We start from the raw sequence: 130,933 nt of genomic DNA on the forward strand, positions 1-130,933 counted from the left end.
TTGGTTTAGCATCCTTGACCAGGGAAAGGCTTACCACCAGGGCTTCATAGCCGAGGGTTCGAGACACATGACCGCCTTTATCACTCCGTGGGGCCTATATGAGTGGGTAAGAATCCCTTTTGGCCTGTCCAATGCACCAGCAGCATTCCAACGCAGCATGGAGGGGATGCTGGATGACCTCAGGGATGAGTGCTGTGCTCCATACCTTGATGATGTGTTGTGTTACGCCAGGTCATTTGAGGAACATGTAGGAGTAATCAGAAAAGTCCTTCAGACTCTTAGGCGCCACGGAGTAAAATTAAGGCCTGAGAAGTGTGAACTCTTTCGCCAGGAAGTCCGGTATGTGGGTCGTTTGGTGTCGGCCAATGGGGTAAGGATTGACCCTCACGATCTTGAGGCAGTGATAGCACTGAAGAGTCAAAGACCCCAGACTGTTGGAGAGGTGCGGAGACTCCTTGGATTCCTTGGATATTATCGCCCATTCATACAAGACTTTTCACGTGTGGCCAAACCTATCTACGAACTACTCCAGACTCAGCCAGGGGCAACAAAGAACCAGTACAACCCAGGAAAGAGAAAGGGTCCCCAGATGCCTTCGCGAACGCCAGTGGAATGGACCAGTGAACACCAGAAAACCCTCGACCTGCTAATAGATTTGCTGGTAAATCCCCCAGTCTTGGCATACCCAGACTTCAACCTTCCATTCGTGCTGCACACTGATGCATCAGAAAGGGGCCTCGGGGCCATCCTATATCAGCACCAGGATGGGAGGTTGCGGGTCATCGCATACGGCTCTAGGACCCTTTCTCCAGCTGAAAAGGGTTACCGACTGCATAGTGGGAAGCTGGAATTTCTTGCTTTAAAATGGGCAGTGTGCGAAAAGTTTAGGGATTATTTGTTTTACGCCCCTCACTTTACCATCTACACCGACAATAATCCCTTGACCTACGTCATGAGCACGGCAAAATTGAATGCAGTAGGCCATCGATGGGTGGGAGAACTGGCGGATTTTCGCTTCGATATCAAGCACCGACCTGGCAAAGCCAACATTGATGCTGACACGTTGTCACGCCTTCCTCTTGATATGGGGAAATATGTTCCAGAGTGCACAGAGGATCTCTCACTAGAGGTGATACGAGCAATCTGGGATGGAACTCATGCAGCTAGGAAGAAGGATGTGGCTTGGATTGCAGCACTGAATATGGCTCACGCAAACATGGACCAATCTTCCTCTGCCCCCTTGTTGCCGCCTGTAAGCAAGGATGAACTCGCCAAAGCTCAACGGGATGACCCAGTGATCTTTAGGATAATGGAGATGAAAGAGACAGATAAGGTGCCGGATGAAGACAGTAGGAGAAGTGTGAGGGGTCCAGCCAGAAAACTCTTAAGAGAGTGGAGCAAGCTGTCTTTGGAAGATGGGTGTCTGTATCGGCACGTGGCTGGAAGAAAGCAGCTTGTTCTTCCAACAAAGTATAGACAACTGGCTTTAGAGTACCTGCATAATAGGATGGGACATGTAGGCCAAGAAAGAGTCATCCACTTAATGAGGGAGAGGTTCTACTGGCCACACATGAAGAAAGAAGTAGAGGAGTACATTACTAAAAAATGCCCATGCATCAAAGCAAAAAAACCAGTGACACATGTACGAGCACCTATGGGGAGTTTAACTTCCAGCTCGCCAATGGAACTTGTCTGCATCGATTTTCTGCACTTGGAACAGAGTCAGGGAGGGTATGAATATATATTAGTTGTGTTAGACCACTTTACACGATTCGCTCAAGCTTACCCTACGAGAAATAAGTCCGGGCGGACAGCGGCTGAGCGGTTGTTCAACGACTACATCCCTCGCTTCGGCTACCCTGGAAAGCTACATCACGACCAGGGCAGAGAGTTCGAGAATGCACTGTTCCGGAGTCTCAGACAATTGGCTGGAGTGCGTCACTCAAGAACATCTCCATATCACCCTCAAGGGAACCCAGCTGAGAGATTTAACCGGACTCTCCTCCAGATGCTCCGAACGATGGCTGACAAAGAAAAAGCAAAGTGGAAAGATCACCTACCCCAGATTGTACACGCCTACAATTGCACTCGTCATGAGTCAACTGGGTACTCTCCATTCTACCTGCTTTACGGAAGACACCCTCGCCTCCCAATTGATTTGATATTCGGGCTGGTTGAAGAAGATGAGGGGCAAACACCCCGAGGCTTTGCTGACCAGTGGGCTAGGAGAATGGGTGAGGCATACCAAATAGCAAGTGAAAACAGCAAGCAGGCAAGTGCACGAGGCAAAGCCCAGTACGACCTTAAAGTCAGAGGTGTAGTGCTAAGACCCGGAGACAGGGTATTGGTCAGAAATCTTAGTGAGCGAGGAGGTCCGGGAAAACTCAGACCATACTGGGAGAAAAACATCTATGTGGTCACAGAACAAGTAGCTGACAACCCGGTGTATAAGGTGAGCCCTGAAAATGGAAGCAAGAAGGGAACACGCACTCTGCATCGAAACCTGCTGTTATTGGTAAATGACTTACCTGTGGAAACTCCATTGGATCCTGGGAAACCTGTGAAGCGGAAGCAAAACAGTCAAAGGGACAGAGAGACACAAGGCAAGGAGCTCGCTTACCATGCAGGAGAAGAGGCTGATTCGGATGAGAGTGATACTGGAGAGCGTTGGTTGAGGATTCCTGCTAGTTGGACAGAACCTAGAAGAGAGAATACTTACCTACCAAGTCCAAAACCAAATCAGGAGAATCTTCAGGTAGAAATGTTGTCACCAGTACCTGCCTGTGGAGAACAAGATCAAATGTCAGTGTCACTACAAGGGGAAGATATCCAAAGCAGTAGTCAGCCAATGGATGAAGCAGTTCACTGCTCCATATCCTCACCAAGGAGTGAAGACAGTGAAGTGGAAAGTCCACTGATGAATGATGCAAGGGACGATCCAGCAGAAGAAGACACGATATTCATAAGACGATCTGCACGGGAACGAAAACCAAAGTTCATGTTCACATATGAGACACTAGGTCAACCCTCAGTACAACCCCAGAACACACTCAATTACGTAGCAGCTTATACAGTCCCATACTTACCTGTGTGGACAACACCTTATCCTTTGACACACTCCTTTCAGATATCACCTTACACTGACATGAACACATCCGGACCATTCACATATCCAATGCCAGTATATTGAAACAAATAGATGCAACGTGTTGAAGAGTATTTAATGTGTGAGTTTTTTTTGTAACTGGAGCCTATTTTATTTTGTTGGGGAGGATGTGACACCCTAAAGTATGTACACATTATGGGTATTGTGATTTTGAAAGAACAAAGTTTGTTTTCTATACCCTGTTGTTCGTTTTATATATATTGAATATGTTAAATGTAATTGAGAGCTGAAAACTGCAACGTTTGAAATGTTGTCTATTGCTGAGAAGGATCAGGACTCTTATTTTGAAAATAAACTGAGGATTTGCGTGGAGGAGCAGTATCGCACAGGTGCTCTCACAATTGCTGGGGATTGTGTGCGACACAGACACGTTTGCTCCTGTCTCCTCATTTATTCCTGTTTTTACAGGTATGACTGTCACAAACAAAACAAAATGCACACAAGTCATTTAATTTGTATGTGTGTGTGAGTGTTATATATGTATTGTTTATAAATGCACTGTTATTGTTTTGGTTTCTGAAGATAGTGAATGTGTAAATCGTCCGCCATTTTGTGGACGCTCGCCACGTGCTTGTGAAATGCATTTAATCTGATTCATACAGGCTCCAGTTACCAGGTTATAATGTTCAATATGTTTTTGAAATGTATATATGTGTTTGGTTAATCAGAGTTGGTGTGTGTGACCATATACTAATGCATATCTCCAGACATTTCAGTGCAAGGGAGTGTAATTCACTTTAATTTCTTGCCAGTATAGAAGGGAAAAACTAATGCTTATGTAACATGATGAAAGATCTGATTATAATATCAGTAACTAGGATGTAAAAGGCGTATGGTTTACATATATTTCTCAGGTTATTACGCCTCACAGTTCAGTCATGTGTGATGATTTTATGCTCATCTGATAACATGAATGACATTTGTGCATTAACAACGACAAAGAAATATACTTTAATGATAAAGTTTTATTGAATTACAATGTGAAAAAAACAAACATTGAATAAACAATTGCTGGGGATTGTGTGCGACACAGACACGTTTGCTCCTGTCTCCTCATTTATTCCTGTTTTTACAGGGACTTTTTAATCTGCTCACACGGCCTTTTGCACGGGGCCTGTAACACTATCAATCGATTCAAACATTTAAGTGCGATTATTCGCATGATTGTCACGAGTTAAGTCATGATTAATTGCAATTCAATAGCACATTTTTATCTTTTCTAAATGTACCTGTGTACTTATTGTCTAATTTAATTTAGTCAACATGATCATGTCAAATATGTATGCTTTATCCAAATATATGCTAATTATTAGTGAAACCACATTCAACATAGAGTATAAAAACAAAATATTCTTGTAAATGTTCAAAAGTAATTATGGTATTTTAAATTCCATAAATCACCAGGACAATTTTGTTATGTTTCCACACAGATGGTTAATGAGGTGATACAGGTGTACCTCTTCTAACTGTCATACGGATTACATGATCATTATTGTTGTTCCATGTGATTTTATTTATTCAAAAGTGGTCAAGCTTTCTATACAAATATTTATTATGTCCGTGAGGCAAGTATTCACTGAGATTCAGATTGTTTTATTTATGTGTCTGTAAAGAGAAATGACTGAGACTGAGATAGCAGAGAGCGCACTCTCTATGTTTTTTACAAAAGCACAGCGTAGACATTTTACAGATTTGAATAATGTATGTACTGTACGATCCAAAAATACAGTAATTTAAGTTCATTTCAGTGTTAGGAGGAAAATCATTTTACAAAACGGCTCGGCACATTCATCGACCCCAGTGGGTTAATTGCCGAATTAAACAAATGTTTACTGATTAAAAATGTTTTTTTTCGGTGGAGTTAAATTGTATTTTGTACCTGATGTCATGAATAAATGTGTGTTGCGTTAAAAGTTTTAATTCTGCCCTCGTTATATTTATGAATTTATATTTTTTATAAAAACGGTCAAACAGAAATGCAAGCTGTATTTATCGCACGCTAATAAAATTTGTGCTATTAAAATATATTTGGGTCAACACGTTATTAACGCATTCATATATATATATTATATCACACAGTACCAAAAATTTTGGACACACCTTCTATTCTATATTATTTTTAACATTACATTAATACTGAAGATATACAAACTATGAAAGAACATGTATGGAATTATGTAGTAAATGAAAAGTGTTAACCAACCAACATGTTTTATATTTTACACATATTCTACATTTAGATTTGATGACATTGTCATCTTGGCACACTCATTGCATTCTCTCATGAGACCCACAAGAAAGTCACCTGGAGTGTATTTTTACTTCACAGGTGTGCTTTGTTAAAAGATAATTTGTGACATTTCTTGCATTCTTAATGTGCTTTAGACCATCAGTTGTCTTGTGCAGAGAAATGGTGAGTTCAGCCCTGTTAGTGCTACTTCAACTACTGTAGAAATTCATATTATGGCAAGACAGTGGCGGGCATGCATTTTACACCTACAGTGGGCATTCGGTGAAGTTCTACCTGAATCAATCCACTTTTTAATATCATCATTATGATGCCACAGCTATAGAAAGCATCAATGTTACAGAAATGCAGTAAGCATGCAGCGAGAACGAATGTCATTGCTAAAGCAAAAAATCCAATGTAAACAACATCTAATTTCTTGAAACATCCATCTTGTAAATGTCCTTGTAAGTATCGCTGTGATCAAAATAATTTCTTCTTCTCTGTCAACCATTCTTCTTCTTCTGTCTGTTCCCGTTAGGGTTCACCACAGTTGATCATCCGTCTCCATATTACTCTGTCCTCTACATACCTAGCTTACATCAGGTTATGGTCCGGATGAACAGTGCTCCAAAAAACAATGTGTGCTTCATAGATAATATGAGCAATTTTGAGAGCAAGGCTGGCCTGTTAGGGTGGGACGGGATCAATCCCACTCAGAAAGGTGCTGCTCTCATTTCTTGTATTATAGGTCATAGTTTCTATATTACATAATCTCAGTTACTGTACAGAGCCAAAGCCAGGGAACAGACAAACAGGCTAAACTGACTAGCTTTCATGGAGTCATCACTAAGGGTCCACCAAATTGAGACTGTGTCTGTCTCCCGAGCGAAACCAAAATGTAGAAAATCTCAGAAAGTCTATTTAAGTAACTTAATTAACATTAAATTGTATAACAATAAATGCACAACAGGTACCTGAAGTACTGAATATAAACAAAATTATTACCGACCAAGAGCTTAATATATTGTGTTTCACAGAAACGCGGATTAAACCGAACGAATATCTAGCATTAAATGAAGCTAGTCCTCCTGAGTATAGTTACAGTACATACACCACACCTGTCTAAATAGCAGAGGATAATAATTTTTTAATAATAATCTAAGCGTCAAACAAAAAACTAAACACAAATGTAACACATTTGAAGTTTTTTTACAGTAAAGTACAGTAAAATGTTTTGCGTCTGAAAAGCAAGTCTAGTCAGTCAATTTCATTAATTATTATTTATAAAACTCCAGGGCCCTACTTTAATTTTAGCGTAGAATTTGCAGGTTTCATCACAAATCTAGCTACTTCTTTAGACAAAGCTTTCATTATTGGTGACTTGAATATTTATTTTGATAATAAGGAAAACTCCTTAAGAACATCAGTTGTGTCCATTCTAGATTCAGTAAAAATTAATCAGAATGTTATAGGACCCACTCATAGTGGTGGACACACTCTTGATTTAATAATAACATTTGGATTTGATATAAAAATGATAGTAAAACTTTCACAGTCTGAAGCTATTTTAGATAATAACCTTATCGCTTTTAAAATCTGCCTCAGTCAAAGCATAAGTACCTTGCCACATTACTGTGTTAAGCGTACATTTACGTCAATTACAGCCTTTAGTTTTATCAATAATCATCCAGAGTAGCCACATTAATTAGATCTATGTCTTACCTCACAGTGCTGACTGAGCCACTGAAGGCCTAGAATCAACATTCCGGTACACTCTAGATGATGTAGCGCCCCTTAAAACCAAACTGATCCGGGAGAAAAAATTATCAACATGGTCTACTGACCATACGCGCTCGTAAATGGCATCAAACCAAACTGACAGTATTTCAAATGGCATGGAATTAGTGCTCCTAGATAAGGATATTTCTCTACCCTTATAGAAAATAATGAGCAAATCCAAGATTTCTATTCATTTCAGTAGCAAATTTTTAAGGATACAAAAGCACTGCACTAATATGCAAACCATCAATAGATAGTAATGATTTCTTTTTAATAATCAAGTTAAAAACATCAGGCAAAAAAATCAAACAATTAGTAAAAATCTGAATTATTATATAAATAACCCAGTAAATAGTACTATAATTATTAAAAACAATCAATTACAAAGATTTTCTCTTATTCAAGAGAATAGCTTAATTTAATTAATTTCCTCATCAAAATCATCAACTTGTATTCTTGATCCCTTGCCTACAATTTTCTTCAAACAGAAGTAATTGAACCTGTTCTAAAAATAATAATCCTTACTAGATCTAGAAAATATGACCACATCACCCCTGTTTTAATCAGTCTACACTGGCTCCCCATTAAACCTCACACTGATTATAAAATACTACTACTGACGTATAAAGCACTTAATGGTCTTGCGGCACAGTATCTGAGTGAACTTAAATTAAACTGAGAAACTAAAATTATGATCCCCTACACCTACTTACAAAGTCCCACAGCTATGGAACAGCCTTCTTATTAATGTTTGGGACTCAGACACAGTCTCATTGTTTAAGTAAAGGCTAATAACATTTATTTTGTCAAGCTTTTTTCGGTAGATTTTTCTTAGGTAAAGGAGCAGATCTGGAGGGATCATGGATGTTCGGTGAACTGGGATATTTGTATGCTGTTGTCCCCTCACTCTCACATGTTCACTGGTTTGTTTACGGTGGTGTGGCTGACCATCTCTTATCCCCGAGATCCCTTTTGTCTCTTCCTTTTAGTTATGCTGCCATAGCTAGTCCTGACAACAAGGATACTTAATAATCTATCTATCTATCTATCTATCTATCTATCTATCTATCTATCTATCTATCTATCTATCTATCTATCTCTCTCTCTCTCTCTCTCTCTCTCTCTATCTATCTATCTATCTATCTATCTATCTATCTATCTATCTATCTATCTATCTCTCTCTCTCTCTCTCTCTCTCTCTCTCATTACACATTTGACCAATGTTCCTGCCCCTCTTCGTCAGCTGCTCCTCACCATGCTTGCAATAAAGGAGACGAAAAGATGTGCGAAGGAGAGCTCCGTCAAGCCTCATTGATAGAACATATCTCTTTGCTTTCTCCCACAGGCAGCAGCAGCTTTGGCAGCAAAGATTAAATAACCCACAAAGCCCAACCATGCGTCTGCCTTGGACAAGCCCCTCCAGGCCCGTCTACAGGTTCCCTAACTCCTCTGAGATGTGAACCTTTTTCCCATGCCTTCACAGACCCACTGTCACGGACACACGCACTGGCCTCAGGCCTAGCCAGGAAGCACTTTTCACATAACTGTTCCTGGTGTTTTTAAACATGTAACAAGGAATCCTGTGCGGTACCCCAGTCCTGAATAACGCTGGCAGCAAGGGAGACGGAAACCGAGGGCACAGGTGCAGAGGGTAAGTCAGTCAATACCACTAATTCTGTGTCCAGTATATTCCACCATGTCACACGAGAAGGTAACTTTGGTCAGGAACAGAAAAAGGATAAAACACTGTTGGAGACAGGTGCTAGACATAGAATGGGAAAACCAACGGACCAACCCATGCCTGCTTTGTACCTCCTAATTAAAAAGACCTTCTATACTTCCACAACTCTTCCGGAGAAGACAAAGAGGACAGCTAAATGTAGCCAGAGAAACATGATGAGAACATCCAGCACCCTACAAGTCAGTGGTCATATATGTTGGAGAAATGCAGGACTGCATCGATCGAGTGGCACTACTAGTAAAGCAACATATGGAGAAAGCACAGGCCAAACAGCGCAGAGTGTACAACTGGCCAGCTCAAGTTTAATTACGTGAATTCCAACTGGGGGATCACATGCTGCTTCTAGTCCTTAGTGCAAGCTCTAAGTTGGCTCACTGGCAGGGACCGTATACAGTCCTTGAGATGTCAGCCAGGTATACTTTCACCTGCAACAACCCGGAAGAAGATCAGACCTGCAGGTATACCACATAAACCTTTTTAAAAAGTGAGTCGAAACTAACCCCACACTGTCAGCCAGAGCGCAGTGCGGATTTTACACTTAGCTGACTGCACCACACTGCGCTTGCCCATCCTGCATGGTGCTGTTCCTGAACCAGAAAGTGAGGCTCCCGATTCACCACGCTCTCAATGGTGCAGGTGTAGAAAGTGTAGTTTAAAGTCCCTTAAGCGTAGGAGATGGTACAGATGTTCATATGACATGATCAAGACCGGTCCTGCAGGACCTACGTACCGGAAACTGTCCACACTCTCAACTGGAGTTTTGTTGATCTTGACCATTGCTGTTTCATGCTGAAGTCCACTATATAACTTAGTTTTGATGACATTTAAGATAGGATTGTTTGAGTTTTGTGTATCATGCTCCGAGATGGTGTGCCACCATGTTGAATCTGTGATTCCAGTTTTCTCCTAAAGCTTTACTTTCTTCACTTCTCCATGCACGCTCATGAAGCTGATTAAAGAAATGGCAAGAGTGTACAAAGCTGTTCAATAGTTTCAGTGTCTTCAATATTAATATACAATTTTGAAAACAATAAAAATATATAAGCAGGTGTGTCCAAACTTTTGATTGGTAGTATATATATTTATATATAAAGTATAAAAAAAAAAAAACAGTGTACACGCCATCACATTTTGGCAGCCATTTTAGTATATCTTCTGAAGAGACAATACTATAGAAATTAAACTTAAACTTTAGATAGATATACTTTAGAGAAGTCAATGTTCAACTAGTACAGCAGGACAGATTTACTGTCCTCTATAAATAACTCATAAACATACAGCCATTATTATCAAAATAGCTGGCAAAAAAGTACACTCTAATTCATAACAGCTGTTTTTTTCTATGTTCGTATAGCTGTTCTATTTAAACATACAAAGCCACATGTCCTCTCAATCATGTTCATGTTTTTGTCTGCTTGACAGGACCAAACAAATGTCTTATTGTATATTAAAGCAGTTAAAATTTGGTGCTTTGAGTACAATTCTCTCATACTGACCATGTTCAACATGGCACCTCATGGCAAAGAACTCTCTAAGGATTTGAGAATTAGAATTGTTGCTCTCATCTAATAGATGGTCTAGGCTATAAGAAGATTGGTAACACTCTAAAACTGAGTTACAGTACAGTGGCCAGAGTCATACAGAGGTTTACCAAGACGGGTTCCACTCTGAACAGCTCTCGCAAGGGTCAATCAAAGTTGAGTCCTTGTGCTGTGTGTCAGGTGCAGAAGCTGACTTTAAAAACAGATTCATGAGTGCCACCAGCATTGATTTAGAGGTTGCAAAAGTGGAAGGTCCGCTTTATATATATTGAAACATGGATTATGTACTGTGGCATTCTGAAGCAGAACATGATGCCCTCCCTTTCAGAAACTGGGCCAAACGGCAGTTTTCCATCAAAACAACAACCCCAAGCACACCGCCAAGATGACTTGCTAACGGAGTTAAAGGGGATGAAGTGGCCAAGTATGAGTCCAGACCTGAACCCTATTTAGCACCTGTAGGGCATCCTCAAGCAGACTTTTTGACGTTTATTCAGGGTTTATTCACTTTTGTTGCCAGTTATTTAGACAAATAAGTTATTTTCAGAAGACAATAAATATGTACTGCTATACAAGCTTCACATTGAGTACTCTAAAATATATCACATTTTCATTTCTATATAATTGTTCTTTGAGAAGATTTACTACAATGGTTTCTGAAATATGAAGGGTGTTCTACCGACTATATATATATATATATATATATATATATATATATATATATATATATATATATTGTATACAGCTATCAGTCAGATCAGGCATGTGAATCTTCAAATTCCTGATCATGCTACAATGGTAACACATTTAGGAGTTTATTATTGGAAAGTTTTTGCTGACTCACAATTGTAGCATATGAAGGGTCTGAGGTCTGTGCAAGGATAATCCCACCATTGTCCCAGCTGACCCAGGACACCACATGCTTCATTGCCATTTTCATTTTTTGGCTCTCCTGCATACCACATTCTTTAAAGGACCAGCGCCAGCTTTCAATGTCGTTGTACAGTCCGACCCAAGCAAAAGCTGTCAAAGATTTGGCTGCCCCTTCTTCCTTTATCTTTATCCAGTCATCACTACTTCTTAAAATTGCGATGTCATCATATTTTTCTCTGCAATAATTCTTTGCATCTGCCCATGTCATCGTCATTGTGTTGATCAGATAATACTTATAATAGACAGATTGCAGGACTGACATTACTGACACAACCCCTGTTGTTAATAATATAATGCACATTAGATATATAATATGATGTCTTAAAATAAATAAAAGTAAATCCTTAGCTAATTAGTAATTAGTAATTAATGCAGTAGCAACATTTGTATTTATATTTGTTTAATACAAATTTAGAGACAGTGAGATGAGATTGGAAAGATCACCTAACACACAGAGTAATGACCTTTAAGGGAAAATACTTGAAATTATATTCTAAAATATAATTTGGTTAAAAAATGACCCTATTAAAAGCCTATAGTCAGATTGCTGGGACTAATAATCTTAATGGTATTTTTGTTACTGAGATTAAATAAGTTAAATATTATTATTATAAAAATACATGAAATAAATGACTTTAGTAAACACATTAAAGTTAAAGTATAAAATAATTTGTGCAGCAGAAAACAAATAAATAAATTATAAAAAGAAACAAAAACAACAACAGCAATAATAATAATAATAATAATAATAATAATAATCATAATAATAATCATAATAATAATAATAATAATAATAATAATAATAATAATAGTAATAATCATAATAATCATAATAATAATGCATATGTTATAATAATAATGTATTGTATTAGAATAACATTGCTCTCACCACTGAGACCCAGAAGAAGAAAACAATTTAGCTTCATGGTGTTACAGATGTTTAGCTGGTTTGAAAATTAAGCAGATAAATAATGCTGAAATACTAAAAGAAACAAAATATTAATAAATATAAACAATGCTCCTTCACAGTATATTTGATATATATTGTTTATTACAGCAACCATCTCATTTAAATCTGTTTGAATATTAGCCACATATCAAGCATCCCAATGTGTTGGAATTATTAATTTTTCTAGTGCTACATGCTACATACAGATTTAGAGTTGAGGAAAAAAGAGAAAACTGACTATTTTATTGTATAAATAAAGCAGTAAAAAGATAAAAACATACCCAAAAAGTAAGAAATTAAAGTCTGATGTATTTCTGTAGGTGTCAGATCTCTGTTCCCCTATAATTTGAAATTACTTCTGAGCCCTGATTTTCTTTAAACCAAATGTCTTTAGATCCAGTCCTCTTCACTGGGTAATTTACAACACTAATGGCAGGAGCTGATTTACAATTTAAAGTTTTGATGTGCTTATATTGTGAATATATAGTGCCATCTTGGGATGGCTAGACTTATATATCTCTAAACATCTTTTGTCTTTAACGATAAAAGAGTGAAAAAGTATGAAAGTAAACATCTAAAACTTTCCTTTTTTCCTCTTATTTTAGGATTACATCTTATTCCAATTTAGGCTCAAAGCAGTAGTATTAAATGAAAAATGCACTTTTTTGGAACGCAATCCTACTCCCCACAATTAATGTGCAAAATATATTTTTTGTCCACAAACCATAAACCATTGACCCTGCATCTATGTTACCTCCCATAAACTGAAATTGTGAGTAATGTAATTATAAAGAAACTGTTGTTAACCAGAAACAATCTCAACACATTAATGTGGCTAATATAGCTGACAAAAAATAGATCAAATGTTGACAAGATTATTAATCAAGCTAGTAGTTATATGTGCCATAATCATATCAGAACAGGATCTGGTAACTCTAGAACTTACCTGTATGGTGGACACATAAAGATTTATTTATTTAGTTTGTTTGTTTGTTTGTTTGTTTAATAAATGTAATATATAATTGATCTTTTCACATCCCTTCCATTCAAGAAAAATGGAATGAACTCATTTTCATGATTGGTAAATCTTTTTTTTTTTTACAAATCCAATACAACCATACAGCAAAGATCTTAGCATACAGCAAAGATTTAATGCACAATAGCATTCAAATGTTTTACATTACATATAAATATATATATTTAATATTTACTTTAAGCTGCCATAATATTACAGGGCTTTATTGGGTTTTTTGTTTGTGGGGTTTTTTTTTGGCTTTTTACTACTTTATTACCAGTACTGACAAATATGTTTTTTGTTTTGTTGTTGTATATGTTGTTTGTTTTGTGCTTGGGGTGGTGACAGTCTATGTTACATTAGTTTACCTAATGGCTTACATTTTCTTATTCATTTTCCATCTATTTGCATTGCAAAATTTGTGAGCTCTTTGGTGTAGCCCTGGCCAAAATATATCTTTTTTTGTTGTTTGTTTGTGTTAGGATCTGTCTGGACAAAAACTGTGATGTGCATGCCTAATATTACATAAGACTGGTATGAAAGACATGCCTTCTGTAATGATTTATACATTGTAAAGCAATAAATAATATTATATAATATTTTGTACATAAATTTGATTCTAATTGGCAAGGTTCAATCCTGAGCTTGAGTGTCTCTCTATGTGGAGTTTCTCTTGTGGGTTTCCTCAGGGGTCTTTGTTTTTCCTTGCACTGTTGTAAAAAAAAAAAATGTTAGAAAGATGAAAGCTTAACCAAACAAAAACATGCTACCCTGAAAAAATCCCCCCAGACATACAGTATAGTGGAAATATTCTGGAAACCTTATAATTAACCTACAAATGTTCACAAAAACAGAAAGTAAAAAGGAAAGTATATTGTCCTGGTTATAATTTAAGAAAATCTGTGACCCCAATGTTATGTTATTATATGCCATGTGGTGATCTGTCAGATTTACTACAAAATGCTGCCAGAATCATTTCATTTTATGGTTATTATTAAAAGATTTGCAGTTAAATGTTTCATTAACTTTATTTGACAAGACACACTACAAATGCCTCAAAGCTGTTATGAAAAGCCAATTATTAAAAAAAAGCTAAGTGAGAATCAAATTTCAAATTGAATGTTTAACACAATTTTCTATATTAAGACAAATATTATAGTATGTAAAAAAAGTGTTTTATAACCTAAATGAATAGTTTGCTAAGCATCTGTCTATCTACCTATCTACCTATCTATCTATCTATCTATCTATCTATCTATCTATCTATCTATCTATGTATCTATCTATCTACTTATTAAACTTGTCTTCTATTATGAACATACAATAGGTTTATTAACTTGTTAATTTATGTGTGGCACATTTTTAAGTAAAAACCTTGTATATTAGATTCAGTAATATTTGAATAGGGATATAGTCTGCATACTTTGCATTTATAAGTCTCTTTCAAAGTTATTTTGAACAAAAAATTATTTAAAGATGTTTTAAAGAGTTTTTGGCCTAAAAACAATAAATATTATTAAAGGTTTCAGATTCACAATTATTTATCACGTTTTTTTGGGGATTGAATATCATTTATGAATTTATTCTGCCGTTCATTGCGCCTCAACTGTCATGTCTTTATTCCCCACTAGAGGGCTCTGCACCATACTTTGAGAACCACTGGGCTAAGGAGTAAGGGATAGGGTGTAGGAAGTAGGGGGGTAGAGGCGCCATCTGGTGGTAAAACAAGAAAACACATTCACCAGTATTTTCACAGAATTTGACAGTGTGATAATTTAAGAAAAGGCTCTCTATGTTAATTGTATTCCCCGACGTGTATTTCAATGCAGTCTGGCATCGTGTGCATATCGTTTTTATCGCTTTTCTTATTTCATTTAATTTCTACACTTTTTGCCCGGAAGACCTACCAGTTCATCCCGTTCATGTGACCACAATGAAATCGAGAAAGTTTTGCTGCTGCAATAGCATAAAATAAATAATACCATCACATCCCTATTCACAATTGCAATTGTTGACATCACAGCTTGTGCATTTTGATCTTTGTTTACTCCAAGCAGGTGTTCCCAGTTTAGCATGAAGGTGTTTCTCACAGACTGAACATACATGCTCCATCTGTTGTCTCAGATGGTCCTTAAGTCAAAGCCCTGAAAAGTTGTGGTATGAGCACGAAGGAGTTTGCTTTTTTAAACACTATGTGATAAAAGTTTCCAGCATACCATCTGGGAGAGAGTTTGTTTTCATATATTTAAGACTGGTCAAACAGTTCTCAACTGCAGCAACAACACTTTATATGATGAGGTCTGCCTTCTGTATAGTCTGACTTAATGTTGCTATTCCCTGCAGCACATCAGCCAGCAAATAACAAAATGCAAAAAAGACCCAGCAGATCCTTCAGGGTTTTAAAAAACATTTCCCCTTCTACCACCAATGTTGGCATTGTGACTGGTTTGGGTCAAATTCTATATATGAATGCAACAGCTGCATATTGACCAACTGGGCTCATATGATCATTCCTTCCAGACCTTCATTGCTCTTTCTGAATATGGCACCTAGTGTGTTGCTTTTACTGGCTTTGGTTTGTAAAACCTAGTTCCACGTTCTTTACAAAATGGTACATTGGTACATACACACAACCCATGGTGGTAGATTTTGCTAAAAGGAAAGGATGGAAATGGCAGTGGTGAATACTTATTTTAAGAAGAATGAGGAGCATAGGTTGACGTATAAGAGTGGAGGAAGGTGCACACAGGTGGACTATGTTCTATGTAGGAAATGCAACCTTAAAGAGATTAGAGACTGTAAGGTTTTGGCAGGGGACAGTGTAGCTAGACAGCATCAGATGGTGGTCTGTAGGATGGTTTTGGAGGTGAAGTAGAAGAGGAGGAGAGTGAGGACTGTAAGAAGAATAAGATGGTGGAAACTGAAGGAGGAAGAGTGTAGTGTGAGGTTAGGGAGGAGGTCAGACAGATGCTCGGTGGTGGTGAGGAGGTGCTGGATGATTGGGTAACTACTGCAGAAGTGATAAGGGAGACAGCTAGAAAGGTACTTGGTGTGACATCTGAAAATAGTAAGAAAAACAAAGAGACGTGGTGAAATGAGGAAGTGCAGGAGAGCAGAAGGAGAAAGAGGTTGGCAAAACAGAATTGGAAATGACAGAGAGATGAGAAAAGAAGGCAGGAGTACAAGGAGATGCGGCATATGAGGAGCTGTATGAGAAGTTGGACACTAAGGAAGAAGAAAAGGATTTGTAGCGATTGGCCAGGCAGAGGGACTGAGCTGGGAAGGATGTGCTGCAGGTTAGAGCAATAAAGTATGGAGACAGAAATGTGTTGACTAGTGAGGAGAGTGTGTTGAGAAGATAGAGGGAATATTTTGAGCAGCTGATGAATGCTGAAAATGAGAGAGAGAAGGTTGGATAGTGTGGAGATGGTGAAGCATGAAGTGGATAGGATTAGTAAGGAGGAAGTGAGAGCAGAGATTAAGAGGATAAAAAAGTGGAAAGTCGGTTGGACCAGATTACATACCGGTAGAAGCATGGAGATGTTTAGGAGAGATGGCAGAGTATTTAACAAGATTTTGGAACGTGAGAAGATGCCTGAGGAATGGAGAAGGAGCGTGCTGGTACCGATCTTTAAGAATAAGGAAGATGTGCAGACCTGCAGTAACTGTAAGTTATGGGCAGAGGTGGCAAAAGTACACACATACTTTACTTAAGTAGAAGCACAGATACTCATGTTTTAAAATATTCGGGTAAAAGTTGAAGTACTGATTATACCTTTTTACTCAAGTGAAAGTAAAGAAGTCTTGGCTCTGACATGTACTAAAGTAAAAAGTAGTTATTACTTCTACCTTTTTTAGCTGTTAACTGGACCTCACATTATATTAGATAGATAGATAGATAGATAGATAGATAGATAGATAGATAGATAGATAGATAGATAGATAGATAGATAGATAGATAGATAGATAGATAGATAGATAGATGTCTGCACTGTTTGCACTAGGTTGCACTCGATGCACTTTACGTAGCTTGTTGTTGTTTAGTGTAGCACCAGGGTTCCGGAGGAACTTTGTTTTATTTTTACAGTATACTGTGTACCACTGTGTATAATAGAAATCACAATAAAAGCCTCTTGACTTGACTTGACTTGATGGTGAGGATCAGGGTTTGAATCCTGCTTTCTTCCTGCTATTTACAATGTGGGTTCAACTTGTGCTACTTACATCTGTATTCGCTTCCTACATCTTTCTTTAGCGTTAAATTCTTGTGTTGATGGTTTGAAAAGAATGATAGAACTGCTCTAATTAAGCTTCCCATCCTGTTTTTTTCTGATGGCTTAGTGGGTTAAGGCTGGTACTTTGCTAATGTTGGTGGTCAGGGTTCAAACCTGGCTTTCTGTCTGCTAGTTTAAATTCCTGATTCCTACATCTTTATATTCTTGTTTTGATGGGTTAAAAAGAAAGATAGACCTGCTCTAAACAAGCTTGCCAGCTTGTCCTTCCTAGTTCCATAGTTCAGTGGGTTAATGCTGGTACCTTGCTAATGGCGTGAATCAGGTTTCGAATCCTGCTTTGTCCCTGCTGGTCACGATATGGGTTTGCTTCCTACGTCTGTCTTTAGCATTATATTCTTGTGTTGATGGTTTGAAAGAAAAGATAGACCTGCTCTAAACAATCATCGCAGCCGGTCCTTCCTGATGGTTCAGTGGGTTAAGACTGGTATTTCGCTGTTGTTGGGGTTCAGGGTTTGAATCCTGCTTTCTGTGTTTCTGTCTGGTCTGAATTTCTTGTTTTGAAGCCTGAAACGAAATATAAACCCCCCCCAAAAAAAAAAAAAAAAAAAAAAAGAAGAAGGTGTGTTGTGGGACTTGATGGCTTTGTGATAAAAGCCTTGCCTCTGAGCTCAGAGGTTGCTGGTTCAAGTCTGGCTTGTCCCCACACTGGGTAAGCTGTGTGGAAAGTAGTGTCTGGTGAGCAATGGAGTGGTTAACTGTGAGCAAAGGCTGTGAAGACCTGCTGCTTCACAGCCTCAGAAAAAGTGTGGGTGATAGGTTTTTGGCAGAAATTGTAACTATGTATGCAAAACTAAGTTGATACTTTTTTGGACGTTTTTGCTTCATAACACCCTGTTTTCAGCTTCTCAGACGCTGGGGGGGCAGATGCCCGGATATTGCCCCCCTGCTTCAGGATACACCCTCCGAAACCGTCCACATCCAACCTTCCACACAGCCATTCCTGACACCTTCCACACTCTTAACTTCGAGCCCTGGCCAGGGTTTGAACCAGCAACCTCTCAACACAGAGGCAAAGCTCTTCCAATTGAGCCACAGGATCTCCTGCAAGAACCTGATTTTTAGGACCTTTTATAGTTCTTTATTAAAACTTTTTAAACTATTTAAAAGAAGGCTAAGCAGTAGGAATTGAACTGGGTGAGTCAGATAGCAGAGACCGCATCACTAACCACTACACTACCACAGGGGTGGCAAACAAAGCTTTGCTTATTGGTTTTTCTATAGTTAAGAGACCACTGTTTTCTCTTAGATCATGATTTCAGAGGGTCAAAACCTCTCCTTCCTGTTCATTCTCTCAGTTACTCGAAGTCTATGAAAGTGCACTAAAGGCGGTAGATCATTTTCACATTTAGCTCCTACACTCTGGAATAGTCTTCCTGACAGTGTTCGGGGTTCAGACACACTCTCCCAGTTTAAGTGCAGATTAAAAACATATCTTTTTAGCAAAGCCTACACATAACATACGTCTCACATCATAACCTTGTGCTCCAGAACATCTGATCACATGCACATTATCAACTTGTGCTGTTAATATCATAAACAGCAGCTACGCTAATTCCTCTCCACTGCTTCTCTTTCCCTCCCCATCCCGAGGCTTCCTGAGGTTTGGCCAGCTCCAGTCACCTCCCACCTCGTGAAGAATATGGACCTTTGAAGAAGTAGATCCCGAACCAACTAGAGACGTACCAGTGCCAATTGAATCCCACTACATGTGTGGTTTTGACATTGGACCTCCTGGAGTGTTTAAAGGCTCTGCGTGGAGAAGCTGATGCCTGGATCTGTGATGATCACAAATGTTGAGCTCATAAAACTAGGAGCTACTAACCATATAGACTGTAGGAAGAACATTACTTATAATCTTATACTCCAGTACTCATGTTAGTTCTCACTCTCCATTCTTTTGTATTGTTCAAAGATTTATGATCAAACTCTTGATGTCACCCAAATGAGGATGGGTTCCCCTTTTGAGTCTCTCAAGGTTTCTTCCTCATTACATCTAAGGGAGTTTTTCCTTGCCAGTCGCCACAGCTGCTCATCAGGGACAAATTCACACCATTTACCTTAACTGTTGATTTCTGTCAAGCTGCTTTGAGACAATTTCTGTTGTGAAAAGTTCTACAGAAATAAACTTGACTTGATATGTAAGCGAATGTGGCGCGAGGGGTGCGGATGGTGCAGGGAGGGAGAGCCGAAGGGCTCGTCACACCCAAGCTCAACTTTATATACTAACCAAGTCGACTACGCCACCTGGGAGGGTTATACCCAGGAAATAGAAGTAAACCCCAGAGTTTATTAGGTCACACAAGTTCGATTCCCTTATTATTGAGTGTAGGCAGGAAACGTGGGCATCGTATAAAACAATACAGAGTTTATTGAAAACTTAGCTTTAAAATATAAGAACAAAAAGAAAATGTTCTCACTGGTGAATATGGTCCGGTGACAATTACACAAATAACAAAATAAACAATCGGACACAAAGTATTAAACAATAAATTTACAAATGAACAAAACAACATAAAATCATTACATACATGGCTGGAGTTACCCACCGGAGTGATCAGCACTAATTATCAAAAGCACACTTCCACACACACACCTCACCGTGAACTCAAAACACCCACTCATACACGTCAAAAGTGTCGTACAGCAAATGTAGAAATAGCACCAAAGACCTTTCACCCGTGGGACCCCAGCTCCTGAAAGAAACCCAAAAGCAAAATAAATCTCAGACAGAAAGGAAGGAAACAGCGAATTAAGGTCACAATTCCACCGTAATATGATGGATAGTCACCAAGCACAATATGATTCACCATATACACCGCTTAAACAAAAACCAATGAAGAACTTGATTAAAAGGTTGAGGGAAGCAAAACCCAAAAGGAGCGGCCACGTCGTCTTCAAGCCAGCCCCGATACTTGCACGTTGCTCGACCCCTCAGTAGACCAGACAATACCGGTTAAAAATCACAGAAGCCAAATGGCAGCAGCAGAATTCCCCTTTTAAATAGTTGTAAGCCGAGGTTGTTCACTCGGCACGCAGCGAGGGAAAAGTCGAATCGCAGCAATAATCACCCAGGACGAAAAAGGAGGAAGGAGAGAAGGAGGATCCTATAATACAAACAATGATACAAGATATAAATGACACAAGTAATTGCGCAACTACATGCTGCAATTCCCCCTAACAAACCGAAGCAACTTACCAAACGCGGATAGATAAGTTCCTGAGAATCAATTCACCGCTCAGGATACGCAGCCTTCAAATAACCTGCTGTTAAACTGAAGTTCAAGGACTGCACATTACTCACGCCACCTGACACGCGTTAAAGCTAAACATTGCTAAACAACTTCCTCATACCTGCAGGGAGGGCAATAAACAGATCCAAAGCAGCATCCAACAGGGACACACACTGAAAAGACAGGCTAAGGATACACAAATGAGCCATTAGTGCAATGAGCAAAGAAAAACTTATTAGCCAACGCTACATACTAGCAGCACATACCTGAAATGTCTTTAGCAACCGCAAAAGGGGAGGATCCGGGCGTGACACATGCCAGGCTCAAACCAACCCACTCTAAATAGTGCCTGCTCGCTACTGATTGGTGGTCAGGAGTGTCAATCACCACCTGAACCTCATTCATTCTGTCACACATATGTACAGTGATTAAATATAAAGGCTATATCAGTGCAGAGACGTGTGGACATCATTAAAAGCCTTTACTATGTTTCCACACGGACAGTTAATGAGGTGATACCGGAGAAACTGCACCTCTTCAAGTCAAGTCTGGAAGCTTATATATATAAAATTATAGACATTTTACAGATTTGAATGATGTATTGTTTTTATCTGTACGATCATTAAAGACAGTAATTTAAGTTTGTGTCGCCATTATGAGGAAAAACCCACAAAACGCCACCCAGAGGGTTAATTGTGTGAATCATGGCGGATTTGGTGTTTGATTTGAGACTTGGCGCAGAAATAAAACAAAAGTTTACTGATTAAAAATATTTTCATCTGTTTATTTATTTATTTTATATCTAAGTAAAGAAAGGACGTCGTGGATAAATTAATTTTTTGTTAAAGGTTTTAATTTCACCTCTTTTTTTATTTAGTTATTTATTTATGTATTTACATTTGGGGAAACAGAAATGTGCGCTGAATTGATAGCGCGTTAATAAAATTTCTTGCCGGTTAAAAGAATTTTCATTTGACAGCCAAATATACATATACATACATACATATATATTTATATATATATATATATATATATATATATATATATATATATATATATATATATATATATATATATAAATACAAAACTAATTAAAAATGTTGTTACCTAATGAATGTATCCAGGCTGAAGATCCACATATAGAACACAAGCAGAGAAAAGATGATGATGTTGATCAGGAGTGTGTCTGTTCTCAGTCATGTTTACATCACTGACTCCCTCTGTCTCATCCACGTTAACCTCAAACTTTTTACTGCCTTCTGCCTGCTGATTCTTAGCTTCGTAAACTAGTCTACATCTGTGGTAAGTGAGAGTCAGGACTTTATACACCAGTTGATTGAAAAAGACAGGAAATCGGTTGTTCGGCTGAAATCAGCGCGCAGTGAAAATAAAAAATATATATTTCACAAAATTAATGGATTAAAACTAAAGTAACGAGTCTGTTTTGAAAATGTAATAAGTAAAAAGTACAGATATTTGTGTAAAAATGTAATGAGTAAAAGTAAAAAGTTGTCTGAAAAATAAATAGTGGAGTAAAGTACTGATACCAGAAAAATCTACTTAAGTACAGTAACGAAGTATTTGTACTTCGTTACTTCCCACCTCTAGTTATGGGAGAGAGTAGTTGAAGCCAGGCTGAGAGAAGAGGTGACCATCTGTGAGCAAGAAGGTCAGAAGGAGCTGCGTTGTGTGTTTGTAAAATTAGAGAAATCATACGGCAGAGTGCCGAGAGAGGAGTTGTGGTACTGTATGAGGAAGTCAGGTGTGTCAGAGAAGTATGTCAAGGTGGTGCAGGACATGTATGAAGACAGTGTGACAGCAGTGAAGTGTGCAGTATAAACAAACGACAAACGACAGACTGGTTCAAGGTGGAGGTTGGACTGCATCAAAGGTGGAGAAGGTGGAGGAGTTCAGGTACCTGGGGTCAACAGTGCAAAGTAATGGAGAGTGTGTTAGAGAAGTGAAGAAAAGAGTGCAGGCAGGGTGGAGTGGGTGGAGAAGAGTGATAGCAGGAGTGATTTGTGATAGAAGGGTAGCTGCAAAAGTTAAAGGGAAAGTTTATAGGACTGTGGTGAGACCTGCGATGGTTTAGAGACAGTTGTGTTGTCAAAAAGACAGGAGGTGGAGCTGGAGGTAGCAGTTAGGAGTTGAAGATGCTGAGATTTACATAAGTAGTGACAAGAATGAGAAAATAGGATTAAAAATGAGTTTATTAGAGGTACAGCGCAAATAGGACGTTCATTTCTATTGTTTATTTCTTAATTTTAAGTCCTTTTCTGCGAACTTAAAATGTTTGTGTCCAAAGTTACATGTATGGTCACAAAAGTTCAGGTCCCATTATCTTTCACATTTTTTTATTTATTCTCTTTATTACATTCCATATTCAATATTGCAGTTATATAATAATCTTGGTAATCTATAAAGCAACAACTAAATGTGTATTGTAGACCTTTTCTTCCTCTCCAACCATATTTAGTTTGTAAGTAGTTAAATTGCACAGCAAATACAACACCTATCTGCATCATCCAAGCCAGGTATTGCCAGCGATGCAATTTTGGGAAAGTTACCCAGTCCAGTTTCTGAGACCACAGGTGGAGCTTTAGTCCTGTCTTCAGAGAGTTATGTTGTCCTGGGTTTTTTACTTGTATGTTAGTAGCAGGTCTGGAGAACAGAATTCTATTTTTTTAATATCATAGAATACATTTTTTATATCTATTTACAAAACAACTTTTGATTGCAATTACAATTTTATTAAAATGGCATTTAAATTGTATAATTAAGTTTTCTTTGCATAAAATCAATAAAAGTAATTTATCATTAATAGGCAAGCTAATTCAGATCAAACAATTCAGATTAAAAGCATTTATTAATATGATGCATTTCATTAAAATACAGTCAGAGAGAAATTAAATGTAAATTAAATGTAAATTAAAATGACCTTTTCAGAATCTACTTGCTGCAGAAATACAGTACAGTAAATAGAAGAAACTACATTACAACTGTCATATTATTTATAGCATTTGTTAGATAGATAGATAGATAGATAGATAGATAGATAGATAGATAGATAGATAGATAGATAGATAGATAGATAGATAGATAGATAGATAGAAAAAACATTATATTTTGTTATCTGGGATCTAATGACAGACCTAAAGAACATTGTAATACTGTTAAAGTGCCAAATATACAAATTATATGTTTTTATACTTTGACAAGTCTGATTTGAATTATAAATTAAATTAATAACTTAATAAAAATTACAATTTATATTAATAGCATTTATCCATCTGTGCAAAAATTATATACAACTCTTGGTAAACTGCAATGAATAAACTAAATGTGAAGCACAGACATTTTCCTTTTTTTTTTTTGGCAAAACATGAATATTTATGCCTGTAGCTGCAGGGTGTCTTACCAAGGGATTCCCTTATTTGGGATATCTTTGAAGCAATAGCATCAAGGTTTGCTTAAGAAAGGCAGATGCAGAAGGCTATAAAGCTCCATGTTAGTATTACCTTTCCTAGGTTAATCTAAGGAAACATGTTTTTGTTGGTAAAGAGCTTTAAATTTGAAAGGTTGTCCCAGTTATAGCTCTTGGATAAAGACATGTAGCTTTTATGACTTTATCCATCTCCATCATGTTTACAATGTGAGGCAACATCCCTTCACCTTCTCCTTATTCTATAAAATTATACAGACTCTCAACATGTACATTTTATATAAGTTTATTTACAAAATGAATTTTGTTTAAACAGAATTTCAAAAAAATATACAGTATATAATTTTTTTTTTGTAAAAAAAAAATTTTACATTGGCAATGGCTGCCCAAGTGTAAAGCTCAAAAGGTTTAGTAAAATATAAAATATCCTGTTTTAAAATTGATGCAAAAGTATTTGGTGTCAGACAGAAGAATGTAAAAGTATCTGTTTTGACTGAAAAATGTAGTATTATCATTTTCATCCTGTACTGAGATGATTACAGTGGCTGAAGCGTTGATTTCTTCATCGCTGCCTTGAGCTGTGGCACAAATGTGAAATCTTAACGTCCTCTCTGACTCGTAATCAAAACTGTGAGCCACAAAGATCCAGCCACTATCAGGCTGAACAAGGAATGGCAACATTTGTGCACAGAGGTTCCACAGAGTAGCTGATTTTGGGTAAATTTGATCCAGGCTGTGATTTGATCCCATTGGATCACCCTAATGCCGCTTGAGCATTTCCTCCGATCTCGACTTAGTAGGTCAGCGTTTTGAAAGCCAGCACCTCCTCTGAGTTTGTTGAAGAGTCAAGGCCCATTGAGGAGCTTAAATATGGATTTCCTTGATCATCTGCCACCACGATGAACATATATCTTTGTTGAGTGTCATTTGTAATCATGCTACTTAGAGTTAAAGTCCCAAAATGAGTATTATTGTGAATAATTGACTCTTGGGATGTAGAGAGTAGCGGATCTGTCCATTGGTGGCGCTATCTCTCTCATGAGCGTGGGCAACTTACGGTGTTGTCCCTGGAAGAGTTTTTTGGGATATTGTGATGACATCAAAGGTCAGTGGAAAGACGGGTGGGTTGTCATTGATGTCAATTATATTTACGTGGACGTAAGTGGTGCCGTAAGAGCCTGTGAGAAATGCACTTGGTAGGGACTCATGGTCCAGGTAAAAGTTGGTGTAAATTACACCGGACTGGGAATCCAGAGTGCAAAACCTCTCAGTGTTGCCAGAGGAGAGTTGATACACATAAGCATCCACTATATTTTCAAGAGACAATACTTTTATAAATGCAATAATATACATGACTATACTAAATTCTTATGCAAGTAATGTGTTCAGTGATGGACAAAGTACACAAGCCTTGGACGTAAGTTAGGATACAGAAGGTAAAATATTACTCCAGTAAATGTCCTTTATTGAAACTTTCACTTGAGTAACATACAAATGTATTTGCCTTCAAATGTATTTAATTACCCACAGTACTATGATTTAGCTATAATGTCCTATTGTAATTTTTATCACAAGACTTAGTCAACTCAGTTTATGTGAAAAGACTCTAATATTACTCTTAGCACACCAATCTATTAATAGAATGATATTATTACTTAAAATTTATTAACCTAAAACAATAGGTTACTGTTCATAACTCCGGTTCTCTGAAACATCGAGTAGAGAGGTCACCTATGGGAAGGGCATCCGTACCTGACTTCTGCAATTGCATCTAATTGCACCAAGTCTGGCTTGACAGACCGGAGCGTGTGCCCAATGGCAGGTAAGGGACCGCCCCTTACCCGAGTGCATAAGGCACCTGCATGCGCTACCTTTCCCCAGTGAGCATATTTGCTTCTCGTGCAGCAAGCGGGGCAAACTTGGTGGATCTCTCCACTATATGTTTCAGAGAACCTGGGCTAAGAACAGTAACCTATTGTTCTCTTCCTTCATCTAGTTGCACTGTTGCCCAATACACTCACAGTGAGGCTCTCCAAGCCAGAGGACGGCCACCCAAAAGGCAGTGCTTGACACGTCACATAGTAGCAGACCCCCTACAGAGTAAGGATAAAACACCCAGCCAAAAAAACATGTGGTAACATGCATACTAGAACCCGAATCACACACAACATGTGGGTAGCATGTAGAAATATACATACTGATGTGCACTCACCGGCCACTTTATTAGGTACACCTTACTAGTACCAGGTTGGACCCCCTTTTGCCTTCAGAACTGCCTTAATCCTTCGTGGCATAGATTCAACAAGGTACTGGAAACATTCCTCAGAGATTTTGGTCCATATTGACATGATAGCATCACGCAGTTGCTGCAGATTTGTCGGCTGCACATCCATGATGCGAATCTCCCGTTCCACCACATCCCTAAGGTGCTCTATTGGATGGAGATCTGGTGACTGTGGAGGCCATTTGAGTACAGTGAACTCATTGTCATGTTCAAGAAACCAGTCTGAGATGATTCGCTTTATGACATGGCGTTATCCTGCTGGAAGTAGCCATCAGAAGATGGGTACACTGTGGTCATAAAGGGATGGACATGGTCAGCAACAATACTCAGGTAGGCTGTCGCGTTCAATTGGTACTAATGGGCCCAAAGTGTGCCAAGAAAATATCCCCCACACCATTACACCACCACCACCAGCCTGAACCGTTGATACAAGGCAGGATGGATCCATGCTTTCATGTTGTTGACGCCAAATTCTGACCTTACCATCCGAATGTCGCAGCAGAAATCATCAGACCAGGCAACGTTTTTCCAATCTTCTATTGTCCAATTTTAGTGAGCCTGTGCGAATTGTAGCCTCAGTTTCCTGTTCTTAGCTGTCAGGAGTGGCACCCAGTGTGGTCTTCTGCTGCTGTAGGAGCCTGTAGGAGAACCCAGGAGGTTGCACTCCCTTAGATTAATATGCCAAGGAAATAGATTCCACAAGCCAATGAGAGAGGTGTTGCTATGAAATGGGATTCCCTGTGTTCAGGGGGCACAAGGGGTTACCTTATCCACACTGAACGAGAATTTGGTGCATGAGAAACGCTTGGTGGAAGCCAGAGCCAGTAGCAGGGCTGTTTTGAAACCAAAAGTTTGAAGGTGATACTACCCAGGGCCTCAAAAGCCTCCAGCACTATAGGGAGGTCCCAAACTGGAACTAATGTTCTGGTGATTGGTATTAAGCAGCGAGCACCCTTTATAAATCTGTGAATAAGGGGGTGTTTCCCCACTGTAGTGCCACCAAGCCCAACACGACATGCGGTGATGAGCCTCTGTTATTTGAAAGGGAGAACATGGAGGACAGAACAGGTGTCCGGAGGACTGGCGCCTGTGAACGTGGACTTGAAGCCTCCTGTTGCCAAGCATCAGGCCAGACGTTTATGTTTAGGGTCCGAGGGAGCAGGTTTTGAGGTTTTATTTGAATCTTTGCGAAGGACATTTTCGGACAGAGCTTAGCAGCGGTGGGGTCAATTTGCTAAACCGGTGGTGCCCAGTGGAGTTTGTTAGTCCTGCCTGTATGGTGGGAATGGTGTCCCCTAGCAGGTGCGTTAGGCGGACACACAGAGGACTCCTGGCACAGTGCTGGTTTAGTTGGAAGACTGGAAAAGCCTCGTCCTCCTTTTTCTTGTCATTGCAGAGCTGTTGCGGGGTCAAAGAGAACTTGTCCCGGCTCAACCAGCACTTTTGCAATGCGCCGGTTCTCACTATTGGGAAAACCAAATAGATAAAGCCACAGTACGTGTTCTTTAACTACTGAGAAAGTAATCTTGTACAGCTTCACAGGAATTACGAAGGACAAGATTGTTAATTGCAACAATCTTCTTCTAGAGATGATGGCGACCCTTTCTAAAGTTGCTGTCCCAAGTCACCCAAGTTCGGCCTGATATGCAGACTACAGGAAGTAGATGTTGAGGGCTCTCACTGCAAGAGCTGATGCTTCATAAGAGGACTGATAAATGAACACAAAGATCCATCTTACCTGATAGAACAGGCTTGGGTGGGGCACTCAGCCTGCCTTGAGAGCGGATAAGGTATCTGGCAATAGATGCTTGCCATAACCTTAACCTCAAAGCCCACAAGACCGTGATTAAGATCAAGAGGATCTCCCCAACCATGCTTTTGCACATGCAGGGAGGTTTCAGAAGTTTTCCCTTTGTAAACATCCCTCTCTTGATACAAAGCAATTAGAAAAGCTGGCCATTCGATCTTGAGGCATGTTGGTGGCTTGTTCACAAAGTTTGAAAAGTATCAATTGGGGCAAGGCAGTGGAAGCCTGAGGGGCTACGGATAAAGGGACGGCCTCCTTGTCATCTGAGAAATTAAGAAGATCTGCATCAGCCTCATCCCTGGAGCCAGGTGGTCCGTCAATGAAACAGGGTTCGCCCGCTAATAAATCCTCAAACAGAGACAGGCATTGGTCAACCCAGGTCATCGATGCTGGCCCGTGAAAGGCCCCCTGGGTGCTCAGCTGCGTCACCTTAATCCCCCTCCAAATCGGACAACTCAAAATTGACGCACTGCATAGCGCTCTCTTTGATTCTGCGATGCAGGAGATTTCAACCATGCGAATCTCAGGACTGTGCTCCCTAAACTCCATCAGCATGTGGCCTTTGCAATGAGAGGAGCAAACATGCTGGATCTTGTTTACACAAACATCCCCAGCACATATTGTGCGGAGCCCCGCCCCATCTCGGCTACTCAGACTACATCTCTGTTATGCTAATTCCAGCATACAGACCGCTCATCAGACGCTCTAAACCGGTTCTGAAACAGGTGAAAACCTGGCCAGCAGGAGCCACTTCTGCTCTTTAAGACTGTTTTGAGTGCACTGACTAGGACATATTCAGGGAGGCTGCAACCAACGGCGATTCCAACTTGGAGGAGTACACGTCAAAAGTGACCAGCTACATCAGCAAGTGCGTTGATGACGTGACCATCTTCAAGACCATCACTATACGCTCCAACCTGAAGCCGTGGATCGCTGCAAAAGTGCGTACGCTGCTGAAACAAAGAGACTCTGCCTTCAGAGCAGGGGACAAGACAGCCTTAAGAACAGCAAGGGCCAAACTGTCCCGTGTCAGAGAGGCAAAGCGCGCACATGCAAAGAAAATCCACTACCACTTCCAGGACAGCAGAGACACCTGGCGCATATGGCAGGGCATCCAGGTGATCACGAACTACAAGACAAAATCACCTGCTTGTGACCGTGACGCCTCCCTCCCAGATGTGCTGAACGACTTCTATGCCTGGTTTGAGGTAAAAAAAACAACGTGAAGGCGAGGAAGACCACAACTCATCCCTGTGACCAGGTGTTTTGTCTAACCACAGCTGAAGTAAGGAAAACTCTATGCAGAGTTATTCCACGGAAGTCTGCTGGACCAGACAACATTCCTGGCAGAGTGCTCAGGGAATGTGCAGAACAGCTAGCGGATATCTTTACAGACATCTTCAACATCTCCCTGAGCAGCAACATTGTTCCTACATACCTCAAGACAACAACCATTGTTCCCGTGCCGAAGAAGTCCACTGTCTCCTGCCTCAATGACTATTGTCCTGTCGTGCTCACACCTATCGTGATGAAGTGCTTCAAGAGGCTCATCATGAGGAACATTAAGACCCAGCTTCCACCCTCCCTGGACCCCATGCAGTTTGCGCATCGTCCAAACCCCTCCACAGACGATACCACCTCCACAACCCTCTATTTGGCTCTCACCCACCTGGACAACAAGGACATGTACAATTGCTGTTCATTGACTTCAACTCAGCATTCAACACAATCATCCCTCAGCACCTGATTGAGAAGTTGAGCCTACTGGACCTGAACACCTCCCTCTGCAACTGGATCCTGGACTTTCTGACTGGGAGACCTCAGTCAGTCTGTATCGGGAACAGCATCTCTAGCACCACCACACTGAGCACTGGGGCCCCCCCTCAGGACTGTGTGCTCAGCCCAATGCTGTTCACTCTGCTGACTCACAACTGTGTAGCAATACACAGCTCGAACCACATCGTCAACTTTGCTGATGACACGACCATGGTGGGTCTTATCAGCAAGAACGACGTGTCAGCTTACAGAGAGGAGGTGCACTATTTAACAGCCTGGTGTGGAGCCAACAACCTGTCTGAACATTTACACAACCAAAGAGATGGTCAAGAGCACCATATTCCTTGGTGTTCATCTGGCAAAAACCTTCACCTGGTCACTCAACACCAGTTCCATCACCAAGAAAGCCCAGCAGCATCTCTACAGCTGCATCACTGCCTGGTTTGGGAACTGCACTGATTAGGATCGCAAGACTCTGCAGAGGATAGTAAGGACAGCTGAGATCATCGGAGTCCCTCTCCACTATATCATGGACATTTACACCACACGCTGCATCCGCAAAGCCAACAGCATTGTGGACCCCTCACACACAATCTTCACTCTCCAATGATCAGGAAAGCGGTTCCGAAGCATTCGGGCCGTCACATCCAGACTGTGCAACAGCTTTTTCCCGCAAGCCATCAGGCTCTTCAACCCACAGAACTAAACTGGATCTCTCTCTCTCTGTCACACACTCAATCCATTCCACGATAATTTATTTATTTATTCTGTTTACATGCTGCTTTTTTGCACTGCATTGTTTGTTTATATATAATCTTGGTTATAGTTTTTATAGTTCTCTTTTCACAGTATTGTATAGTCAAAGTATACAGAGGTGTACTGGTCGGCGCTATCTTGTGTTATGTGTATTGTCTTGTGTTGTCTGTCTGTACTGTTTTTTGTCTGCACTACGTTGCACTCGATGCACTTTTATGCACATGTAGTTTTGTGTTGTAACTCTATTTTGTTTAGTGTAACACCAGTGTTCTGGAGGAACGTTTCTCGTTTTTACTGTTTACTGTGTACTACTGTGTATAGTAGAAATGACAATAAAAGCCTCTTGACTTGACTAATGCTCCTGCTTTACATGCTTCTGTCTTTCATGAGTCAAGATTACATGCAAAAATCTCAGATATACTTTATTCAGACAGTGGCAATTGCTTTCTTTTTCTTCATAAAAAAAAAAAAAAAAGGGCTGCATTTATGATGAAAAATCAGGAAATTGCATTTTAAATTCTTGCAAATTGAGCTTTAATGACCTTCCCTGCAGAAAGTATGAGCACTGATGCAAGCAAAAACTTATTTACAAACAATAATAAAGCCTTTTGTTTCACATTCAAACTACGCCCATAACAGTTTTTCATGATAGCGCACAGAATTGAGGTGGGGGAAAAAAAACTTTACCTTTAGCAAGAAAAAAATGTAAAAGATTTTGCAGCAAGAGACCAAGAAGTCTGAATTACACGTTTTTGCAATCTAACATTTTGTGAAAAACAAACTGCAGAGTTTGGTGGTGTAAAAAAACAATTAAGAAAGATAAAAAAAAAAAATACAATGATGAAGAATTTAAAATCTTTTCCTTTTGAGAATATCGGGCTTCCAGTTGACGGGGTGGGATTCCTCTGTCTGAAACACAAATATTAAAATAATCAGTAACATAAGCTTAGGTGGACGATAGTGTTCTGAATATGGTTTCCAATAATAATAATTGAAAAAAAAAAATCATTTTCATTTAATAAAAGTTGATCAGGATTTATTGCCTGTTTTCATCACTAAAATGTTTTTTATATTAGTCTACAGTGTAGACCAACACTTTTGTCCATATGGTGTATAGAATTTATTTTGGCCTACACTCTGCCAGTAACTGTCTTGCATTAGGGATTATTGTGTATAATGATTAAATAGATAAGATTTGCTCACCGCTGTGTCGTCCTCCTTGTACACTTTGATGGTTTTGTCCGCCTCGGCAGTCATCAGGCGGCTCTCTGAGTGATCAAACATGCAGGAGAAAATCCCAGACTCGCTGTCCAAAGAGCCGGGCTGCACGGCTGCGTGGATTCGCTGGAAATTATAGCCGGTCCTCCAGTCCCAAAGGTGAATGGTACCATTATCAGCTGAACGGGGACACAAAGACAAAAAGAAAGGATGTTATAAATTCTATTTTTGATTAAAAATTCAATTTCTTGTTATTAGAGAAAAAAAAAATAATAATGCAAACCTCCAGACACCAAAACTCCATCAGAGTTCACTGCAAGTGTGTTAATGATAGCATTGTGTCCCGAAAGATTCTGGATAAAGTTCCCGTCCGGAAATTTCCACTGCTTGATGTTGTCAGGAGATCCAGAAGCAAAAGTGTATCTGCATTGAAACAGGAAGAAAAGGAGTTACCCGCAATCAGACACAAGCTGTTAGAGTTTTTCTCAGTTGCTTTGGAGCGTTTCTCAGACCAGAAACGAAATTCTCAAAACTACTTGTTCAACCTCCACATTGTGCAGTCACTTTTTTAGTTGCTTTAAACAATTATTATCAATCAATACATGATCAATTGTTTGTCATGTTGATCAAAATATATTATACTGAATAGTTTTAACCCCCAAAACATCTCAGCATCAGTTCATAGCCTAAGTCATTAAATGCAAAATGGTTAAACCAGTTATCATCTAAGCTTAAATTGTGTTAAAAATATTTTTGTAAACGTGTTTAGAATTGAGCAGACAAATCTGGAATTACACTGATGGCGAGTGTCTGGCATCAGATCGACCGACGATCAACTAGTGGACCTCCAAAACAGGTCAAAGGTGAATCTCGTGAACTTTTTTTGGCGAGCAGATGCACAGAGCAAAACAGAAGAACAATTTCCGAAAATGGATGAACAACCAGGAAACTGTACGAACACTAGTACAGTACAGTAAGTGTGAATCCTGTCTGGTCTCTTGCAATCAATATACCACATACACACATGTACATTCGTGCTGTTGAAATTCATAGATGCCTCATCATAATTTAGCCTTGTGCATTTTCAATTATTTTGATCCAAACGATTTCGTTGTCATATTGATAACACGACTAAACATTTTGACGATCATGTAAACTTGTGATCTTTGTGAACAAAAGGACTTTGACATTGACACAAATACTTAATTTTAAGAGATTAAATAAGGATTTTGAGAAAAGTATTTTCTGTTTGAAAGAAATCCAATGTGTTGTGCTGTTTGTACTAATTGTTTTAAGAAATGCACGCACTGGTTTGCGAATATGAAAGATGATACAAGAAATGCTCCAAAGCAACTGGAATTCATCTGTAATGTTTTTTTTTTTTTTTTTTTTAGACAATTCATTTCCAAACAGTTATGACACAAACTGATAAGTATGGCTTTTAATATATATCGGTGGTTCTGCCCAGTTTAAAATCTCACCAAAAAAAAATAAAAAATGAATGCAGGAGGCTTACTGTCGTGGATGCAGCACCAATGCTCGCACAGATTTCTTGTGATTGGTGAGCGTGGCTCTTGTCTTCCCAGCAATCAGATCCCACAGCCTGATGGTGGTGTCGTGGCTGCCTGGAACACAGAATCAACAAAACAACCACTTTAATGAGTAATCAGATCTGTAGGCACTGTACTGATGTATTCTGGTTTACAATCCAGATCCAAATAAGCATCACCCATTAATTATAAAGAAGATTCTTTACTTGGACGAGTCTAGTACAGAATAATCTTATCTCTCTACAGACGATGCTTTTTGAGAGACCAACCCACACTGTGGGTTAGTGGCCATCACAAAATGGGCATCTTTAAATGTCTTCACAGAATCCAATAAAAAAACGATCGTTTGATTAATCGGATATCAGCAAGTACAATCCAACCTAGCTCCCGGTAAAATCTACTATTAAGCGACCTCCACTATGAAGAGTACTAGGTGTTCACCTGTGATTATTTGAGGCTCGACACTCTGACACTTCACCGTGGCGACCGTGTTGGTGTGACCAGTCAGAGTGTGGACGTTAGCTTTGGTTCTAATGTCCCAGACCTGCAACATACACAAATGACAATCTAAATTAATATCATCCCATGTAAAATACTCGTTCCACAATCAAATTCTCATCAAAGAGTAAAATAATGATCTTAGGTATGCGTGTGTGTGTGACTCACTCTGGCTGTGGCGTCACGACTGCATGTCACCAGGACGTCGACGGTGGGGTGGAGGTCCAGGCCGTAAACGGCGCTCAGGTGACCGTGGTAGTGACGGATAACCTGCAGAAACCGTCGAGATCATATATTCGTCACCGCGGGTCGGTTACATCGTGTGGCAGCTGCAAATGTGTGTGTGTGTGTGTGTGGTGTACCTTGTTGTATTCCAGATCCCAGCACTTGACTTGTTTGTCCTCTCCACAAGAGAACAGATACGGGCTGCGTGAGCTCACAGCCACTCCTCTTACAGTACTAATGTGACCTGTTAGAGAGAGCTTCAGCTTCCCGCTTGCCAGGTCCCAGATCTACACACACACACACACACACACACACACACACACACACACACACACAGTTAACATTACACCTCCTTCATCATCACACAAGTTCATGCAGGAAAAAAATGTAAATTTTAATTACAGGGTTTCTGCAGATTTCACCAAGTCAAATACAAGACCTTTTTCAGACCATTAAGAATGAAATTTAAGACTTACTGTATATCACAACATAAAAATCACACACAAATACGCTGTAAGCAACAGGCCTTAAGCAATCCCTAAATTAATTTTAATTAATTTCAAGCCAAGTATCTCTAAACTTGCTCTTTGGCATGACTGAAAAAGAAAATTCGTTTTATGCCTGTGAAACTATCAAAGAGAGATTAATGCATATTGGTCTCATATGTAGTCAAAAATATAAATAAATGAATAAAAACAGTGCTGCAAGGAGCATTTCACTGTTCAAAATCATTTACAAATTTACAGCAAATTTAAGACTATTTAGGGCATAATAATTTGATTTTTTTGTTACTTTATATTCTATATTTATATACATATTCCATTAGCAGTAAGGTGCATTAGTTCATTTCTACAATCATACGCATGGAACTTAATGCAAATTTCTGACCCAGTAAATTACATTATCCAACTTCACTGAGTAACGACGAATAAGCTGAAGTCTTGAGGTTTTTTTTTCTGTACTCATACATTTAAAACACACGAGTCCTTTTTAAGATTACGATTCATAATCCAAACCTTTATGGTCCTGTCTGCAGATCCAGTAACAAACCACTGGTTTCCAGGCTCCACTGCTAAACATCTGACCCAGCCAAGATGGCCACTGATCACCTGCAACACACACACACACACACACACAAACACACACAAACACACACAACAAACACTTTCAGGTCACCGATATAGTGGAATATACTCCTACCCAGACTTACATTCCAGGTTGCTCCTGATGTTTAAGATTAGAAATATTAGATATGTAAAGAACATCCAACTAATTCCTCGAGTAACTCGATAACAAAAATGTAAATTAATTTGCCTTGATGCTTTGTTTAAGCCATTTAACTATATACGTGCACTGTTTCCCCCACAGACCATTATTACTGATAAAAAAAAATGCTGCAGAATGATAAATGGAGGAACAGGGACAAAACAACAAGATTCAGGCCGAAGAAAACAGCAGTTAGGTTTCAAAGTTTGGGATGATTCAAAACTAAAACACTGTACAGTGTGTTTACCATTTAAAAAAATTAATTTCAAATATATTTTTATTTATATACAGTGCGGTCAACAAGTTCCTCTTCAGTAGCCGTGTAGAGCAGGGAGTGGAGCATGTTCTTAAAGCTGCCGACTGATTTAGTGTGAGAGAGATTTCAAGAGGAGACAAGAAAACCACGTCGTGAAACTGTGTGAGATTTTATAAATAAATAAACGAGTTTCATAATGAGTTTCATTAAAAAATATTTTCCATAACCACCGCTACATCTGCCACTGTAAAGGGACTTTTTGAAAGCACTGTATTATGATGTAATGCAGCAATTAAATGCACTAAATGGATTTAGTTATATTCTTGTGTGCAATTTCAACAACAAAAATAAAAATTTCTCTAAGAAGAAAAACAAATTACTTGTTCAGGCCTGTTTTATTTTCTCTCTCTTATGTAGTATTGCTGTTTAATAAAGAAAAAGTACTTCTTATCCAATTACTCGATTTTTCGTTAGAATACTAGAGTACTAAAATAATCGATAGCAGCAGCCCTTGTCTCATATTACCTATAGAGTAGTATTGCATCCTTTATACATACAAAGAGTCTTTAGTATGATCTGAGTTCTAAAAGACAGATACAGCTTCACTCTTCTGTTTGAAGACAGCCAAGCTCCTGGAGGCGTGCCATGGGCAGAGCTAAAAAGTTGAATTTGAACATCAAAAACAGCAGCAGCAACTACGACTACAGCAGGACATGTCGACATGGTAAGTCCTGAACAAGGTTCTCCTTCCCTCACATCCAAAAACACACTTCTTCTCGGGCGAATCCTGTGCAGCGCTGTGGCGTAACCGAATGAAGCACGGTGGCGGGAGTGCTTTTGCTCTCGCGCTGGTTACCGTGTGGGTGCTCATCCAGGAGAAGTGCCATTGCAAGGAATTCCACCCTTCATGGAAGGAGTGGATTTGATACAGAAATAATCGTCCAAATCGAAATACTCGTCCACTCGTCCAAAACCAAGTGTAAATAACTAAAACTGCATGTTTAGGTCATAAACTGAGGAAGTTATAGGTTTCATCCATTGAAACACTCTTCTCACCCGGTAGAGTTTCCATGGCGGGTGCCACTGTGGTTTGGGCATGGATGGAGCTTTCCGGGGGATCAGCGCCGAATTCTTCATCCCTCCAGCTTCCGTTAATGACTGCACACAAAAAGAAAGTATTCAAATGACATGGCGTTATTTTACATTTATTTTGCCCGTGTATGCATCTTAATTCAGTGAATTATAGAAGTAAAAAGGAACATGATACGCTCACCAGTGCGTGTTGTGGTGGCTGGGATCGCTCTGCTGCTCCGGCGTGTCTGTGGATGTCTCCTACACTCGCTGCAGTTCGAGCCATGTCTTGCCTACACCACACACACCAACAGAATTAGACAAAGCAGTCTTTCCTTTTACGGGGAGTATTTTGCAAAGTGTGTGTGGTGTGTTATTGTGTGCTTGTGTGTACCTTGCTTGAGAAGGAGGCAGAGCCAGTGCCAGAGAGTGAACTGCGGCTTCGCTTGGCATCTTCTGCAACTGAGTGTCAGCAGTGAGGGAAACTCCTGAACATCATAAGCACTCTGTGTTAGGGTAACGCACATAAAATACAATACGCTATGTTATAGCCATTAGCCTCAATGTTTAGGATGTACCTGGGGCAGATGGATATGGATGTGTTCCTGTGATCAGGTACTCTGGATCATGTTCTGAAAAAAACACAGACAGAAAACCTCTAACATTTCTATTAGGTAAAGTGGTTACGGTAGCAGCTACACAATAAGCACAGTGAACAGACAATGGAGCATTGGTGTATAGTGACTTCTCAACCCAACACATAGAATTTCCAAACACATTACGACAAAAAAAAAACCCAAAAAAAAAAAAAAACACAGTGACTAACAGGACAAAGGCCAGATTGAACTATGCTATGATGTCTAAGTTCACTTTGAATTTTTTGTTAAGTCGAGACATGGCCTAGCCTACCCAGTAAATCTTAAAGAATGATCATTATGGTGTAGTATACTCTAAATTGTTAATAATTTAACAAATTACAGTATATAACTAAGCAAAACAGAGCAATTTACACTAACGTATAAACTTTACAGTATATATGCACGTGTTAACACGAGTGGTTCGCGAGTCGAGGACAGAGCCGGACACGCTCTGTTTCAGTGTCTGTTTTCGTATCGCTATCGTCGTCGTAAGATCGGAAAATAGTAACCCGATGACCACTTGTATATAAAATTTCAAAGCACAAACAACTCAACAATTCTACAAGCAAAAAAATTTATAAATACAATAATTCACTTCCGAGCTTCAAATGTTTTTACATTTGACGATTTTGTGACTGTTTTAGGGGTTGTGAAAATTTTTTTTAAGAGCATTCACACTTACCGACTGATGTGTACCCAGAAGTGTCATACGGATCCAGGATTCTGCTTTTTCCTTCTTTAAGAACAGGCATGTGCAACACCGGGCTGTACTCCGTCCTCAGCTTGACGGACATCTTCAGGTTATGACTGTAATACCAATGCACAAAGCTCATCGTTAATACGTAAATATATATACATCAAAACCATCCAGGCCTGTTTATTAAAATAAATGATTACATCGTATTAAAATGCTTTCCATATCATCTGAATATTTATCCATTTTCCTTGCTGTTACTAAACTCACCTCTTTTCGTCCAGAGAGACCTGTTTTGCATTATCGGACACAAACATGTCATGGCTTCGCTTAAGAGATCTGAATACCAACGTGTGCACCGAGTGCTTCTGCACCTCCTGAATGTAAAAGAATAGAAATTAAACAGGCAGGATAAGCTTTCTGAACAAAGAGTGTTATGAAACGCTATTAAGACAACTTTATATGAATACTAAACAGTAAACAGGAATAAATAAAACAAAGTCAGTATTTGTTGAGACAACTGGTGTGGTCAAATATTATCAATCATCAACAAAGTTAAAATATCAAGTAAAAAAAACAAATTAAGTTCAGGATCCAGGGATGTGATATCCAATAAGACGACTTTGTTCAGCAGAATAAAAGCTAGGCAGTACCTACATAGAAGTACCCAAACACACAGTCAACACACAGACTTTATGTACGCTTTTCAGCCATCTGTTTAACACCTTTTTTTTTTTTTTTTACTTTAAAAACATTACTTTATACACAATCACTATCCTGGAATACCAAAGTTATTTCCCATAATGGTGGCAGAGCCCTTTCATCATTATTTTTCTAAATATTAGCATGTCATTCACGTATAGCTGCTTCATGACTTTCTATCCCGGATACCTCTTTACAAAAATCACCCATCCAGAACAAGATATGCTCTGCTCATTGCTGCTTCAACTGTACTGATTCTAATCGCACTTTAAGCACCTCTTTGATTTTACGGACTTGGATGTGTACCACAAAAATATACCTTTGCAAGACATACTATACTGAAAATGTTTATTATTTATAAAAACAAATAAATACATAAAGCATAAAGATAGGACGATAGGCTTTGTCTTCTTTAATACTAGTCAGATATACACTTTGTGCATTAGGAAATAGAAAAGTTGGTAAGTTTGCTGAGCATGGATTAAAACCTGCCTCTGTGTTTCTGGAGATGTCAAGCTTGCTTCCGTTTGGTTGAGGGTTTTTTTTTGGCACAAAGAAGCAGCAATATTAATTATTTTACTGTTTTCTGGTTGCAAACCAAAATGTCTGGAAAGCTGTAACAGTGCCTCAACAGGGTAGAAGTCATAAACATCTGTCTCAGAACACAGAATTCTCCTTTAAAAAAATAGGATGCCTAATAGCTTTGCATATATAATGTATATAATATTTAATAATTTACTGTTTAGAACACTTTATTCTTCCCACAGAACCCAGTGGTGTAGGAAGCTCGAGTCAGAGCACAGATTCAGCCACACAGCCCTGATGCACCGAGAAATAAGGGCCTTGCTCAAGGGCCCCAAGAGTGGCAGCTTGGCAATACCAGGGCTCGAATCCTCAACCTTCTCATCAGTAACCCAGTGCCCTAACCACTGAACTTCCACCTCTCTATTTCACAGAGTGTCAGGAAGCTGGGGTCAGAGCTCAGGGTCAGTCTTGGTACAGCACACCTGGAGCACTTAAGGTTAAAGGCCTTGCTCAGAGGCCCAACAGAAAAACTGGTGGTGCTGGGGCTTGAACCTCAACCTTCTGATCAGTTACCCAGAGCCTTAACTACTGAACCACCACTGCTCAGAGCATCATATTTTCACCCTTTCATATGGAGAGACTTCATGTCTGTCTGTTTTTTACAATAGTACATTTTTGAACCATACAAAACAGTGATTCAATGTAATGTATTTGTATTTATAGAGTACTCAACGAGGAAGAAACCTTGAGAGGAACCAGACTCAAAAGCGAACCTCATCCTCATCTGGGTGGCACCAAATGTACATTTATTACAGGTCCATAGTTGTTAAGGTGTACTGTTAAATAATAGGGGCTTTAACACGAAAACTTCCTGTAACCTGTGGTCCTGAGCCATTGGAGTAAACTGCTGATTAGTTACAGTACAGTACATCCTCAGTGGAATATTTCTATACAATGTATAGAGGGTGGTTTTTCTTGCAAGACTTGAAATACATCTATTTGTCATTTCCTGGGCCCTAGCTCTCTATGTTAAACCAAACCCCGTCCAAATACAGTCCTGCTTTGTTTATGCACAGACTCATGGGTTAACAGCGCCCCAACAAGCCTGAGTGTCTATTAACGCAACAGAAAGTGCAATACAAAATGTTAATACGTTCAGGTTGTAGTAAGATAAGAGAAATTTGTATTTATAATCATATACTCCTTTATTCTTTATTACTATAAAGGTAATATCCAGCGCGCGCGCGCCCGCTATGTTACAATTCTTTCCAGGCACGAGCTTAGCTAACCGGCTAAAGAGTGATAACTAATTTACCCAAATGTGTTAAGAACTGGTAAGAAAATACACTCAAACGCAAGACAGGACTAACCTCGGTCATGTTTGTGCTTGTTTTCAATCTTCAACGCAGGAACTTTGCGCGGAAAAAAGTCAAAGGAAATCCACACGGTACTCTGAGAAACACACCAGTCAGGAAGTGATTGCTTTCTACTTCCGGTGCGCGCTCGTCAATGTGCGTGCGCGCATGTATGTGTGTCTTCGTCTTGCTCCACCTAGTGTTTCATTTAGGAAGTGCATAGAAGAGTAGGCAAAAATATATGTATATGTATAATAAAAAGGAAAATGTTACCTAAAAGTATGTGCACCCCTGCACCCCCATGACCAACAATATGTATTTTTTTTAATTAAATAACCAAATCTTTGCCACAAAGTTGTACACAGTCGTACAACACTGCTCACTTTACTTGAACTTAAAGGCCCAAAGGTGTTCCACAAAGTAAGAAAAAGTGCTCATAATTTTAAGAAATATCAGTGTTTGACTCTTTAATATTCTTTTATTAATAGATTGTTGTGTTTAGCGTAACAGATGAGCGTTACAGCCATAATAAATCATAGTAATTTGGAAATCAAGTATATTTGAAGGCACATACGTTTGTACATTTACTCAAGTAAAAGTTTAAATGGACATTTTTACTTTTATTGGAGTCACATTTTAACTACTGTATCTATAATTTTACTCAACTACATGGTTTATGTACTTCGTCCAAAACACTGTGGCATGCTGACCCCAGACCTCATCAACCTACATCATCCCCTGTAGTGGAAAGTTTTCCCAGTAGAGTAGAAGTTATTATAAAAGCAAATGACTTCATATTAAATTTTATGTTTAACACACACATAGGAGTGTGATGATCGGGTGTCCACATAATTTTGCCATGCAGTATTTTTATGTTATAAAACACACATTACATTTGCACATTAATAATGAATGTATTTCCAGGGGAATGTCTGTAGGAAACAATGACCATTGATTATTCTCAATTCGAGATTTGACTAAGACAATTTCTTTTTTAATTATGAGCTCTACAATAGTATTTATAAATGACAAGAACTTCTACTTCTGGCTTATCCCACTAGAGGTCGCCACAACGGATCATTCGTCTCTTACAAACCAACTACCTGCATGTCTTTCCCTCACCACATCCATAAACATCCTACTTGGTCTTCCTCTTTTCCTCCTTTCTGGCGGCTCCATCCTGAGCATTCTTCTTGTCCCTCCTCTGCACATATCCAAACCATGTTCAAGAACAGTATGTTTTAGTTTGTCCGCTTTTAAATGATCAGATGCCTCCAAATCTATTTTCTAATAAATGTGTTAAAAAAATACAATGAGGACAAGCCGAGTACAAAACCTTTTTTTTTTTATTTTTCATGGTCAAGTTTGCAAAACATCTAGAAAAATATACAACGAAAAGCTTAAATTTTGCACAAACAGAATCCTGTCGAGGAAAAAATGGAACAGAAATCAGAACAGAACATTCACATTTTTTCCTCCGTCATCAATAAAACCCCATTCTTATAATTCGTATTCGGCGTTTCCCTTATGCAGTGGGCGGAGTTCCGGGCCTGCTCGGTCAAGCGTCTGCGCAGTATCCAGAGTCGTTGGAGAGTTGAGAGTTGGAGCTGCGGTTCGAGGCCGAGTTGTTCCAGATGTCCAGGTTCATGTGGGGGCCAAACGGGTTGAAGCCGGAGAAGTGCTTAGAGGAATGTGGCTCTGGAGTGAAGGGAGACACCGGAGAGGTGGGCACGGAGCGTTCGCGTGAAAGTTTCTTTGATACGGCTCGCTCTGAGGAGTCCAGATTGAGCCGAAGAGACTGGAGGAGATGGGTGATAGACTCCGAGTGCCTGAGAAATATGGCTGAGAATGAAAAAAAGAGAGGTATAACTTCCTTCCTTCTGTTTGTGTTCTCTCTATTGAATTTGCTCCTTTAAATGGGGAGTGGTTTATGCAAATGAGATGCAAATGAATGTGAATGATATTACGATTGAGAGGGAGAGCTACAGGGCATGCACCATTTACAGGAGTAGAATATTCTGAAGCTCACCTTGCTGCCCACGCAGCTGGTCATGTCCCAAGATGAAGTGGCCTCATGTGGTGTTTCCTTACTCCACCCGCCTGCGCTTGAGTTTCACGGCACGGAAGCTGTTTTGGTAATTTCCATTCCCTTCGACAGACAAACGAAGTATTATGAAATATTATATACTGATTTAACAGAATTTTAAATGTATTAAAAGAGAGAGATTGAGAGAGAATCACCTGGTAGCCTGTAGTTATTTGGGGGCAATAAGAAGAATACGGGTTGCTGCATTGACTGACTGTGTTATTCCACAGGAAACTTTGAGAAAGAGCAGAAAATAACATAAGATCAACACACACACAACCTTCAATCATAGCCCTATTCATATCCATCTATCCATTTATCAAACCAGTAATCTATCACACATGTATTTAATTACCCTTCCATCCATCTATCAATCCAACTACAATCCATCTATCCATCCATCCATCCATGATCCAATCATTGAACAAGCATCCATCAATCCTTCCAAATACCTCCCCAGAACCCATTCCTCCCAGATCTCTTTGTCGTTCAATACATATCTACTTACACCCATCTTCCTATCTATTTATATCCAACCATCATCTCTCTGCTGGTTTTGCCGATTATTCTGCAAAATCCATACAGATTTTTCCCCAGGTGGCGTCAGTTGCTGGAGCGGCTGAAAAGGTCCGCTGTCATTACGAGAGTGGCCACTAGGGGGAATCGCTGACGCCACATGCTGTTAGTTTTAACACGCGAGGCTGCACGATGCACAGAGTGCGCTGTAGTACATTTATCAATTATAATATATGATTTATTATTTATACAGTCAGATTATATTTTAATATACTTTTATACTTATTTTATTTACTTTTACGTCACTTTACTCTTTTTTTTAATCTTTATATTGTATTTCTTTCATGTTTACAAATTGGACAGTCGTAAAAAGCAGTTCACTATATGTCATACTCTGTATGAATGTGTATGTGACAAATAGAATTTGAATTACAATTATATTTATGAATATTATATTATAATTCTATTATCATTTATGAACATTTTTTATTTAGCACATTTTCATGATTCAGTATTTTTTTTTTTTTTTCATGAAGTTCAGGACTGTTTTATTGTTTTTTTTATCCAGTATTCATTTAAAAAATGGTTGATTATTCGGTTATCGGCAAGTACAGACCACCCTAGCTATCGGTACTGGAAAAATGTACTATTTCCCATTGACTCTACTCATCTACACATCAACCACAGGCGTGTCCTTAAATCCATTTACGTATCAATTCATTCATACCATAAAGTGTGATAAATGAGTGTGTGATTTGTGCTGTGTTTGGGCCGTACCCAGTAAAGGGGTTGGAGTTGGAGTTCTGATTGTAGGCGCTGCGTGGTTCCGGCATGTTGTACCTGAAACCATTGGTGAGAGGAACAGAAGGAGCGGACCATGTCTCCTCTGGCATGTATGCACCGCCCGTTTCTGGGGAAACAGCAACAGTTCAAAGTTTATAATCAGAATTTGCCATCACTTGTCATTTCGTTATTATGTACAAACATTTCCGTGCAACTGGCTCTCACCTGAGCTTCTGTCCAAACCTGCAGCTATGTCAGCGAAGCTTTGTGAGAGAGCAGGAGGTTCAGGGTTCACGTACAGATTGTTCATGCTGTAACACACACCACGTTAACATTGTTAAAGGAAATTGTATGAAATGTAAAACGTCATTAGAGAGTAATGTATGAGCAAGAGGATCTGTACATCTCTGTACATTTTTAAAACAAGCACAAACTGTATAAATTGTGGCAATGTTTATTTTTTACCTTTGAGTTTTAAAGGTGCAGTGTGGTGGCGGGTAACAATCACGGTCGGACGTGTAAATGTTGTACTGTACTGGATCTCCTAAAACAAAAAAAAACACGTTACAATTAAGACACAGAACAGACACACACACACACACACACACACACACTCTAGCTGGTACACAATTCCAAAACACATAGATTTGTGTTTGGTATTTTAATGCACTCTCATATACAGATACACAGAAACAACTTTTTAATAAAGCAGCCAAAAGTACATCAAAGGTAGTTTGTGTGATAATTTCAGATTTTTTGTGTCTGTGTTTCTCACTCTGTCGTGCTCTGCTGGGGTCTTTCTCTCCTTCTACGCTGCTCCAGCTGCCCCATGATCCCCTGCTGGCCCTGACGCTACCCGATGAGCTGCCCGAATCCGAGCCCGACTCCCACTGAAGTCGTCGCTCCGGGGCCTTCCGCCGAGGCCTGGCCGAGCACACGCCTGAAGAGAAACACACACAGTGTAATTTGCTGTACATAAGTACATAAAACACTTCCCAGAAAAAAAGAGGATACAAGTGTGTTAAAACAGGACATGCATTGTCTGAATTTCCGTACCATTATGTTTAAGAGGGCTGTCCACCGCTGCAACCGTTTTGGGGATCTCCAGCTTCACGCTGGCCGAGTGGTTACGGGTTCGAGCTGTGTTACGAGGTTCTCTGTACTCGGGTTCCCTCTCGATCGCCGTCATCATCATAGTGCTGCTATCCGGAAGCCTGCAGGTCCATCAGTGACATGAATGAATAGAAGACAGGGTTCGCAATATGCAACACAGAAAGGTTTATTTGTAGCTTTCTGAGGGTAAATCTCAGAACTGATAATTTAACTCTAAGCGAACACTTTTAAAGTAAACACACTACATGTGGGATATTAATAAATAAAAATTGTGACTTAGAGCCTAAAGTGTATAGGTCGACCGATAGTAGCTTTTACCGATAACCTATTTATCAACCGATAGTTTTAAAATGGATACTGGATTAAAAAACATACATAACACTTCATGTAAAATAGTACTGGACTTTATAGCAAAAACAAAAACAAACCAAAAAAGGACTGAATCATGAAAATGTGCCAAAAGAAATAAATAGGAATATATGAATTAATAAATATAAGTATATAATTGATACATTTCAAATAACTCATGTAATATAGCACTCTCTGTGCAGAGTCGTGTAAAAACAAACAGCATGCGGTGTCAATAATTCGCCTGTAGAGGCCGCTCTCGTAATGACAACGAACCGGAAGCCAGGAAAAACTATCTCGATTTTGCAGATAGTTCCGGCAGGCAACTATTGGTGCTGATTAATCGGTTGACCTCTACTACGGTGTGGCAAAAAGGTTTTAACGAAATGAAATGAACATTAAGAGATCATGACGACCTCCAAGATGGCAGCCTATTTTTAGTTTGTATCATTGAAGCTTGTGTGTTTTTTTTAGAGTTTTTTTTAGAATTTTTAGAGTGCAAAAAAAAAAAAAAAAGAATCTACGCTCTTCTTGGTTTGTTTGATTTTTTTTCTTGCTTGAGTCTGCTTAGTCAGGACAGTCATGTGCGTGGATCTGCTCACCCCGGGCCGGATTCCACAGGCTTCCTGCGATTCTTTCCTGAGCTTTTCTTCGTTTTGGTGTTGGAGGTGGACACTGTGAGCTCAGACTCCTCCACTCTTCTTCTGAGAGACCTCGCAGTCTCTCAGCTAGACACCAGAAAATCAAGAGAACAGGCTTTAGCTTTAGCTTTTCTTGAATTAGCACATTAGATATAGATCTAACTGCATACCTGAGTGTCCAGGTTTTCCTTTTTCCTCGTCCTCCTTCGGCTGCACCTGCTCTCCACCTGTCCATCCGCATGAGCCTGAGGCATGTGATTGGCTGTAATGCTTTCAGGAATCCAGGAAGCGTTTCCATGGGAAACATATCTCCTGGCATCGTTTTCTCCTCCCGGATCTGTTCTTTCTGTTCCACGTGGAGCACAGAGTCGATTAAAGCGTCGTCATTACTGTTGTCATTACAGACCTCAGGGTCAGGGTCGGTTTCGTATGTCTGTTCCTCTTTTAAATGATCAGATGCCTCCAAATCTATTTTCTAATAAATGTGTTAAAAAATACAATGAGGACAAGCCGAGTACAAAACCTTTTTTTTATTTTTCATGGTCAAGTTTGCAAAACATCTAGAAAAATATACAACGAAAAGCTTAAATTTTGCACAAACAGAATCCTGTCGAGGAAAAAATGGAACAGAAATCAGAACAGAACATTCACATTTTTTCCTCCGTCATCAATAAAACCCCATTCTTATAATTCGTATTCGGCGTTTCCCTTATGCAGTGGGCGGAGTTCCGGGCCTGCTCGGTCAAGCGTCTGCGCAGTATCCAGAGTCGTTGGAGAGTTGAGAGTTGGAGCTGCGGTTCGAGGCCGAGTTGTTCCAGATGTCCAGGTTCATGTGGGGGCCAAACGGGTTGAAGCCGGAGAAGTGCTTAGAGGAATGTGGCTCTGGAGTGAAGGGAGACACCGGAGAGGTGGGCACGGAGCGTTCGGCGTGAAAGTTTCTTTGATACGGCTCGCTCTGAGGAGTCCAGATTGAGCCGAAGAGACTGGAGGAGATGGGTGATAGACTCCGAGTGCCTGAGAAATATGGCTGAGAATGAAAAAAAAGAGAGAGAGGTATAACTTCCTTCCTTCTGTTTGTGTTCTCTCTATTGAATTTGCTCCTTTAAATGGGGAGTGGTTTATGCAAATGAGATGCAAATGAATGTGAATGATATTACGATTGAGAGGGAGAGCTACAGGGCATGCACCATTTACAGGAGTAGAATATTCTGGAAGCTCACCTTGCTGCCCACGCAGCTGGTCATGTCCCAAGATGAAGTGGCCTCATGTGGTGTTTCCTTACTCCACCCGGCCTGCGTTTGAGTTTCACGGCACGGGAAGCTGTTTTGGTAATTTCCATTCCCTTCGACAGACAAACGAAGTATTATGAAATATTATATACTGATTTAACAGAATTTTAAATGTATTAAAAAGAGAGAGATTGAGAGAGAGAATCACCTGGTAGCCTGTAGTTATTTGGGGGGCAATAAGAAGAATACGGGTTGCTGCATTGACTGACTGTGTTATTCCACAGGAAACTTTGAGAAAGAGCAGAAAATAACATAAGATCAACACACACACACAACCTTCAATCATAGCCCTATTCATATCCATCTATCCATTTATCAAACCAGTAATCTATCACACATGTATTTAATTACCCTTCCATCCATCTATCAATCCAACTACAATCCATCTATCCATCCATCCATCCATGATCCAATCATTGAACAAGCATCCATCAATCCTTCCAAATACCTCCCCAGAACCCATTCCTCCCAGATCTCTTTGTCGTTCAATACATATCTACTTACACCCATCTTCCTATCTATTTATATCCAACCATCATCTCTCTGCTGGTTTTGCCGATTATTCTGCAAAAATCCATACAGATTTTTTCCCCAGGTGGCGTCAGTTGCTGGAGCGGCTGAAAAGGTCCGCTGTCATTACGAGAGTGGCCACTAGGGGGAATCGCTGACGCCACATGCTGTTAGTTTTAACACGCGAGGCTGCACGATGCACAGAGTGCGCTGTAGTACATTTATCAATTATAATATATGATTTATTATTTATACAGTCAGATTATATTTTAATATACTTTTATACTTATTTTATTTACTTTTACGTCACTTTACTCTTTTTTTTAATCTTTATATTGTATTTCTTTCATGTTTACAAATTGGACAGTCGTAAAAAGCAGTTCACTATATGTCATACTCTGTATGAATGTGTATGTGACAAATAGAATTTGAATTACAATTATATTTATGAATATTATATTATAATTCTATTATCATTTATGAACATTTTTTATTTAGCACATTTTCATGATTCAGTATTTTTTTTTTTTTTTCATGAAGTTCAGGACTGTTTTATTGTTTTTTTTATCCAGTATTCATTTAAAAAATGGTTGATTATTCGGTTATCGGCAAGTACAGACCACCCTAGCTATCGGTACTGGAAAAATGTACTATTTCCCATTGACTCTACTCATCTACACATCAACCACAGGCGTGTCCTTAAATCCATTTACGTATCAATTCATTCATACCATAAAGTGTGATAAATGAGTGTGTGATTTGTGCTGTGTTTGGGCCGCACCAGTAAAGGGGTTGGAGTTGGAGTTCTGATTGTAGGCGCTGCGTGGTTCCGGCATGTTGTACCTGAAACCATTGGTGAGAGGAACAGAAGGAGCGGACCATGTCTCCTCTGGCATGTATGCACCGCCCGTTTCTGGGGAAACAGCAACAGTTCAAAGTTTATAATCAGAATTTGCCATCACTTGTCATTTCGTTATTATGTACAAACATTTCCGCAACTGGCTCTCACCTGAGCTTCTGTCCAAACCTGCAGCTATGTCAGCGAAGCTTTGTGAGAGAGCAGGAGGTTCAGGGTTCACGTACAGATTGTTCATGCTGTAACACACACCACGTTAACATTGTTAAAGGAAATTGTATGAAATGTAAACGTCATTAGAGAGTAATGTATGAGCAAGAGGATCTGTACATCTCTGTACATTTTTAAAACAAGCACAAACTGTATAAATTGTGGCAATGTTTATTTTTTACCTTTGAGTTTTAAAGGTGCAGTGTGGTGGCGGGTAACAATCACGGTCGGACGTGTAAATGTTGTACTGTACTGGATCTCCTAAAACAAAAAAACACGTTACAATTAAGACACAGAACAGACACACACACACACACACACACACACTCTAGCTGGTACACAATTCCAAAACACATAGATTTGTGTTTGGTATTTTAATGCACTCTCATATACAGATACACAGAAACAACTTTTTAATAAAGCAGCCAAAAGTACATCAAAGGTAGTTTGTGTGATAATTTCAGATTTTTTGTGTCTGTGTTTCTCACTCTGTCGTGCTCTGCTGGGGTCTTTCTCTCCTTCTACGCTGCTCCAGCTGCCCCATGATCCCCTGCTGGCCCTGACGCTACCCGATGAGCTGCCCGAATCGAGCCCGACTCCCACTGAAGTCGTCGCTCCGGGGCCTTCCGCCGAGGCCTGGCCGAGCACACGCCTGAAGAGAAACACACACAGTGTAATTTGCTGTACATAAGTACATAAAACACTTCCCAGAAAAAAAGAGGATACAAGTGTGTTAAAACAGGACATGCATTGTCTGAATTTCCGTACCATTATGTTTAAGAGGGCTGTCCACCGCTGCAACCGTTTTGGGGATCTCCAGCTTCACGCTGGCCGAGTGGTTACGGGTTCGAGCTGTGTTACGAGGTTCTCTGTACTCGGGTTCCCTCTCGATCGCCGTCATCATCATAGTGCTGCTATCCGGAAGCCTGCAGGTCCATCAGTGACATGAATGAATAGAAGACAGGGTTCGCAATATGCAACACAGAAAGGTTTATTTGTAGCTTTCTGAGGGTAAATCTCAGAACTGATAATTTAACTCTAAGCGAACACTTTTAAAGTAAACACACTACATGTGGGATATTAATAAATAAAAATTGTGACTTAGAGCCTAAAGTGTATAGGTCGACCGATAGTAGCTTTTACCGATAACCTATTTATCAACCGATAGTTTTTAAAATGGATACTGGATTAAAAAAAAAACATACATAACACTTCATGTAAAATAGTACTGGACTTTATAGCAAAAACAAAAACAAACCAAAAAAGGACTGAATCATGAAAATGTGCCAAAAGAAATAAATAGGAATATATGAATTAATAAATATAAGTATATAATTGATACATTTCAAATAACTCATGTAATATAGCACTCTCTGTGCAGAGTCGTGTAAAAACAAACAGCATGCGGTGTCAATAATTCGCCTGTAGAGGCCGCTCTCGTAATGACAACGAACCGGAAGCCAGGAAAAACTATCTCGATTTTTGCAGATAGTTCCGGCAGGCAACTATTGGTGCTGATTAATCGGTTGACCTCTACTACGGTGTGGCAAAAAGGTTTTAACGAAATGAAATGAACATTAAGAGATCATGACGACCTCCAAGATGGCAGCCTATTTTTAGTTTGTATCATTGAAGCTTGTGTGTTTTTTTTAGAGTTTTTTTTAGAATTTTTAGAGTGCAAAAAAAAAAAAAAAAAAAAAGAATCTACGCTCTTCTTGGTTTGTTTGATTTTTTTTTTCTTGCTTGGAGTCTGCTTAGTCAGGACAGTCATGTGCGTGGATCTGCTCACCCCGGGCCGGATTCCACAGGCTTCCTGCGATTCTTTCCTGAGCTTTTCTTCGTTTTGGTGTTGGAGGTGGACACTGTGAGCTCAGACTCCTCCACTCTCTTCTTCTGAGAGACCTCGCAGTCTCTCAGCTAGACACCAGAAAATCAAGAGAACAGGCTTTAGCTTTAGCTTTTCTTGAATTAGCACATTAGATATAGATCTAACTGCATACCTGAGTGTCCAGGTTTTCCCTTTTTTCCTCGTCCCTCCTTCGGCTGCACCTGCTCTCCACCTGTCCATCCGCATGAGCCTGAGGCATGTGATTGGCTGTAATGCTTTCAGGGAATCCAGGAAGCGTTTCCATGGGAAACATATCTCCTGGCATCGTTTTCTCCTCCCGGATCTGTTCTTTCTGTTCCACGTGGAGCACAGAGTCGATTAAAGCGTCGTCATTACTGTTGTCATTACAGACCTCAGGGTCAGGGTCGGTTTCGTATGTCTGTTCCTCTCTCTCTTCATCCATTGGAGGATTAGAATTAGCATTAACAGTGCTAGAGTTGGCTGCACAGTTGCTTTTGTATCTGTAAAGGAACGAAACTCGTGTTTGTTTTTTCTGAGGCTGGGAGAAGCCTCCTGAGCTCTTCCTGGAGGAGGTTTGGGACCGAGCTGTCCCATTGGCTAAGGCCGTAGAGCCCCGCCCCTTCCCTTTATCCGAGGTGTGGCTTGTGTCGGAGTAGCTTTTGCAGCTGGCTTTGCCCTTACTGAAGGAGGAAATAAACAAGATGTCAAAGATGCATAAATACTTTAAAGAACACAAAAACAAAATATTATAAAAAAAAATCTACATTTTAAAATGTTTGTTTTAATCACTATGACGTTTCATAAATGGGCAGTGAGGAGCAGGTAAAAGTACTTAAACATTAAAATAAACATCCAGAACAAAAAGAGTTTTTAGAGAACACACACACACACACAAACACACACAAACACACACACACAAATACATTGTAAGCAACTGATCTTAACCAAGTCCTAAATGTATTTTTTTTTCAAGCCAAGTATCGCTAAACATGCACTTCCCCATAGCTGAAAAATAAAATCTGGTTTACGTCTGTGGTACATTCCAAGAGAGATTCGCACCAGTAACAAAAAGCTGATTGGCTGTTGCATGTTGGTCTTATTTGTAGTCAAAATACAGTAAATTATATTTGGACTTTGAAAAGAAAGAACTACAACACCACGAAAACTAACAAAAAAACAAAAAAAAACCATTCTAAAGTACTGCATGAGCATTTCAATGAGCATAAGAGGTAGCGTTACATGGACCTCGAAAAAATGAAGACCCGTTTTAAATTATTTATGGTGACTATAAGACTTTTTAAAGCCTAAAACTTTGATTGATAAATTATGGACTTTTTATTATTAACTATGTGACTGATCTGTACAACCCCACACTCGTACTTACTTCGCACACTCATGACTTCAGTACCACTCACACTACATTACTTCATTACCATAAACTGTTTACATGCCATTTTTGCACATCTTTTCTAAGTTGCTGCTATTTGCTCTTTTGCACAATATTTTGTTGACAATATTTTGTTTACATTCTTGCTACTGTTCACTGTCTCGTTACAACACGTTTACTGGCAGAGCTATTTTGTGTTCTGTGTATTGTCTTGCACTGTCCTGTATTGTCTTGCACTGTTTGCACCAGGTTGCACACATGCACTTTATGTGGCGAGGACACTTGCTAGTCCTTGGCCCTGTGTTTTTCTGTTTCTGTGATTGTTGTTTTATGTAGCATAAGGGTTCTGGAGGAACGTTGTTTCATTTCACTGTGTACTGTGTACCACTGTGTATAGTAAAAATGACAATAAAAGCCACTTGACTTGACTTGACTTGAAGTGTTTACCTGGTGTTATTGGGAGCATTATGGCTGCTGTTGTCACGGGGGTTTGAGTTATGGTTGCTGCGTGGAGTTGGAGTGGAAAACTCTCTCAGGATGAACTGAGCCTGGTGGAAGGCCATGAGACACACTCCGGCCAGCGAGAAACTGCTCACACAACAAACAAAGCAGCAGAGAAACATGTTATTACACACACTTTATCTTTATAACAGTGCTAGAATTGTGCGTAGGAGTTTGTGTGTGTCTAACCAGGTGAATATGAGCGTAACAACCCAGAAGGACTCCTCCCAGCTGGGCCCGGGGACGACCTGAGCGCACAGCGGGAGCATGTGATGTGGCAGGGTGACGTTCAGGGTGAAGGGGAAGGAAGAGCCACGCTCTGTTATTAACGTTAAATCTCTAATCACCCACGACGACGTGAAGTCTGGCGTGAACCTGGAACGAGCAGCAGAAATGATGCAATGAGGAAAATCATAAACCGTTTTTTTTTTTTTTTTTTAAACATATTCTGTAGTACAGACCTGGATGTGAGTTCGTAGTAAAGATGTTACAGCGACGCCTGTTAATTTGTGATAGGTGCACTAAATACAATTACAAGGCCTTTTTTTTAAAGGCCACTATTTTTTTTATTATCAACTCATCGGTGCGCTTATGCCCTCAGCCAATGTGTTGGACAGCTTCCAAGAAATTAGCTCTTAGCCCTTATATATGTCAACTAACATTAAAAAAAGAAAAACTGATAAAGAATGTAGAGATTTCCAGATCCAAATCCAGAGCCTCTCTCAGTGATCATAATTTGTGTGCTGTCCTTCGCATATCCACCTCAGATATTCAACCTGACTTCAGTGCACAAAAATCACTGGGTGCGGTAATTTATTTTTTTGCATAAATGAATTTGATGTTGGTCTTTGAAAACTAGTTTATAAAGTTATGATGCTATTTTTAAAATGCTATAAAATAAAAATAAAAAAGGTCCTTAAATAGTGCAATAATCCTAATATTTGGTTTACTGTTCTTTATCAATGTGAGTTTTTGCTGCTATTTCACATTGAGTTATGAATGAGTTTTTTGAACATTGCAAAAGTTGAAATTTTCTAAACCGTTTTGTGATTATTCATTATATATATATATATATATAGAAGGCATGAAGGCATGTGTACATGAAGGCATGTGTACATGAAGGCATGTGTACATGAAGGCATGTGTACATGAAGGCATGTGTACATGAAGGCATGTGTACATGAAGGCATGTGTACATGAAGGCATGTGTACATGAAGGCATGTGTACATGAAGGCATGTGTAAACCTACGCTATTGTAATCTCAGAGGAGGAGTTGTAGTCGATGCGGAAGGACCGACACTGCAGAACCTCAAGCCAAAACCCTGGCACTTATAGCCGTTAATGTTCATGGACATAACGGTCAGAGGAAGCTTCGCCTGCATTCTCCACTTTAAAACTCTTCTGGATGGCGAACAGTGGCTTGCTGAGGTGATTGCGCAAACCTAAGAGACACATGGATGTCAAAATGGCGGATTCAAACACACTGTATTGCAAGTGGAGTTTTTAAGCTGAGCGATTACTGTGTTACTCTTACCGTCTCTGCACTCCATCAGGGTGGACTGGGGAACGTTAAAAGCGCAGCGACGCCGGGACCGGGAGTTTCCCCAACGCGTAGGAGCTCCTTCGCTCCAAATCCTTTTATCAACACCAGGTCAAAGACCGTCAAGTTATTCCTGAGAAAACGAGAGGATAAATCGCATGTAAGCTGTCACAGAAGCTGCATCAGGTGTCTGGATTATAATTGGTAATTTTGCCGTTACTATGCTGGAAATGGTGAAATAAATAAACACACACTTGGACATACCTGATGAGAAGCAGGAGGTGACAGGTTTGTGTTCAGTGGGTGTATATGCAACTGACACACTCCTCGTCTCCACGGCTGCAGGATGATCCGCCGCACGCTGCCGCCTCGGTGAATCTCCGAGACTGGACACACAAACAGATTTTCTTTTTGTCCAGATTTCACACAACAAACAAAGCAGCAGAGAAACATGTTATTACACACACTTTATCTTTATAACAGTGCTAGAATTGTGCGTAGGAGTTTGTGTGTGTCTAACCAGGTGAATATGAGCGTAACAACCCAGAAGGACTCCTCCCAGCTGGGCCCGGGGACGACCTGAGCGCACAGCGGGAGCATGTGATGTGGCAGGGTGACGTTCAGGGTGAAGGGGAAGGAAGAGCCACGCTCTGTTATTAACGTTAAATCTCTAATCACCCACGACGACGTGAAGTCTGGCGTGAACCTGGAACGAGCAGCAGAAATGATGCAATGAGGAAAATCATAAACCGTTTTTTTTTTTTTTTTTTAAACATATTCTGTAGTACAGACCTGGATGTGAGTTCGTAGTAAAGATGTTACAGCGACGCCTGTTAATTTGTGATAGGTGCACTAAATACAATTACAAGGCCTTTTTTTTAAAGGCCACTATTTTTTTTATTATCAACTCATCGGTGCGCTTATGCCCTCAGCCAATGTGTTGGACAGCTTCCAAGAAATTAGCTCTTAGCCCTTATATATGTCAACTAACATTAAAAAAAGAAAAACTGATAAAGAATGTAGAGATTTCCAGATCCAAATCCAGAGCCTCTCTCAGTGATCATAATTTGTGTGCTGTCCTTCGCATATCCACCTCAGATATTCAACCTGACTTCAGTGCACAAAAATCACTGGGTGCGGTAATTTATTTTTTTGCATAAATGAATTTGATGTTGGTCTTTGAAAACTAGTTTATAAAGTTATGATGCTATTTTTAAAATGCTATAAAATAAAAATAAAAAAGGTCCTTAAATAGTGCAATAATCCTAATATTTGGTTTACTGTTCTTTATCAATGTGAGTTTTTGCTGCTATTTCACATTGAGTTATGAATGAGTTTTTTGAACATTGCAAAAGTTGAAATTTTCTAAACCGTTTTTGTGATTATTCATTATATATATATATATATATATATATATATATATATATATATATATATATATATATATATATATAGAAGGCATGAAGGCATGTGTACATGAAGGCATGTGTAAACCTACGCTATTGTAATCTCAGAGGAGGAGTTGTAGTCGATGCGGAAGGACCGACACTGCAGAACCTCGAAGCCAAAACCCTGGCACTTATAGCCGTTAATGTTCATGGACATAACGGTCAGAGGAAGCTCGCCTGCATTCTCCACTTTAAAACTCTTCTGGATGGCGAACAGTGGCTTGCTGAGGTGATTGCGCAAACCTAAGAGACACATGGATGTCAAAATGGCGGATTCAAACACACTGTATTGCAAGTGGAGTTTTTAAGCTGAGCGATTACTGTGTTACTCTTACCGTCTCTGCACTCCATCAGGGTGGACTGGGGAACGTTAAAGCGCAGCGACGCGCCGGGACCGGGGAGTTTCCCCCCAACGCGTAGGAGCTCCTTCGCTCCAAATCCTTTTATCAACACCAGGTCAAAGACCGTCAAGTTATTCCTGAGAAAACGAGAGGATAAATCGCATGTAAGCTGTCACAGAAGCTGCATCAGGTGTCTGGATTATAATTGGTAATTTTGCCGTTACTATGCTGGAAATGGTGAAATAAATAAACACACACTTGGACATACCTGATGAGAAGCAGGGAGGTGACAGGTTTGTGTTCAGTGGGTGTATATGCAACTGACACACTCCTCGTCTCCCACGGCTGCAGGATGATCCGCCGCACGCTGCCGCCTCGGTGAATCTCCCGAGACTGGACACACAAACAGATTTTCTTTTTTGTCCAGATTTCATTCACTTGCCTGCTTTCCTGGATCAGTGGAAATTAGGGGTGTAACGGTACACGTATTCATTCTGAACCATTTCGGTACCGGAATTTTGTCAATCCCTGTTTTACACTTATCCAATCAGAGTTTTCTTGGAAACACTAAGTGGTGGAGCACAAGTTTGTTTAGTCTGCACCTCGCACTTTGAGCACAGTGTCACGTGATAAACGTTTCAAACTGAGTGGCCTTTTATTATTATTATTATTATTATTTAATAGATGCCGTAATAACCTTCTGAACATTGTTTAGATCAACCACAGTATCTCTAACTATTCGATACCGGAAACACGATTTGTACTGTGCATGCGGGAAAATTTGGGTTTTGTTCAGTGTAGTGATAGAGTCTTTTGCGTTTTATAGACAACTACAAGAAGGAATGATTTCATTTATAAATAAATAAATTGAATAAACAATATCTTGTGTTTCTTTAATGCAGATATTTGTAAAAGTATGCTGAAATAAGTAAAACAGTTAAGTAGAACATATCTTTAGAAAATTACATATTAAAAGTAAAAAAAATAAATAAATAAAATAAAATAACATTTTAAGTAACATCTGTAGTACCCAACTGGGGTCTAACAAATGTAACCAAATTTTTTTTAAACATTTTTCTATTTATTTAATTTATTTTTAATAAATGTAATTTGTGCGCATTTAATCAATTACTCAATTTAATCAATATAATAAAAAAAAAATATTGCATTGATTTGATCTTTTTTTTATATACATTTAATTTTTTATTTAAAACTGTTGATGTTCACAAATGTTGAAAAAATATAAAAAAAAAAAAAAACGACAAGCAATTTTGTGTTTTGCATTTCTTCCCCTCAACTGTACCGAAATTAAACCAAACCGTGACTTAAAACCGAACCATGTATTTTGCGTCCCGCTACACCCCTAGTAGACATTATGCTAAATTTGAGCTTGTACACTTCCTATATTTCATGAACTGTATACATGACAAATATTTTAGTCATTTTTCAAGAAGAAAAAAAAAAACATTTACCTTCTGACCAGTTGGAAGCAGAGAGAACTCAGCTGTACTGATGTTCACCGAGAGAGGACTGATGTTAAACCTGGAAAGTATAAAAAAAAAATAAAATTAACTTGATGAAAATGTTTCACAACAATCAACAAAGCAGAGCCTTTTGAGTGGAAAATTAAAGACTTACCACTTGGTGAGAAGATCTAACGCCTCAAGGGGAGCTGGGTATGAGGAAAGGGTTCGGATTTCCACAGAAACCACAGAACCGGTTGGGTTTTTCAGAGTCAAGTTTTTAATCTGAGAAAATAAACACTTTTAAATATCTGAATTATTTCACAGGGAAAACTAAAGTCTGATTTATATATATTGTGTGTGCATACTTTGCTCTCATTGACTGGTGTGGCTCCAAAATCTAGAGCACTAGCATGCTCTGAGGGAAGTCTGGGCCATCTACACACACCACAAAAAGAAAGGATGTTATAATTATATGCTGCAAAAATGTGGATTGTGTGTGTGTGTGTGTGTGTGTGTGTGTGTGTGTGTATTAAAATTTACAATGCGATGTTTTAAAAACGTGTGCATTGGATACAAGTTAGCATTTGTAACACATTTGCATCGGTAAAGACCAATTTATTTATATATCATTATAAGTAGATACTTTTATTATTTAGAAAGTGACCAGCGATTTGTGACAAATATTTTATACGTAGACTGATTTCTCCTCGCTAAACTGTTTCTCGAGCCTCACCACTGCTGCTACGTAAATACGACGTATCACAACACTATGCAGACCGAGGCAGAGAGAATACAGATTAACATGGCAGAGGTAGAGCTGCGTTTTCCTCGAGACAGAACAGGAAAAGAACATCTGCTTTTATTTTTAGCTACAAGGGTGTGCTCATGAAAAGGTCAAGAAAATTGATGATTTGCTGTCTGTCTGAACCAAAGAAATAAAAGCGAACTATCTGTACCACATTGAATTGCACAGCATCATATTTTTTCCACTGCATAATATTGCATTAAATCGCATGGTGTCGAATCGAAATCGAATCGTACTGCATCGTAATTGGGTAAACCGCATCGCATCGGTAGCTGCGTCATATGTATCTTTAGTGTATCGGCTATGCATCAAGATGAGAATCGAATCTGCCTCAGTTTTGCAGATGCACATCCCTACTAGACACATTTAAAGATGCACCTGTAGCATGCATAAAAATTTTAGCTTATAATGTGTGTTTGTGTGTGTACACACTGTACCTGCAGGAAAGCTCTTTACTACGCTGCCAGCGGCTGCAGAGCGTCGCTGCCAAACCGCTGTCTGTCTTCCACAAGGAAGAAAAGGATTCTGGGAGAAGAGACTGCTGCCATTCAAAACGTCCTGTCGCAAACACACACGAAGAGCAACAAGAGGTTATTCTGTGAACTAACCCGAACACAAACCCAAACCCACACACACACACACAGCACTTTGTACTGATGTCCTGCTTTACTCACCGGTTCTGGACAGGCGAAGAGGACAGAGCTGCTCACACTCACCGCCGCCCTCAAACACCACCTCCCCTCTCTGAGCAGAGCAACAGCAAGATCACTACTACTGTACCGCTATTAATTATACTAATACACAAAGAGTAATAAACCCTCACCTTTGACCCTGTGGAGGACGCGTGCACACGCAGCTCTAGCGAAAAGCCCAAGCTGGTGGTAATGGTTACCACGGCAACTACGTTGACAGGCAATGTTTTGTTGAGGAGGTGGAGCTTCAGGAGCTTCCAGGACCCAGATGCCGCACCCACTGACTTGCTGACGTTTACTATCTGCACAGGAATGAACAAAGACACGGGTTTTTTTCATTACGTTAAACTTTAATACAGATTCTAGCTGAATCTTCATAGTAGGTGTATGTGAATTATTAAATATGATGCGTTTACCTTAAAGAGCCGAGGCAATGGCTGGCTCAGGGAGACGTTAGTGATTGTGAAGCCCAGATGGAGAGGGTTTGTGAGCCACAATTCCACCTGATCCACACTTTTCTGCTTCTGTATGAACTGAAACCAGCCAGTAGAATCAAGGACACTACAGAGGGAGAGACAGACACATGGAAAAAGTGAGAGAATGATTGGAGCCTTGACATCTTAAAGGCAGAAGGATCGACTATAGTCAGAAAGATATCAAAATACATGACAGTAGCAGTAAAACCAACAGATATTTATACACAGAGCAACAATAAGAGACAGACGTGCAAAAAGACACACTTACAGATACACAGGACTGTAAGAGAGACAGAAAGTCAAAAAGACAAAGGCTATGTCTACACTAATGCTTTTTCATTAGAAAACAATATTCTTCTCTGTTTTTGGCCTACCTTCCTTGTTTTCAGTCAATTGAAATGAAGCTGCTTAAGAACAGATAAATGTAAAAATAAATTTAGTGTGGACGGCTATCGAAAACGATGACACGACGGCGCTTTTTCTCAACATCGCCGCAAACGTTCCAAAGAGCCAAAAAGTAAATAAACGACAGGGGGAAATGACGCGGGTCGAAAAGTCTTACGTTTTGCTCACACGAAATCCGGGGCCCGTAAGCGTTTTCAGACGTTTTCCGTCAGCGTGGGAAACGACTGAAAATAAAAAATAGTGTGGATGGAGAGTTTTTAAACGGAAACCGTTTGCAAATCGATCCAGATTAGTGTAGACATCGCCAAAGACAGAAAGACAGAGAAACTGACAGATGGAAAGAAACAAACAGCGAAACAGATTAATAGACAGACATAAAGATAACCAGATTAACAGATTCTTACAGACAGACAGGATAATCGATATATCCATATAATCAAACTGGCAGACAGACAGACAGACAGACAGACGGTCTCACCTGTTTGTGTGCTCCAGCCATGGAAACATGTTCACACTGATGTTGCCCAACATCTGCACACTTATCTGACTCGTGCATTTTTTACTTTGAGACAACAAAGATCCTGGAAAGAAAAAAAATACACACAGGAGAGAAAAATAATTATGCAAGAAAACAAAAAACCAAACAATACACAATAGCACTCGATATATATATCAAGATTCCCCAATATTTTGTACACCACAAAGGTAGCATTTGACACTTTATTGATGTACAGGGCGACCAGTCCGAGATCAATTCTTAAAATTCCATCTCGTTCAATCACCACTTTTCCCAAATGAAGTCCAAATATTGTTCGACCATGACTGACTCATCATTTACAAAGTCTGCTTGAGCAACTACGGTTCAGACTATACAACCGTGGCTGAACTTCTTCATTGACCATAAATGTAATGAATTGTATTGTGCCAACATATATTGTATATATGAAGTATATATATAAAACTCTTCCACGAGGCAGTACTATACGGTGTTCCCATCACAAAGCATTGCATAAAATGTTTGAAGATATAATGGGACTATTATATATAGAGAAGAACTCACGTCTGCAGGACAGAGTGGCCACCTGAGTGAGGTTACTGGCAGAAGCTTTTAGTGGCATGTGGCTGATATCTACAGAGATGTCTGTCCTTGGCAAAATCTCTATTTCCTGTAAAAAAATAAAAGATATCCTTCTTGTTTATCGCTAGTTTCATAATTTCCTTTAAAATAGTTCCCTGTTTACGTTTTTTGCATCAAGTTAAACAAACCTTCCCGGATCAAATCAGATACAACGACCTTACGCTTACACAGCATTCACAATTGAATGTTTATCTTATTTGTGCACTTACCTTGACAAAGAGCTGTTTGACCCCTGAGTTCAGCATGTACACCCCTATTTTTGGATCTAGAAAAGGGGAGAATTAGCACCATTTACTCCAACATTCTGAATCCAAACACACAAATAACACCACAACATGCCACATGGGGGCAGCACTGGGCCACATGATTTCTGAGATAAGCAACTGGTCTATAAACCACCATTTGTTAAAGGATCTCTGTATGCAAAGGAATAGTAAAAACACGCTACGAATTAAAAAATACTTCATATCAATACATCAAATCACAACTCATTCTGGGTGCGCTGTCCTACCGGAAGTTAGGTAGTGATAAAGTAATATATTAACCATTACAATGGCCAAGTTTTAAATTAAACAGAAATAAAAAGAGGAAGCGCTCTAGGGCATGTCGAATGTATGACACTGTGATGTTACGTACATGCGGCACCCCCCGGTGGAGGCAAGACGAGCAGCACCATGATGTTCTCCAGCACGTAGGGCTTCATTTTATCCAGGTAAGCCGGCCTCTCGCCTCTCTCAGAGAGACTGATCTGGAGAGAGAAACGTCCTTCATCCTCTGCTCCAAAACACAAGCCCTGAGAAAAAGATGATAGACAGATAGACAGATAGATAGATAGATAGATAGATAGATAGATAGATAGATAGATAGATAGATAGATAGATAGATAGATAGATAGATAGTCACATACACTGATCAGGCATAACTTTATGACATTATAACATTATGAGCGGTGAAGTAAATAACACTGATTAGCTCTTCATCATCTATTAGTGGGTGGGATATTATTAGGCAGCAAGTAAACATTTTGTCCTCAACGTTGATGTGTTAAAGGCAGGAAAAATGGGCAAGGGTAAGGATTAGTGCTCCAAAACTGAAGCTCTTAGGTGCTCCAAGGAAGGAACAGTGGTGAACCGGCAATAGGGTCATGGGGGGAGCCAAGGCCCATTGATGCATGTGGAGAGCGAAGGCTGCTCTGTGTATCCAACAGACGAACTCCTGTAGCTCATATTGCTAAAGAAGTTAATAATGTTAATGCTCGACGGGTCGGAACTGTTTTGGCAGTAAAAGGACCAACGCAATATTAGGCAGGTGATCATAATGTTATGCCTAATCTGTGTATATATATACACACAGATGTATACACACACATAAGATGGGGGTCTGAATACTTTTCAAATGCACTGTGTGTGTGTGTGTGTGTGTGTGTGTGTGTGTGTATGTGTGTGTGTATCTATATATCTTTATCTTGAGTTCACCCCCTCACATTTCAGCATCCATTTACTATATATATATATATATATGTGTTCCAAGTTCCAAGTTTCCACTCAGGCAAGTCTCACAAAAAACAAAAGAAAAGTATTAGGAGGAATTTAAAAACCCTATTTATGCATCCAGCTTCTGCTAGTAGAGATTTTACTTTCTAAGAACATTTAATTTTAAGTACATTTAGTAAAAGTCTAAAAATAAAAAGCACGAATGGCAGTGGAGCTCTTGGCCTGCTACACTACTGACATAATAGGACACGAATTGCATGAACTGGCTATAACATGAGAATGTGTGGAACAGGGCAACGACCCAAACGGGCTGCTGACGCATTAACACCAAGCACAGACATTTATAACATATCTCTCCACTGCATCAGCAGACTGAGGTTAAGGTACTGTTAATGATTAACAGTTAGTGGTGACACACACACACACACACAGACACACACACACATACACAGATACCCTTGCTATGCTCCATCATAAACACAGCAAAAAATGCTATCGTTCACTAATACACACCAACCTCTATATCAAAGACCAAATCCACAGTCACATATCAATTTTCTATATTAATAAACATCGAAATTCTTTTGCAAACCAACATGCACCACAAAACACCATTATTTTCCAATGTTAAATTACCATGTTTACTATTAAACATGAATCCCAACAATCTGCATCAAACATTAACACACTACCAAATACTAAGAGCCACTATCAAACACCCAAAACTCTCCATCAAACACCCAACAACCACCATCAAACACCCAACAGCCACCATCAAGCACCCAAAACTCTCCATCAAACACCCAACAGCCACCATCAAACACCCAACAGCCACCATCAAACACCCAAAACTCTCCATCAAACACCCAACAGCCACCATCAAACACCCAACAGCCACCATAAAACACCCAAAACTCTCCATCAAACACCCAACAGCCACCATCAAACACCCAACAGCCACCATAAACACCCAACAGCCACCATCAAACACCCAACAGCCACCATCAAACACCCAACAGCCACCATCAAACACCCAAAACTCTCCATCGAACACCCAACAGCCACCATCAAACACCCAACAGCCACCATAAACACCCAAAACTCTCCATCAAACACCCAACAGCCACCATCAAACACCCAACAGCCACCATAAACACCCAACAGCCACCATCAAACACCCAACAGCCACCATCAAACACCCAACAGCCACCATCAAACACCCAAAACTCTCCATCGAACACCCAACAGCCACCATCAAACACCCAACAGCCACCATAAACACCCAACAGCCACCATCAAACACCCAAAACTCTCCATCAAACACCCAACAGCCACCATCAAACACCCAACGGCCACCATCAAACACCCAACGCCACCATCAAACACCCAACAGAAACCATCAAACACCCAACAGAAACCATTAAACACCCAAAACTCTTCATCAAACACCAACAGTCACTATCGAACACCCAACACTGTCCAATTAACCACCCAACACTCTCCATCCAACACCCAAAACTCTCCATCAAAGACACAATGCTCTCCATCAAACACTTAACTCTCTCCGTCAAACACTCAATGCGCTCCGTCAACCACCCAACGCTCTCCTACAAACACCAAACACTCTCCGTCAAACACCCAACGGTCTCTATCAAAGACCCAACGCTCTCCATCAACCACCCAACACGCTCCGTTGGGTCTTTGACAGTGTTTTGTATGTTTTCAAGTTTAATAACAATTTTTTAAAATGTGCTCAAAATGTGAGGCAGAGACTAAACAAACGTGCGATCTGCCACTTAATATGTTCGTGAAGGAACTCTGAAAAGATTGCATTTGTACATGCGCACTGTACCGAAAAAGTACGATACGAATACATGTACCTTTCCTCCCCTAATTTCCATTAAACACCCAACACTGTCCATCAAGACTGGTGGATATGACAACTACAACGTAAGCTCAAATGTGTGTGTTTGAGGTGTGTGTGTGTGTGTGTGTGTGTGTGTGTGTGTGTGTGTGTGGGTGGGTACCTGTGGGTGAGCATAGAGTGCTTTGGGAAGACTGCAGTCCAATAATAGTCCCAGGATGGTAATATTTAAAGCATTTTCCTGTTGGAAAAAATAAAATGTTATAAAATCATCAGTCTCAGAAGGTGACATGATTTTGGCAAAACACTGTGCACATTTAATTCCTTTAACATTCCCAAACAAAAAGAAAGAATATAAAAATGTAACGCTACAGCATCCATTTATATGAACTAGGAGATCCAAAGTGCTCCTTAATGTGTTTAAACTCTAAATTGGTTTTCACGTGTAACTTATCGACGTATAGTCTAATTATATTATTCGTAATTATAAACGAATTAACATTCGGAACTCGATTAATCTGAAGGGTAAATATTTTTATATTAGAATTTTTATTTTAAATACATTTTAATAGCGTTTTTAAAATGTACATTCGCTACACTGTTTTGCACGTTGTTTCATTAAAGTGCAGTTTTTGAACATCGCCTTCTTCGTTCTGTTTACAACATGCTAAAGGAGGCTAACAAACAAATACTAGCATGCAAAACTGGCAGATAAAAAGCCACAACAACAGCTCAGAGTGTGTGTGTGTGTGTGTGTGTGTGTGTGTAGTCGGATATCTGGTTCAAGCAGAGAGAGGCGGTAACTGACATTTTGAAGCTGCATCGGACTTCCTGTCGTGCAGGGAAACGTGCAGTGTTGCATCACATCAACGTTTTCAAAAATGTAACAAAACCAAAAATTGTGTGTGTGGTGGTGTGTGTGGTGGTGGTGTGTGTGTGTGTGTGTGTGTGTGTGTGTGGCTGTTGCTGACCATGAGGCAGCAGATGTGCAAAAACCCTACCTGAGTTTGTGTGAGTTTAATGCTTTGTATATGTGGAAATATGAGAAGGCCGTCTTTTCTCGGCACGTCCTTTACAGAGCCGGCGTTTACACCGACGCCAAAAACCTGGCGTGCAAACACACACACACACACACACACACACACACACACACACACACACACACACGCACGCACGCACGCACGCACGCACGCACGCACGCACACACGCACACAAAGAAAGAGAGAAAGAGAATCTGTTACAGAAATATCTCTACTACATGTTTAAATACTATAGAATCCTCTAAAATGAACCTACATGAAGACTTCATTTCATCTGAAAATAAATCCAGGTTTAACAGGAAATGTGTGGATCACGATTTGTCACGCAAACCTTATATTTGTGTTCAAGTTGATCTTAACAATAATCAATAACCTAAGAATCGTGGAGCACCGAGAGTGAACGACAAACAATTCTGATTTTGGGATTTGACTGATGATTTTCTATTTCTGATTATATTATTTCTAGTATTGTAACACAAACAAACCTAAAAACTGTAATAATTTGTAAAAACTTCTACAATAGGACTTCAGTTGCCATGAACAGTTTTGCTGGTAACTTCCACAATAGTGGACATGTAATAAATGGACATTTTGGTGCCACCCAGATGAAAATGAGTTCCCGTCTCAGTTTGGTTCCTCTCAAGGTTCTCTCTCATGCCATCTCAGGAGTTTTTCTTAGCCACAGTCGTCTCTGGCTCACTCATAAGGGGTAACCAACAAGGACTAATTAACTGTTAGCTACCTAAAAAAAAAAGCAATAGTAATTTTTTTGGCAAACCATTTAAACTTACATGGCAACCATTTACTAGTATGTGTTTTATTAATATCGTTTTAAAGTATTTGTATATAATAAGTAAAAGACGTTTGACTAGCGACGTAGCTGGTTAGCTAGCTCGAAAATTAGCTCAATATCAACGTAGGTCAAAACGGTATACGCGATCCAGAAAACATATCATGGTAAAACTACATATCATTCGTGTATATTATATACAACCACCCTCAAACTCTGCACATTTTCATTTTCCGCTGCTGTATCGTTTTTTTTTTTTTTATTGATTTTCCTAAGCGACATGCTTGCTCAAGAAAAGTTCTGCCTTTTCGGACAAGAACATGAAAAAAAATTCTAATAACAACCAAAACTGTTTTGACCGACATTTGGTAAGCTAGCTACTAAAAGTACGAAGCGTTTCCAGGTACTGCATGATCATCTTTAAATAATTTGCATATCCGTTTGTAATACGTTACAATCCAAACTGCATTATCAGATAATAGAAATCAAGCAGTCTGCTTTCTCAGATTTGTACACGATTTAAGAGACCCATTTATGTTTCCTAATCGATGTTTTAGATTGGATGTCCCGAGCTCACCTGGTAAGTTACCACCCCGTGGGTCGATGTGTTTATAAATAACGAACTTGCTACATTGCCCTCCTCTCTTGGGAGGAAAATGAGTTTAAAAGATGTCTTCCCTCTGGGTGGGATCACCTGGGACACAAAAGAGAGAAAAAAATAATGAAATTAATTGTTTAGGGGAAAAATTCTGCAGTATTCTCCAGATTATCTGACTGATAATCCAATACATTTTTGGATTAACCCGTCTTTTTCTGTTTCAATGATATCTGAAAATGAGTTTCTGGTAAGGATGAATTAAGGATTGCATAAAAAAAACAAAAAAAACAATGCTACAGAAAATCTAGAAGGGGAAAACTAAATAGCAAGCATGGCATCCTGCATCAAAACTGATGAGGTTTTACTCAGTTCCGCTCTGAGGTTCCAGTCTGGTGCGTCTGCCACAAAGCCACTGGTTTAGCTGGTAATATAAATAGCATGCTGTGATCATTCATTTAGGCTCGATAACTAATATTTGATTATAATTAAAAAACATTTTAGTAGCATTATACTTTTTAATTATACTTATAGCAGACAAATGAGAAAAATCGACAGCAGCACGAGAACTCACTCGAGTTTCAGATCATTTTTTATGGACAACGCCTGATCATAAGCCCCGCCTCCAACTGAATTTTAATTAGAGGACTGTTTATACAGCCAGGCTTGTTCTAACTGGCTACTGAAAGAGTGTCTTTACTTCAATAACTGATCAGATTCCAATCTAAAATTTAACTTTAAAATAGCTGATGGGATTAATAATATAAAGTTTGAGGGGCTAAATGTTCATTATAGAGGCTAGAAAAATTAGAAAAATCAGGTTTGAAGGAGAGAGAGAGAGTAAAAAAAAAAAACAAGAGAAAGTAAAGAACAAGATGGACGGACAAACAGACAGACAGATGGACAGACAGACGAACAGACAGAGTGCATCTGGAAAGTATTCACAGCGTTTCACTTTTTTTCACATTTTATGTTACAGCCTCATTCCGAAATGAATTAAATTCATTATTTTCCTTAAAATTCTACAAACAAAACCCCATAATGACAACGTGAAAGACGTTTGTTCAAAACCTTTACAAATGTATTAAAAATAAAAAATGGTAAAAAATTATAAAAAAAAATAAAAATTCACATGTACATAAGTATTAACAGCCTTTTGTAATGACTCTCAAAATTGAGCTCTGGTGCCTCCGGTTTCCACTGATCATCCTTAAGATGTTTGATTGGAGTCCACTCTGGTAAATTCAGTTGATTGGACGTGATTTGTAAAGGCACACACATGTCATATGTCTATATGAGGTCCCACAGTTAACAATGCATGTTAGAGCACAAACCAAGCCATGAAGTACTAGGAATTGTCTGTAGACCTCAGAGACAGGATTGTATCAATGCACAAAAAATGCATTTTCTTCATCATGCTGTGGGGATGTTTTTCAGCAGCAGGAACTGGGAGAATAGTCAGGATCGAGGAAAGATGAACGCAGCAATGTACAGAGACAATGATGAAAACCTGCTCCAGCTTCAGACTGGGGCGACGGTTCATCTTCCAACAGGACAAAGACCCTCAGCACACAGCTGAGATAACAAAGGAGTGACTCTGGGACGACTCTGTGTATGTCCTTGAGTGACCCACCCAGAGCCCAGACTTGAACCTTATTGAACACCTCTCGAGAGATCTGAAAATAGCTACACACCGATGCTCCCCATCCAACCTGATGGAGCTTGAGAGGTTCTACAGAGAAAAATGGGAGAAACTGCCCAAAAATGGGTGCGGCAAGATTCTAGCATCAAACTCAAAAAGACTTGAGGCTGTAATTGATGCCAAATATGATTCAACAAAAAGTATTGAGCAAAGACTGTGAATACTTCTGTATTTTTTTCAAACACACTTCTTTCACGTTGTCATAATGGGGTTTTGTTTGTAGAATTGTGAGGAAAATAATTAATTTAATTCATTTCGGAATGAGGCTGTAACATAATGTGTAAATGCACGATCGATCGATAGATAGATAGAAGCACATCCACTCACCCGTCTGTGGAAGGCAGGCATATGAAAATGTGAGCTGGACGTGAGGACGGACTGCAGCGTAACCGGCAGCTCCGAACTCGGGTTATGAATATAAATGGTTTCAGCTCGCGGGACACCTACAGGTCTACACACAAACACACACAAAGTTAGACTTTCATTCATTTATTAACTAAACAGACACTAACAATTACAAATGAGACAATAAGTTCCAATCGGCCCTGATGGTGGTGCAATGCAGGTTCACTAACTTAGCTATTAAGACAACAAAGCTTTGTTTATTCCTGCATTCAAGTTTAAGATCGACCTAAAAAAACAACACTGTTAGAATTATTATTTATTTATTATAAGTTACCAGACACTGAATGGCTTCTCACAATCTTGCAAACAAAAGCACAAACACAAACATGGGAAACGACAACACCCGAGGTAGACTGAACACTTTTTTTTAAGCTATACAAATTTCACCCTTCGGTAATTACTGTGGAGTGACTGTCTGCTTGCAAGCATATGCAAAAGCTGTGTGTGTGTGAGAAAGATGTAGTGTGGCCCAAAAAGAGATGATCAGAAAGTTAAAAGCTCCTATAAAAAGATTCGTTCAGTTTTGTGTGTGTGTGTGTGTGTGTGTGTGTGTGTGTGTGTGGGGTCAAAAAGTGGCATCAGAGATATGTGAGAAGACTGTATGGTTGTGCGGTAGCTAGCGAAACCTTTAGCCTTAGTCACTGGCTAGGTTTTTAACATTTATAATGTCTGGTTGCCTAGGAACAGTTTTCTCTGGGTGATTAAAATAAATAAATAAATAAATAAAATAGACAAGCTCACCATTGTTGCAACATCATTCGTGTGTGTGTGTGTGTGTGTGTGTGAGCGCGCGTGCGCACGTATGGGTTGTAAACAGGTAGAAGCACATGGTTGCTAGAACATAAGGAATGATGAAATTGAGCAAGGGGACTGTCATAAGGTTTTATTTGTTTTTTCTCTCTCTCTCGCTCTCTCTCTCCCAGCTGAAGGAAATACCAAACTAAAGACTGCTCAATTCCGACTTCATTAGCACCAGAGACTGCTCTCTTTAACTCTGTTCAGTTGTGTGTGTGTGTGTGTGTGTGTGTGTGTGTGTGTGTGTGTGTGTGTGTGTGAAGGGTGAAATTCGTTTAAGCTATACGAATTTCACCCTTCGGTAATTACTGTGGAGTGACTGTATGCTTGCAAGCATATGCGTGTGTGTGTGTGTGTGTGTGTGTGTGTGTGTGTGTGTGTGTATATCTAAGTGTGATACAATATAAGATTCTCTGCTGGTGTAATCAGAAGTCCAAATATAATCCAGATTCACAATTGAAAAATCATGATGATGAAAAAAATAATAAAAAAATCAGCAAACACCGCATGGTAGCTGGTAGCATGCAGGCTGTGTTCCAAATCCAAAATATTTCTGCTCTATTCTGGTCCTGCTGAAGCTCAAAGGGGAACTCATGAACCTCACTTAGCTGTGGGAAAATATTCTTTGTGCTTTTGGCGAAAATCTATTAAAATGGCCAGCATTTGTTTATTATAAAAACAGAAAATATATCGGTGGACTACAGCGTGTGGAAATGGTTATTATCCATGATGCTGGATGGAAGAACATGCTTTTATATCAAATACATGGAAAAAAATAGGTACTGTTTATGAGGAAACCATGTTTATCATTGTAAAAAATCATAGGAAATTTAAGTAGTGATAAGAAAACAAAAAAATTTGTATAACCAATGGACTCAGGACTTCTGTAATAAACAGATATAGTGAATAAAACCTCTTTGAGATTCCGTCTACAACCTAAACATTTAGATTCACAAAAGTGGATCACACATCGCATCACTCTATTTGGGGAACCATAAACCGCACCATAAACACTTCTCCCTGTGAGCAGTCCACCATGTACGTGTCTCAAACTAAACACGATCACACAGATCGCATAAACACTGTCATAAGGTCATGGTGGATGTGTCCCAAACAACACACACTCCGTCCCACATGTCGTCATATCTTGGATGCTAACTAAGCAGTGCATTGTGGGTTTGGGGAATTTGAAAACTATTTCACTGCAGATTATCAAATGCAGAGCGAACCATGTAGTGGACAGGGTGTGGCAAGTGTCTGTACTGTACAATGTGCATCTGAAAATAAAGCATGTGTGGGTGTGTGTGTGTGTGTGTGTGTGTGTGTGTGTGTGTGTGTGTGTGTGTGTGTGTGTGTGAGAGAGAGAGAACTTGTTTAAATTTAGAATGACACTATAAAAACGCCAGTCACTTACTGAGTGCCAAAGTCCAGCGTGGACGGTTGAAAGTGGACGGGTCTCCCAGTGTCCCGTACGTAAAACGAGGAACTGGAAGCAAAAATAGAAAAAAATAAAATAAAATACAGATTTTAATAGCAATACCACAACGGAAGACACCTACGCTCTAGTTGCGTAGTAACGCTACATTCGTTCATATTCATGCAACTCATTCCAAAAGTACTCAAACCCTTTGCTGACTGGAACCCTTTTATATATCTAAAATAAATAGATTTATAACTTTAAATCTGTATATAAATATATATACAGGTATTCCCAGAGTTATGACCGAGATGCGTTCCGAAGACGCCATCGAAACTTGAAGTCGAAACACATGGCCTAGCCTACCCAGGAGTCTTAAAGATTGATCGGTATACAGTATTGTTAATAATTTAACAAATTACAGCACATCATTTAGCAAAACAAAACTTTAAACTACAACGTAAGCTGCTACATTTGCCCGCCGCGCCGAATGTAAAATGTACAATTTGGTCATATTGCCATCATAAGTTCGAAAAATCGTTAAGTTGATTCACCGTAAATCATGGACCATCTGTAGTCTACTAATCTGTATATCAGGTTGTATTAGTAATTGTACAATTCATGGCTTGAACACAAAAATAATTTTGATTGGCTAAAAAAAACATTGTGACACCTTTTATTTTCATCCAGCAGGCTTATTGCTTATCAATAATGATACGCCAGTGTATTAAAGAATACATTTACTACATTTAAATATGCAAATATATGACAATTACATTTGGTTACAGACTGAGTAATTGGTCGCATAGCCTTGCTGTAGACGTAATCACGTGTGCATAGCCTTCTTTAAAAATGATTAATGCCTACATAAGCAGAAAGTTAAAGCAACCTAGGTGACAGCCAGAGGCAGCAACAGCACACTGTGTGCTTTATCATAGCTGCTAAAATTACGCCTTGTATCTGCATGCCAATCGTCCTGCCCTGTTATGCAACTCTGTTTATCGGGTGCCGCTTTTGGCTCCACCCCAAAAAGCCAGTTTTTGACACTTATCAGTGCACGAGTTCAATCCAAAACCACAGCAGGCCAATACAACAGCCCCGTCTCTCAAACACACTCCGACCAATGACGAGAGACAGGAAGCTGACGATTTATTTATTCATGGGCCTATTTTCATCCGTTTAGTTTTGCAAAGTATTTTTATGCTGCATATCATCTATATAACTGATTTCCCTACCACAGCAGCACTGTAACCAATTACATTACAAAGCAATCAAATTGCAGGACCTTGCACTAATACAACCAATATTTTATTCATTTGTTAATGCAAACGTTACAAAATTTAAAAAATAACATGTACTGGTGATCTGATGCCACCCAGGGTACCAAATAGGGTTACCACCAGCACTGTACAGCAGCAAACATCAAAGTGAAACAGGAAGTCAACAGATAAGAGGAAGTGAGAGGTGTGGCACATTGAGCTCATTTTAATACTTTATTATACGGTTGAAACAATTCCTCAAGTAACTCGAGTAAATCGAATACAAAAATGCAAATTATTTTTCCATTTAGTCTATTTAAATGCACACAGAGCACTGTTTCCTCACGGACCATTATTACTGATGTACCACCCTCTAAACTTTGAAGCTCACCGTGTTTTCCCATGGTCTCTGGAGAGCTCCAGACAGGGAACACAGAAGACAGTGCAGAATAAAAATGGAGGGATGGAAAGAAAACAGCGAGGGGTGAGGAGAAGATTCAGGCCAAAGAAAATGCTAGAAAGTTTCCAAAGTTTGGGATCATTTCAAACAGGAAAAAAACGTACAGTGCGGTTACAGTTTTTGAAGTAATTTGAAATAGATTTTTTTTATTTATATATATTTGCATTTTGATGTAATACGGCAATTGATTGCAGTAAATTGGTTTAGTTTTCACAGATACTCTTGTATGCAATTTCAGCAAATAAAATCTAATAAACATGTTCTAAAAAGGAAACAAATTGCTTGTTCATTTTAAGAGACCCGTCTTATTTTCTCTTGTATATTTAGTATTGCTCTTAAATAAAGCAAATGTACTTTTTATCCGATTAATCGATGGAATAATCGGTAAAAATCTCGATTACTAAAATAATCGATAGCTGCAGCCCTACTTTATTATTAGCATAACATTAATGGAAGGAAGATAAGCTTTTGCAAAGGTCTCTCATCACACACACACACACACACACACACACACACACACACACACACCACAAAGATTTTACAGCACAGGTTATGTCAGAGAACAGAGTTACTACATTTTTTAACTATTAAGTAATGTAGTGTGCAGTTTGGGGACTATTTAGTATGCAAGTGTGCAAACCTATACCATATGATTAGGTGAAATTGTGGACTCGAGTAGAATGCAAGTATAGAATACTTTTAGTATAGAGAAGAAAGAATTTATAGGAGCCTAATATATATGTATATATATATTTATATTTATGGAATATTTAGTATGCTACTACTCATACTATTAGTTATGTAATGTACAGTTTTAGATCATTTAACGAGTGATAATTCATACACACTTTGAGTATGTGTTTGTGTATATGTGTGTGTAAATACATGTGTCAGGCAGAGCATGAACATGTGTCATAGGACAAAATGCAAATCAGAAGACGAGTAAAACCTCTATTTACAATTCCTCTGTAAATTCTATTTTATGCCTGATGCAAAAGAAACACACCCACACACACCATGACAAATGTACACACACATAGTACTGAACCCAAAGTATGATTGTACACACTACACAGTATATGGCTGTCAAATTATTTTGTATTTGTTTCCTTTACTATGAAACAACCTGTAAATCTTTCAGGCCAGAAGCTCTGTGTGTGTGTGTGTGTGTGTGTGTGTGTGCGTGTGTGAGTGTGTGTGAGAGAGAGTGATGGTGGAAAACGATCAGGCCTGGTTGACAGACGGCTCACGCAGCTGCTCCCTTGCTGCTGATTACACTGCCAACAGTCAGATATGTGTTTTCCTGTCTTCAAAACACAACAATAGTCTTTTTTTTTTTTTTTTAGATTTCTTAGTGCATTTACATCCTTTTTGTACAGCACCTTCAACAAACACTTGCAACAGGGACCAAAAATATCGATTAACACACAAAAAAAACGTTAACACATATTACTCTTTAAATCATAAACCTTCAGCTACTTTTCACATTAAAAGAATCCCCAACACAGACCGCAGACAGATTGATGATCTCCAATAAAACATGCACTACTGGACTAATTAATACTCAGAAGCTATGACATACAGGGAGTGCAGAATTATTAGGCAAATGAGTATTTTGACCACATCATCCTCGTTATGCATGTTGTCTTACTCCAAGCTGTATAGGCTGGAAAGCCTACTACCAATTAAGCATATTAGGTGATGTGCATCTCTGTAATGAGAAGGGGTGTGGTCTAATGACATCAACACCCTATATCAGGTGTGCATAATTATTAGGCAACTTCCTTTCCTTTGGCAAAATGGGTCAAAGAAGGACTTGACAGGCTCAGAAAAGTCAAAAATAGTGAGATATATTGCAGAGGATGCAGCAGTCTTAAAATAGCCAAGCTTCTGAGCGTGATCATCGAACAATCAAGCGTTTCATTCAAAATAGTCAACAGGGTCGCAAGAAGCGTGTGGAAAAACCAAGGCGCAAAATAACTGCCCGTGAACTGAGAAAAGTCAAGCGTGCAGCTGCCAAGATGCCACTTGCCACCAGTTTGGCCATATTTCAGAGCTGCAACATCACTGGGTGCCCAAAAGCACAAGGTGTGCAATACTCAGAGACATGGCCAAGGTAAGAAAGGCAGAAAGTCGACCACCACTGAACAAGACACACAAGCTGAAAGCGTCAAGACTGGGCCAAGAAATATCTCAAGACTGATTTTCTAAGGTTTTATGGACTGATGAAATGAGAGTGAGTCTTGATGGGCCAGATGGATGGGCCCGTGGCTGGATTGGTAAAGGGCAGAGAGCTCCAGTCCGACTCAGGCGCCAGCAAGGTGGAGGTGGAGTACTGGTTTGGGCTGGTATCATCAAAGATGAGCTTGTGGGGCCTTTTCGGGTTGAGGATGGAGTCAAGCTGAACTCCCAGTCCTACTGCCAGTTTCTGGAAGACACCTTCTTCAAGCAGTGGTACAGGAAGAAGTCTGCATCCTTCAAGAAAAACATGATTTTCATGCAGGACAATGCTCCATCACACCGTCCAAGTACTCCACAGCGTGGCTGGCAAGAAAGGGTATAAAGAAGAAAATCTAATGATATGGCCTCCTTGTTCACCTGATCTGAACCCCATTGAGAACCTGTGGTCCATCATCAAATGTGCGATTTACAAGGAGGAAAACAGTACACCTCTCTGAACAGTGTCTGGGAGGCTGTGGTTGCTGCTGCACGCAATGTTGATGGTGAACAGATCAAAACACTGACAGAATCCATGGATGGCAGGCTTTTGAGTGTCCTTGCAAAGAAAGGTGGCTATATTGGTCACTGATTTGTTTTGTTTGGTTTTGAATGTCAGAAATGTATATTTGTGAATGTTGAGATGTTATATTGGTTTCACTGGTAAAAATAAATAATTGAAATGGGTATGAATTTGTTTTTTGTTAAGTTGCCTAATAATTATGCACAGTAATAGTCACCTGCACACACAGATATCCCCCTAAAATAGCTAAAACTAAAAACTACTTCCAAAAATATTCAGCTTTGATATTAATGAGTTTTTTGTGTTCATTGAGAACATGGTTGTTGTTCAAATTAAATCCTCAAATAAAATTAATCCTCAAAAATACAACTTGCCTAATAATTCTGCACTCCCTGTATGCTAGTATAACTTTTTTAGAGTATTGATTTTGTTAGAATGCTGATCTGGATAATTTAGTAGTGTTTAGTCCTTTTACACTATGTATTACTCAAATACACAAAAAAGTACTCAAATACACCCTTTTACATTATGTAGTACTCAAATACACCCCTTTACACTAAGTAGTTCTCAAATACACCCTTGTACACTATGTAGTACACTGTTAGACCCTATGTAGTACTCCAATACACCCATTTACACTATGTAGTACACCGATAGACCCTTTTACACTATGTAGTACACTGATAGACCCTTTTACACTATGTAGTACATTGTTAGACCCTTTTACACTATGTAGTACACCGATAGACCCTTTTACACTATGTAGTACGCCAACAGACCCTTTTACACTATGTAGTACACCGACAGACCCTTTTACACTATGTAGTACACAGACAGACCCTTTTACACTATGTAGTACACCGACAGACCCTTTTACACTATGTAGTACAATCGACAGACCCTTTTACACTATGTAGTACACGATAGACCCTTTTACACTATGTAGTTCACCGATAGACCCTTTTACACTATGTAGTACACTGATAGACCCTTTTACACTATGTAGTACATTGTTAGACCCTTTTACACTATGTAGTACACCGACAGACCCTTTTACACTATGTAGTACACCGACAGACCCTTTTACACTATGTAGTACACCGATAGACCCTTTTACACTATGTAGTACACCGACAGACCCTTTTACACTATGTAGTACAATCGACAGACCCTTTTACACTATGTAGTACGCCAACAGACCCTTTTACACTATGTAGTACACCGACAGACCCTTTTACACTATGTAGTACACAGACAGACCCTTTTACACTATGTAGTACACCGACAGACCCTTTTACACTATGTAGTACACCGACAGACCCTTTTACACTATGTAGTACACCGATAGACCCTTTTACACTATGTAGTTCACCGATAGACCCTTTTACACTATGTAGTACACTGATAGACCCTTTTACACTATGTAGTACATTGTTAGACCCTTTTACACTATGTAGTACACCGACAGACCCTTTTACACTATGTAGTACACCGACAGACCCTTTTACACTATGTAGTACACCGATAGACCCTTTTACACTATGTAGTACACCGACAGACCCTTTTACACTATGTAGTACACCGACAGACCCTTTTACACTATGTAGTACACCGACAGACCCTTTTACACTATGTAGTACACCGACAGACCCTTTTACACTATGTAGTACACCGACAGACCCTTTTACACTATGTAGTACACCGACAGACCCTTTTACACTATTTAGTACACCGATAGTCCCTTTTACACTATGTAGTACACTGATAGCCCCTTTTACACTATGTAGTACACTGATAGTCCCTTTTACACTATGTAGTACACTGATAGCCCTTTTACACTATGTGGTACACTGATAGTCCTTTTACACTATGTAGTACACTGATAACCCCTTTTACACTATGTAGTACACTGATAGTCCCTTTTACACTATGTAGTACACTGATAACCCCTTTTACACTATGTAGTACACTGATAGACCCTTTCACACTATGTAGTACTTAAATACACCCTTTTACACTGTGTAGTACTCTGTTAGACCCTCTTACACTATGTAGAATGCCAGTACACCTTTTTACACTATGTAGCATACACTAGTATTCACTTTCACACAGGTACTGATGAAGGGTAAAAAGAAGGTGTCCTAGTACTTTTGTCTTTACAGTCTAATATACATTAAGCTATTTAGTATAGCATGTACTTTTAGTATGCTACGGTGTAATTCCAAAAAAACTATTTGGTATGCACTTTAAGCATACATACTTACATTAAGTATGTTAGTATGCATAAGAGAAAGAATTTGTGCATTTTTGTAGATTATGTTTATATGCAGCTGTGTTATTCTTTAGGCTGATATGTAGCAGCATGTGATACAGCATGCTAATTAGACTAAACGTATGTAAAGCCAGGTGTAATATTTAAATGTTCAGCACTTGCGGTGGATAATTATAACAGTGTGTTAGATGATCAGGAGTCAGTGACTAGAGATGGCACAAGGTCTTAAATGTCGGCCAGGAGTAGTCGAGTATGCCCCTGAAAACAAGCTGCAACGTGAACCGCTGACAAAAACTGACTGTAACACAGTGCAGCGCAGCGCAAAACCGTCACACAACTCGAACTGCGCGCACAACAGGCCATTACCGCGCATTAAACACATGTCAAGCAAAAATGAAGACACTAGCCAGACTGGAAAAGCACCTTTTACCTCAGTAAGGAGCACAAGCCAGAACAGGGCTAAAAGCCAATATGTCGACATGTTCGACTATCGCCGTGTGGAATTTTGTCAGGGAAAACGTTTGTTGATAACAAGATTGCTATCACTATCGCCATCCCTTAGATCACCTGAAAGCTGAATGTTGACAACACTGACTTTGTGTGGAACTGTTTGTAGGAGTGTGTGTGTGGGTCTTTTTCACCCTTACAGCAAGCGTATAGAGCGCGTTTGCGAGTGTTTAATTGTATTGACGTCCCTGCTCCAGCATGTTTAAGCTGAAATAGCCCGCAGGCAGAAACTAAGCTGCGTGACGAGTAGCACGGATGAAGATCAACATTACACCAGAAAAAGAGAGAGAAAGCTATAAATAAACAAATAAATACATTTCGATTATTTCCCTTATGCACAATAATGCATATCTAAGTCTAAGCATAAATAAATAAATAAATAAACAGCAAAGCAAAGACAAGCACTCTAAGGGCTCTGGATGTGCAACTTGCACACCGATATGAAGGAATGTTGCAAAAATGAAATTTTACAGATTACAAGTATAAAAAAATTCGTACAGTGAGACCGCTTAGTTTTTGTCCTAATAGTGTTGTCACAATTCAACATTGTACTGTTTCTTCTGGGTCCATCCTTGCTTATAGGTCAACACACACACACACACACACACACACACACACACACACACACACACACACACACACAGTGATGTTAGATTTTTTTCTCAGTAGCCTCTGATGGTTTTTGATTAGTACTGGTTTGCCCATTGAATGTTAGCAGTAACTTTCTGCAATGGTGGCATGTCGACTGTAAATATGCTAATAAATGACCAAATTGCAAGCAGATGACTGCAATGAAAGAGAACGTGTCTGATCGCTATTGGACAGCGAAACAAAGTATGCAAAATACTTCTGAAAAAACATGCAACACTGCTGTAGCTGTGCAGTGGGGAAGTTGTGGGTAAACAGTAAGTCTGTGTGTGTGTGTGTGTGTGTGTGTGTGTGTGTGTGTGTGTGTCGCCGCTATTTGCAGGCTTGGCACTAAACAAAAAGGCCTGAGAGAACATAGCCGAGCAGGAGGTGTGAAACTTTGCACCAACACATTTAAAACACACTAATCAGCTCTGACCAATTCAAATGACAGAAATAACACACACACATGCACATGTATACACACACACACACATGCACACACACACATGCACACACACATCTACTGTATACACCCAAATTCCTCAAAACCGGTTTCACCATACAGCTTACACACACACACACACACACACACACACACACACACACACACACACACACACACACACAAACACGTGATCCAACCACTAAGCCTTTTTACATTATCATCCTAACACAGAAATGAACAGCATTCATATTACCTAAGACAGTCTACTTTTGCAAGTCTTTACATTTTGCTCAGAAAAAAATAACTAAAAAATAATAATAATAAAAAAAAGTGTTTGTGGCATTTTAATCTCCGTCACCATGGCCAGGGTGACATCTATGGTCATGCATTATATTGTGTGTGACTACAGCAATTCAGACGTTCACACGATGTTCCCTTAAGAAACCATCAAAATGTCTTCCACTTCCTCGAGGCGACATCATTTCCTGCAAACCGAAGGTTAACTAAGGAGCAGAGCAAGAGGCATAACGAAACCCCTATTACGGTAAACGCAGGGGTTACAGGAAGTGTTCGAATAAAGGTTATTTTGAAACAGCGGAACAATTCACAATACACATACTAAGCGCAGGTATACTAAAACGTGCCATGGAAAGATTCAAAGGACTGCGGCAATCTGGCGCAATTGAGACACGAACACCTTGGAGCTGAGAGCAGGCATTTTCACAAAACATTATTTTCTTGTCAATAGCATATCTGCATTACTGATAAAGGAAGCTATTACATAAAATATATATATTTCTTTTATTATTTTCGCTGTTTTCCGCTGACCTCCATCACACAGACCTTCCACATAACCACATCCTTTCTGATTACAGCAATAAAATAAATAAATAAATAAAAATCTGTCACACTGTACCAGACGATCCCTATAAAATCTCCACTTCTTAAGATTCTGACTGTCTGAACAGGCGGTCATAATGTGTCCTCCATGTCAGCTTATACAATAAAGATACAAAGAAACGTGCTACGTAGTCCATTATCTGGTGTGGCTCTGGCTCACATAAACAGAAACACTGTGTGGAAAAAACAATAATGTATTAAAAAGCTTGGATAATTTTTCTGTTCAGCACTGTGTTAAATGATATTTAACAGTTTATAAATAAAAAATAATTTTACTCCAGTAAATTAAAGTAAAAAGTGCGCAAAGCTAGCATCCTAAACTTTTTGGATGGTCACAATGGTTGACGCATTACGTGTTTTGAGACCAACAATCAACTAGTCCTTCATGAATTACAGTTTTTCTCTACTACACAAAAGATGGGCTGAAAATTCATTCGCACCTGCAGGTTAATTTAGGTTCTGATTTATTATTACACTGACAGCAAGTTGGATTTGAATAAAGATTTTATCAGATCTATGGAGTTTAGGTGTGATCGAAAACAATTCGAAATCTGCACGTTCACGGCTTGCTTCCCCCCCAACCTGGATTCATGTTACCAGTCGGCAACACTGCTACGAAGAAACTGCTTCTAACCATAATGAACAATTAAAAAATATATATACAACAAAAGGTCTTGTGTGGTACTATTGAATATCAAAGGAGCTCCCCTATATTCCCTGCCTTCTTAAATACTAATAGCTAAGCTGAAGACTCAATGATGAGAGAGTTCACCAAGTGCAACGATCAAACTGCAACCAGATAGTCAAATCAAAGCGAAAGTAAGCGCTGCAGCAAGCCAAAGTACATATTTCACACAGTGTGTCCTTTCCCCTTCAGCCATCAAATTTTCCCCTGAGTGTATTTTGTTCACGTTTGTACTAACCGCTTCATTGACTGTGTTTTAGTTTGATTTCGGTCAATGCTTTATCAAAAATCCTGAAATTTATAGAAAACTTAAAAAAAAAAATTATAATGTAACAGTCACATGTTAAGATTTTGCAGTAATTGTAAGTGAAATAGATCATAAGGCCACGCCCACAGAGACTTGTTTTGTGTGGACACAGGGTAAAGCAGACCACGCATTTTCCAACCACAAAGGCTTGAAAATGACTGTAATTTGAAAGTCAAAGCAAATTTGAATAATCACAAGTGAGGTAAGGCGTTAGGTGGTAAGGTGCAGCATCTGACCATCGTCTATCTCCCTCTCACAGCTCCTTTCAGACAGAATTGAAAACTCGACAAACCTTAAAGATATATATATATATATATATATATATATATATATATATATATATATATATATATATATATATATATAAAGTTGACAGAACATCAATTCACTTCACAAATGACAATTGAACTAAAACAAAACAATGAGCATTAAAACTTTACAAGACTTGGAACTAATATTGGAGTCTAACAATCTATTGAAATGGTGATTTGAACACACATTTACAAGTCTACAAAAAGAAATAATTTTCTATATGAAAAAATAAAGATAAAGAATATATAAAGAATATTAGAATTTGAATATTCTATGACCATATTTGAATATTGTATTAGAGAATTCAAATTTTAAGCTTTGGAATACTTATCAAAGGTTTACTGTACTTTACAATGAAATCTGTATATATATTACTTCATTTATAGCACTAAACAGTCTATAACATCTATAAATGTTTATAAATGACTCAAGCTATAAATCTCTATAACTATCCAATTTAAATAAAATAATTGCCTATTTTTAAATTTACAAGAATAAATAGAATCTTTTATTAAAGCCTTTTATTTTTTTGTATGAAAACAATACAACTTTAAAGACTTAAGAGCTCGAAATGAGATGGACAAATATATGGCAAAAGTTTGTGGACACGACAATAGGGTTGGTATGTGCTTTTTGAACTTCCCATTCCACATTTTGTTCCCATTTACTGTATAAAAATCTCCACTCTTCTGAGATCATGTGCCACTAGATTTTGGAGTGTATTTGTGGAGATTTAGTTATGTACCTAAATCTTTCAAACTGGTGGTTATCAACCCCCTAATTAAGAAACCTGACCTTGACCCTTGTCAGATGTCCAACTATTGGCCAATATCAAACATCCCCTTTATCTCCAAGATTCTAGAACAGGCTGTAGTACAGCAGTTAAGTCAAACTGGTAAATGGCCTGCTATTGGTCTCTTTATATTTGCTCCCTCTGGGTGAAATTCTACATAAACATGGTATTTGCTTCCATTGCTATGCATATGCTACACAGCAAAGCCTGATGAGAGCGATCAGCTAAAAAATGTTGAGGAGTGTGTAAAGGAGATGCTTGATATCGTCCTTCTGCTCAACTTGGATAACACGGAAGTGCTTTTACTAGGACCAAATGCAGCTAGAAGTAACCGTTCTGGTTACGTAGCATCTCTGGATGCTGTTTCTGTCTCAGTGTGTACAGCAGTAAAAGACCTTAGTGTGATTATTGACCCGAGTCTTTCCTTTGATTCTCATGTCAATAACATTGCCAGGATCGCCTTCTTTCATCTTAGAAATATGTTAGCTTTACTGTCTGGGTGTTCGAGTAAGTGCATAAATAAGCTTAAGCTAGTTCAGAATGCAGCAGCAAGAGTCCTCACTAGATCTAGAAAATATGACCAGATCACCCTGTTTTAATCAGTCTACACTGCTCCCAAGTAAATCTCGCATTTATTATAAAATACTACTGACATGTAAAGCACTTGACGGTCTCACGCCGCAGTATCTGAGTGAACTTCTGTACCAGTATGATCCTCCACGCCTACTTAGATCAAAAGGTACCTCGAATAATGAAGACTACAGCAGGGGGCAAATCTTTCAGTCTTTCAGTTATGGAACAACTTTCCAATCAGTGTTACGGACTCGGACACAGTCAAGTTCAAGTCGAGGTTGAAAACATATTTATTTAGTCAAGCCTTAGATTAGTAGATTTTTCTTAGGTAAAGGCTCAGATCTGGAGGGATCATGGATATCGAATGTTCGGTGAACTGGGATATTAGCATGCTGTCGTCCCCTCACATTCACACGTTCACTCAGGTTTGTTGACGGTGGTGTGGTGGGTCGTCTCTTATCCCAGAGATCCCTCATGTCTGTGTTACCTTCTGGTTCTCCCTTTTAGTTATGCTGCCATAGCGAGTCTTGCCGGAGTCCCCAACTGCACAGTGTCCTTAACTTTCATACAACAATAAGGACACTTAATAATCTATATATTTCTCTCTCTCTCTCTCTCTCTCCCCCTTCTTCCCAGGGATGCCAGATGAATGATAAACCATTTAGCATAATGGAGTTACACAGGAGCATCAAGGATGGATTTGGACTGAAACTTAATTTCAACAGTCTGCTACACTGACTCAGGACTACAATTTGTATTTGATCATCACTGCACACCTAAACATCTTTCAGCTGTAATAAATGGACATTCCGTCCCACAGAGATGAGGATGGGTTCCCTCTTGAGTCCGGTTCCTCTCAAGGTTTCTTCCTTTTTTATTTTTTTCCTTGCCAGTCTCCACAGGCTTGTTCAATAGGCACTTACACTTATGAAGAACATCTTATTCATTCTTTATTCTTTATTCATTCATTATTTGTGTAAAGCTGCTTTGAGACAACGTTTATTGTTAAAAGCGTTCTATTTCAAACCATGTAAAGTATATCTTTATGTTCCTGGTTTTGTGCACAGAGGCACTGTCATGCTGGGAAAGGCTTGGTCTGGTACTGCTAGAGAAATGAATATTACTGCATAAAAAGACAGAAATTCAGAAAAGATTTAAAGTGTATGAGTTGAACTATTGAACACTGAAATTCCTTTTCAAAATAAAAAAACTCAATAAAAACTTTAGGCCCTTTTGGACTTTGTTTGGGCAGGAACAGACATTTAAAGTGTGTGTCTGTGTGTGTGTGTGTGTGTGTGTGTGTGTGTGTGTTTATGAGTCAGTTGGAGCAGTGTGAAGTGTGTGTGTGTGTGTGTGTGTGTGTGTGTGTGTGTGTTTATGAGTCAGTTGGAGCAGTGTGAAGTGTGTGTGTGTGTGTGTGTGTGTGTGTGTGTGTGTGTATGAGTCAGTCGGAGCAGTGTGAAGTGTGTGTGTGTGTGTGTGTGTGTGTGTGTGTGTGTGTGTGCATTTCACTAGACTGAATGTGCGCATTCATCGCTCTGACTCTCAGCTGTAAGATTTCAGTAGCTGGTGCACTTGCTTTAATGTGTCTATTAAAAGCAGTGAATTCCCAGAGTGAAACCTGCACAAGCACAGTACTCTCTCAAAAGAAAAAATATGGGGGGGGCAGGGCTAAACAGATATGAGAGAAAACCGGGAAGTGTGTGACTCTGTACAAGTGTATGTATGTTGGACTGCATTTGTGTGTGTGTGCATGAGTGTGTGATGCGAGTGTGGATGTTTAAGGCTTTCTTTTGCCCTTTTTTATGTGTCAGCATACATGTGTGTGGGCGTAGATTAAAACCAGTAACTGCACTCAACCAAAATATGTGACTGTGTGTGTGTGTGTGTGTGTGTGTGTGTGTGTGCGTGTCTGCGCACGTTTAAAACCAGTATGTGTGCACGTCAGCATGTGTGCACACGTTTAAAACCAAGATTATGCTGTCAGTCTGTTCATAACTGTATACTTACAAGTGTGTGTGTGTGTGTGTGTGTGGCTCTGCCTTGTGCTGCTATTATATGTCAGATGTGTATCTATAGACGAGTGTGTGTAGGCGTGCAATAAATAAAAAATAAAAAAACAGGAGCTGTTTTGAACTTGAATGTGTGTTACTACATACAAATGTGTAAGTCTACAAATGTACAACAGCGTGTGTAGATACATGTGCCAAGCTGTGCGTGTAGAGGGTATTGTACATGAGACAAATCAGCCTACTTGCATACAAGCTCATTGTGACACAAGGAGTGTGTGTGTGTGTAGTGTGTGTGTGTGTGTGTGGCTGTAGAGGAAGTAAGGAGATGAGAAAAGTGAAAGTAACAACTCTTGGTTTCAGAAAAACTGTGTAAAGGTTGTTACACACACACACACACACACACCGACTCAACCTTCTTTTCTCACACTCTCACACACACACACACACACACAAACACACACAGTATCAGACAATTAAGAACACGTGCACCTATTGACCTTTGTGTCTTCAAATACACACAGTTCACTACATACTAGGGGTGTGACGGGTCGGTACGTGTCTTATTTTTGAATCGCGATCCGGTTCAATTTCGGTACAGTTTGGGGGAAGAAATGCAAAACAGGAAATTGCGTTTTTTTATTTACACCGTTTACTATTATTAACATTTGTGCACAACAGTTTACCTTTTTAAAACAATTTTAAATAATATATAAAATTATATTTCATACAAATAAAACTGAATAAATCAAATTAATGCAATAAACCTTTTTATTATATTGATTAAACTGATTTAAAAAAAATGTAATTGGCACAAATTAAATTGATTAAATAAAATTTAACCAATTGAAACATTTTATAAAATAGCTTACATTTGTTAGACCCCATTTGGGTAATACAAGTATGTAAGTGTGTGTTTTTTTTTATTTAAATATAAATATTTAATTTTCTCAAGATATGCTCTACTTTACTGTTCCACTTATTTCAGCATAATTTAAATGTCTTCATTCCTTCCATCCTTCATTCATTCACTCCCTCGATATGTGAAAATGTCAGGATTTTCTTCATTTAGGAGAAATTATTGAAGCTGAACGTTAGCCGCTAGGCACTTCCTGGTTGGAAATCTTATTTCCGGTACGGAGTGAGTTTTCATAGTGACACTACCCTAACTCTTTTTTTTTTATAGCCCTGCCATTGTTGTGCATGTTTTCAAGTTCACAACTAACAACATTTATGTCACCAGAACCGAATATGTTTTGCGGTTTGGGATCAGTGAATTATGAGGTGAATACAACGTCCACATTGGACCTTTTGACGGTGGTCCTGTGGCATACTGCGTTTAGTCAAGTCAAGTTTATTTCTATAGCGCGTTTCACAGACATTGTCTCAAAGCAGCTTTACAGTTTAGTAAATAGGATGTGACCCATCTATAATGTACCAACAATGATGTATTAGACGTATGCAAGTGAATCCGTTTGGGACACGTCCAGAATTGGCTCTGTTTATGGTTTGAGACATGGTTATGGTTTGAATGTTTATGTGAAGGATAAAGTGAACAGGTAATATGGTTTGAGACACGCCTACAATGCACTAATGACAGCCAATCACACGTTTAGCTTCAGGTTACTAAATAATGCACATGATTCTCAATGCCTAGATTCGTTCAGAATAGAGTGGCACTAAACACACACACACACACACACACACACACACACACACACACACACACACACACACACACACACACACACACACACACACACACACACACACACACACACACACACACACACACACACACACACACACACACACACACACACACACACACGGTCCATGGATCCATTTAGGCAGGAGTGTGTTTTGTGCTGGGATATACACAGCGTTCCATTAGCACTTTTCCATTAACTGACACTACGCAGCAGCTGCAGTAACAAAGAAATGCGAAACAACTAAACACAGCTAAAGACACACACACAAACACACACACAAAATTAAATTTAAGAGTAATATATATATATATATATATATATATATATATATATATATATATATATATATATATATATATAGTTTAATGTTGATTAAAACCTTAAATCTACCCAAGCAGCTGATGGATAGCTCTACCCCTATATGTCAGGATTGACAAATATTCATGAGCATGCCGTGGGGTCACAGGCTGAAGAGCTGAAGAAACTCACCTCAAATGACAGATCACGAAGGAATAAATATTAACATCAACGCAAGGTCACTTATTTACTAGATATGACAAAATAAGCAATAAACGCTGAGCATAAAAATTTTTTTTTTTTAAATGACTGCAAAGATAACCTCAAATAATGCAATTAATATTCATTAATATTAATAAGCTCATGAATAGTTATATATTTTAGACACAGAAGTCTGACCGCTCTCTAGAGACCTCACTCAACTCTCTCTCTCACACACACACACACACACACACACACACACACACACACACACACACACACACACACACACATAGACACAAACAAACAGAGACAAAAATGGAAAAAATCTGCAACTGTTCTACAGATCAGAGTTTGGTATGGTTCAGTCTCAGTCTCTCTCTCACACACACACACACACACACACACACACACACACACACGCTTTGTCAATGTTTCCTTGTTCCCTTGATAGAACACACACCTGTAAACTTGTAAACAGCCAAACTCAATGGGTTATTTTTTTCCGTAGACTTCAGATGCACTTGTCTGTTTTTGCTACACCCCCCAAAAAAACCTCAGAGAAAAACACATGGTCTCTATTTCACCCACACGTTCTTACCTTCTTACCTCACGTTCTTAGCCAGTACCTTAACCTTCGCATCATTTATTTTTTCTTTGGCTTCCTCTTTTCTTTCTATCTACTTCTTTTTTGTCACTCATCTCATCTTCTTTCATGTCTTTTTTACACCCCTTTCTCTATCCCTTTCGGCTGTTTTCCACCTCTTCCATATTTCCCCTTCAGCCTTTTCTCCTCGTTCGTTCATACTTTATAATGCATAATTAAGTCATTGTGTACATTCGTGTGTGTGTGATGTAAACTCGTGTAGGTGTGTCACTTGTGCGAGTGTGTATTGCGACAAACTCACCTGTCCTCCTGAGGGAGATTCTCGGGACTCCGCTCTTCCACTGCCTACAAGAAACACACACACACACTTTAGTCACACTACACAGGTACCTACATGCATGTACACACTATAAACTAAACCACTCTGATGATGAAATCATTTCAGTGGAAAGAAAATTACAAAAGACAATGCTTGGTTTACAAAAGCCTGCAGGAACGTGTTAGGGAACGGGAAACATGGCGGTTGAGGCGGATCGAGCTACAGAGTCGTTCGTACAGGCAACAGTGGCCCCAAACACTTCCTGCTTAACTGAATTATAGGTCAGCTTTCACGCATAGTCATATATCTCTGCAATCATCATCACTGGGTCATGAAGGTAATAGGATTTAGATTTGTGAAATTCAATTATTGTGCACAAATGACAAAGTCAGGCCTAAGATGCAAAAATGCCAGATTTGCAATTAGTGTATGTGTATATATTAGTTATATATATATAACTTTTAAAAATCTTTTTAAAGTGCAGGATTCTGCTTTGGATGGCTTCTTAATGAATTTAGTGACACGTAAAATCAACACAGAAAATGTATGATGTAGTATTTGTGTGTAACAGTATATTTTGTTAAGATCGCCATGTCACAATTATTCAACCCCTATATAATATTGTGGTTTTTAAAGCTTTCTGACAGTTTTTATGGCCTGAAGTGGATTTAAACATCATTAAGCCTTTGGGAACTCTATAAAGATCCTTCATTTGCTTCAGCTGTAATGCATATATAAACCCCGACCATGAAGGTGTTCAAGGTGAGTTGCAATCATGGGAAAGACAAAGGAGCTTCCACAAAAGCTGAGAGAGGAGATTATTTCATCACATCTGAAGGCCCTTGGGTATAAGAAGATTTCCAAATGATTTAACATTCCAAGAGACACCATTGTGAGCATTATAAGGAAGTTTAAAATCTATGGAACAGCTGCAAACCTACCTGGCCGTGGAAGAAAGCTCACAATTTCATCAAGGGCCCTTAGCAACTTAGTCAGGACAGCTAAGAAAAACCCCCGTGTGACTGCAAGACAGCTACAGGATGACATGATGAAGGCTGATACAAGTGCTTCAGTGGCAACTATAAGACGTGCACTAAATAATCAAGGACTTCATGGCCGGACCCCAAGACGCACTCCACTCTTGACCTCAAGGAACATCACGAGTCGACTAGAATATGCCAGGAGGAATTTGGATAAAACTACAGAGTTCTGGGAGACAGTTCTATGGACTGATGAAACCAAACTGGAACTTTTTGGACATATGGACCAGCGGTATGTCTGGCGTGCAAAAGGTCAGGCTTATGACCAGAAGAATACCATCCCCACGGTCAAGCACGGGGGTGGGTCAATAATGATGTGGGGCTGTTTTTCTGCGGCAGGAACTGGCAATCTTGATTGTGTACCTAGCATCATGGATTCCCAGAAATACCAGGTCATTCTGAAGAAGAACGTGATGCCTTCTGTTGACAAATTAAACCTTGGTGATCATTGGATCTTCCAGCAAGACAATGATCCCAAGCACACATCCAAATCAACCAAAGCTTGGTTGGGGAAAAGATGCTGGAGTGTCCTGGAGTGGCCTTCTCAGTCACACCAGATTTAAATCCAATTGAAAATCTTTGGTGGGATTTGATGAAAGCAGTTGCAGCATGGAAGCCGTCAAACATCAACGAGCTAGAGGCCTTTTGCACATGAAGAATGGGCAAAGATTCCAATCAAGCGATGTAAGAAGCTTGTCAGCACCTATCGAAAACGCTTGTTAGAAGTTATAAAAACTAAAGGGCACTCCACAAGGTACTGAAGCTGGGGGTTGAATAATACTGCACATGCTCATGTGTTACAAGACTTACAATTTTCATTTGAACTTCAAAGTTAAATCAACTTCTATTGTCAAAATAACTCAATTATGTATCAATAAATATTGTTTGGTTTTTCACATTTTTTTTCCATTCATTTTCATTATCTTTCATTAACATCACTGTATTGTCTATTGAGGTGAGGGGGTTGAAATATATATATATATATATATAAAAAAACTATATTGCCTTCACATGCAAATTAACTTGAGTTACATCTGCTTCTTAATCTATAGGGTTTAATATGATGTTGGCCCTTTGCAGTTCATCAGCTCTTCTCGAAAGGCTTTCCACGAGGTTTAGAAGTGTGTAAATAGGAATTTTTGACCTTTCTTCCAGAAGCGCATGGATCGCTCATCACCGCTCTAATTCACCCCAAAGGTGTTCTATCGGGTTGAGGTCAGGACACTGTAAAGGCCAGTCAAGTTCTTCCACACTAAACTCACTCATCCATGTCTTTATAAATCTTGCATTGTGCACTGGTGCGCAGTCGGGCCGACCCAAAACTGTACCCACAAAGTTGGGAGCATGAACATGTCCAAAATGTCATGGGACACTGATACATTGAGAGTCCTTTCACTGGAACTAAGGGGCCGAGCCCAACTCCTGAAAAACAACCCCACATCATAATCCCCCTCCACCAAACCTTACACTTGGCACAATGCAGTCAGACAAGTATCGTTTTCCTGTTAACTGCCAAACCCAGACTCATCCATCAGATTGGCAGACAGTGAAGCGTGATTCTGTAGGCCACATGGCGTTTTGAGGTCTGTAGCTTTTGACTCAGCAGAAAGTTGGTGACCTCAGTGCACTGTGTCTCGGCATCCGCTGACCCACTCTGTGATTTTACGTGGTCTAACACTTCGTGGCTGAGTTGCTGTCGTTCCCAGTCGCTTCCACTTTGTTATAATACCACTAAAAGTTGACTGTGGAATATTTAGTAGCGAAATTTCAAGACTGGACTTATTGCACAGGTGGCATCACGGATTCCCAGAAATACCAGGTCATTCTGAAGAAGAACGTGATGCCTTCTGTTGACAAATTAAACCTTGGTGATCATTGGATCTTCCAGCAAGACAATGATCCCAAGCACACATCCAAATCAACCAAAGCTTGGTTGGGGAAAAGATGCTGGAGTGTCCTGGAGTGGCCTTCTCAGTCACACCAGATTTAATCTTTGATTTAATTGAAAATCTTTGGTGGGATTTGATGAAAGCAGTTGCAGCATGGAAGCCGTCAAACATCACTGAGTTAGAGGCTTTTGCACGTGAAGAATGGGCAAAGATTCCAATCAAGCGATGTAAGAAGCTTGTCAGCACCTATCGAAAACGCTTGTTAGAAGTTATAAAAACTAAAGGGCACTCCACAAGGTACTGAAGCTGGGGGTTGAATAATACTGCACATGCTCATGTGTTACAAGACTTACAATTTTCATTTGAACTTCAAAGTTAAATCAACTTCTATTGTCAAAATAACTCAATTATGTATCAATAAATATTGTTTGGTTTTTCACATTTTTTTTCCATTCATTTTCATTATCTTTCATTAACATCACTGTATTGTCTATTGAGGTGAGGGGGTTGAAATATATATATATATATATATAATAAAACTATATTGCCTTCACATGCAAATTAACTTGAGTTACATCTGCTTCTTAATCTATAGGGTTTAATATGATGTTGGCCCTTTGCAGTTCATCAGCTCTTCTCGAAAGGCTTTCCACGAGGTTTAGAAGTGTGTAAATAGGAATTTTTGACCTTTCTTCCAGAAGCGCATGGATCGCTCATCACCGCTCTAATTCACCCCAAAGGTGTTCTATCGGGTTGAGGTCAGGACACTGTAAAGGCCAGTCAAGTTCTTCCACACTAAACTCACTCATCCATGTCTTTATAAATCTTGCATTGTGCACTGGTGCGCAGTCGGGCCGACCCAAAACTGTACCCACAAAGTTGGGAGCATGAACATGTCCAAAATGTCATGGGACACTGATACATTGAGAGTCCTTTCACTGGAACTAAGGGGCCGAGCCCAACTCCTGAAAAACAACCCCACATCATAATCCCCCTCCACCAAACCTTACACTTGGCACAATGCAGTCAGACAAGTATCGTTTTCCTGTTAACTGCCAAACCCAGACTCATCCATCAGATTGGCAGACAGTGAAGCGTGATTCTGTAGGCCACATGGCGTTTTGAGGTCTGTAGCTTTTGACTCAGCAGAAAGTTGGTGACCTCAGTGCACTGTGTCTCGGCATCCGCTGACCCACTCTGTGATTTTACGTGGTCTAACACTTCGTGGCTGAGTTGCTGTCGTTCCCAGTCGCTTCCACTTTGTTATAATACCACTAAAAGTTGACTGTGGAATATTTAGTAGCGAAATTTCAAGACTGGACTTATTGCACAGGTGGCATCACGGTACCATGCTGGAATTCACCAAGCTCCTGAGAGCGACCCATTCTTTCACAAATGCTTGTGGTCTGCATGCCCAGGTGCTTGATTTTATACACCTGTAACTTTAACGATGTGATGCATCAATTTTAACAAATGTGCATCGGAAAAGTTAGCATTTGTATCACAATGCAGCACGATTTTTATAGGTAGACTGATTTCGTTCTCTCAGCGATTTTTATAGGTAGACTGATTTCGTTCTCTCAGCACCACTGCTGCTACGTGAATATGGCGTATAACAATAGTACGGAGAAGGAGGCGTGTCCTGAGAGTCACATAGAATACAGATTGAAATGGCAGAGGTAGAGCTGCGTCTTCCTGCAGACAGAACAGGAAAAGAATGTCTGGTTTTAATTGTTTAACAATTGTTTAATTGTTCTTTTTTTTTTCCACTACAAAGGTTTGTTTGTGGAAGGAATATATATATATACATAAATGCAGACAAAGACACATCAGGTCTGGGAGAGCAGCAACTGAGAGCTTTCATTTCTCTGTTATAACACATACATAAACCTTGCTGTGTGAATGACATTAGTGTGTCAGTGTTTGGGTTATAATCTGGAGTTTATGACATAGGTATAAAAGAAATGTGCCACTTCTTCTTTCACAGATACCCCACCATCACCACGACCACCCCCCTTCGTTATTTCCTCTTCATCTCTCTAACACACACATAGAATGAGAATGAGAGCAATTTTGTTGTTCCATTGCTTAACGAGAGTCCAATAGGAAAAAGAACATTTGATTACTTTATGTTGTGCTTGTGAGCGTGGGTGAAACACAGTGAATAATAAAAAAAAAAACTATTAAACGAAAAAGAAAATTGCAAATGAATCATTCATTGAACTATTTTTTTAAATTTGTATATATATATACTATATATATATATATATATATATATATATATATATATATATATATATATATATATATACACACACAGTACAGACCAAAAGTTTGGACACACCTCATTCAAAGAGTTTTCTTTATTTTCATAGAGTCACACTAGTTATGAAACTAAAGAAAACTCTTTGAATGAGAAGGTGAATAAAACAGATTTCAATCTATAACAAGATCAATTTACTATATTATTTGTACAATTTAAATATATTTCGACTGTTATAATAATCGGCCAGGAAATTAATTAAAACAAACTAAAATTTACAATAAAAACGTGAAGTGTATTATCAGTAATAAAACACAGCTCTGCACATTTTCACAACAAAACAATGTTTTCAGATTAAACTGGAAAAACGACTTAAAAAAAAAAACACACACACACACACCACAAACAGCAGTAAAATTAAAAAGGGAAATTTCCATCACGCCTCGGTGCGGCCGTCCCCAAAACCACACAGCAAAAAAAGGCAACAAAGCGAACATCGAAACGATTCATACACACACTTCACACAAACAACAGCGTCAGACTACTGACGCTGGGACACAACAAACAGCACACTTCTGTCAGAAATAACACATCTATTCACAATAAGCACTTCCTCAGTATATCACCATCTACATAATCGTCTTGCAACTAGGGCTCGGGCTGTATGACCGTACATTGTCGATATTGTGATCAGTGACATCACGCTTGACAATAATATCTGTCTTTTTTTATTAGTAAACAAATTATTTCAAACTGCTTATGCAATGTAAAAAAAAAAATTATATATATTTTATTAATAAAAAAAGACAATATTCCCTATATCATTATAAAGCGTGATGTATGTTGTGTGTAATATATATATATATATATATATATATATATATATATATATATATACAGTGAGGAAAATAAGTATTTGAACACCCTGCTATTTTGCAAGTTCTCCCACTTAGAAATCATGGAGGGGTCTGAAATTGTTTTTGGAAAAAAAAAAATCCAGAAATCACAATGTATGTTTTTTTAACTATTTATTTGTATGATACAGCTGCAAATAAGTATTTGAACACCTGAGAAAGTCAATGTTAATATTTGGTACAGTAGCCTTTGTTTGCAATTACAGAGGTCAAAAGTTTCCTGTAGTTTTTCACCAGGTTTGCACACACTGCAGGAGGGATTTTGGCCCACTCCTCCACACAGATCTTCTCTAGATCAGTCAGGTTTTGGCCTGTCGCTGAAAAAAATGGAGTTTGAGCTCCCTCCAAAGATTCTCTATTGGGTTTAGGTCTGGAGACTGGCTAGGCCATGCCAGAACCTTGATATGCTTCTTACAGAGCCACTCCTTGGTTATCCTGGCTGTGTGCTTCGGGTCATTGTCATGTTGGAAGACCCAGCCTCAACCCAATGCTCCCTCAATGCTCTAACGGAGGGAAGGAGGTTGGTTCCCAAAATCTTGCAATACATGTCCCTGGCCATCCTCTCCTTAATACAGTGCAGTCGCCCTGTCCCATGTGCAGAAAAACACCCCCAAAGCATGATGCTACCACCCCCATGCTTCACAGTAGGGATGGTGTTTTTGGGATGGTACTCATCATTCTTCTTCCTCCAAACAGGTTTAGTGGAATTATGACCAAAAAGTTCTATTTTGGTCTCATCTGACCACATGACTTTCTCCCATGACTCCTCTGGATCATCCAAATGGTCATTGGCAAACTTAAGACATGCCTGGACATGTGCTGGTTTAAGCAGGGGAACCTTCCCTGAGCATGATTTCAAACCATGACATCTTAGTGTATTACCAACAGTAACCTTGGAAACGGTGGTCCCAGCTCTTTTCAGGTTATTGACCAGCTCCTCCCGTTTAGTTCCGGGCTGATTTCTCACCTTCCTTAGGATCATTGAGACCCCACGAGGCGAGATCTTGCATGGAGCCCCAGTCCGAGGGAGATTGACAGTCATGTTTAGCTTCTTCCATTTTCTAATGATTGCTCCAACAGTGGACCTTTTTTCACCAAGCTGCTTGGCAATTTCCCCGTAGCCCTTTCCAGCCTTGTGGAGGTGTACAATTTTGTCTCTAGTGTCTTTGGACAGCTCTTTGGTCTTGGCCATGTTAGTAGTTGGATTCTTACTGATTGTATGGGGTGGACAGGTGTCTTTATGCAGCTAACGACCTCAAACAGGTGCATCTGATTTAGGATAATAAATGTAGTGGACATTTTAAAGGCAGACTAACAGGTCTTTGAGGGTCAGAATTCTAGCTGATAGACAGCTATCATACAAATCAATAGTTTAAAAATCATATATTGTGATTTCTGGATTTTTTTTCTTTGTATCAGTTATGTCGACTTTTTTATGTCGCCGAACTCTAATATCTCGAGCACAAGGGGGGAAAAATTTGCCATTTAACGTCGGTTATCTCGATCGGCACCGTGCAGCCACAGAAGAACTCACAAAAGTGGTGGAAAAATCAATCCTTACAGATGCTACAGGTGTTGTATTGTATACTGGTGAATCTCTGCTGTTAGTTAGTGCACATATGCCTTTTGTTGTTAAATGTTATGCGATTAACGGGAGGCGAAAGCCACGCTTGGTAGGAGCGCAGCGCAGAACGTGGGATAAGCAAAAGCATAGAATGAACAACGGCAGGATCGGGGGGGAATCCGCGATGCGCTTTGGAAAGAAAAGCGCAGCCGTTGAGAGAGTCCCGGTGGGAAGGCACGCATGAGCGATAACAACGACCGCCGTGAACCAACATATACCAACAACAACGGACGGTGAGAGTGTGGACGTTTAAATAGGAGCTGATGATGATGCTAAACGAGCACCATATGTGCGCGATTGAAGCAAGGAGCTTTAGAGAAAGCGGCCGAGAATCATCGGTTATCTCGATGCTTTTTGCCAACCCCCTAGGACATCGACATAACTGGGTTCCACTGTATGTGTATATATATATATATATATATATATATATATATATATATATATATATATACACACACACACACACGTTTTTTTGCCACATCATACCCCAGATAAGATGATTTACAACCGTTTAACACATTTGCTATGACACTATTTCTAGATCAGCTGCAATCCGAGAATTAAAGCAAATACAAAAGGCTTATTTGCATAATATGTTTGATGGAATATGAAGATAATAGTAATGAAGTTGATCATCGCATCGGTGACCGGTGGAGGAAACGGTGGGAAAGTTAGGAATTAGATAATAGCCTCATTTGCTTAAAACTACGCTCTTGGAAAACAAAAAAAAAAAAAAAAAAAGAGAAAGAAATGCAGGAAGTGGTGTAAACTAAACGCAAACGACAATGGTTATATTATGTAACTTTAAAATGCACGGCGATTCCGTTAAAGACAGAACCGAGGAGTCGTATTGATTTTAGCAGGTGATCTCTTGATTATAAAATATACCTGAAAGCAGCAATGTGTGGGGTCTAAGCATTCTGTGCAAAACAAGACATTATGTTGCCAAGAAAGAACGAAAAGCCCACAGATGGTCATACTTTTCATGTTTTCGCCCTGTTAGAACGACGCTGAACCTGTTTGCAAAATAAACAGTTCCTTTACAACGCCTTTTGCAGGAAATGATTTAATGAACTGGTTTAGGCATTTGCATTTTCTGCGTTCCTAAAATACTCAAAACCCAAGAATACACTTTTGTCTTTTATTTCCCTTATTTGCCGATTCTCACTTGAAAATTGTGTAGGCTTTCTACACTGTTCATTATAAAAGGGAAAATAAAGTGAGTAGTTTTTCTCCAGGGTGTATGGTTTATACTAAAGAAATCAACTTTCATCCATTGTATTTTTGACCGTTTTCCTAGGACGACACAAGTTTAAAGAGAAGGATCAGAGTAACAATTATAACCCTGCACGTTGGAACAAAGCATGCACAAACATATGTTCTTAGATGAGATAAAGCCATTATCTCAGTTTGAACACTTTTCCTTTGCCAGTTCATAAAAAAAAAATCCACAACAGGTGGCTTTGTTGATGTTCGACATAAGGAATGTGAAATGATGTCACAGTGAATGAGGGTGTGTCCGTTTTTTGATTGACAAGCTGTCAAAATGCATCACTGATTAAGGACATTTGAATGTTTCTGGATGAACTACAAAGGCTCTTAAAATACAACATTTTTGGCCACCAAATCATGCTGCTGTTGAGGTCAGTCACATGCTGGCTCTGATCAAATAACCAAAATAAACAATCCTAGCAACATCCAAGTTGATGTCTCCTGTAGTCATTTCGAATGAAATGAAAAAAAAATAATCATATGTGTTAAGTGCAAGTGCGATTTGACAAACCTGCGATGGAAATAGGAAATCTGCATCTTCTTGCCAGACTTCCACAACGCTGGACATGTGACTCAGTGCTTTGGGTTCCATGAGAAAAAGAAAAAAAAGAACACTGATGTTAATATCACGTCATTGCCGCTTTAATGTGATCAAACTAAACACAAACCAGGACAATATTCAGCACAAAGAAAAACACTGCCAGCATCCCATGGCTGAAAAACAAACATCATTTCACTTTCATGGAGCATTTAAATTGGCATTCAAATGAGCAAAAACTGTGCCAATAATTTATATTTATTTCCGAATTATCATAGAAATAGTATTTATACTTAATAAACACACACACACACACACACACACACACACACACACACACACACACACCCTCTCTGGAGCATTTAAGTTGCAAACAAGTTAACAAAAACAATCCAAATAATGCATACTTATGTCCAATAATCATAAACAATAAAATGTATTCTTAATAAACACACACACACACACACACACACACACACACACACACCTTCATTGAGTCTCACTATTTAGCAATGGAGCATTTAAATTGACATTCCAATGAGCAAAAATGGTGCCAAAAATTCATATTTATTTCCAAATGATCATAAACAAAGTATTTATACTTAATAAACACACACACACACACACACACACACACACACACACACACACACACAAACACACCTCTATCTCTTTCTAATGAGTACACACCTTTACTGAGTCTCACTATATGGCAATGGAGCATTTAAGTTGCAAACAAGTTAACAAAAACAATGCAAATAATGCATACTTATGTACAAATAATCATAAACAATAAAATCTATTCTCAATAAACACACACACACACACACACACACACACACACACACACACACCTTCATTGAGTCTCACTATTTGGCAATGGAGCATTTAAATTGACATTCCAATGAGCAAAAACTGTGCCAATAATTCGTATTTATTTCCAAATGATCATAACATTTTTATTTATACTCAATAAACACACACACACAAACACACCCTCTATCTCTCTCTAATGCGTACACACAGCTTTGCTGAGCCTCACTATTTGGCAGTGGAGTATTTAAGTTGCAAACAAATTAACAAAAACGATGCATACACATTTCCAACTGGTCATAAAAATAGTATTTATGCTCTCTCTCACACACACAAATTATTTGCCTCGATGTTTTTAGTCCATGGAACCATGGTGCACTGTTTCCCACGGACCATTATTACTGACGCACCACCTGCCAAACTCTGGACAGGTAACACAGGAGACGCGCAGAATGAAAAATGGAACAATGGGGAGAAAAACAGCGAAAGGCGACGTGTTTTCCAGAGTTTGGGATCAAATTTAAACTAAAACATAAAGAAAACACTATACAATGCGGTTACCTTTTTAAAAAACTAACTTGAAATTGATTTTTATATTTACGATTTATTTTAACGTATATATTTCTATTTACATTTTGATGTCATGGCAAATAAATGCACTAAATGGGTTTTACTTTAGTGAACAAAAACAATGCAAATTAAGCATGCATACTTCCAAATGATCAAGAAAATAGTATTTATGCTGAATAAACACACACACACACACACACACACACACACAGCATTGTGTTTATATTCTAGGAAACAAAAGCATGGCAAACAAATAAATAAATAAGAATTCATACCATCATAAAACTGGCATTTATGCACAATAAACAAACTGCCTCTCTAATACACACACAGATCTGATAGTCTCATTATTTGGCAACAGGCCCTCATGAGCTGACATCTAATGAACACAAACTGAAAATGAACATAAAAATGCATACTTATTTATAAATGGTTTGGGTTTTTTGGAATGTATGCTCAATCAATCCTCTCGCTATGTCTCTCTCACACACCTTTCTCACGCACACAGACACCTTTGCTGAGTCTCACTATTTGGCAGTGGTGCATCTGAGTTGATCAAGTGAACAAAAACAGGGCAAAGAAAGCATAGATGTTTCTAAATTATCGTACAAATATTATTTCTTATAGTTACTATTTATGCTCAATAAACACTCTCTCTCTCTCTCACACACACACACACACACACACACACACACCTTTGCTAAGTCTCACTATTTGCCAATGGTAAATTTGAATTTGACAAACATGGCAAATAATGCATAGTTGTTTCTAAATTCCTTATATTTATTATTATTTATGCTCAAATAAACTATCACCTGTTCTCTTTCTCTCTCAAACACACAAACACACACACACACCTCACACACTCACTATTTAGCAATATGCCATAAAGAGCTTACATTGATCTTGTAAACATGATCAAAAAAGGCATATTTATTTCTAAATGGTTATTAATGTCAATTTATCTTTTTATCGCTTTATCTTTCTCTCTCTCTCTCACTCTCACACACACACACACACAGTTGCTAAATCTCACTATTTGGCAATGGGGCATTTGAGCTGACGTTTTATGAACAAAAACAGTGCAAATCCATGCATACTGTACTTATTTTGAAATTCTCTCAAATACAGCAGTAAAACCATCTCTTTCTCTCACACACACACACACACACACACACACACACACCTTTCCCGAGCCTCACTATTTGGCAACGGTGCGTGCTCATCTTGCAGCAAGTGAATAAACACAATGTAGGAAATGCATCATGGGTTTTTAAATTTGATATAAAGCAAAAATACAGCATGCATGCTCGATAAACACTTACACACTCACACACTCTTACACACACACACACACACACACATGTGACTCTGCAGTTCTCACTATTTTCCAATAGGGTCACTTTCAGTTGGCCAAAAAGGCGTTTAATATTAAACACACACACACACACACACTAAAATATGTTGTAGGTTTTTTTTTTTTTACAAAAAGACGAATAAAGGGTTAATAATTGGAGCAGAATCCTGCAGATTGTGCACGCAGGGAAGTTTGGTGTTGAATGTTGACACACAGGAAACGGAGCCTAAAAATGGAGCTGTTATAAAAAAAAAAGCAGCTAAAAAAACACACACCTACACATCAGAATGTTTCTGAATATGTATCATTAAATACAACACTCATCTCAGACCCATAATTTCCTTAAATATATATATATATATATATATTAGATCTGGTGCTGTACAGAAGAGATAGAGAGCAGATAGAGAGGACAGAGCGTTTGGCTGCTTGTCAGATGGAGCTCTCAGGGTTTTTTCTTCTCCTCTCTCTCTCTTTCTCTCTGTCTCTTTTTCCGACCCCGCAGTTTTTAATAAAAAAAATCAACAACCCCGCGTATTGTATTGAAAAGGTGTGCGGACCTGTGAGCTGAGCTACTCCGAGCTGTAAAAACGGCAACAGGAGGTGTAAAAACCCGAGCAGGACGTTCATCCCCGACGCTCCGTGTTGGGTCTCCCTCTGCGCCGCCATGCTAACTGAGCTAACGGCGCTAGCGCGGCTAACGCGTACACACATACAAGACTTAGACCGCCTCATTGGCCGCTTTGGGGCCGCTGCTGCGATGCGTCAACGCCGCCGCCATCTTGGTCAGGTCAACAAACAAACTGATGCATCTTAGTTGCGTTAGCTTTTTGTTGTTGTTGTTGTTGTTGTTCATCCCAAAAATAAAACCCACGCTATTTCATTTGTTAAATGTTGTTCATGATCCACATGGGATACAATATAAAGTATCAATTGCACACAAACTATGATAAAATAAATAGTGTGTAGTGAATAAGTACAGTATTATAACATCATAACAATGATGAGCGATCATAGCAATAACCAAGGATTCTTGTATAGCTTTCAATGTTATTATTATTCATTATTATTATTTTTATTGTTATTTTCTAATTATTATTATTGTTATTTTTTAATTACTCATTATTTACCTTTTTCTTTCTATTTCATTTTACAATTTATATTACATACTATTCGATATTACATTTTAATATTTAATAATAATTATAATAATAATAATAACTATTATTATTATTAATTTTACTATTGAATACTCATTATTTAAATTTTTCTTTTCTATTTCATTCTGCAATTGATATTACATACTATTTGATATTAGATTCTAATATATAATAATAATAACTATTATTATTATTATTATTATTATTAATTTTACTATTGATTACTCATTATTTATTCTCGTGTCTATATAATTTTGCAATGATATTACCTCCAATTTGCATTCTTTTTGACATTACATTCAAAAGTATTACTATTATATTATGTATCATGTTTTATATATATATATATATATATATATATATATATATATATATATATATATATATATATATATAAACACATTGTTATATTATGGTACTATTCACTATACAGTTTGTTTCATTAACAAACACGCTATATGCTATAATTTATTATACTATATACTACGAAATTATTAATCGATTATTATTTTATTATAATGATTCTGGTGATAATGATTTAATTGACTATTCTATTCATAGTATACTGTACACGTAATTCCATGTTGTTGTACCATAAAACATACATGTATTTCCATAAAGAATCCATCAGTTTTCTTTGTCATTGTCTGTTTTGCAGTATATACAGTGGTGTAAAAAAGTGTTTGCCATGTAGATTTTGCTTTCCCTCATTAATAAAAGCCTTCATAATAATTGCATCATTATATTGTTATAAAAATACAGAAAGAACCCTGCCAGTGTTATTTGTCTTTGCCGGTTTGCTCCATTTTCTCAGTGATTTCTATTTTTCCCACTATTTCAAAGGGAATGAGGGAAGTTTTGACCTGAAGCACAAGGAACGCTAAAATAGTGAGGTTAAACAATGAAAAGCCTTTTCCTCACTGTCAAGACTTAATTTCATTTATTGGAAATTAAATTTTATTACATTAAATTGTGTCTCCACAATTCTTGACCAATAATTTAAAAAGCCAAAAATATACAACAGAACAAGTGTGAGCTTTCACAATTCATTCTTAAAAAAACTATTAATGTGTTTAATGCAGGAAAACAGCAGCTCTCCCCTTTAGCTGCATTTCTTTACAGGGATCTCCTGCCCGCACCAAGATGGCAGAGGCACTGACGTACGATTCAGCAGCCAAAGAGGTGTCTATGTATTTGATATGTCTATTCTTACAGTCACACAGCTCCTCCTCTCTCTCTCTCTCTCTCTCTCTCTCTCTCTCTCCTTTCCAAGGTTGCCAGTTAAATGATAAACCATAAAGCATAACTATTAAACACCAACATTTTAAGTTAATGTTTCAGCAAATTATCATTAAAGCACTTATTTAGTACAAACAAGCTTCATATATATAATATTATATATACATATATATATATATATATATATATATATATATATATATATATATATATATATACAATTAAATATTAATTAATTACATAATAGGAATTAAATAAATAAATAAATAAATAAATAAATAAATATATAAATATATATATATATATATATATATATATATATATATATATATATATATTTCAATGCATTTTTGTTTTACAAATCATGCTTTATAAACATTCTTTCCAAACTACGTTAATTGCATTTAGACCATAATTCAATCCTTGTTTTAGTTTTAAATGAATGTAGGGAAAACAAATGTATTTTTACACCGAAATGTCGGATCTGTTTAATTCATTAATGTTCTTCTCTGGAACTCTAAAATAATCTGGATTGAATTTAGTTCATAATTAAATCCTCGCTTTAGTTTTACATGGAGAAGAAAAAAAATCCAAATTCATATTTAGATTAGCTCTAATCTGGGATTTGTTTATCCAGGATTTGTGCATCCAGTATTTCTTCAACTGGGATTTGTCCATCTGGGATTTGTTCAGCCAAGTTTGTTTATACAGGATTTGTTCATTTGGGATTTGGGATCATCCAGGATTTGTTAAACTGGAATTTATTCACCTGGGATTTGTTCATCCGGGATTTGTTCATTCGGAATTTGTCCAACCAACTACCTGCATGTTTTCTTTCGGCCAACAGTAGCCCAATTTCCACTGGTACCCGTTTCTGAATTTCTGATTCGTGATTCTTATTTTTTGATTTGGCACATGTTTTATGATGGATGCCCTTCCTAACGCAACCCTCCCTATTTATCCAGGCTTGAGACCGGCACTAAGAGTGCACTGGCTTGTGCAACCATGATGGCTGGATTAGTGTATATATATATATATATATATATATATATATATATATATATATATATATATATATATATACACACACATACACACTAATACACACAATAGCAGTAAAGAGATGTGTGGACATTGTTGAAAAGGTACAACAAGTGGAAAGTTATGAGGCTTAGCACTGAACGAAAATGTGCAAGGTGAATATACAAGTCCACTAAATATATATATATATATATATATATATATATATATATATATATATATATATATATATATATATATATATTATTATTATTATTTATTTTTCTTTTTTTTGTTGTCAGCCACCAATTGTGCAAGTTCTCCCACTTAAAAAGATGAGAGAGAAAAAAAATCCAGAAAATCACATTGTCTGATTTTTTAAGAATTTATTTGCAAATTATGGTGAAAAATAAGTATTTGGTCAAAAACAAAAGTTCATCTCTATTCTTTATTATATACCCTTTGTTTGCAATGACAGAGATCAAAAATTTTCTGTAAGTCTCCACAAGGATTTTACACACTGTTGCTGGTAGTTTGGCCCATTCCTCCATGCAGATCTCTTCTAGAGCAGTGATGTTTTGGGGCTGTCGCTGGGCAACACGGATTTTCAACTCCCTCCAAAGATTTTCTATGGGTTGAGATCTGGAGACTGGCTAGGCCACTTCAGGACCTTGAAATGCCTCTTACGAAGCCACTCCGTTGCCTGGGCGGTGCGTTTGAGATCATTGTCATGCTGAAAGACCCAGCCACGTTTCACCTTCAATGCTCTTGCTGATGGAAGGAGGTTTTCACTCAAAATTTCACAATAAATGGCCCCATTCAATCTTTCCTATACCCGGATCAGTCGTCCTGGTCCCTTTGCAGAAAAAACACCCAAAAAGCATGATGTTTCCACCCCCATGCTTCACAGTAGGTATGGTTTTCTTTGGATGCAACTCAGCATTCTTTCTCCTCCAAACACGACAAGTTGAGTTTTTACCAAGAAGTTCTATTTTGGTTTCATCTGACCATATGACATTCCCCCAATCCTCTTCTGGATCATCCAAATGCTCTCTAGCAAACTTCAGATGGGCCTGGACATGTACTGGCTTAAACAGGGGGACACGTCTGGCACTGCAGGATTTGAGTCCCTGGCGCCGTAGTGTGTTACGGATGGTAGCCTTTGTTACTTTGGTCCCAGCTCTCTGCAGGTCATTCACTAGGTCCCCCCGTGTGGTTCTGGGATTTTTGCTCACCGTTCTTGTGATCATTTTGAGATCTTGCATGGAGCTCCAGATCAAGGGAGATTATCAGTGGTCTTGTATGTCCTCCATTTTATAATAATTGCTCCCACAGTTGATTTCTTCACACCAAGCTGCTTACCTATGGCAGATTCAGTCTTCCCAGCCTGGTGAGGGTCTACAATTTTGTTTCTGGTGTCCTTTGACAGCTCTTTGGTTTTGGCCAAAGTGGAGTTTGGCATCTGATTGTTTGAGGTTGTGGACAGGTGTCTTTTATACTGATAACGAGTTCAAACAGGTGCCAATAATACAGGTTACAAGTGGAGGACAGAGAAGCCTCTTAAAGAAGTTACAAGTCTGTGAGAGCCAGAAATCTTGCTTTTTTGTTGGTGACCAATTACTTATTTTCCACCATAATTTGCAAATAAATTCTTTAAAAATCAGACAATGTGATTTTCTAGATTATTTTTTCCTAATTTTGTCTCTCATAGCTGTTGCATGCCTCTCGTCTTTTTAAGTGGGAGAACTTGCATGATTGGTGGCTGACTAAATACTTTTTTGCCCCACTGTATATGTCCAGTGATTTATAAAAATTTGATTGGCAAATATTGTACCTTAATTGAAGCAGCTGTTTAGTAGGATCACATTTGCATACCACTGCATGAATGACTGCCTGACACATAATATATTATTATATTTATGATTAACATTCAAAAGATTAATTAGTAGCACGAGTTGCTATACAGGCGCCATCAGTCTTCATATGAATGACTTGTTTATCATTGAGTCAGTGTTTCTGATGTAAAGTAGCCCTTTGTTACCAAACACCAAGTTAATAAATTAAGATACAATTATGAGACATTTGCAAACTGTTACACATTAAACTGTTGGTTACTTTAAAACTAACCTTCTCAATCACAGGAATTACGGATGTGAATATTTGATCTGTTAACTGGTTGCAGGTCAGATTTATTGCATGACTGTAATGGTGACGGAACAGATTAAACAGGATAATTAAGGGAAGGTTTGCAAAGAAATGTCATGCTCCTTTGTAAAAGTATTTTTAGTATTAAAAAAAAAAAACAGTAGTTTGTTTGGATTCATGATGTGGCTGCTGTATTTTGTAGTTTATTTCAATACACTTAAAGGTATATAAATATTTTAGGATTATAGGATATTTTATTTAAAAATACATTTTGATGTATCTTTGCCCAACCTTGTTTATAATTAGAATTGAAATTGGAGTTAAAAATTGCCAACCTGGCATCCTCGGTTGCTGAGTCTGTGCACACACTACAGTCAAACATCCAGCAGTCTGTTCTCCTCTGATTGCTTTAAAACTCCAGCAGCAGAGTGAATCATAGTTCACTCATAGATGCCAAAGAAATGTGTACATTTCAAAATACAACCTATTAATACACTATTTATTGTACCAAAATGATAAAGACAGGAACAAACAGTATAGAAAACAAAACACAATACAAGCACAACAGTTGTGCAGGGGGAAAAAAAAAAAAATAACAAAACATCTGGTAGAGTTTTCCCCAGAGTTCATTTCTGAGTGCAAATCAGAATCTCAAACTGTTATCATTATAACTACACCAACAGATGAAATGTAATACTCATTCCAGGTCATTCGATTACCTAGAAGCTGAAATCTACAATGGCCTCACAGCTCCAGTGTAAAACTTCAAAAACAAAACTTGACATGACATTAATTTAATGATATTTATATTAGCTTATTTACATGGACAGAATTTGAGTAAATAATATATAACGTATTGATATATTGTATAGATATGTGTGTGTGTGTGTGTGTGTGTGTGTGTGTGTGTGTGTGTGTGTGTCAATCCAGGTAGTCGAAGTCTTCTGGAATCTCGAAGGCTTTATCCAATCGATTATCATCCAAGCTGAACTTCCTCTTGGCCCACGATTTGATAGAAAACACATTATCTAGGGAAAAATGAATCAATTCAGCGATGTCATTCACAAATCTGGAGTGTTGGCAAAGAGCGGCAAGGCCTCGTTACACAAGAGAAAGAACTGTTCTGCAGGAACACACTGAATACGAGAAGCGAACAATCTGTAGCGGAGGCAGACACATTCACAGACATCGATGTGTGTTCGGAGACGCCTTAACCTGCAGTTCTATTAGATGTTGTGTGTAGGTAGAGAACTCAACTTCATTTAAAAAATAAATAAATACAGAAAACCTACTGCAGTCATTTGCTGTTGCATCAGAGGTTTACACCAACATACACTTACATCTAACAAGCTTCATGGAGCTCCAGAAAAGGAATGGAACAGCCCCTAGAGCAGAAACGGAGCTTCTCTCGAAATGAAATTAAAGCTCGGCTTGATGTGTGTGTTTACACCAATGTTGGAACGTAGCTTTACTTGAAGTGTTTGTCAACACAAGAGCCTCAGGAGAATCCAAACCTGTGAATCGTGAATTAAGTTTCACAGATTTTCGTTTCTTCCTGATCTAAGCACAACACTTCACAAAGTGAACAGCTAATATATACCATTTCCAACATTATTCCAGACAAGTAAGCACTTCAGGAATAAATGATTCCTTTAAAGGTCCTATAGTCACTTTTCTCCAACATCTGCCTGGAATTACAGCAGTTGACATTTATTTAGTAGGTTGAATAAAAACAGATGTTTTCAACAGCCCTGTATCTCCACACAAAGGAAGCAGCAGCATGGCCTCCAAAAATAACAACGCAACAAATATAAGTTGTGGGTAGAAACAGCTCGGCTGAGAGATATAAAAAGACTTCCAAGATTTTGAGGATGCCCCAGAGCACCATTAAGTCCATCATTAAGAAGTGGAAAGTTTATGACGTGACCTACAGTCTGTCAAAATATGGCCATCTACCAAAACTAGACAACTGGGAAAGGGACACTTAGAGAGAGAGAGACCACAGGAAACAACATTGAAAGAAATGCATGGCATTATGGTCCACATGTACGGCATTATGGCCCACATGTACACCATGCAACAATATTAGACACTGCACACATCTATCTTGCATGGGAGAGTGGCAAAAAAAAAGTCCATCTGAACCCTTTTTCACAAAAACACCACAAAAAAATTGGCTTTGTGGTCAAAATCGAAAGCACAAAACATAATACCAAGTCGATTGTGAAGCATGGTGGTGGAAGTATAATGATATGGGGATGACTCTTATCTACAGGGACTTTACATTTGGTTAAGACAGAACGTAGAATGGATGAAGAGAAACACAGGGAGATCTTGGAGAAGAACCTGATGAAATCTGCAAAACATCTAGGTCGAAACAAATATGCTGCACCATGACAACGAAGAAAAGCAAAAGAGTGAAGCTAACATGATATAATGCTGGGAATAAGGTATTATAAGGTAAGGGAATTTTTACACACACACACACACAAATCCATCTACTGCAATAGTTACTGGTAGTTATAGTTATGGTAACTATGAAATCATCAGTCTTTTTTAAACACTCATCTGCCTAGCTTATTGCTTTAAACAGTACACACTAGGGATAACATTTATGCAGTAGTATGACAATTTGGGACACAGCCCAGTCTTTCTGCGGTTGGACGTTTCGATATTTCCACTGGGAAAGCATTTCAGTTCCTAGATTAGTTGCTATTCAATCATTCCAAAAGCCCTGAAAAGGGAAACGTAGGGTTTTATTTCCTACAGCTGAAACTTACCAGTCCACCTGGATACAGCTTCCTTCGCTATAGCGTTCTCTTTACCTACAGAAACACATCAATGATCATTTTTAGTTTTAGTTTTACACTTCTAAAACAACATTAATAACATAAACATTTTTCCTGTATTTTTCTGTACAAATTCTGTCCACTCAGTGATCACTATTTGAGAAAAGAAAGGCTAGCGTCTGTATGGGTCTGTTGTGTATTAAGAGTAGAAAGATCAGAACTAAGGAGAACATGTGAGGAGTTGACATTGATTCAAAACTGTACTCACACTCCAGGATTTAGAATAGAATATATATCAGGGCTGTCAATTGCATAATTGCCCTGAGTTGACGCGTGATTAGTCGTAACTCACTCGTACATTTGTATGTGTTCTATATGTACCTTAAATTATGACTTTTCAAGTTTTTTAATACTCTAATCAACATGGGCATAGACAAATATGGATGCTTTATGCAAATGTATGTTTATTATTAGTGAAACCAAACTCAACATAGAGCATTCAAAATTTCCAGGTCATTGTCATCTATAGTCTAACAACCAGAAGCTTCATGATGTCAATATGGAGGAGTGGAAAAGGATCCCAACAACAACCTGTGCAGCTGTGGTGAATTCCATACCCAGGAGGATTAAGGTAGTGATCGATAGCAATGTTGCTCACACAAATTATTCACACTTTTGGACAGATTTGACATGTTCAGTTAGGGTGTATGTTGTTATTTTTAGAGGACAGTAAATCTGTAGTGCTACAAAAGCTGCACATTGAATACTCTAAAATATATCCAAGTTTCATTTCTATAATATTGTCCCTTAGAACATATAATAAAATGGTTGCTGAAATGTGTGTATATACTTATAGTGAATATATCTATATTGAATATCTACTATTACTCAGGATATGCTAATAAAACCAATATAAAGTTATTATTTAAAATGTTTTAGTGATGACTTTTCAAAAGCCATTTTATATTTATTCAATTATAATCTCACATAATATAGTAAAAACTAAAACCTAAGAGACTAACAGCCACTTTTCCACTTGACTTGACTGAACATTATCTTGTTACTGCTCACTGTTTTGTTTTGTCTCGCAGCAGTAACTGTTTTGATGGTAGTTAGGTGTTCAAAGCTTCAGAACAGGACAAGTTAAGGCACGCTGAAGCTCAGATCGATACAGCACCACCCATGGAGTGATTTATTGTCGTTGACGGCCAGTAAAAACACAATTCAGCTGTGTTAATCTGTATAAAGCAGCCTCAAACAGCTTCTATAGTTACTTCTAAAGCTGTTTATAGACATTAGTGCCATAAATGTGATATGTCACAGAATTGAATTCTATATTTATAGCTTTGTAGTATTGGATTGCATTTGTCTCTGATCATCTATTCGCAATAGTTAATAAACTGGTGCGAGACTTGCTAACTGGGTCAATGTATAGCGAGTCATTTCTCATATGAACTCATTTCTTTCATCATAACCCAATTAATTAGGCAAACCAGGGTTACCGTAAATGTTATCGCCTTTTTTCCCCACACTGTGTGATAAAACGCTTAACCAAAAGAAAGAAAAAAAAAAGTATGCATGTGCAAACACACCCACTGAACACTTGCTCACTGTGAGCGCCTCAAAGTACTGCAACTTAAATTACTCATGTTAGCATTTAACGATTTTTTTTTTTTCTCGGACGTTCCTCACCCCTAGAATTACTCTTTGTTCAAATATGAAGACACAAGAACTAGGCCATGTGATCATGTACTAGTGTTGATGTATCAAAAAACGTGTGAACCAATCAGGTGCACTATGTATACACATGCATGGTATATTCTTTTTCTATTGATTACATTGCATATGCTTGAACGGTTTCTCTGCACTACTTGTGCACATTTCTGTATATAAGATTTACACATTTTACATGTCAAACTGGCTTTAGTTTCTTTAGTTTTTTCCTCTTAATTTTATATACTGTACCTTAAAGTCTCTGTCATTAAAACCAATTTTTTATTGCATGTAATTTATATTTCGGTTTCCTCATAAACAGGGTTTCTGCAGGTTTTAAAAAAGTAAAATTTGATAATTTTTAACACCTTTTTAAGACCTTTAGGAATGAAATTTAAAACCCATATCACGACTTCGTTGTTAGCAACTGGCCTTAACCTTAACCAAGCCCTTCGTTCTTTTTTTTTTCAAGCCGAGTATCGCTAAACTTGCACGTCCCCATAGCTGAGAAATACGATCCGTTTCACGTCTGTGGTACAACCAAAGAGAGATTCTCTCCAATACCAGAAAGCTGATTGGCTGTTGCATGTTGGTCTCATCTGTAGTCGTAATACAAATGAATATATTTGGACTTGCGAAAGAAAGAATTACACCACCACAGAAACCACAGAAACTAACAAACAAAAGCATTCTAAAGTGCGGCGAGAGCATTTCAATACGCATTAGAGGTAGAGTTACGTGTACATCGGATAATTAAAACCTGTTTAAAATCATTAAGGACATAGAACAGCCAATTTAAGACTTTTTAAAACCTAAAATTGAGATTTTTTCATTTTAGACTCCCCCCCCCCCCCACTTTTTAAAACCCTGCAGAAGCGCTCATAAATATCATGAAAGCCTTTCATTCCAGTAATTAATTTTTTGTTTTATTTTGTACTTAACTGTTAACATTTTTACAGATTTGTAATTTTATAGACTCATCTGCTTTTCAAATACAGTAATCCCCCGTTTAATCATTACGGTTACATTTCAAAACGAAAAAGCGCGATATACCGACACCACTCAAAAATGCTATTTAATGTTCAAACTGAATATATCACAAGGATTTTTGAAATAAATAACAAAACAAGCTGAATAATATATTGAGAATCAAAAACTAAAGTGGCTTCTGCATCATAAAAGCTGTTGTGTTGAGCTCTTAAAAATTTATTTCACAGATTAAGTATGAAAACGATCAACAATGTAGAACAGAACACCGGGTTAGCTTCTAGCTTCTAGCTTCGTCGAGGCATGGAGTTTCTGGAAGAGCTTCAACAGATTGGAGTTGCTGTTTATCGCAGTAGATACGACATTCGAACCAGAAATACACAGCTTACATTTGACTAAAAAGCTTTTGTCTTTATGCTCAACTAAATTGAAATAATGAGCATATTTCCACTTTGAGAAACTCGTCTCGACATTACTGCCGCACAGACCTGAAAAAACGGAGACACGCCCACAGCGCGTCTTCTTCGTGTTTAAAGTGGTTCATCCTCCAATGCGCCGCTGCTGTAAACAGGTCAGACTGTAGGCTACACTTCAGCCAAAATTAATTTATTTTAAAAACGGACAACGCACCATACGGTAACGGAGTTACTTTATTTAAAAAGTAACGCGTTACAGTATTAGTTACTGTCAACAGTAACTGCATTACACTACAACACTGCCTATAAGTGTTTTTGGTCGACCGTGCTGTTTGCGAGAGACCGGGAAAACCAGCTAAACTAATTAGTTATGTGGCAAATGCAATTCCGTGATAAACCTTTAGGGGGCAAGATTCGAACCAGCGAAGGATTACTGTACGAAGGATTACTGTACACCTATTTCTTTCTCTTTTTTATGTAATACAATTAAACATTGTTTAAACTCTTGTACTGCTGGAAAACTGTTCAGGAACCAAAACATTTTGTGGATTGTATAGAAACAATTGGGAATTTTGTGTCCCAACAACTTAATTCATTGAACATTGCTAGCTAGTCTGACTCGTGCTTATTTTTCCTTCTCTGTGTGTTTCGAGAAATGTTGTGTGTTCATTTGTTTCATGATAAAAACCAATAGTAAGATGAAATAGCTTCACCATTTGCACGAGTGTTAGACTCAGCTGATATGACGTTACGCATGACCTGACCTTGTTTGTATGCTTTGTTTGATTAAAACGAGAAAGGCAGGGTGGTGTATGGCTTCTTCATACAGAAGCTTATGCTATATGAGGTGACAAGAAATAAGTGAAAATAATGAATAATATTAAAAGAAAAAAAGAAAAAGGGTGTAGATTCTACAAGCCCAGAAAGGTACTGGTGCAAAAGAGGATAAGGTCATTCTAAACTAGACCACACCTACTAGGATCAAATGTTTTAATTCTAGGGGATAATAAAATGAACCCACACCCTCTTTCCTAGACATTTTTCAATAATATAGGATTTAGTCTAACTAAAGTCCTAATGTGTTGAGCCTGATCTCAGTTCTGTACTCACGCATTTCCTCCACCACTTCTGGATCACACTCTTTATATTTCTCCAGCTCGGCACGTAGGGTTTCTCTCTGCTCTTTCAGAGATGCGAGCTCCTTACGAAGAGTCGCTCTTTCCTCCTAACACACACACACACACACACACACACACACACACACACACACACACACACACAGAGACTACATTGTAAAATGAACATATTTAGATATTTTAGTTTGATGAATAATACCAGCTTTACAATTCGATTCAGCTCTTGGACAATTTTTTATTTATGAATTATAAACTATGCCAACAATGTGCGGTTTTGACCGTATCTTCATTTCCAAAAATAATTCATTTCTACAATTTCACCAAAAAAAAACCCTGCAAAAATGAGCGACTAACACTTAATGACCTAAAGCATTATTTTAACAAGACAGAGTTTCAAAGTCAGCTGAACTGCCTGGGTTTCACTCTCTGTATATCAAAGGAGGCCCACCATGCCATATCTAAGAAGAGAAAAAAAAGTAGGTTTGGGGGGGGGGCACGATGCCACATATCTTTATTTCTAATTAAACATGTAACATAAAATTTCGTGTCTTATTTTTAAGCTGTGACATCTGAACACTGAAATGAAATATACAGAATGTAAGTGAATTTGACATGAAAAAAATAAAGGTCCACCTTTATGTCTCTCATCAGAGGTCACTGATGTTACAAGCATAGGAATTGTACTTCTTATAGCTTGAACATCTGTATAAGGCTTTGAACTCATACTATAAATGCTAGAAATCTTTGGAAATAGAACAGCGTCAGTTAAATGGATTAGAGTGAATGTTTTTTCATTCTGAATATTATAAAACAAAAAAAGAGAAGAAGTTTGATTGTTGGCTGTTTATAGGTAAAGGGCACCTCTGCGCTATATTTTAACTTTGTGGGACCTCTGGTGGTCAAATAGTGTAACTACATAAGAACAATTAGTAACAGAATGCTGATTTCTATGCAGTGCATTATCTCACACACACACACACACACACACACACACACACACACACACACACACACACACAGCATTGTCTCGATTCATATAACAATTGAAGCATCAACCAGTTGGAGACGGGAGTCATGGTATTGGAGTATGAATAGGGTTTAGTTCTATTTAAAAAGCTGTTGATGCAGGAACATGTCTGTTCAGCCAAACACAAAGAAATCACTGGTGTCTTATTGATGCAATGTGCAATGTTATTTCATACTGGTCCCACCTGCCCGATTATGTGTTTGTGTGTAATTTAATAACTTTGCTACAGATGCTGTTCTCTCTCTGGTTTAGAAACCATTAGTTTACCATTAGTTGCATGTTACAACACAAACGTCAGATTAGAGGCAGCTAATGGAGCTCAAGGAGGAAACCTTCCTCTTGTTTTGCCTTTGTCTTTCTTGGAATTTAATCTCTAACCTTATAAATAATCTATGAATTTTTTTATGCTTTTTTTTAATATAATTTCCTTTAAACGCACCATGAATCTCACAATAAACTGATTATTATACACATATGAATTTAGATTTACTTATTTTTTGAAAGCACTGATTGTAGCATCACATTTAATTAAATTCATTTAAATGATTAAAAATATACAATATATTCAGTATATGGACTAAAGTTTAAATTGCTATGTGATTTGTTTTTTGAAAATTCCATACTACATTTTGTCCCCATTTTCTGTTATAATAACCTCCACTCTTCTGGGAAGATGGACCACTAGATTTTGGTGTGTGCTTGTGGAGATTTTTTGCTCATTCAGCTACAAGGGCGTTATTAAAGTCAGGTACTGAAATAGGTGAGGAGGCCTGTGGTACAGTCAGATCTCCAGTTTATCCCAAAGGTGTTCACTAGGGTTGAGTTTATAGCTCTATAGCAGGTCACTCAAGATTCTCCACTCCAATCCATGTAAAGCATATCTTTATGGAGCTGGCTTTGTATAATAGGGGCATCTTCATGGTGAAACAGGTTTGGGTCTCAGGTGTCCCAATACTTTTGTCCATATAGTGTATATTATAATTTTTCTCAAGGAATCTCATAAAGTATGTATGTTTTACTTGTCTTTTTACTCTCAGTGTTTATTATCTGTTATTATATCTAATAATCTGTTATTAATTATATAAAGTTTAGTTATGGCTGAATAAGTGCTAGAGAGACAGCTTACGGTATCTTCTCGTCCATCTTTGGCTTTTTCAACGGCCTGCTGAAGACCAGTACATCGATGCTTTCCGTCCTCAAGCTGCAGAATGAGAGAAACATATGACATGCGCTTTTATGGTGCATTAAAACAGTCATACATCCGAAATCTGGCTGTAAAAAAAGTATATAGTTTATATGCATATTTAGCTGGAGTAATCCGACTCCAAAGTCAGCCTGATTTTCAAAATATCTGAATTATTTAAATATCTGTGTGGTGTGGACTGACCCACAGAAATACACCAGTGGTATAAAATCTAGATATACAAACACACAGGGAGGGAAATGAACAGCATGCTGAGACCTAATAATTATTCAGCTCACTATGAGAACAGAAAATTTGCAGTCATAATCAAATCTTGTGCATTTTAGACTTCTTACTTACACAGACACCCATAAAAACATGTCGACTGATAAGAATATATAAGTTTGAATCTAGTTTTAAAACATCAGACATTTCTGAGCTAATAATTTTTCTCTGGTTCGGACCTTTCGCGTGTTGGCAAACGTGAAAACCACTACACTACGGGAACTGAGCTGTCAATGAGGCAGTCATGTCTGGAGGTGATAGCAGTGTGTAAGTGTATCAGGTGTCTTAGAAAACCCTGTTTGAGACCCTGACATCACGTCCACAATGTTTAGATACTTTTCCCATCAGTCACTCTCAGTCACTCTGCGCTATGTAGATTGTGGGGGCGGAGCTTCATGAACATGTGCGAAAATGAAAAGGTTCGAGATCAAGAAGTAACAAAAAAAAAAAGAAAAAAAAACATTCAAAAATTGATGCCAACTTTTTAATCACTGGAGATTTTGTTACAAATAATAATAATCTTACCTATTAAATCTTTTTAAAGTATATCATATTACTTCTGACTAAATATATTGAATAATAAAACATAAAAGTAGAGCACAGAAAATACAAAAAAAAATAAATAAAAAAGTTTGGCCATAAAGTTTGAATCAATAAATGCAAAGAAAAAATGCAATATAAAGATCCATTAAAAAAAAAAAAAAAAAAAATTAAACATCTCAAAGAAGTAAACCAACAGAAAAAATTCTGTTGGTTAAAAAAATAAAAATAAAAAAAATCACAATCTTAAAAGAACTTTAATAATCCAACCGGCAAAAACAATAATGTGACCTACAAGTGACAGAAGAGATCAGTCTTAGCATGAAACACAGCGCAATGAAACTGAGAAACATGGCAACTTAAACACACACAAGAGAATGAGACACAGGTGACAGCAACATCCTGACAAAAACAACATCCATCCCCACATCCATCCTTCAAGCCTTATATTACAGTTCAGCGAAAGTGGACTGCCAGTACTGAATTTGCAACGTGGTTCTCACCAGTTTCTCCAGGTCCTCCAGTTTGCGTTTGCGGGCGTGAAGAGCTTTACTAGGAAAAGCCCAGAAATAATTGGAGGTTCCGACTCTCTCCGAGTCCACCATGTTGTCGTCCACCAGGCTCTGCAGCACTTCTTTTACTGACATTGGAGCTGCACAGGACACAACACAAACTAATCAGGTTAAACTCGTAATGAAGGTGGACAAGCAAATTTCAAATTCACTTTTGTAGTCCTGGCAAATGTCACATAATGCGTCTTATTTTTGGATTATATCAAGGAAATGGTTTAGAATCATTAGAATTAACCTTTAAGTCAGCTCACAAATTGTTTTATATAGTTTATACTAGAGGCCGACCGATTCATCGTTTTTGCTGATCAATCGGCACCAATAGTTGTTCTCTGGAACTATCGGTTATCGACCAAAATCTATACCGATAGTTGTTCCGGGTTGCGGCTGAGAAGATCAGCTGTCATTTTACAGCATTAGAGCGGCCTCTAGAGGCAAATCACTGACGCTACATTTGTTTTGACACGGGAGACTCCACGCTGCAAGGAGCACACACTGCATGGAGAAAGCACGATGCACAGAAAGCGCAATAGTATATTTATTCATTATAATTTATTAATTATATCATTTTATTTATGAATATAAATTATATATTTATTTCATTTAGCACATTTTTTATGACTCCGTACTTTTTTTGTAATAAAGTTCAGTATTATTTTTCCATGAAGTGTTGGTTTGTTTATCCAGTGTTTATTTTAAAAACTTGATTAATCGGTTGTCAGCAAGTACGATCCATCCTAGCTATCGATATCAGAAAAATCCACAGGTCGACCTCTAGGTAATACCATGATAAACTATAATAACAGTTCAGATATTATCTTGAAAAACATTGTAGATCAGTAAAACACATAGATCAGACTTCACGGGAGTTTCCTCAGGCACCTATAAGTATTAGGACATTACTTACTGATTCCTTTGGTTTTTGGGGCGATTTTTTCAAGGTCCTTCAGCTGAAACACATCTTTCTATTATAGACAAAACAAAGACGTAGCAATTTCAATGATCTCCAAATAGGCATCAGTTACCTGTAATCAGTTATTAAAACAAAAATATAGTACAAATATTATGAAAAAATATAAATATCCTCTCAAACTCACACTTTATAATTATGTGATAACTTTTTAAACACACTTCATTTAATCATATTGATGAATACATTTTATAATCAATAAAACTCACATAAAATGGTCATCCAACATTTCAACTAAAAATGAACTCAGTTACCGTTTCAAAGAATATCTCCATCATGCGGCTTCTTTTCTCCTCCAGGCTTAGGCCTTTCTTCTTTGACTGTTTGGAGAAAATGCAGAAAGTAAAAATACATTATATATGAAGTTTTATCACACCACGAAATCACAAAATTTAAGGACAAATGTTCTAACTTCGGTGACGTTTGTGACTTTTACCAGCCTTAAAAATTGTAATAATTTTCTTTACTAATAAAATAAGTCTCTTTGCTAATGTTATTGTGGAGAGGATTCACAGATTTCTTTTTCCGAACAGGTAAAACTCAGCTTAATGACTCCCCTTTCCAATGCAATTAATCACGATACTCTACATACAGGAGCCCAACAATCTTCCGAATTAACTTGCGGTGACAAAAAAAAGATTTACTCGGGTGATATGGATTGAAAACATCCAATGAGGCGATTCTCAGAGTGGAATGTCAGGGTTCTTATGGGAAGATTATATGATGTTTATAGAGACAGACATCAGATAATAAATACTTTCTTTTGTACAGCGTACTTATGGTTTACGGTCCCAGAAAATTAACTCATCAAATGTTCCTCAAGCTAGGACAGAGTTGTTCAAAAAGGCTTTTATGTTTTTTGCACCTTCAACTTGGAATTACCTTCAGAAATCACTAAAACTACAGTGTCTAATTTCCTTAAATGATTTTAAACATTATGTTAAATCTATAGAACATGAGTCCATCCACATGTGCAAATGTTTTAATTAATGGCAATTATATTTAAATTGAAATGCACTTGAGTTGTCTTTTGCCTTTTGGTTTGTTTTGTGATTGTGTGATTTAATTTGTTCTGCTATTTTGGCCAGGTCTCTGTTGAAAAAGAGATTTTATATCTCAATGAGACTAACCTGGTTGAATAAAGGTTAAATAAAAATAAATAATAACCTGGCAACTTGGAAAGTCTGAATAATATATTTTAGATATTATAGCTGTCCACTTATAAAGAAAATGTGCAGTTCTGGAAAATATAAATAATAAAAAAATTTAAATTTTATCTAATAAAATAATTTACCTAGTAAAATATTCTGTGCATATTATATATGAAGCATTATCTCTCCTTAATAGTCTAAATAATTTTATTTTGAGTGTTCTTATAGGAAGATTATATTTTGTTAATAGAGAGGGATATCATAATAAACTGGCAACTCAAAATGTCTAGATAATAGACTTTAGAGATTTAACTCTACTTATAAATAAAATGTGCAGGAATGTATGAAACATGAATGAGACAAATGATAAATATTTCATTAAATAGAGATATTTTAAGAGAAAATGTTTTCACACTTGTTCCCGCCCGGTTTCGAACCGAGGACCTTTCGCGTGTTAGGCGAACGTGATAACCACTACACTACGGGAACTGAGCTGTCAGCGAGGCGCCCACTTCCGCTCATAAACCTGTCTATTATTTATCTTTCAATTGTTTTCAATTCACTGTACGCAAATTATATAAATGCATAAACTTTACCACGCTTCTACGTGTTATAATAATAATAATAATAATTATTATTATTAACAAAGCTAACCGCCTCACCAAAACCAGCCTCGAAGTCTACGTGGCCATATCAAGCTCTTCCCACCTTTTAATTTTCCCGAATATAACTAGAAATACAACGCACCATTTTCTTCAGTTCAACGAAGTTCTTCTGTCAGAAAGTCAGAAAGTTGCTGATGCGGCTGTTTTTTGTTGTTTTTGTTGCTCTTATTCCCGCCAACAGTGATTGAACAGCGTGGCGATGCCACTGCGCATGCGCGGTTTTCCCTATTTGCACTGTTTGTTAAACCAATAGGTTAAATGAATATTAATGTTATTAACACATCGATAAAGGTATTTGGGTGTCCATCGGTTTGTACGCGCGTTAATTGAGGTTTAATAAAAAAAAAATGCATGCGTGAATGTTATCGAGGGGTCCAAGTGGTGCAGTACTCCTGTTCAGACACAAGGTGGCGGTGTGCCATAACAAAAGTTGTTTTCTTGTGAGCTCGACTTCACAAAAGTTGTTCTCTTGTGATCACGACTTTATTTTCTCACCATTAAAATTTTTTTGCGATCTTGCCATAACAAAAGTTGTTTTCTTGTGATCCTGCCACACACAGCTTAGATTTCTCATGATCTCGACTTGTGATCAGTAGTGAATTTGTCTGTGCATTCATCATAACAGCATGTTATAGATGCAGAATTATAGCATGGTCATGGATGATTGCATTCGCTTTTAATTTGATCAAGGACTTTAACTAGAGATTAAGTCAATTTTCGCTGCAGGAAATAAGTAACTTTGATAGACACCAAAAAACCTTCACGAGATTTTTTCATGATACAATTACTGGTATTTACGTTGAGATCGAGAAAATTATGTTGTGATAAGGAGAAAACATCTGCTATGTCGAGATCACAAAAAATTAAGTCGTGACAGCCTTTGTATAGTCATACACTGGCATCTGTATTGTTTTGTTTTTGGGTACAAATCAAACTTAATTAAACACCATCCATTCATGGATGGCTTCAAAATGTTGATAGGCTGAGAAGGCCAGTTTAGACTTGCCATGAATTCCAGGTTCTTACCATATGAGATATAATCTCTCCCATTTGTCCTGAGTCTGCCCTGGGGTCTTCGTCTATTTCCCCAGTGGAAGCACTGAAAGCTCCCCGATAATTATAGTGAGCATACAGTGAGGTAAATTCTCTGGGTCACTGATTAGAAGGTCAGGGTTTGAGCCTCAGCACTGCCACGTTGCCACTGTTGGGCTTATGACCAAGGCCCTTAACTCTTTGTGCTCCAAAGGCGCTGTATCCTATCTGACCCTGCGCTCTGACCCCAGCCTTCTAACACTTGGGATATGTGTCGAAAGGTTTTAAATGTTCTGTAATGTAAAATCATTGCGAAATCTCTGTATCTTTTGTACAGGAAACAAAATTGAGTAGTTCATCTCGTGAGTCCTCTGGTCCAAGTCATTTGTTCTTTTATCATGTGATTCTCATAGACACTACACAATGCAATAGATCAGGGTTTTTTATTGGTCCAAATCTTTATATTATTTTTTCAATAATTAAGGGATTCATGTGACAAAAGAACTAATGACATGGCATTGTCATGTTTTCATTATTGGAACTATAGTCAAAGGTCATGTATGTTGATGTTTTTGGCGGATCTGCTTATTAAAAATGTAACATTTTATCTTATTTTTTATTGAAAGGAAGTAAATTATACAAAAAAGAAAGATTAATTAATTTCCATGAATGAGATTCGAAGAACTAAATCACTAAAGTGATTCGATCTTCCTATCACTAATGTATGTGTGACAAGTAAATATCTTCTGTCTCTACAATTTTGCTAATAAATTTACCAACACGTCTCTGGAAAATCTGGATATCAAGTGCAATATCAGTCTGTCTTAAGCTGTTTATATGAAAAGCTTAACAGATTTGCGCTAGTCAGCTAAACCATTAACCCTCTAATTAGCTAGCTTGTGTTCTGTGATCGCATTTGCCTAGCCGTTCCATCACAGTTTAGTAGTGAGGACTAGTAGTGAGGACATAATCATGGAGGTCCAACCTCTGACATGATCTTGTGGTCCAGTCTCACCTAAAGCTCCACAATTACAATTACAATGCTGTACAAGTATAGGGCAGGAAGAGCTGTATGATATTATAACCAAAGCCAAATCAACAACATGTCTGTTAGATCCTATTTCAACTAAATTACTGAAGAAGTATACATACATACATACATATATATATATATAACTCATTGCTATCTTTAGGTCACGTCCCTAAACCCCTCGAATTGGCAGTTATTAAGCCCCTCATTAAGAAACCTAATTTGGATCCAAATTAACTAGCATATTACAGACCCATTTCAAATCTCCCATCTATGTCTAAGATTTAAGAAAATATTCGACATTATAGATCATGACTTTCTACTGGATCGTTTACAGAATTACATCGGCATTCAGGGACAGGCATTAAGTTGGTTTAAATCCTGCCTTTTTGATTGTTTCCATTTTGTAGATTTAAATGGAGAGCTATCCAGGTTAATGCAAGTAAATTATGGGGTACCACAAGGTTAAGTTCTAGGACCCCTCGGGTTCACAATATACATGCTTCCCTTGGGAAATATTATTAGAAGGCATGGGATTAGCTTCCACTGTTTTGCTGATGATACCCAGCTGTATACCTCATCAAAACCAGATGAAGCATCTCATTTGGCTCGGTTAACTGAGTGTGTAAAAGAATTAAAAGATTGGATGATGCCTATCTTTCTATTATTAAATTCTTATAAGACAGAGATTTTGCTCATCGACCCAAAAACCAGTACACAGAAGCTCCAGCATTTCAACGGGCATTTTGAAAGATGTACTGTAACTACTAGTTTAACAGTAAACGACCTGGGAGCTATTTTAAAAATCTTATTCTTTTGAAAATCATATCACCCATATTACAAAAACAGCCTTCTTCCACCTTAGAAATATTGCTAAGATAAGAAGCAAGCATCCCGAACCATCTACAAATGTACCAGTGCACGTTGGATGCCACTTCATGTAGAGTTTGGTCATTGGACTTCTTTGATCATTTAAAGGCTCTGGCATGGAGAAGCTGGTGTTGGATCTATGATGATCTCAGATGTTGATGAGACTCAGATTTTATGAGTTGATCAGTAGCTCCTGGTTCCACAATGCAACTGACTGTATAAGACTATAGAAAGAACATTACTCATAATCACACACGCTCATGGTATTTTTCACTCCCTGGGGTTTTGTATTGTTTTTAAGATTTATAAACACACTCTTGATATCACCCAAATGAGAGTGGATTCCTCTTTTGAGTCTGCTTCTTCTCAAGGTTATTTCCTCCATCTAAGGTAGTTTTTTTCTTGCCACAATCACCCCAGGCTGCTCATCAGGGATAAATACACATAATTCCCGTAAATTATATATATTTTTATTAATCTTGGTGTCAAACACTTGAACACTAATGAAGTTTCATCCAATGCAGCATACCTGATTAGAGATTAGTCCCTGTGATCTACTATCGGGGGAATATTGTGTCTAGTGGATACCATTAAGGAAAATGAGAACACCTTTGCCAAAATGTAAATCATGTGTTGGTATCTACTGAGCCCCAATAGATGTAGGGTTTCATTGTGTAGTGATAATCATGTGTGCTTTACATGGCAAAGGTCCGGGATTCCAGGCCCAGTCAAACCATATGTTTGAAAAATATGGGATGAATAAAGTGAAATATCTATCAACACTAGACTACACAATACACTGTTATACAACGAACATGGACAAATCTATTGGTATCACTCAATCCCACAATTGATTTTTTTTCTCAATTAACCTTAAAACAAGAACAAAGTTATTGACATTCTTCATTCTTTATTCCACATTTGAATTTTGATTCAAGAAAATGTGTTTTTAATAATACATAAATAAAATGAGGCATGGACAAATATACCGACCAGGCAGAGGTCAGTATCTATCAAAGGTGCTCTAAGGAAGGAACAGTGGAGAACCGGCGTCAGGATCACGGGTGGCCGAGGCTCATTGGTGCACGTGGGGAGAGAGGAGGCTGGACCGTGTGGTCCGATCCAACAGACGATCAACAGAAGAGGTTAATACTGTTAATGCTCGACAGGTCAGAACAGTTTTGGCAGCAAAAGGGGAACTAAAACAATATTAGACAGGTGGTCATAATGTTATGCCTAATAGGTGGCCATAAAGTTTTAAAGCTATAAACGTTGGTGTATAATAGATGCCCTAACGTAATATTTTGTTAAATAACATTTGGAGGTCACTGCAAACTTTTTTATGCTAGCATTTGCTTGTTTGCATTCTCATGGCATTCAATAGGTTGTCCATCCAAAACACTAGTTACGAACAGGATTTTTGATCTCGTAGCCTGATGCTATGTTGCATTTTTTTTTTTATTACTTCTGCTACTACTAACACTACAACTACCACTGTTACTACAACACACCCACACATGGCTGCAAACAGCTGCTGTAACTCCTCCAGTTTGGTGTGCCTAATGCCTTTACCACTCCCCATATACTCTGCAATGTCTACTTTCTCCTTTTTTACACACACACATACACATATTTGGTCAGGCCGCATACTTCGGCTGCAAGAATCTGTTTTCACAGTGAGTGTGACCTGTAGCAACAAGTTCGCTGCAGATTGCATCACATCCGCACACACACACAGGCACCCAGAACGAGAAAGTGAGAGAGAAACACATAGAGAGAGAGAGAGAGAGAGAGAGAGAGAGAGAGAGAGAGAGAGAGAGAGAGGAAGAAAGAGAGAGATTTTTTTTTCCTCCTCTAGGTGAGTCAAAGCTGAAAGAGGAAGCAGGATGTCATGACGGAGGGTTGGTGCTATGGCACTATGTCTGTCTCTGCCCAGAGTAAGGGCCACTACTGCCAAAGAGGATTGTGGGAAATGACCCCCGAAGTGTTGCTGTTGATCTTGGCACTGACTGCCTGTCTGACCGAGCCTGGTAGGTGTGAACAGAGTAACTGATTTGTCTTACTGTCAGATTTCTCTCTCTCTTGCTCGTTTTTTTTTTTCTTTAACTCTCCTTCCTTTTCTGTGTCTTTGAGTATCTCTTTCATTTTTCGTAGAAGAAACTAAATTTATGAAGAAGATTTTTATATAACCAATCTAATATATATATATATATATATATATATATATATATATATATATATATATATATATATATACATAAACTGTGTATATATATATATATATATATATATATATATATATATATATATATATATATATATATATATACACAGTTTGTCACAAATGTTAGTACACCCATTTTAGTATATCTTCTCAAGGGACAATAATATAGAAATGAAAATTTAATAGATTTTAGAGTTGTCAATGTGCAACTTGTATACCAGCACAGATTTACTGTCCTTTAAAAATGACTCAACATACAGCGATTATTGTCAAAATGTTTGTCAACAAAAGTGAGTACACCCTAAGTGATGACAGCTATACATCATTTAACCATGAAAAGCCACACATGTCCTATTCATCATTTTCATGTTCATTTGGTTTGTCTTGTATTAAAGCAGTTAAAATGTGGTGTGTTAAGGACAATTCTCTCATACTGACCACTGGATGTTTAACATGGCACAAGTAGTCCAAGATGAAAGCCTCTTCAGAAGCTGGCTCACAAGAAAGACTGTCCAAGAGAATGAATAACTGGAACCATGTCCTGTGGTCTGATGAGACTAAGATAATGTTTGGTTCAAATGGTGTCCAGCATGTGTGGTGATGCCCTGGTGAGGAGAACCAAGAAAATTGTGTCTTGCCTACAGTCATGCATGGTGATGGGAGCATCATGGTCTGGGGCTGCATGAGTGCTGTTGGTATTGTGACTTTCTGAAGCAGAACATGATGCCCTGCCTTCAGAAACAGGGCAGAACAGCAGTTTTCCAACATAATAACAACCCCAAACAAAAAAGGATTTGAATAGTCTTGACACTTTTGTCTTATATGCACCAGCAGTCTGTCTTTACATTGTTTATATGACAAGCTTAACAGATTTGTGCTAGTCAGCTAAACCGTTAACCTGCTCATTAGCTAGCTTGTGATATCATCTGGTTACCTGGCAAGTGTTCTTAAACTACTACAATGGAGGTCAATTATTTCTTTTTACATCATTGTTCATGTGAAACACGTACAAACAAATTTCATTTATTTTATAAATGTTATTGTTTGTTTTTAATTTGTTTGATGAAATAGCAATTAGTGCATTACAAAAAGTGTACAGGCTTGTCCTAGAGCGCAATGCTGGGCTGTATTCATATTCACTCCCCTTTTTTTTTTTTAGCATCGTTTTTCATGTTTTCTTTCCATATATCCGCCCAGTTTTCCTCTCCTGTTGTTCCTTTAAAAGCTCTTTTAGACATGCCGTTTAAATCTAGACAAGCTGACACATGCATATGAGTCACACGATAAGGATCATGGATTAGAGATTAAAAAAATAAATAACACAATGAAGTCACACAAAAGAGCAAAAAAAGCATTCAAATAAGGAGCGTTAGTGGTAAATTCGCTAGTGCTAAAGTGCTAAGTTATTGTAGCTCATTCAGCAGCTAGCTAATAGGCTAGTAGGTGGTTTTCACAGGGATTGTAAACTTTACAGGGACTTTAGATATAAGTTAAGTGTTTTGTAATGTATCTTTAGCTCAGTCGAATGAAACATCTAAGAAATGACTCACCCTTTGTAAGTTGACTATGGGAATCCCATTGTCACCAGGGTTACAATGTATAAACACTTAAAACATGAAATTAGAACATATGTGGCAGGATGTAAGTAGGAAATGAATCAATCATGATTCATGTGCTAATAAGAGTAACTTCTAGTTCCTTGTTGCAGATACTGTAGATAGCTTATTAAGTAGTTTAATTAATTATACGCTTGTAGTGTATTATCAGTAGTCACTTGGTCATCACAGCAGAAAAGACGCTGACTGAATGTGGATTAGTGTGAATTTCTAAGTTTAAACTTTTTGGTCTGCTTTCGCTTTGTTTCATCGTTTTATGCATTACCCACATTGTCAAGCGGGGATTTAGCGCCTACCTCATCTCTGTCTAAAGTGATGCAGCAGTGCTGTAGTCCCTCAGTCTATCCAACTGTCTCACTTCCTCATCTATACACTCTTCTCTAACAGATCAGCTTCCCGTCTGTCTACTTCTGAGTGGTGATGTCTGAACATGCAGATGCTGCTCTTATATGTGACAGATACTTTGTATGTGTGTATTTTCCTCTATGTGGCTTGGTTATCTGATTCAAACCTATATAGCAGCTATGTAGGAGTGTATTTTCTGAGCTATGTAGGGGTTAGATTTTGTGCATTGTGAGAAAAGTAAAATTAAAATTAGGGCTGTGATAATAATCCGGGGTTTTGTGGGTTGAAGATTTGCTAAAAGAGCGAAATCTCATTTACTCCTGCTGTCTGATTGTCAGGAGGTAGAATCAGAAACAAAATTACAACACAAACTAATAGATAAACATCCGTGTGAAGTCTGCTACTCTGGCTGAATGCTAATAAATGAAAAAAGACATTGTATATTGGGTTAAAAAAAATATTAATTTAGATTCATAGCATGAGTTCAGGAGAAAATTCCAGTTTTAAGAATAGACACAGAAAAAACTATTGCCATATTATTTAATTGTGCACAGTATTTTGGTTATTTACTGGATCTAGCAAGTGTTTAATTCCTGAACTTTCCAGACACAAGTTCAAGTTGACGTTATTTGCATATCAATCTTTGGTTGGTAGGTTCGGTTGGTAAGATTCATATTTTTTCCCCAGGATGAGGTCTCTAAAGGTCTGATAGGTTATTATTTTCAAGGATTCGTCTCTGAATGTATAAAGCTCTGCCCCAAGGATGTATGATGGCTGATCGGAAGCCGGTTTTCCAAACGGGTTTTTCTCAGCGACTTTATATCCTATTGTCACGTCTTGCTCTTCATAACGTTTTGGTTATATGTACAAAATAAAGGAATAAATAATAGTCGATGATTACCTTTAAACATTAATCAGGCTAATAACTAAAGACTTTGATTAATAACTCTAAATACTAATTGAATCAATGTAGACTGTGAGTTTTTCTCTCTCTGTAACTGTAAACCTTTTTCACCTGGTGAGGATATAGTGCAAAAAGTTACCTGTTACCAGGTAAAAAATTTTCAGTATTGCAAAATCAATACAATAAACCTACTGTGTGACATTTTTACTCATTACTCATTTATACTCATCTGCCAATTGAAAAAAATTATCTCAAGCCTAAAAAAATTAAGATTCAGGACTTGCCCTTGCCAGTTCATTTCAAAAGTTTGTCTTTTTTACAGCTTGAAACAGTTCTTAGAAATTTGAAACATAAATAGTTGTATGAATTGCTTATTTATCGGTTGTAGGATGGTAATGTTGACAGTGAAGGCAAACAGTTTCACAAAGAAGAAGTCCGTCTTTGTCAATCCAAACCAATGCCTGAACCAATCCAAGCCTGAACATCAAGGCTATTAGTCATTTGCATGATATCACAGGTTTGAATAACATAACAAAGAGACCCGGGCAAGTGGAAACATCTCTGTGACCGAAGGTTGCCATGACTCACTACTTCTCTAACACGTGAAACTAATCAGAGCTAACAAGCAAAATAACAGTATTGTGATTAACGATGATCATAGCATAAAGGTCATACATCTTTTTTATGTATTCTTCAGTTCACTGTGAGAAGGACAATGGATCTGGAGTTACTGAAAAGCAAAGCACTGAAGAGCAGATCTGTGAGTGATGCTTGAATTACCCATAATGCAAAAGTGGTCAATTGCATCCGATTTAACAATTGTACACAGTTTTTTCCACACAAATGAATTTGTGTAAATACAAATTTATGTTCATATAAATATTTGATTCTGTTTGTTAAGAAAGTTTTGGTCAGACACTCCTTGCGATTACAACCTGGTTCAGAACAGTACAGTATTTGTAGGCAGTTTAATAATGATTTATTTTTATGTCACTTATTTAGCAACGACTGTACCACACACTTCTCTTGTGACTGGTAATACACCGAACAGCATCTTTACAGGTAAAAAAAAGAAAACAATACAAGCATAATATATTATTATTATCTATACATAGTGAACAATTTGAATGCAATGTATCTAGGTTACATTATAAATTATATGGTCAAAAGATTGTGGACACCTGACCATTAGATTCATATGTACTTTTTGAAACCTTCCATTTCACATTTATTTCCTATTTGCTGTTATAAAAAAAATTCCACTTTTCAGGGAAGATGTTCCACTAGATTTTGTTGTGTGGTTATGGAGATTTGTGCTTATTCACCCACAAGGGTGTTGGTAAAGTCACGGGAGGAAGCCTGGGGTGCAGTCAGCATTCCAATTAATTCCAAATGTGTTTTTTATTCCAACCGTTCAATACCATATTGCCATGGAGCTGGCGTTTTGCATTGTCATGCTGGAACAGGTTTCAAGTTCAAGTGTAGGAAACATTTTATGCCAGCACATCCACAGAAATCCTATACAAGTATTTCCATTTAACTCTGAGGTAACTATTTGGGGAAGAACCACATATGGCTAGAGAAGTCAAGTGTCCCACTTGTCCATATAGTGTATGCTTATATTATAATAATATTATTGTATCATTATTGTATCAATATTTTGTCTTTTAACTACACTTATGTTTATCTCACCATGAGTCATGAATAACTTTTCCAAAAAAAAAAACATTTCTTTTTGATTTTTGGGTATGAATGTATAAAATGGCTAAACACAAATCAATGGAAAATACAGTACAAAGATAGAATTAGAAGGGTGGGTGGGTGCGTGGGTGTACTGGCCTCAATTAACTCTTTATGTATCATTATAGGTTTCAGTTTTTTCCAGCACATGCAAAATGTACAAATTGTTTTATGAGTCATGTTAACCAACGTTGTTTATTTGAATTTTATACTGTTATGGGAAAGGTGTGAAAATGAGTTTTTCTCAGTTTGTAGATAATCATCCTCAAGCAGAATCAGAATAAGGATACTTTATTGATCCTATAGTTAAATTGTTGGGTTGCAGTTGCTCACAGTAAAATTATAGGAAAGATTAAAGTCAAATGAAAGTAAAACATTAGTCCATTGTAGTTTGGCTAGTCATGATTTACTTCACTGCAGTTTAGTTGGACATAGATAAGGGAAGTGGTAGCTCAGGAGATAAGATGATGGATTTCTGAGTGGAAGGTAATAAATTCAAATCTCAGCACCTTTAAGCTGCTGCTCCTTAACCCTCAACTATTCAGTTATATAAATCAGATAACTTGTAGTTGCATTAAAAGGGGTGTCTGTCAGATGCTTTTATTGTAAAATGTCTTATCTTTGGGAAGTGGTAGCTCAATGGATAAGATGATGGATTTGCAATTGGAAAGTTTAAATCTCAGCACCTCTAAGCTGCTGCTCCTGAGCCTTTAACCCTTAAACCTTTGGACTTCTGATCAGAGTTAAAATCCCTTTAGAATCAAGCTGCCACTGCTGGACTCTTGAGTAACTTTCAACTGCTCATTGTATAAATCAGATGATTGGAAGTCACTCTGAATATTGCTAAATGCTGTAAATGTTTTGTTTATTGTAGTTAAGCTAGTCATTAATTAGCTCAGTGTAGTTCGTCTAATTGTGGTTTTGTTAGTTGTAATTTAGTTGAACATAGTTTAGTTCACTGTAGTCTGATCATATTTTTGCACTCCACGTTGAATATCATAGTAAAGCTGAAACGATTCTACAGTTGATCGTAAATAGTGCTTATGAACGTTGCTTTACAGATACTATCCATCAGGAACCGGATTCTGGAGATGCTGAAACACAAGCGCAGGTTACTTTGGAGCAGACTTGTGAGTAAATCTGTTACATGCCATTATATATTCTTCAGCACAGTATTCTAACTAGAAATTAATCTAGTTGAATTAATGAATTATTTACACTATCTGAATATGTAGCTAATTAACATTTTTAGAATGATGATTTTCTGCATTTGAAATTATATTAGAAATTATTGTAATAAGTTGTATGTTGTGTTTTGCATAACACCTAGCATAGTAATTATATAGCTTAAATAAAGCAATAAATTAAAAAGTTATGCAACTTGTGTGCAAAATCTAAACAGTGTTAAATCAGATATTTAAAGCA

At 38.3% G+C, this 130,933-nt stretch overlaps 5 protein-coding genes, 1 long non-coding RNA gene and 1 other non-coding gene across 9 annotated transcripts in view; 1 reads left to right on the forward strand and 6 right to left on the reverse strand.

The window, feature by feature from the left end:
- Positions 1 to 19,999: 19,999 nt before the first annotated feature.
- On the reverse strand, positions 20,000 to 21,301 carry LOC124381486. The gene is made up of 4 exons (XR_006924853.1): positions 21,146 to 21,301; positions 21,001 to 21,065; positions 20,846 to 20,921; positions 20,000 to 20,753 (listed from the first exon to the last, which is right to left on the reverse strand). It is a non-coding gene; the product is annotated as an uncharacterized LOC124381486 (long non-coding RNA).
- A 10,153-nt stretch (positions 21,302 to 31,454) lies between these two features.
- Positions 31,455 to 41,093, reverse strand: plrg1 (pleiotropic regulator 1). The gene is made up of 15 exons (XM_046843536.1): positions 40,958 to 41,093; positions 38,631 to 38,737; positions 38,349 to 38,473; positions 37,607 to 37,660; positions 37,423 to 37,516; positions 37,231 to 37,321; positions 37,014 to 37,115; positions 35,452 to 35,544; positions 34,573 to 34,722; positions 34,379 to 34,480; positions 34,154 to 34,256; positions 33,679 to 33,787; positions 32,446 to 32,585; positions 32,148 to 32,341; positions 31,455 to 31,853 (listed from the first exon to the last, which is right to left on the reverse strand). The coding sequence occupies exons 1-15, from the start codon at positions 40,964 to 40,966 to the stop codon at positions 31,794 to 31,796; spliced, it is 1,533 nt and encodes a 510-aa protein (XP_046699492.1). The 5' UTR covers positions 40,967 to 41,093; the 3' UTR covers positions 31,455 to 31,793.
- A 1,962-nt stretch (positions 41,094 to 43,055) lies between these two features.
- Positions 43,056 to 46,482, reverse strand: LOC124381287 (transmembrane protein 131-like). Its single transcript, XM_046842754.1, has 8 exons — positions 46,391 to 46,482; positions 45,384 to 45,541; positions 45,103 to 45,267; positions 44,793 to 44,871; positions 44,553 to 44,638; positions 44,322 to 44,454; positions 43,184 to 43,262; positions 43,056 to 43,091 (listed from the first exon to the last, which is right to left on the reverse strand). Exons 2-8 carry the CDS (start codon positions 45,520 to 45,522, stop codon positions 43,056 to 43,058), a joined length of 717 nt encoding a protein of 238 aa, XP_046698710.1. The 5' UTR covers positions 45,523 to 45,541; positions 46,391 to 46,482.
- Positions 46,483 to 46,944: 462 nt separating this feature from the next.
- Positions 46,945 to 101,466, reverse strand: LOC124381286 (transmembrane protein 131-like). The gene is given in 35 exon segments (XM_046842753.1): positions 46,945 to 47,456; positions 47,650 to 47,771; positions 47,867 to 47,947; positions 49,010 to 49,141; positions 49,238 to 49,323; positions 49,477 to 49,555; positions 49,783 to 49,884; positions 49,887 to 49,946; positions 50,063 to 50,220; positions 51,084 to 51,211; positions 51,295 to 51,823; positions 52,978 to 53,118; positions 55,093 to 55,278; positions 56,071 to 56,263; positions 56,356 to 56,498; positions 56,630 to 56,754; positions 57,834 to 57,903; positions 58,000 to 58,109; positions 58,193 to 58,262; positions 59,070 to 59,190; positions 59,307 to 59,376; positions 59,456 to 59,626; positions 59,741 to 59,885; positions 60,684 to 60,786; positions 61,266 to 61,371; positions 61,553 to 61,608; positions 61,980 to 62,136; positions 64,864 to 64,941; positions 65,702 to 65,806; positions 67,108 to 67,224; positions 69,155 to 69,278; positions 71,442 to 71,513; positions 88,455 to 88,498; positions 97,986 to 98,053; positions 101,313 to 101,466. Coding segments are annotated over 35 exon segments (4,491 nt in total). The 3' UTR covers positions 46,945 to 47,171.
- A 5,331-nt stretch (positions 101,467 to 106,797) lies between these two features.
- On the reverse strand, positions 106,798 to 120,104 carry mnd1 (meiotic nuclear divisions 1 homolog (S. cerevisiae)). The gene is made up of 8 exons (XM_046842674.1): positions 119,830 to 120,104; positions 118,186 to 118,251; positions 117,869 to 117,926; positions 116,896 to 117,044; positions 115,511 to 115,585; positions 113,332 to 113,446; positions 109,097 to 109,141; positions 106,798 to 107,344 (listed from the first exon to the last, which is right to left on the reverse strand). The coding sequence occupies exons 1-8, from the start codon at positions 119,830 to 119,832 to the stop codon at positions 107,238 to 107,240; spliced, it is 618 nt and encodes a 205-aa protein (XP_046698630.1). The 5' UTR covers positions 119,833 to 120,104; the 3' UTR covers positions 106,798 to 107,237.
- Positions 119,499 to 119,571, reverse strand: trnav-aac. The gene has a single exon. It is a non-coding gene; the product is annotated as a tRNA-Val (tRNA).
- Positions 120,105 to 124,488: 4,384 nt separating the features above from the next.
- The window catches only part of tmem154 (transmembrane protein 154), a 22,691-nt gene continuing 16,246 nt past the window's right edge, over positions 124,489 to 130,933 (forward strand). For 2 of the 3 annotated variants that reach the window (XR_006924834.1, XM_046842884.1), the window contains exons 1-4: positions 124,491 to 124,709; positions 128,466 to 128,528; positions 128,771 to 128,830; positions 130,570 to 130,638. Coding sequence is in view for 2 of the 3 variants with exons in the window: in XM_046842884.1 (XP_046698840.1) it covers positions 124,571 to 124,709; positions 128,466 to 128,528; positions 128,771 to 128,830; positions 130,570 to 130,638 (331 nt within the window). In the remaining variant the exon portion in view is untranslated. Of the gene's footprint in view, positions 124,710 to 128,465; positions 128,529 to 128,770; positions 128,831 to 130,569; positions 130,639 to 130,933 lie in introns of all 3 variants that reach the window. The other variant, XM_046842885.1, reaches the window with a different exon arrangement.

Source organism: Silurus meridionalis, chromosome 28 (genome assembly GCF_014805685.1).
Source record: "Silurus meridionalis isolate SWU-2019-XX chromosome 28, ASM1480568v1, whole genome shotgun sequence".
Classification (NCBI taxonomy): Eukaryota; Metazoa; Chordata; class Actinopteri; order Siluriformes; family Siluridae; genus Silurus; species Silurus meridionalis.

Excerpts from the sequence above, each read along its gene's own strand:
- plrg1 (XM_046843536.1), bottom strand. Across the intron at positions 34,723-35,451 it reads CTGCAGACAGGACCATAAAG|ATCTGGGACCTGGCAAGCGG; the intron begins GTTTGGATTATG and ends GTGTGTGTGTAG. Across the intron at positions 31,854-32,147 it reads ACAAGGAGGACGACACAGCG|ACAGAGGAATCCCACCCCGT; the intron begins GTGAGCAAATCT and ends TTTGTGTTTCAG.
- mnd1 (XM_046842674.1), bottom strand. Across the intron at positions 115,586-116,895 it reads TGGAGGACCTGGAGAAACTG|CTTGAGGACGGAAAGCATCG; the intron begins GTGAGAACCACG and ends CTCATTCTGCAG. Across the intron at positions 109,142-113,331 it reads AGAAGTGGTGGAGGAAATGC|GTAAAGAGAACGCTATAGCG; the intron begins GTGAGTACAGAA and ends GTGTTTCTGTAG.
- LOC124381287 (XM_046842754.1), bottom strand. The coding sequence starts at position 45,522 with ATGATGATGACGGCGATCGAGAGGGAACCCGAGTACAGAGAACCTCGT. Across the intron at positions 44,872-45,102 it reads CCCCAGCAGAGCACGACAGA|GAGATCCAGTACAGTACAAC; the intron begins GTGAGAAACACA and ends TTTTTGTTTTAG. Across the intron at positions 44,455-44,552 it reads AGGTTTGGACAGAAGCTCAG|AAACGGGCGGTGCATACATG; the intron begins GTGAGAGCCAGT and ends CTGTTTCCCCAG.